Here is a 118,438-nt window from a genome sequence, read left to right as displayed (position 1 = left end):
GAGTTTGAAATCCTATTAAAACATATGACAAGGACAGAAATTATATTTATTCTTTAATCAACTAAAAACTATTTTTATTATTTTAATATGTAAAACATATTTTTGTTGAAATAATATTACAATATAATTAAGATAATGTTTGCACGATTTAGAGTCATTAAGATAATGTCATAACATGTTTGGCTCGAGTCATCACCCATGACATGCACCTTAATTGGCGTATCGAGAGATCGTTTTTTGTTGGGGTCGATGGAAAAGAAAGAGTAGCAAATTAGGGAAACTAGGGATATCAGTGGAACGGGGCCTCACCCTGTTTGGACCGGGGATGGAAGACATGAAATGGGGATAGAGACTGGGATACAGGTTAAGATCAAAACCTGTGCAAGGATGGAGGCAGGGATAGTCTTACTCTTTCTCCTGCCCCCGATCCCCGTTAGTAAAATGCTAAAATACTCTTTAGGGATAGCAGTGGACAAAGGAAAAACGGAGCCCCACCGCGGTTCGCCCCGTTTGAACCGAAAATGAAGGACATGAAATGGGGATGGAAGGTAGATTTTTGAGACAGGATGGGGTGAAAGACCTTGTCCCCTGCCCCCGCCTCGATCCACTGCCATCCCTAAGGGAAACTTAATGAAAGAATAAGAAATTTTGATGTTAACTCATAAAATTTATCCTCAAATCTCAACTTGCATTAATGTTAACCCAAGGTAAATGGACAAACATATGGTTTGATTAATTGAGAACAGGTTTAAAAATTTTCAACCACTTATAAAGGCAGCAAGCAGTAGCAACGACCCAATTTTATGGCTGCTGAAGAGCAACAAAAGCCAGGTATATGTAACCAAAAATGTCGCTGCTAAATGTGGTTGTTATTGACTCAATAGCAGCGACCCAATTTTATGGCTGCTGAAGAGCAACAAAAGCCAGGTATATGTAACCAAAAATGTCGCTGCTATTGACTCAATAGCAGCGACATTTTTAGTAACAGCAACCACAAATGTCGCTGCTAAAGCCCTCTATCCTTGTAGCCTACAAAATTGTGGTAACTGGCTACCAAAAAGTCAGTGTTGCAAACCATCTAATGTTTAAATTAGTTGTATGAATCTCCTCATTCTATTTTAAATCCATTTAACAAATTGCTTCATCTATCTAGGTCAATTTGTGATGGAATTGACAGGGATCTATTCTCAAAATAAAAAAAAAAGAAAAAGATTTTGTTTTGCATAGGGTTCTGATAGAAGGATATTCTTCTAAATTCGGAATTAATGCTATGTTTGGAAGCCTTGCAACCGGACAAAAACACAATTTTCAGTGTGTTACCAAAATATTGTTTGGTCAATGTGTGATGTTGAGAAATGGAGTTGCCAAAAACATCTCATGGAAGATATTGGAATGTAGTTGGGGCTGCCAATACCATTCCCAATTCATTGTTTCAGCAATGCCACTACTCTCAAACAGCGAGAGTATGAGTGCATGGCGGAAACCACAACACAACCTCCGTTTCAAGGCTCCCAAACATAGTCTAAATGTAACGATTGTGGTAAGTATGGTCATAATATTAAAGACTTGCCAATTCATCATTTTATTTTGAAATATTATTTTTTGTCAGAAAGATAAGCACTGGAGAGGGTTTGTCCCATGAGCTGGTAATCATGTCCACTTCCTTATTTCAAAACCCTTTAACATTCTAGAAAATGTGTAGAGGAAACTTATGAACATCTTTTGTTTAATAGAAATATATAATGGCAGCTTCACCAGAGAGAGAGAGAGAGAGAGAGAGAGAGAAGGAATTTGTATGAAACCCATGAACAAAAATGAAGCAAATCACATGATAAGGAAAAGCAGAAAATAGGATAAGACATAAGATTTATGTGGTGAACAAAAAATGAAGCAAATAACACGATAAAGAAAAGCAGAAAATAGGATAAGACATAAGATTTATGTGGTGAACAAAAATGAAGCAAATAACATGATAAAGAAAAGCAGAAAATAGGATAAGAAATAAGATTTATGAGGTTTGGCACTCAAGCCTATATCCATGGGCAAAGAAGAAGATTCTGAAAAAAAAAAGTGAGAAAAAAAATGTCGAATACAAACCTCTCTAAACCTCAACTCCAAAAGAAGAGAAGATAGCACTATATGACCAAAGCATAAAACCTTAAATCAGTACAAAAGAGAAAATTACAAAACTAAATCGGTCCGTACCACTGGGGTTCTGCCCCTTACTTGGAAAGAGATTTGCACTGGGTTTCAGGCTTGAGCAGAGAGCGGATCCTGTAAAATGCAATCTCACCCAGTGTTTACAACCACAAAACTCACCCCACGTGAGATTAGCAATCTCACCCAGTGTTTTACAGGATCCCCTTTCGCTTGAGCCTATCCTCTACAACCACCACAAACCTCATTGAAAATTCCTATTGCATGATATCCAAAATATTTTTGAATCAGATCATGGATGGAGTCAAGTACAAAATTCAAGACACCCACACTACAGAATTGGAATTTCAAACCAAGTCTTAAGTTTATTTGCATATGAATTGGAGCTTCAGGGTGAATTGCATGATGTCCTTAGCTAAGGTTGCCAATAATTGTTTGAGGTACGAATGTGAGTTTTGTAGAAATTTTGGAAATCTTCAAGGTCCTGTATGGCAAACAGATGATCAAAACTTTGCATTAGCTTTTATTTTAGGCTTTTCCCAGGAAAAAAAAGAACATTTAAAAGTGTCTTTTTTCCAATCAAATTGTCAAATGTTAACCTTTTCTATTGTAAATTCTTGGTAATGGCCCGAGGCATTATTGTGATTTCAAATAAGCGAAAAGACTTTCGCTCTTCAGTAAAAGAATAATTTCTTTGTGGATGCACTACATTTTGTAAATAACAGTGAAGAATTACTTGTGTAGCAAAACTTTAGCAGTCAAATTTGTGAGTGCTCTTCTTTTATCTGACCTAGCTTTGATTTTAAAAATGAGGTGGCAGTAAACAAATGATTAATATACAATAGTAGACATGAATTTTTTTTTTAGTTTTTACACTATTTGTGTTTCTTTTGCCAAGTTAACAAGATTCTGGGCCTATATTTAAATAATGAAACTTGAGAATGGTTTCTTGCTTCTTTTCTATTTCTGAAAAGAAATTTTAAGAGAGAGACTAGAATATTTCATGTTTTGATTGATGCGCTTGGATGATCATACTTATGTTGGATCCAGGTGTGGCCATAAGGTCTCGCAAATGGAACCCCAAGAGCCACAAAAATGGTGGGCTCATTAAGATTAATTTAAGTAATGTAATTATATAATTTAATACTATTTAATGGCTACTTGTAACATAATGCACATGGGTTATAGATGGAATTTCAAAACTAATAAAGCATTATCTCCAAGATTAATGGTGGAATTAATCCTCCATGGTTGCCTATATCACAAGACCGTGACCATGTCATGGTAGAGAGTGCAAGAACCGAGCTCCAATGGAGTACTGTGAAAGTCCATGCTTGGAGAGGGCTAGAATAGCCCAATAAGTGGTGATTTTCACAAGGTTGGAGGTTCAACCCCTCCTTCCAGTGCACATACACAATTTGATTGGGTGGTCCCATCCGAACCGAGTTTAGGAACCATCGAGTTCCAACAAATTAAACGGTGTATGAAAAAAATTATTTTCATCATCTGAATTCATTGCTTCCATGGTTTTTTTTTTCAAGCTATGTCCTTTTTAGTTGAGAAAAACCCAAAGAGAAAACTGAGGAAGTGAAAGAGTTGTAATACCTTCTAGAACTCTATGCTCATAAAAAGCATGTCAAATCCTGCTTGTGACAGGTCTTTCTTCCAGCAGCGGAGAAATGAATTGTTCCATAATGCTCTCATATGCCAATTGACTAGATTTTTTTTTTCAGTTTCCTGATTTCATATATGAAGGCTTACTTCCTAGACTTTTTAGGAGGCAAAATTTAATGTGCAAGACGCGGATGTAGGTAGCCAGGGTGCAATTGTTGCATAATCCTATATTTCAAGTGGATAAGCAGGTAAAATGAATAATATATGAAATATTGGCTCATGTTCTCTACAAGTTGCAGAATTAAAATTATCAGTGAATCTTTCTTTTAGGGTTTTAAGATGATAATTTCTATACTTGGCATATCATAGAGAGAATTATACTCATGAGAAATTATGAGAACAATGCTCTTTTTTCCCTGAAAATAAGAGAACAGTGATCTCACATAAACATTTTGACAATAAGACAATTATAGCATTAAGGATGTTGAATTGCCTACAATAATTGTTGATATATCTAAAACATCTCAGTTCTTTCATTTATAAGAGGTTCTACTCACCATTGGCTGATCTGTCCTCTAGGTTTTATAACATGTTCTTAGGTTAAGCTCTTATATAATATGCCCTTATAACGTATGGATCTGTAGTTCCTCTTTGAATAGTTTTAACTGGCAAGATTCTCATTACATTAATATTCTTTTAAAGAAAAACATAGTTCTTATCAATTTGCCAATCGACTTAGGGTATCTGGTGAATTTTGGACTGTCAAGGGTTGGGATTGTTTTGTGAACCCAACCCCGCCCGACTCAGGTCCGAGCATGCATGGACATATATACAAAATGCAGACCTGAATGTTATTCATGTTGACCCAAACATGTGGACCGGTTTGGGTTATGGTTTTTGTTGGATATTTAACCTGATCCGGCTGACCCAATTGTTTTCTTATATAATTTTCTGTTATTTATTTTTTTTTGGATATTTGACCTGATCTGGCTGACCCGATTGTTTTCTTATATAATTTCCTGTGAAAATTATATTCAGAATTACCTCTAAATTATGTGGGTCAGGTATGATATTCCACTTTCTTGACCCAATATAACCCAAACCGGAACCTGAGTTTTCATCGTTTGTGCAGGTCTGGGTGCACCCTTATGCGTCAGATACCCAAACCCATGCCAACCCTACATGATTTTTCTTCTCTAATGTGATTCATTTTTCTGTAACCTAACAAAGGTGCAATCAATTCAACTAGAATGATTTTATACAAGATTTACTTGCATGTGTGCGTTTTCCTTATCTATGTAAAAGATCTATGCTCCACCGTTCCATCAATTTCTAATTTAACCAATCTGGCCATAATTGACAATGAATTGATCATTGCCTCAATGGATCTGTATGTTTATGCCAAGAAAGCTGGTAAAATATTTAAATTGGAAAATGACTGTGTTGTACGACAAAAATGATGCGTTTCTCGAAATGCCCTACAATTTTGCAAAATTTTGATTGTAAAAGGACTTTTTTTACCCCTTATTACAAGCAAATTTCCTTCGGATATGCAAACTTCCTTTTAAATATCCGAATATACAAATTTCTTCTCAAATATATATATATATATATATATATATATATATATATATGTGTGTGTGAATTTTCTCTCATGCATTTACGAATGTCCTCCTTCTTGTTCCTCTTATGCAATTTTATTAAAAGGAGGCTCGCAGATTTTTGAGATATTCACAAATATGAGATGTGAATGTCCCCAAAATGTGTGCACCTTTTTTAACTAAATACTCCTACATTTGCAAATGTCATCACACATTTGTGAACATCTTCCTGTATGTGCCCCTTATATGATTTTAGTAGGAGTTTTAATATTTTGGGGACCTTTGAAACTCATGATTGTTAATGTCATACGGTATTTGCCAATGTCAAGAAAAGGGTCATGTGGCTGGTATTTGCAAAAGTATCACTAAAGGTAAAAAAACCTTTAGTAGTGTTTCAAAAGTACAGTTAAAACCTTTAGCAACACTTCAAATGAGCTGCTAAAAGCCTTTATAAGAAAATTCACATATTTAAGAGAAAATTTGAATATTTAAGAGGAAATACACATATTTAAGAGAAAATTCACATTTTTGGATATTTGGGAGGAAGTTCACGTATCTGGAGGAAATTCTCGAGTGAAGGTTAAAAAGGTCCTTTTACAATTAAAAATTGTGAATTTGAACATCAGGTGAATTTCAAAAATTATAGGGCATTTCCAAAAAACTTGTCATTTTTGGCATACAATAAGATCACTTTCTGTATTTAAATTGTTGTAGGCGCTGCAAGCATTTTTAAGTCATCAATTTCCTGAAAATTTGATTACTCAACTTTCTCAGAGTTTTTTTATATTCAAAACGTCCTACTCAACTTTCTCAAAGCTGCATGTCCGACCCCCTTTCTGATGAAAGGGCCCACGATACCCCTTTTCTTGTGTATGTATATATATAAAAGGTGGTAGCTGCCTACCAGGCTTTCGATTTTTTTTCACATTTTTCTTAATTATGATAATACAGGTGTACATGTTTGAATTTATATGAATCAGCTGTTGGATCATCTAATTCCCATGAGCAAGTAGGTTTTTATAAGGTTTAAAAATCAATAGTTTACCCGCTGACAGGCTTTGAAAGGGGTTTTTTATTTTTTCTAAAATCTGACCACATCTATATGCTTGATTTTATAGTAATCGGCTCTCGGATCGTTCAATTCAGACACACAGGTAGGTTTTTATAAGATTTAAAAAACGATGGTCTACAATATTCAATGATTATTGAAAAACATGATCCAAATGTTATTTCCTAGCAAATCTACCACGCCGGACTCATCTGCAGGGTCAGATTTGAGAAAAACAACCCGGAAACACCTAGTTAGTGGTGGAGGCAGGGATATATATATATATATATATATATAACTTTTGTAGTATATGTCACAGAAGCATGGCTAGAGGGACACGGGATATGTCATTTTTGTGTAATTTTCTATAGCAGACAAGAGGAGATGACACGGCAGTATGTTGAAATATTCATGTGACATAGTTTGCAATTAAGAGTCGTACTGTACTGACTGATCTCTCTCTCTCGAGCGCCCAATTTTTTCAAAATCCATTATAATTTCAAAATATAACTTATATATCATTTTTTATTGGGATATTATAATGCAAGAAAACCACTTTTTAACTTAATAGATTTTCACAAAAAATAAAAACAAAAATAATTTATCGCAGGTTTTTCCCTCGCGGGGAAAGTGATCAAAATATGAGACATTGTGTTAGACCGTCAGGTCTAATGTGGGTTTTCTCCAGCAATTCCGTTTTAGGCAGGATTCTGGTAAGGTCGATTTGGTGACTGAAGTCTGATGCAACTACTTAGATCGACGGTTCTAATTGAGTTTACCTCTTTCTGATTCAGATAAAAATCCACATCTTCAGCTCTTAACTTTTTACACCATGATCCAGGAGTAGGATAAAGGGCATAGACAGTAGATATGTCATCAAAGTGGGTTTGCATCCATTCAATATTTGACCAAGATTCAACCTGTTCCCACATATAGACCAGAACCAAAAGGTAGAATCATGCTCAAGAAGGCCTTGGACAGCCTTGTCATCAAGGTTTTGTCAAAAACTCATGGACTCGTTTCAAAGGCCGTTCAGCCTGTAATTCTTTTTTCAGTATGAATCGCATGGCAAAATCATGGGAGCCAATCTGAAAAGATCCACTCCTCCCCAAACCGTCTGGGGACAGTACCACTCATTAATTTCTCGTGTTTGATCAACTACAAGTCTATAATTGGAAGTCTTAACAACAACTAATTAGAATGGATGAGAAATCATTGATTGTTCAGTACCAACTGTCGCTTCTAACATCTATGACTATTTAAAGAAACGATTCAAGTGAAGAAATAGATGGGACGATAATAAGGCTTCCCCATACAAGACCCTCTAAATGGGGAAAAATATATCAACCATACACAAACCGTCAAGAAAAATCAATGCACGGCTTCTTCTTCTTCTTCTTCTTCTTCTTCTTCTTCTTCTTCTTCTTCTGGGTGAAGCCCAAAGCATCAGTTTGGTGACGTGTCGACAGATTCATCTGTTGATCATGCCAGCAGTGATGGGGACACAACGAACTTGGTTAAGCTTGGCCCGAAGCTCGATCGTGCTTTAAATGAGCTGAGCTTGAACATGACTCTAAGGCTTGAACGAACAAATGAATCGAGCTTGATCGGCCAACCGAGCTCCATAAGACTGGATAAGGCTCGGATACAAGTATATATTTAATATGTTTACAAAAAAATCATAAGTCTTTGTTAGTGTAATGGGTAGGCGTTAGTTTTTTTTTGCCTTTTGCATTTTAATCTAGAGGATGTACATTCTTTTTGGTCAGATCGATCGTTGGCTTAGCTTGGAATGCCATTGAAGCTCTGCTCAGTTGGAACCGAGTTCTGACAATGCCATTGAAGTTTGGCTCTGAGCTCAAGCCGAGCTTGGACAGAGGTATTTGGAACAGGACCGAGTTCGAACAGCCCAGGCTCGGCTCGTGTGCATCAAGTGCCTGTATTATCAGGCCTGAACTGAAGCGGGTGGCTTTTACAGTTGGCCCCAATCATGTATTTGATGGGAAGGGGCCCAGAATCGAAATCCATTCTGACCCTGATCCATTAGCTGATGCTTCCCGCACAGGTCATTAACAAGCTAATGTGTGTTTTCCTGGATAAAGAACCCTAATCACACAATTAAGCAGGCTTAGCTTGGGGTGGGTTTGGGCAGCCCAAAGCCTGATAAGTGTCGAGTTGGACACACCCTCATGGTAAACAGCCAGGTCCAGTGGAGATAAAATGGCCTCCTGAGTGAGGAAACAGCTACCTCGTCAACTGGTCATAAATTGCCAAATGGCTCACACCTGAGCAGCTCAATTGTGTCTCAGGCCACACCTTGGGCTCGTGATGCAGGGTCTGAGCAGAGAGAGTGGAGATTTGCCTGAATGAAACCCAAGGAAAATGTGACAAAAAGCACCTCGCCCAAGGAAAGCTTATGATCGCCAAGGCTAGTGACAGAAGAAATGATCAACAAACCTTCGGAAGAAAAACATCATTTCCAAGCATCACTTGTATAAAAGGGTTTGTTGGGACAGGCTTGCATGAACTACGGTTTGATAAGATGTTTAGAAAACAAAACAATAAAGTAAAAGATATGCAAATCTCTCTCTCTCTTGCAAACGAACGCACACAATCTGTGTAAGCATCAAAGACATTCTAGTAGAGAGACTAGAACAATTACAGTATACAAAATATACAAAAAAAAAACACCATCGCATTCACAAGACACGAAGTCTCAAATATCACACTTTGTATTCAAATCCATCAACACTTGAAACCATGGCAAACAGACAAGACGATGATGAGAATCAAGGCAACAATAATGCCCAAAACAACCAACTTGATCTTCATATTCTGTAACCACATCTTCCTTCTCATTTGGGTTCCTTGTGACTGGAAATCCTGAGCCTGCACCGACACAACAGTCTAAACATATCGCAATTTTTTTACAAAACAAGGGAGAGGTTACACAGAAACAGATGGACTCGAATATGCTACCGTCCAACGTTGGTCCTTTGACAAAAGAGAGAGGTTTGTAAATTATACACCACAAACCTGTGAGCGTAGATTATCAGTTTTGTCAACAAGAAGCTCGATCTTCTCACCACGGTCAAGAACCTGCACATGAAAAGAATTATGAGCAACACATTCCGCATTATTTGATCTACCAAAACGACATCTGCAATGTCAACATTCTATGGTCGTTAAACTGAAATTGGCTCTGTCCCATTATTTTGTGATGCATTTTTTTCTTGCCTATAATATTTACAGTAACGTTCCTCTGGAAATAATAATTATTAAATTATATTTTGTGATGCATTTTTTTCTTGCCTATAATATTTACAGTAACGTTCCTCTGAAAATAATAATTATAATAGGAAATTCACAAAAATATCAAAGCTACTAGCAGTCACCTCAGAAGAGAATGATGAGTTACCTTCTCAATGTTTTCCATCATCACTCCCTTCACTTCTGAAACCTGAGCCTTCACTTTGGCAAGCTTGCTTACTTCCTCTGCATGGTCCACACAGTACTGCATGTGTTCCTTCAGCTTGGGTCTGCAATAAAATGACATTGTAAGAAATCAAAAGAGGGTTCAGAACTGCATGATGGCCGTTTCTACTTTACACACAACACATACCCAAATTCTTTGTTGAGGCTGTCAGCAACAGCTGTAGCAGCTTTTCCGCCTCCATATCTCTTGTTAAACTCATCTTTTACACGTTCCAGAAAAGCAATAGGCACTTGCCGTCCAACAGACTCAACTGCAACTACACAAAAGGCTGCAGTATCCAGAAAGGGTGTAAATTATCAAACTAAACCGTTGCTGAAGTTATAAAATTCAAAAAGTTTAAGAAGCAATGACTTGTTTATGTGGTCTGACCATAATTGTGGAATACAAAGGTGGGACTTAACTACCTTTAACAGCATTGACACAACTCAAGCTTGTCAAGCCTTCTCATCATCAGGGCACCATAGCTTATATTTTTAAAGCCTTAACAGTTGGCAACTACTTGTGAAATCCCACCAAATCAATTCAAGAACAATGCAGGACCTAAGAACAGTTTAGAAATGCAACTAAGGCTCTGTTTGAGAGCCTTGCATTGAGATGGAAACACAATTTCCATGTGTGGCCAAATTGTAGTTTTGCCAAAATTCTGGTGTTGAGGATGGAGTTGCCGAAAACATCATTTTGTGAATGGTGTTGAAATGTGTTGTTGTGGCTGCCAACTCCATCCCCAATGCAGTGTTTTGGCAACACCACTGCTCCTGAACAGCATAGAGCATGAGATCACTAGAGGAAACCATACCACACCTCCAATTCAAGGCTCCCAAACAGTCTAAAAGGAATCCCCATTAAGTTTACCTTGACAACATAGTTATTCTATCCTCCCCCACCAGTGCTCTACAGAGTCTAAAAGGAAAAATCTTTGGATATTTTCTAAGTTTAAAAAATAAAACAGAAAATTTTTAAAACAAGAAAAAATTATATATTAAGCAAAAAATCGCTAATATGATAGAAAGAACACGATATACAATGTAAATAAGCAACAGTTTGTTCTTGATTATTGCACTAGACTAGATAATCTAGAACTAGCAAATCACAAATATTAGTTAAATAGTGGAAGTCATGATATTACTGCGACAATATCGTGATAACTATAATATCTGATATTTTGAAAATGCCATGACATTAAAGCTTTAAAATCACTTTCAAAATATCGCCTATATCCGTGACTATGAATACAGCATACGTGAATTGCAAGAATCTTTCTTTAAGTTACAAGTTCTCCTCTTCTCATTATGGCATGTGATTGTCTCATAGAAAAAGTTAAAAAAGAAAGTGTAAGTTATCCCTTAATAGAACTTAAGAGAATCTTACAAGTTGCCATCCAATCAAAGCCAAAAGCCTCAATTTCTAGACTCTTCTTGGAAACAGTGACAGAGGGAGAAGGAGAGCTGCAACTAAAAGGCCTCCCACTCCTGCAACTTCAGCTCGCCTTCTGGGTGATATACAAAGGAGTAAAAGTGTACACCTCAACTTCCCAAGTGTTGCCCCAACACCTTTTTCGCGAACAAACACCGTGGATGAGTTGGACCCAAGTCCACATCCTCAGCTCCTGTCCCAGCTAGCAGCCCCCAGACGGAGACTTAATTAAGTGATTTTTCCACACCACTATCATGTGCAGATAACATCATGTTTACCCCTGACCACCAGGGTCATGCAACCCGAGACACTAGGCTGCAAGTTGCAAACAATCAAATATCCTGAGGATAGGATCATTTGCCTATAGCTATATGAATAATTGTGATAAAAGACATACTTTACTTTAATATGTCAACAAATACTGTATCTCAAACAAGTATGAATCTCTGCATAAAAGTCCACTGTTCAGTTTCTAGGTCCCCAATTACACAGTCAATGGACACATAAAACCAGCAAGCAGAACATGATCCTGTAAGCAGCCTGCAAGGTCATTGCACTGAATTGGAATTATATATCCTGGGGAAAATGGGTTTATCATCACCAACATCAACAGCCATGCCCACCAACAGCAGTTCAAGAAACATCCACCCACAGCCTCTCAGCCTAAGCCCTGGGGGCCATCACCATGTCAAAATGTACCCTGCAGCCTCTACCACCACTAAGCACAATCATAGTGTAAATTGCCATGTCCACCACCAATATGTAAACCATCACCTGCACCACCACCACTTACAAGATTACCATATCTACTGCTGCCTCCACATAATGCATACCAACAATCTAAACATTTTTCAAGATGTAGTGCCCAAAACAAACCTAATCCAACCAATGAAAACGCAACTCCCCAAATAACAAACATTAATGACAATGTAGAATTCAGAAGGCAGTGGATTCAAAACCAGTCTTTGGCCATGTCAACTGAGGGATTACCATATCACAGATTACATGTACTACCTTTTTAATCTAATCATCAATAGCATAATGCATTTTTATCATTAACTGCCGTATAGAAACACAACCTATTAGATTTCTAAATTGCAGACTGATATAGCATCATCAAACTTCAACTGTCAAAATATATATAGTTTGATATCAACACTCAGAACAGAATGTTTAGAACAATCACCATAAATGAATCGGATCTTCAAGTTGAAAAGTTCATTTTTCTCTTTCACTGGCCTTAAAAAAGATCACTGAAATCCAAAATCCACATATTGAGATTTGTGAGAAAAAACAGGCTTCTTCCACCTAATAATAGCAGAATGATCACCACAACAACCAATGAAGTAAAAAAAAATAGTTTGATAAGCCCTGACAATTAGTCGAGGACTAAGATGATGAGAAGATGAGAATATACGCACCAACTAATGAAGTCAATTTACTATAAGAAGTAGCGATCGTATTATTTTCAGTTTTTTCCTAACAAAGATTTTGGAAGGCTTTCTTATCTTCTTGACAACAAACACAGAAATATCTCACCCATAAGAATAGAGAAAGCAGACAAGGCAATTCCTGTTGTAACAAAACCATTCAATCTCCTTGACACCAAGAAAAAAAATCAAACTCCGCAACGTGAAATCCAAGATCATATCATTTATTAAACAAATTTTTTCCCTCATCCTTTAAACGTTTAGCTGGTCTTAATCTATGAAACTCAAAGACAAAAGGAGAAACAAACTAGTAACAAAAAGAACTAGCATCTGCAAGAGAAAAAACAGATGGAAGCAAAATTCAAAAAGTTCATCGATCTTATCTCAGGGGAAAAATACAAGTTCAGAAACAAAACGAGTTTCAGTTCATTTCTCTCCGCCAACGTAATCCAATCACGGCCAACAATCTTCACCTAAACGCACCGAAAACATCGCAAACCCTAAATAATTTAAAAAGAAAAAAAATCAATAATATCAAACAGTCGATCAACAAAAATCAAACAAACTTTCATAAACCCAAACGAATCCTTCAACAAATAAGCCGAGAGGTCTCCTTAAACCCTGACCAACTCAAAACATCCGCAGCAACTCGTTCTAACCCCGAAACCAAATCCACGCGAACGAGATCAAAATCGAGAGAAAGGGGAAACAGAACGCAAAAAGAGACGGGCGATCGAAAGGCGTACTGAATCCGTCTTCGACGAGGTAGTTGAAGGTGTGGTTGTCGCTGTCGTAGGTGAACTTGTTGTTGGAGGCGGGGAGCTTCTGGAGGCACTGGGTGGCGATGGCCTTGAAGTTGCCGGAAAACTCCGTGAATTCCGCGATGACGACATTCCCCCGTGCAACGAAACTGTAGATCAGAGACTCCTGCCCCATCTCGGAGCCTCTGAATCGATGATCAGAAAAACCTTAATCTGGGAGATCGGTTAGGGTTTTCGACCCCACTCCTCAACTTACTCTCCCTTCTTTTCTTTTCTTTTCTTTTCTTTTCGGAGTTCTCCTCTTTACTAGAGAAAGAAAGAGTCGTGGAGGAAAAAGAAGGTGAGAGGAAGCAAAAATGTTCCCTTGTTTGAACCAATGGAGGTGCGAATAGTTGTGATGCCGAGTGAGCGTCAAATTACGTAAAACCCCTTGCGGTTTTGGTCGCAAAGACGTGGACGAGCTTTCGTAGAGGCGGCCTACGCATCCCGAGCATTGTCACAAGGATACGACCAAACGGTTACGAGACACTTAATTTTTTGTGCAATTTTTTCTATTAAGAATGGTATGAAGAGGACTCGACACGAGAGGACATGTTGAAGTATCCCTGTGACATAGATCCTTAACCATGAGGAAGGTCGAAACCCCGTGAAAGAGATGCCAACAAGAGTAGGAGTGTGTTACCGAGTCGGACTTGGTTAAGACCCAGGTGGTACTCACCCCCTCTTCTTTCGCTATAAAGATGTCTGATCACATAGAATTGACGCTCATCCCAGCTACAACTTTCTCAAATGCATAAACTTCATCAACGCCCATCCCAGCTACCTACCGATGCCAAACAAATCCTCATGGAGTTTAAGCATTTGAAGAAGTGGCAGCTGCCAAATCCATGATTTAGTGTAAATACTAAGGCGAAAGGACCTCACTTCCCATCCCAAATTGCGTACACACCCATCCGAGCGCCGAGATTCCAAACAGGATCACCAAATGCATAAACAAACGCCAAGATTCTAAACAGGCCCTTAATCAACTGGGTATCCAACCCATTGTCTTTATGGAATGGTAGGCTTGGAGCAGCTTGACACGGAACCGAACCATGTTGTGTTTTCTGAAAGTCAACAGCCAAGTTCGTCCTTTCACAAAATAGCAAGGAGAATTTAGTAATTGTTCTTTCGCAGTTACTCCCCTCATACCAGTAACGCACTCTGTTATTTACGGCGAGCAAGGCCGGTACTCATGATTTCCGGCCCTGAATGAATTTACCAAACAGCCCTCCACTCTCTTGAGATTGATAGAAAGGCTCTCTGTTCGTATGACGAGGCGGCGGACTCAAGCACAGTTCCCAAGCGAGATGTGCGGTGAAAATTGAATATCACTGATGGTTTGGTTATATGATCTGCCCCGTCAATCATTATCTGCTACGAAAGGGTTGTAAAGTTAGAGGGCAATTTAGGCATTTAATATCCGGTGGATATATATGTTGCGTTTTATTTTGGTAGATGGTTAGCGATGATGATCAGCATGAAAAGGTGGTATGGATGATGGTTTTGGAGTTAAAAATCCACCGTTGATTTTTAACCCTCAAAAAATGTTAAGATATACATTGGAAAAGCATGATTCAAAAGTACTCGAGTTGAATTCCAACATATAGAATTTTTTTTTCTTTTCTATTTATATTTATAAACGAGAAACTCTTGATCTAGGTCAGGTTGGGTTTTGTTTCGACCCTCAGTAGAACCAGACTTGGACCAGATTTTGGGGTATGGTATCCGGTTTAGACTAAAAAATAATCGGGTTTTACTATAAAAGAAGCCATACCTACTATAAAAGAAGTCATACTTGAACCGGATAAGAACTACATGAACCAGACTTAGACCATACTCTGTAAAGTAATATTTTTATCATTTTTACGTTAACAAATTGCAGGTCTTAATCGAACTTGGGTCAGAATCTGGTATAAATTTTTACAAACTAGCGTTTTGCGATAAATGAGATTAATGGTCATAAATCTGATGATTTAAAATTAGGATGAAAAGGTCCCTGAACGGTCACCCACCTTTGACTGTTGATTAAAAGCCTTTAAAACTGTTCAACAGCCACAATTCACCATAAACTCTATATAAATGCAATTAAAAGTCTTTCAAACGGCCAACCATCTCAAAACTGAAAAGTCAAAATGGACATTTGCACCTCGTGTCGCTGCGAGCGTGCGAAGTGCAAAGTGCACCATCAAAATGCCATATTGCACCTCAAGCATCCTTGCGCACACACACACGCATGCGCGCGTGTGCATGAACAACGCGTCCATTGATGCACGATGTGCAACAACATACGCAGGCCACCTAAAGACTCAAGGATTACCAAAGTAAAGAATAGAGAACAAACCCTTTATTTAAACCACTTGAAAAACTTCTCTCTCTTAGATATGGGACTAAATATTTTCAAAGCACTTTTGGTGAGAAACAATAAATCACCAAGATTTTATAATTATATTTTAAAACTTTTCTAACAATCCCCACTAGTTTTAAAATGTACTTGACTTGCATAGAAACTTATGCATCAGTGAGAGTGTCTGCATGACTTGAACCCCCACTTATTGAAAGAAAACCTAAATTAACCAAGGTGCTAAGTAGACTTACCTTGAACTTAGTTCCTTATATTGTTAACGAGTTTTCAATCATACATGTTTTTCCAAAAGTTCAATTGTGTGGATTTCATGTTGACACATTTTGAGCCTTGTGCTTCCTTGGATTCATGAGTGCTCTAGAGAATTGTCAAATCTCATAAGAAGCGACTCACACTTCTACACTCATATAGGTGAGTTTGTCTAGGTGTACTATAACATACATTCTAGCATTAAGGCCTATAAACTCATTAAGAGTTATTAGCTCAGCCCTCACATTAGTTATAACTCATGAGCAAACATCAGTAATGGGCTCACATAAATATGTTCAATATCTGTCATTCACCAATTCGTTTCCCATTGAATCTAGGCATGCGGGATCTCCAACGCTCTAGGTTAGGTATCCTTAGGTGATGACTTAATTGTCTTAATTTTCATTCTCTTCAATGTTTTATTAATGACATTTCTCAAAAGACCTTTCGTAAATGGGTCTGGCAAATTTTGACATGACTTCACATATTTCAATGATATAATATTGTCATCAATCATTTGTCTTATAAAACTGTGTCTTAGAATAATATGTCTATACTTTCTATTGTATTTCGTTGATTGGCTATCACAAAACATTGAAACAGCAGGTATAGGCTTCTCACCTAGTGGAATATCCACTAGCATATTCTTAAGTCATTCAGCTTCTCTACAAGCAGATGCCAAAGCAATAAACTCATATTCCATTGTAGAATGAGTTATACAGGTTTGTTTCTTAGACCCCCATGCAACTGCTCCTCCACCAAGGATAAATACCCAACCACTTGTAGACTTAGAATCTTCAAAATTAGTATTCCAACTTGCATCACTATACCTTTCAATAATAGCAGGAAACTCGGTATAGTGGATTTCGTAGTCTAAAGTATGCTTAAGATATCTAAGAATCTTGTTCACTGCATTCCAATGTTGATGACCAGGATTATTAGTATATCTACACACCTTACTCATTGCATAGGCTAATATCAGGCCTTGTGCAATTCATTGCATACATAAGACTACCTACAACATTGACATATTTTAATTGTTGAACACGTGCACCAACATTTGGAGTCAATTTCATATTTGGATCATATGGCGTGCATGTTGGTGAACTATTAATATATCCATACTTTGTAGGAATTTTTTTAATATAATGTGATTGACATAATGCAAAGCCATTATCATTTCTTATAATTTTGATTTCTAAAATAACATCTGCAACACCCAAATTTTTCATACAAAACATGGAAGATAAAAATATTTTTGTTTGATTTATGCATTCACTATTAGAACCCAAAATAAGCATATCATCAACATATAAACAGATAATAATAATTAAGTTATAATCTACTTTACTGTAGACACACTTATCAGCATCATGTATTTTAAAACCATTATTTACCAAGGAACTATCAAATTTTTTATGCCACTGCTTAGGGGCTTGTTTTAATCCATATAATAATTTCTCAAGTTTGTAAACTTTGCGCTCTTGCCCTAGCCCTTCAGGTTGCTCTATTTATATCTCTTCATCTAATTCTCCATTCAAAAAAATTATTTTCACATCCATTTGATGGATTTGAAGCTTATATGGGGCAACCATGGCAATCAGAATTCTAATAGTAGAAATCCTGGTTACAGAAGCAAAAGTATCAAAATAATTAATACATTCTTTTTGTTTAAATCCTTTTGCAACAAAACGAGTTTTAAATTTATCGATTATACTATCAACTTTAAATATATTTTTGAAAATCCATTTGCAGTCAATAGTTTTGCAGCCAACAGAGAAATCGACTAATTTCTAAACATTATTAGACATAATTGATTCAATTTCATCATTTATAGCTTCTCTCCAAAAGGCAACATCTTGAGAAGACATCGCCTCTCGAAAAGACAGGTTCATTTTCAATTAGAAAAGTACAATAGTCAGAACCAAAATTAGTTGGTTTTCTAATGCGCTTACTGTGCCTAACTTCAATTTTTGGTTCAACAACACAATCATTAGAATATTCAATCATGTCATTAACATGATGTTCATCTACTATAATATGACTGCCATCAATAAGAGAATCAAATGCATTTTTATGTTCTATGAAAGATGCATCTCTAGATTTTATAATAACATCATTAACAATGTCCAGAGATCTATATGCTTTATTATGTTCAGCATATCCAACAAATGCACATTTAAATGCTTTAGGTCCAACCTTCTTTCTTTTATTTTTTGAAATTTTAACATATGCTAAAGAACCCCAAACACGAAAATAACTAAGATTAGGTTTCTTACCAAAACACAATTCATAAGGTGATTTTTCAAATTTGAAATAAGGAACTTGGTTAAGAATATAACAAGTAGAAAGTATAGCCTTTCCCCATAAGTTGGAATGCAAACCCGTATTAAGAAGCATCACATTCATCATTTCTACAAGTGTTATGTTTTTCCTTTCTGCTACTCCATTTTATTCAGGAGTTTTAGGAGCATATGTTTAATAGATAATACCATTATCTCAACAAAATTTATCAATTTTTTCACCTAAGTATTCATCTCCTCTATTTGTTCTTAAATGTACAATCTTTGTTTTAAACGTATTTTATACTTCAGCAAAATAAATGAGAAATTTTGAAAATACTTCAGATTTATGTTTCATCAAATAAACATAATAGAATTTAGAGTAGTCATCTATAAAAGTAATAAAGTACCTATTGCCGCCATGACTCAAAACATTATCCATCGTACACACATCAGAATGCACTAATTCAAGCAATTTATAATTCTTTTCTACGCTAGAAAATGAGAGTCTAGTTAGCTTGGTTTGAATGAATGTCTCACACTTATGATTGTGTTCTATTCTAACATGACAATGAAGAAGACCAAAGTTATTCAAATTATGAATGCAACACGAATTTATATGTCCTAATCATGAATGCCAAAGAAAATAGGAGTCAACTATATAAACAGAAGTAATAGCTTTATTTATGTTCATCTTGAACATACCACCAGTGGCAAACCCTTTTCCTACAAAGATTTTCCCTTTGGTCACCGTTACAATGTCAGACTCAATAATAATCTTAAAACTATTTTGTGATAATAGATCTGCATAGATTAATTTTTTTTGAACTTCTGGAGCATAATGGACATTCTCAAGTGTTAGGATTTTCCCGGAGGTGAACTTAATTTACACACTCCCTTTTCTCAGCTGATGTCCCTTTTTGAAAAAATGATTTTTGAAAATGTTTTTAAGTGAAAAGTAATGTGACAACCAAACACCAAATATAAAAACTGATTTTCACTAGTGGTAGAGACCGGGTCGAAGTCAGGGAATGGGGGATACTTGTATTCAAACACGCAACTAGACTATTCTTTATTGCCAAAATGAAAAAGTATGAGGAAAGTAAAACTAATTAACTATTACACAAATGACTACCCTACGCAGAGGGTTTAAAATGATTTTATTACAAACCCCAAAATCTAATTGAAATTCGAATTCTAATATAAAATATATATATATAAATAATAGTCTTCTATGCTTGTGATCTCGTGTCGCGTGTTGAAGGCATGCCAAAGAATATCGTTAGCTTGCTCTCGCTTTGCGCTTTCTTGCACAAAACAAAGATACACGAGCAACACAAGAGAAGGACTAGAACTATACTATGCAAAGTAAAACTGCGAAAAATGACAATACAATGAAATGAATGCATAATTCAATGACAAAAACAAGATGCAAAATGTTAATTCATGAACGAAAATTAAGAAAGGCAAATTGCACGAAAAAAAAATGTAAAACTCAAATGCAAGAGGTGCACAACAGGGAAAAAAATAAAATGCAGAAAATAAAGAAGCAAAGGCAACTAGACTGCAGCCGAAAGAGATGTAAAAAGTGCAAAATATGCAAATGCATGAACTACAATATAGAAGATGGATTAAAGCAAAACTAAAAGTTTGCATAAAACATACAAACATAGGAATTGACAAAAACACACCGAATGGAAAATGAGCTAATTAATATGCAAAAAGATAGGGAAAAGATAAAACGTAGATAGGAACAATGACAGGAAAAGAAGAAAACATGATGACACAGGCGTGAAATGCAAATGATGTTGATGATGTGCTGCAATGAAGAAATAAACAGGCGGTGAACTGGTGCTGCTAAAAACCGTTTTGTAAAAACAATTAACTGCCTTTGAAAAGGATTTGTAAAAACAAATTTTCGTTGAAAACCATTTGTAAAAACACTTTTATGTTAAAAACTAAAACCGCTCAGGCATTGAAAAGGAACAAGTTGCCATGAAGAAGTGAAGGTGCCATGAAGATGGCTACCATGGACTCAGGTGCAGTGAAGATGGCTGCTAAAAGTTGTCGGCATTGAGGTTAACAATTGTTGTGAAATAAAGTTCAAAACTGCCATGAAATGACTCATGTGTCGTGAATGATGTAGCCGTGAAGAAGGATTTCATGGATGAACTTCCGATCAACAGAGGATTTTTAACAGTTTAGAAGAGAGATTTCACGGCCCAACAGAGAAGTTCTAGCAAATCTGATGGATCGAATATGCTTTCACAGCATGTGCAAGTGGGTTTCGGCAAAAGTAAACCAAATCCGACAGATCTGATGATGATTCTGGCAAAGGTAAACCACATCCGGCAGACTAGATTTCTGATTAATGCTCAAATGTTACTTCTGAAATGAATCGATGAAATGCAACATGAAATGGATGCAATGAGTTATGCAAAGCAGAAATATCAAAGAAAATAGAAGAAATGAGGATATGAAAACATCAAAGTAAATGCAGAACAAATGCAAAGATGGAATATCACGATTGAATGTTTATGTTATGCGATGCAGAGAAAGATAACAACAAATGCAAAATGCGATGCTGAAGAAACTAGAAACAGATGATGATGATTAACAAAATGCAAACGATCAATCTGAAATACAACAACAAAGAAGACGGAACGAAGGAAAAGAAGAAGGGGAAGAAGTAGAGAAGAAAGAAAGAAGAAGAACATACCTACCATTAGAGATTGGATTGAGAAGAAGAGGGCGATCTCCAGCCCATGCTCCACCGCCGGATCATGTTCTTCACCGGAGATGAAGAATAAGGGGAAAAGAAGAAGAAAGGAGGAGAAAAATGAAAGAGGGAAAAGGAAGAATCTCCGGATGAAAAAGAGAGGAAAGGAAAGAGGGGTTCGTATGCATGAGAGGAGACCCCTTCTCCTCTCCCTACATTGGGTTTTTAAAGAGAGAGGAGAGAGTTAGTTGGTTAATTTTAAAGAACTCCTAAAAAAATTATGAAATTCTAAAAGAAACTTACTACCAAAAGAACTTTCTTAAAACACCAAATCTTATTCTATTTAATCCAAATTAAAGCTATAGTAATAATTCCTACAAATCTTCCTCTTTATTTCTCTACTTAATCTACTAAAATAATTGCAAGTGACAATTTTCAAAATAAATCGCAAAATAAACTTGCTATCCATGCATTTTCCAAATTTTATCTTTTTCGCACATTTTCTTAAAACTAATCATAAGCTCAAGATTTTAATGCAATTTATACCGAATCATGCATATTTTAATATGAATTAAATGCTAAAATGTATGCATAATCACCAACACTTAAGATGAGAAAGAGTTTCCCATAAAGAGATTACATCCCTTCCCCACTACTTCATGCGACTTGAATAAGTTCCTGTCGTTTGCCACATGAACAGTACTTCCAGTATCCAGGTATCAGTCCTTATTTGCGGTCACCATAAAGGTTTTAGAGATTACAACAACAAGCCTCTCCTCTCACTCATTTGGCTTAGGACCAGTCATCTTCCTTTCTCTGCACTCTCTAGCAAAATGGCCAAACTTACCACAAACATAGCAACTGATTTTCTTTTTATCAGTTGGCTTTTTCCCTTTCACGGAATTCTTTTTTATTTTCTGAGTTTTCATGATTTTGCCATCCTTGTTACTAACAAAATTCACTTTAGGATAACCCTCTTTAGGACTCGAATTCTTTTTGTCATGAAGACGAGTCTCCTCCTCAATTGAGATGTCCTTAAGAAGACTATCTAAAGTGATTTTCTTATTTTTATGTTTTAGGTGATTCTTATATTCTTTCCTGGAATCCGATAATTTCCTAATGATGACAACAACTTGAAAGTCATCATCAAGATACATACCTTATCCTTTGATTTTATAGGCCAATATTTGCATCTCATGAATTTGAGCAAGTATAGGCTTATCATTAACAATAAAAAATTAACATACTAATCTACGATAAACCTTGTGTTACCAGCATCTTCTGCATTGTACTTGATCTTGAGAGCATTTCACAACTCTCTAGCTGACTCCAATAGTGAATACAATTCAAAAAGAGAATCAACTAAAATGTTCAGGATATGCTCTTTGCATCGGTAGTTGTCAGTATGCTACTTCTCTCGCTCTTTCTTCTGTTCTTTTGTCTCAACTTCTCCAGAAACAACAGTGGGACAAGCCTTTTGGAGGACATAGTCGATATGCAGCTTAGACAACAAGAATGAGACCTTTGATTGCCATCGCTTGAAGTTTGATCCATCAAATCGATCAAGTTTTTCAAGGTCACGGCTAAGCAGATTGATAGAGTTGGATGTCGAACCAGAGGCCATATTGAAGTTCTAAAATTATTATTGTAAACAGGTGACAAATAAAGATTTAAGGAAATAGAGATCTCAAGCCTAGAGGCATGTTTTTAAGATCACTATGTTTAAAACTTCAATCGCCCCACTCCGAGAATTTTGAAGATGTGAAAAGGGGTTTGTTACGACTGAGTTCCCAGGATACAACTAGGCTTGAACCTCAAGAGAGTCACTGCTTCACAATAACAGATGACCTCTCCCACACTTGAACTCTGCAAGCCAAACCGAGAAGAAAGAAAGGAGAAAACTGGAGAGTCAGAAATCCAGATGCTTCAAAAGATGAAAAACGAAGAAATTTATAAACTTTTAGAAAGGCCAAAATGTTTTGCGATAAATGAGATTAATGGCCATAAATCTGACGATTCGAAATTAGGACAAAAAGGTCCCTGAACGATCACCCACCTTTGACTGTTGATTAAAGGCCTTCAAAACCGTCCAACAGCCACAATGCACCATGAACTTTATATAAATACAATTAAAAGCCTTTCAAACGGCCAGTCATTTCAAAACCGAAAAGTCAAATTGGATATTTGCACCTCATATGCACATCGCACCACTGCGAGCGTGCGAAGTGCAAAGTGCATCATCAAAATGCCACATTGTGCCTCAAGCGCCCTTGTGCACATACGCACGCGCATGTGCATGAACAACGTGTCCGTTGCTACACGATGCACATCAACGTCCACAAGCTACCTAAAGACTCAAGGATTACCAAAGTAAAAATAGAGAACAAACCCTCTATTTAAACCACTTGAAAAACTTCTCTCTCTTAGATATGAGACTAAACATTTTCAAAGCACTTTTGGTGGGAAACAATAAATCACCAAGATTTTATAGTTATAATTTAAAACTTTTCTATCAGAGTATGCAAAAGAGTGAAGGTGCACAACTCACAAGCCTTACAACTGTAGGAGATTCAAGAAATACTATGTACCAAACACAAGTGGAGAACCACAAATTTGAAAACATATGCTTGTTGACTAAACTAAGTAAAAGTACACGGCACATCATGTAAGTACAATTTGAAAACATATGCTTGGTGAACTTCAATAGGGGTCGGGGTAGTGGATGTTGAAAATTTTATATGGTCTTGCATAAGTTTTGATGAAATGCATGGATATTCAAATATGAGAGTAATTATGTTCATGAAATGTTATTCTGTACGCAATTATGACTTATGCAAGGTCTTAACATGGTTTTACCATTTTTTATTTCATGATGAACTCATATGAATACTTATATGAGTAGTGTCAATTTAGACACGGCAAAAAATCCAACATCGAAACTTTTGATAAAGTGTTTTTGATGTTTTACAAATCCGGTTAGGGGTATAAGCTTGAGTGAGTTGGAGTGATGCAATGCATTTTATTATTTTTATGCATTAGAGTCTCTTGAAGATGATGTCTTCAAGAGACAAATATATTCACATCACTATAGAGAATCACCTGAGGACCTCAAAGAGTTCATGAAACATGTAACATACATGCTTGCAGTAGACCCAACATTGTCTATCTATTAGTTATGTAATTTGATATGTACAACATAGTGACAAAAGTTAAGAACAACAAAATATCAGGAGTAAAAAACTTGAGAGATTTTGAAATTTTTTACAAATCTCACATTTTCGGCAAAATCTCTATAATAAAAAATAAACTAAAAATATAAAAAAATATTTTCTATAAGAAAATATAAATAAAACATATCTAAAAAAAATTTCTCACAATAAATATCTATTAAAATGGTAAATATCATGATATTTATCGTTGTTTGAAAATCTCATGAGAATTTATCGTTTAAAACTTTTGGGCAATTTCTCCTGATATTATCATGAGATTTTTATAAATCTTGCTATATTTGTTACAGAGATGTATAAGGGCATCTAGCCTTGTTGAAAGATAATAGTTAATAACCACACACATTAATAGTCTTTGAGATAGGATTGGTTGTGCAAACTTTGGTCTTAGACAATCAAAGTATCCTATATTGGTATTGTATGTCTATGTACTAGATGACAAAGTTTTTATGATGCTTGTAATGGTAATTAGGGTGAACACATTATATTAAGGTCATACATCTAGTATGTAAATATGAATATATTGTATAAAAGTTAAGATTTGCCAAACAAGTTTTTTGTAAATCTTGTTTCCACGACATGTTTATAATTATTATATTTGTTAAATATTATTTTTTGTATTCCTAAAATCTCTATAACATTTAGTCTTATATTTTAATTAACAATATTACATAATGAGGGTTTGCCTTATCAATTAGGAGTATGGTTAGAGGTTTGCATCAATTGTGACTCATTTTCTTAAAAATAAAAGGTTTTACCTTAGGAGGAGTAATGAAGAAATTTTGTTGGTTACCCTTGTGCCATGTAGCGAAGAGGCAAGCTTAGGTCTGCACCATTCAGTGTGCTCCTAAACCTAAGGTGGACATAAGAGCTTAAGCCCAATTTTATTTTAATGGCGGTTCAAATTAAAGTAAGTTGATATAACATTGCAACTTATTATTTTTTTCTTTCAATCAACATGGACCTGGGACTCTTTTGCTGGTAAAATGTATGCTTTCTTTTTCCCTCTTTCGCTGGTAAAATATATACTTTCTCTTCTTCTCTTTCTTGATGTTATTATTAATTTATGTATATTATTTATTTAAATTCACATTTGAATCTTATACATATATTTTAGTAAGATCATACTCAAAATTGAATATCACTTGATATAGTCAGCTTGCGAAAGTCATAAACCTGCAACTATATATTAGAATTAAGTGATTTTTGATGCTTTGAAAACTTATTCAATTATCTAAAATTTGTCTTTTTAAGCTGAAAGCAAATTCCTCCTCTATCACGTTCAAAATTGCATAACAATCAAACAATTTTTGTTTTGACAAATTCAATTGCTTATCTAGATAAGTTTGATCTTACTTAAAAGTATATTTATGATTTATGATTGTTGATTATGATTACATATTTTAGATTTTAATTACTTATTATTTAAAATTTGATTCATTAAAAAAGTTATATTTTAATTGATTATTTATGATCATATATTCTAATTTAAAATATTGATTTATTCATTAATTTTTCATTTAGATATTTAAATTGGCATGCCATATGAATCATGTATAAAAGTATAAAGCTAATTTCATTACTATGATTATTTTAAATAAATATAAATAAATAAATAAATATATTTGTTTCTCATAAAATAAAATAATAAAATTTTATATTTAATTATAATATGTGATTAATAATATTTTTTATAGTATTTAAATTTCTTAAAGTTTATAGGTCATTTTTTAAATCATGTCCTGTCACGTTTTTGAACAATAGGTAGGGCTTTGACCTCTAAATAAGTGGTCAAGATTAGATTTTCATGGGCTTGCATGACCATCGTAGGTGACAGGCTGAGCCAACACAACTAGGTATTCATGCCAGGTGTGGTTTCTTGTGAACCCTAAAAAAAAAAAAGCTACTCCATAGAACGTCGTCCTGTTACTTTGTTATATTTTACTAGGTCACAAAAAACTGTTTTGTTTATCATGAAATTTTAAAATGCCGATACACCCTTAAGAAGACGCGTGATTAAAATATCACACATTTTGAAGATATTGCATTTTTATGTGTTATTAACGTAATATTTATATATTTTTTGTTTTTTGTTTTCTTATAATTTTGCCATATTTTTTATATTCCTAGAACTAAAAAAAAAAGTGAGCAGTAGAATGTAATAACATAAATACTGGACCTGAGGTGGATATCTAAATAAGTAAGGCGGTTGTTTTTGTTAAAAAGGACAATTCTTTTCTCTCTCTCTCTCTCTCTCTCTCTCTCTGGGTTTTGCTCAGAATCAGAAGAGGAGGAGAGGGGTTCGAATCCCGTTGATGGCGGCAAAGCAATTGGAGGAAATCCAAAGGAAATTGGTAGCGTTGAACTACCCGAGGGCATCCGCTCCGGCGCAATCCCTCCTCTTCGCCGGAACCGAGAGATACATCCTCCTCGAATGGCTATTCTTCAGGTCCCCCTTCTTCCCCTCTCCCATTCCTTCTCTATCTCCAAACAACCCATCCTCGATTCCTACCTTTCTCTTCCTATTCCTCCGATCCTTCACTCATTCCCTGTTGAAAACAATATCACTTGGAACAATGGATGGCTTTTTTTTCTTTTTCTTCTGTTCTATGATGTTTGTTAACCTCTTTTTTAAGTGCATTTTTAGCTCATGGTCATGGTCATATTGAAACAGGCTTTTAGGTGATAAATCTCCATTCACACAGCAGAACCTGCAAGGAGATGGCGATGAAGAAACTGCCAGGATCCAATGTGTAACTTCCTCCAAGATTTTGTTATTGTTTTTTTTTTAAAGTTGTTAGATGGAGCATATTGTTGTGATTGTTATATATGTTATAGATGTTGTCTGTTAGTTATAAGGCAAGAAGCAGTGTCATGCTACTTCACCATATAAACTACTTTATAACAAAAATTGTGCTTGTGACCTTGCATCCGTTTTGTGTACAATCTTTTCATAAAACTAACTTTCTACTTTACCATCTTAGGAATTTTCAATTATAAATTACCAGGTGGGTAACCCACATATTAGTACGAGAGAGTATGATGGGAAAACATCGTTTCGCTTTTGAGATTCTTGGTATGATGAATACAAGCGTGCATCTATGTCGAGACAAGAATGAGTTGGGTCATTACACACACACACACACACTTATATATATATATAGCACTTCCATTGTCATTAGAAAAGGATCACTAGACTGCTAATTGCTATGCTGATGTGGTGAAGAAGTGAAGTATTCAAACTTCAGATGTTGTGGTGGATTTGGCTGTAGTTTTCAATGCTGGGACTGGAGTTTGTTACATTGTTTGAGTGACTATCAATCGTTTCACTGGCCTGCCTGCCAAATCATATCCTGAGCATACCGCCATTCCTCATATTTGAAGCGATTCTGCTACTTGACCCAATCAAGATTCTAACAAGTTCTTGCAAAGGTGTGCTTCGCAAGAATGATGAATATTCAGTCATACATAATTCATGGCATCATAAGTGTGGTTCATTGTAAAGGTTGAATATTGAATCATGAACTAAGCACCTTGGATATTTCTGGATCTGAAATGGATGCTCTTTCGTCATATCTGAGCATTTTCCTGTCACAATGCTATCCATCAATCTGATATTCTGAATTTGTTGAAAGCTCAAGTTTGTACTTTTCAAGCTCATGACAGTCCATCCTGTGTATGACAAACTTATATTACACAGAAGTAGGTGAACGACCCATACACCTTTTGGATCTTAGGAGAGAAGGACTGACAAAGCTTTGTTTGAACTTTGAAGATATATATTCCTATACTAACTTTAGTGTGCTAGACCCTACTCTAGGTGCTTGTTGAAGTACATGCGGTTTATCTTCACTGGAACTGCAAATGTGAGGTGCATCTCTTTTGAGTTCAGTTTGCAAAGGTTCCAGTGACAAGTTGTTCAAGATAAAAGATGATAGGGATTTAGGAATTGGTGTATTAAACTCATATGCTGTCTCGTATGTTTTGAGGAATTCACAATGTGCTAGGTATCCTCATCATCACCCCTAACATTCACCTCCATGCCCTCCGTGTGAAATTTCGCATCTTAATTTTATGGGAAACTGATTGTCCTGAGTCATCTGCCCCCTTCCCTTTTGGGAGGGTAACCAGGTCTTCCTATCGTTTACTAATATTAAATCATTGGCTGTTCATGGTTTAACCTAGTGGCTTTTTGGCCCTTCACTCATTAATCTCTCTAAGATAAAGATGGATGTGCATACTCCATTTTTGTTCCCATACTCTTATTCCATATATATTATTCTTAATGAAAACACCCAAAATAGCTATAACCACATTCTGCAGCCATATCCCTGCCACCGAGCCCAGCCCGCCAACCCCCCCCCCCCCCCCTCTCTCACACACACACATTTTGTTGCCTCAAAGGATTGGAGTGATGATTTTTTTTTTTACATGAGATCACAATTGGTGGGATTCATGGACTGGACCATGAGAACAAAGGCTATCTTGTGGCTAAGTAATATATTTGCTGTGTCCAATTATGGTGAGATGGGTAACTGTTTCAACAACACTACCATTCTTTAGATGACATTAGTTGTATGATTTAGTGGCACCAATCAACATTAGGATTGGGAACTTTGGTGGTGTGGGGTGGTGGTAACATGAGTTTTATATAATTCAATATCGATATTATGTTGATTTTTTTAATCGGTCTTTTTTGTCAGAATATTAAATCAATGTCGTGTTATGCAGATTTAGCAGAGATAGCCAAGTTTCTGGGTATAACACCGTCTGTTGATACAGAAGCAATCCAAGTAAGTTAGCTGAAATTCTGTCATGTTTCATGCAGATAGTGAGCCTTGGACTCTTGCCAAATAATCTTTTGCAAAATTTAAGCAAATTCATAATGTGAGTAGCCTCTAAGTAATGATTGGTGATGCTGTAAGAGTTATGCTACAAACAACCATAGTATTTTCAACAATCATTATTTCCAGTTCATGATTGGTGATGCTGTTCATGATATCATCATTATTTTTGCAAGGTATCACTTATTTCAGATGTTATTGCCTGAAAAAAAGAATCAAGAAAAAATAAAAAAGGTTCAACTCATTGTATGAATAAAATTACTTTATTAAAACCTTGGATCTTTGAGTTAGAGAATAAACAACATTTATTAGCTGTAAATCGGAAATCCTTAATGTTTTAAATCACCATTCTTTATTAAGTTAATAAATGCCCATGGTGGTGGCAATTGGATTATTAATGCATCAGGTCACTGTGTCACTTTTAAATTTTGTTTAGAAGTAAATTTGTGGTGAACTTGTTAACATTCATGACAGGGCAGGATGTTAATAACTACACATACACCATTATGTTTATATGTGTGCGTGTATATGTGCATGTATTTGAACTGAGTTCTAAAGGTAGTGCATTGAAAGCTTTCATGTTTGCATAGTTACACAGTGTAAGTCCTTGTAGAAGCTTTGCAGGATTGTTTAGTGATGATTTCCTGTCTTACAGGGCAGAGGCAGCTATGAAGATCGTTCTGAAATGCTCCGGCTTATTGTGGATCTTGTGGAGGCAAGCTGCTACGCTGACAACCCAGAATGGAGGTTGATATAATTTTGAACCTTAATGTGAAAATGAAGTTATCTTGGCAATAATCACATCAAATCATAATTCAAAAGTCTCTTATTTCAATGATGACCATCACAAATTTTTTCATGTTATATATTCTGCATTTTGTTTTCAGTGTTGACGAACAGGTTACCAAAGATATACAACTTTTAGATTCTATTGCTGAAAAACAAGCACAAATTTTTTCTGAAGAGTGCAAGCTGTTTCCAGCAGATGTTCAGATCCAATCCATGTATCCACTGTAAGTTTTTGCCCTTCACAATATGCTGTGCACTGTGCATTACACAGATTTAGGAGGATTTATAAGGTTTCTGTCCTATTTTTTCAAAATTTCACTAGATGGTACTTTCACACTTTAGAAGTGTGCTGTTTTAGTCCGAGCCACCATTTCCATTCCCGTACCTTTTCTTAAGATATGCTTTATCCTAATGGAATAGAAAATTCATATCATGTATCCTCTGCTCTGGGTGTATCATGTGACACAGGCTCTGCACTTGGTAGAAACCTACATAACATCAAAACCTTCCACCAATATATTGAGTCTGCAGACGTGACAAATAATTTGACATTTACTGTGTAGTTCTTTTTAGATAATGAACACAAAGTTGTTTAGCTGGTAAAAAGGGAAAATGAACAGTAAAAGAAAAGCTGCTAGAAGTTTAGATTCTGTACTGGATCATCATACATTTGTACATGTGATTTACTTTTCTTTTTAATGAAAGCTAATTTTCAGGCCAGTTGTTGCAGAATTAGAGCTGAAACTTGCTGAACATTCCAAGCAGCTGTCAAGCTTACAGCAGATGGTCCAAGATTTAGCTTCAAAGGTTTAACTCAACCTGGCATTGAGTTCTTATTTCCTAAGTGTGCTGTATGCCCTTCTGTTACTTTAATGTCTCTCCAGAAGATTCCGTAGTTGCAATGAAATATGGTATCCATCCCCTTGTTGAGTAATTTTAGTAATTGGTTGAAGAGTAAAGAATAGTCAGTGTACCTATTATCTTATTTTTGCCTCGTTTTGATCTAGTATCTTATTTGCTTACTTTTAATCTTAGCTTTGTTCTTTGAGAGTTTTTCTATTTTATTTTTTTGTCATTTGTGTCATGCTTATTGATTACCTATTGATTTCCTGCAACTGCTTATATAAGGCTCTATTTGGGAGGCGGTGTTGGGGAGGAAATGAGAGTGGTGATGATAGTGGAGAAGAAAATGGGAGATGAGGCTGGAGTTGTCAACAATATCCAGTGGAGAAGAAAATGGGAGATGAGGCTCGAGTTGTCAACAATATCCTTGTGTTGATGTAGTTTAAAATGGCTTCTCCCCTCCCATCTCCACTCCCAACACCATTCTCTCTTCCCAAAACGGGGTTCCCAAACAAGTGTGGGTGTAGGTGGTATTATTAAATTCTCATTAAATACCATCTCCCCTCTCATCTCCAGCTCCCAAACAAGGCGTAAGTCTGCTTTTGTCTTATTTCTTCTGGTAAAATGATTTAATAATTTCATGTGCTTCTCTGGTTTCAGCATGCTTACAACCCAGATGAAGATTACACAGAAGTAGAATCTCGGCTCCGGGTGCAGCTGGATTCTTTTCTTGAAACCGCCAGATCCTTCAATTTAATTTATGGAAAGGTATTGAGATCAGTATTTATTCTTACATCGTAAGCCATGTACAAAGTCTCTTACATGTTTAGAAATTAGATAGCATGATTGCATTTTCTCATTAGGATTATCATGCATATGGTGAAATTTTAGAAAACCATGGAAACAATTCTTAGTCAAACTTTAGGATCCCAGGAGAGCATTTAAAGCATATGTTCCTATGGACTTTGTGTTTTTTGGCTGTTTTGGGCTGTCAGTAGTCAGACACAAGCCCATGCACCCATACCCGGATCTGACTTTGAGGTACTAGTACTGGGTCTGATAGGATGTTGGTTAGGCAGGACCAGATATGGGTCCATGTCTGGACGATGAGAACTAGACCCAGTTAATTATGTGAAACATCTATTTTTTTAAGTATTTTTACATGTAAAATTTCCATATCTGGGGTAGTAGATGGTCTGGTTTTTGGTTAGTAAATCACAATACCTGGGTCCATCTACTACCTGAATCTCGTGGGTCTGAACTAAGTAGCTAATTAGACCCACCTTAGTAGGTAGGTAGGCCCATGCACTATACAATTGGGTCTGTTCAGGCAAGACTTGTTGGCAGTCCTAATGGTGTCACTTTTTATTTCGGTGTATTAGATAGAGGCAATTTGATTATTGTGATCATTGAAATTCAAATCTTTAGCCTTTTGGGTTCTGATTTTGTTTTTGTTGATAATATTAGATAAGTGTGTCTTTTCTGTGCAAGTTTGATTTAATTTAGTGCATTTCTGCTAGGAAATTCGCCCATGGACCCACATGATGGAAGTTCCTCAATTGCATGGATTTGGTCCAACAGCTAATCACTTATTAGAGGCTTATAAGATGCTTCTAAAGGTACATATTCTTATTTTGTTCCTGAGCTTTTGTTAGAGAACAGCATCTATGGAGTGCCCATCTTCTCTTCAGAGATCTAAATTGCTTGATTACCCAGAAGAAGGAAAATGCATGCATTTGGATTCTGGAATAATCAACCTGGCTCCTTATAAATGAAAATTGGAGCTCTTTCTCAAACACCCTCATTCTAACTTTTGGTGAGTCCCTTATGGGCTAAGTTACCAGGACATTCCACCAGTCTTGTAGTGGCTTGGTTGGAGACATACTTTCAGAAATATCACAAGACAATCATTTGGAACTTGTGGTCGGGGCTGCAAATGGATTCTATCTGGATCTGAATGAGCTTAGCATATATCCAATTTCAGATCCATTTCTGACTGGACCTATATTGTTTGATCTCTATCCCAGTCTCGGTCTTCTCTATTTGATAGTTTTGACAGATTAGCATAAAATTGTTGGATATATGACTTGATACGAATGCAGCTTAACCTGATAGTCTAAATTAACTTTTTCTATATGCCCACGAAGGCTCTGCTGATCTGGTAGTGGTGACTTGTGAATGTCACTGATTTGACGGGATGTCACGAGTTTGAAACCCACCTGGGGAGAGAGGGAGTGAGGGGTGTTCCTTGCTGCAAGATCGAAATTGGGGGTAGTTCCTGGTGGGCAGGGGGGACCTGAAGGGTTTTACTTTGGCCTAGCCAAAAAAAAAGATGGGACCTTTAGAAATCTAAGCCTTGCTGCATCTCCCAACCATACTGACAAATATCACAAGATTTACTAAAATCTCACATTTTTTTTGTGAATAATACCCTAAAAGTTAAAAATGGCATCTTTGCGAGATTTACAAAATATCACAAGATTAACGTTTGTGACAAAACCTGGCGAAAATATCATGAGATTTTGTAGATCTCACGAAAATATTGTGAGATTTTGTAAATCTCGCTATATATCCCCGTATCTTTTGTCTTAGGTTTTTTGCTTTTTTTTTCCTTCGAGGTTGCCGTTGTGGGCGACACTGACGGTGCTGAAGTAATAGCCGTAGGTGAAGGTGAAAGAAACTGAGTTCTTGAATCATCACCAAACGATGCTTTAAATAGCTCAAACCAAAGTATTGAAAAGAGGATCAGACACAAGAACCACAAGGGTTCATACAACAATACCCCAAAAAGGGTATACAAAAGAGAAGAAAAATATATATTTATTGAATGGGTAAAACACCCTTTTCAAAGCATACAAGATGAGGGGCCTTTGCCCTATATTTATAATACATTGAGGAGAGGAAGGAGAGGGAGTCGTTGGGAGTCCAACAACTCTTGCTTTTTGACTAGGTCAAACGTTGACTAGTCAAAAAGCCTATAAATGTACAGAAAAGGAAAAAGAGAATTCCTATTCTAACTAGACTAATCATATTCTAACTATACTTAAACAAATCCTAGTTAGACTAGGATATTACATATATGAAATTGAGGAGCAGTGAGAGGTTTGGTAAAGAAATTTGCCAGTTGATATTTTGAGGAGACATAAGATCAATGGTGCCGTGTAGAAATTTCTCTCGTACGTAGTGACAATCCATCTCGATATGCTTGGTTTGTTCGTGAAATGTCCGGTTGCTGACAATGTAAATAGAACTTTTGTTGTCACAACAAAGTCGTGATGCTCTTGCACTCTTAACGCTCATGTCTTAAAGCAATCGCCTTAGTCAGACTAATTTTATTATGGTTGTAGCCATGACTCTGTATTCGGCTTCAGTTGACGAAAGAAAAACTTTTTGTTGTTTCTTGCATCTTTAAGAGACCAATGATTCTCCTAAAAACACACTAAAACCAGTAGTTGAGTGTCTATAATTGGGATCACCTCCCCAATCTGCATTAGTACAAGCAGTTACATCTAAGGAGGAAGAAACAAACAAAACGTCATGTGAAAAATGAAAGTTTTAATATATCTAATAATGTCGTCTGCATAGAGGAGAATAATAATAATACATGTTGTCTACATAGATGAGAATAATAATAATACATGTCTTCTACATAGAAGAGAAAAATAATAATACATGCATCAGGATTCTTAACAAACAAAGTTGTGTCAGTAAGACAATATTGAAAATCAAAATCAAAATCAAACATAACCTGACTAAACTTATCATACAAAGCTTTTGGGGCTTGCTTAAGTCCATACAAAGCCTTATTTAAATAAAGAGTTTTTCTTTTAGGAATATTGATTCTAGGTGGTGGGTTCATGTATACTTCTTCAGCTACGATTCTATTGAGAAATGCATTTTTGACATCTATTTGGTATATATGTCATTTCTTTACATAGGCGAGAGCTATTAGAATTGTTACTGTGGTCTTTCTAGCGACTGGGGCAAAAGTCTCTTCATAGTCTATTCCATGTTCTTAGAGATAGCCTTTGGCAACTAATCAGGCTTTAAACCTCTTAAGAATGCCATCACTCTTGGTTTTAACTTTGTACACCCATCGACAACCTATATGCTTTTTGCTTGGTAGAATATCTTGAATGGTCCTGGTATTTGCTTTTTTCTAAGGCTTTTAATTCTACTGTCATAACCCATTCAGGTTGTTTTTTGCTAACCCATTCAGGTTGTTTTTTGCTGCATCATAGTTAGAAGGCTCTTTGTAGTAGTGTATCAAGGCAATGTAGGCTTGATGTTTTGGTGAAAAAGACTCCCAGGACACAATTTTTTGGGAAACTTTCGACACTCTAGATGACTTTTTAGTTGATATTTGTTCATGTTCTTTAGTATATTTTTCGAAAGCACACATTTTTCTAAATTTTCCTTCATAGAATATTGAATACAATCTTGATTATCACTAAATAATTCTGTACTTATCATATCATTTTGATTATCTTGACTTTCATCAATATCACCTTTATCAATCTTTGAAACTAAGTCCAACAAAAAAGAATACTCATCTATTTCTGTAGGGTTCTTACTAAAAGAACTTTCCTTTTCTAAAAATGATACATTCCTTAATACATATAATTTTTTAGTTTTAAGGTCAAAACATCTATAGCCTTTTTGGTGACTTCCATACCCTAAAAAGGCACAAGGAATGACATGAGGAGAAAATTTATCATTTTTATTTGTAAAAATAAAACATTTGCACCCAAAAACCCTCAACCTAGAATAATCTGAAATTTGCTTGAAAAGTTTTCCCACAGGAGAGATATTGTTTAGAGAAGAAGATGTCATTCTGTTAATAAGATAAACTGCAATTAAAGTGGCTTTGGCTCAAAAAGTTTTTGGTACTTGATGTGTAATGAGTAAAGTTTTGTTGTTACTATAATATGCATAAGTTTTCTTTCTACTAAACCATTTTGTTGAGGAGTACAGGGACATCTTTGATGTGTAGTACTCACAAAAGGCAAACAAGCACAAGCCGCATAAACACAACAGCCACTAAGGTTCAAAGAGAACACAAGAACACTCTTAAAAATAAATATTTTATTAGGATTCAAATGCACAAATAATGCATAGGATACACATGGGGGAGATCCCCTTTATATACAAAAATGGAGATCACACTAGCTGTTAGACTAGTATGACCTCATGGATGTCTTTAACATGGTCTGAATTGACCCTTAGATCATAGTTTTATGATGTACAATATGTATTTTTGATGTTTGAAAAGTTGGTATGTTGTAGGCCATTGATTTTTCAACCCTAGTAAAATCTGACATATATGTCAGAAAAACATGATCCAATGTTGAATTTCTAGATCACATTTGGAGGATATGTACAAAAAAAACTGAAAAAATAAAAATATTATATTTTTTCACTAAAAAGTTCCTTACCCACCAGCGGAGCAAATATCATGCTTATAATTATATACTTGAATGAGTAAACCTGCCTAGAACTGTATAGAAGCTGCACAAGTGAGGTTGGGTTGTTTGAGCATGGGTTGGTATAACTGGTACTAGGAAGCAAGCTTGAGTCCGACATCCACTTCATCTCTAGTATACATTAACTCTTCATCATCTACCTCCTATGCTCCTTCATTCAAAATGCATGTTTCTTCTTCAACCCATGCATTCAATGCATCAAAAATTTTCAAACCGGTGAAATCAAATTGCTCTTTGTGCCTTTTTCACAATAACTTTTTTATTTACTTAAAAAGATGGCATGAAAAAATTAAAATTAGTTGGGTTTTGTATAATATAAAAAACATTAAATAAACACATGAAAATAATAAGCAAACTTTATAATTTTATATGCTTCTGCCTCAACCGTAAGTTATAGTGAATGTAACTTTCAATCCAGCTTTATTTAAAAATTTGATTTTTTTTTCCTTTGGAAAAAAAGAAAAGATGATGGGACTTGAACCCATCAGTTATTACATGCTAACCACATGAAGTAGCTAATATACCTACACTTGTTCAAAAAGTGCAAACAATATATGTCCAAAATCTATTTTTCTTAACTGATTGCTAAATGTGCTTATTGAGTCTTTGGCAAGCCTGGGCTTGAACTTGAGCTTGGCTCACATAATTAGACAAGCTTCGTCTCAGGCTCAAGCTCAGTTTGTTTATTATACAAATGCACTGGTAGTCCATGGAGTGGCTCTATCAAGGATGGAGGGGCTCACAAAGACAGAATTCAGAGATCACTTATTCTGGGGGGCAGGGGTTGGGTGTCTTTGCTTAGAGGGAGGATGGTGGCTGCATGAGCGAAGAGGGTGGAACCACTGATGATCTTACCGCAATTCAATTGGTGGGCAAGGCAGCTGACGAAGCTACTGGGTGCTTCTTTGATTCGATAGCTCAACCAGCCCACATTCTTGGGGTGGAGCTGTCAATAGATAGTGAATTACTCCAAAGTATTATCTCATTAATGGCTCAGGGCCCCTATGAGGCTTTCTTCGTTCACATTTGCCTTGCTATTTCTGCTTTTATGTCTGCATCAGATACAGCTCATGATAGATTGACTCAAAAAAACTGGAGATTCCTTGATAAGATGTATGCCTATCAGAAGAATCCATTTTTGATCACCAAAAGAAAAATCCAGACCATAAATTTGTTATAGATAATTGTGTTTGTGTTTGCACTTTTCTAGTTTATTTTCTTCTTTTTGAAATAAAATAATTATTGCCACTTGGGCCTATTTTCTGCTAAATGACAGTTTCTGGGGAACTTGAGGAACCTTCGTGATGCCTATGCTGCAATAGCCATTGGGTCGGTATCCGCTGCTGATAAGCCATCGTCCTCTTCTGTGACAAGGATAATTTCAGAGTGTGAGTCTGCGCTAACATGCCTCAATCGTGACTTGGGAATTCTTTCTGCATCTCTTGCTAGAGAACGAGGGGGAGGTTATAAAGACAGAGAGTAGAGCTGATTTTTTTGTGAAACACTCAGTGTCTTTTGGTTTGGTTTTTATACAGGTTGAGGTGAATTGAGGAATCTGATTCTTATGTCTTGCTATAGAGGCAGGGATGAGTTTGTAATGAAAAATTATAACCAGCCCAAGGCAGGTTCGTGTGAGTCTTGTTTCTGGTCCTTCTAGATTGTATCTCCCAGATTGATTTTATTTGAGACACTCGTCTCTGTAATGACAACACCCTTCAATTCCATATTTTGTGAATTTTGTTTCAGAATTCTCAATTTATTGTAATTGGATAAAGCTCGTTTATTTCATTCACTCAAGGTGCTTTTGATTGCCGCAGATCTCTAAGGAGATCCTCAGACACAAAGGATCAAGTTGTGGGGCCCACTTGATCCGACCTCTTGTTTTAGACCGAAAGCCCCTCAAATCAGTGGATTTTAAGTCCGATGGTGGGGATTCGGTTGAAGGATCTCCAGCCATAATCCCTCAGATTTTAGAGGGATGTCAATGAATTGGATCTTATCCGACGGGATTCAATTCCGTTTAGTTACATTTGATTAGCCAAAATCATATCAGATTATAATAGATGCGGATATGGTTTAGATTTTTTTCGAGCGAATCTGACAAATATCCGAATTTGATGGATCTCTGAATCCATTTACATGTAAAAAATCAGATCTGGTATGAGCTTTGCGCCATCCGAATCCAAATTTGAATGCTTTTTGCAAACATCCAATTAGTCAAGTATGGTGTTGGCCGCATCAGGTTCGAACCCAAATTGTTTATATCCCCGGATCTCAGATCCTCCCCTTTCTCTATCTCACAAAAATCGGATTTTGGATTTGAGCTAGCCTCATATCTGAGATCCTGTATATGTTATACCTCAGATCTTGGCATGGGGCCCATGCCACATCAGCATCCCCCACGCTACCTCTGATCTTCGGATCTGAGGTCTGAGGATATCAAAACGCACCCTCAGTTCTTTGTTTGGTCTTGTTATATATATATATATATATATATATATATATATATATATATATATATATATATATATATATAGAGAGAGAGAGAGAGAGAGAGAGAGAGAGAGAGAGAGAGAGTTCTTTCCAGTTCATGATTGATGACTGCAGCAGACTTGGCAATGACGTGGCAAGATCTTCAGGTTGGAGGATGGGTGATGTGGATTAGGATTACAGTGGGTCCGAATTTATATTTGGTTCTGAGAAAGCTTAGAAGAGTTGGAGTTGGAAGTGGATCTGATTTCTGTATGGCAATGCTAGCTCCTGCAAAAAATGGATGAAAACAAGGACGTTACATGTAAACAATTATGACGGTTTAGATCTGCCCTGGCCACAAACATGAACCGGATGCAAAACATTGATCCACATCTGAATCTGAATCCTAAACAAATGGATAAATCTAAATCCAATCCAAACAATCAAATGGTTATATTCTTGGGTCTGAATCTGAAAAATTTGTTGTATCCAGGTGATTAGAGAAGATCCATTGCACCTCTACTTTTCAAAGCTTGCTGCAAGATCCTTGAAATATGGGCTCAGTGTTTTACCGGAGGAAGAAAAACAAACTGAAAGAAGATTTGAATGGCTTAGTTATAAGGTTCAGTAGGATTTGATATACTTGGTTGAGGGGTTTTAGGGCCCGAGAATGAGTTTTCAGGTTTAGAGGAGATTATTGGCACTTGCCTGCAGCCATATCTAGCCACATTGATGAAGCCCTCAAATTTTAGAGCCAACAGCTTTTCAATTTCATCCCCTGCATTTCGATCCGAATCGGCTGATTCAGGCTGATTCGATTCGCTTCTTACAACACTGCAAAAGACTAACAAGTTCACCATGGTCAATTCTGATCACACTGCGGAGTTCTGCAGGTGGTAGAGTGAGCCCCTACTCTCAGTAACTGAAGCATGGGGAAATTAATATTTCAGGCCATAGTGATCAGTGTCTCTTGAACCTAGGCAGAGAGTAAGATCATTTATTCAAGGCATTACCACACTACCAAAAACGTAAGAGTCATCACCACCATCATCTTGTCATCATCGTCAGACCTTGTAGCTCCATATCCAATGACTCAAAAGGCATTGGTTTTGAGGAATAACAGTTTGGACCACGAGTTCCCCTATATGTCCTAGAGTTCTCCTAGCCTCTCCCGCCCTTCCAAAATCCAAAGCATCATTCACCATCATCAATATCACCTTGCCAAAAAGTTTGTCCAAGTTGGGGATGGTGTGATATTGATTTTGTGGGCCCAAGGACTCGTACATGTGACCCTTGCACATTATCATTTAAGGGTATGTTTCCCCATGTACCAACAAAAAATGAAGAGTGGGAGGCCCTGTCCACTTTTTCCCCTCCATGGAGGGGAATCCAAGGCCCCCCCACACTGTCTCAATGAAGTTGAAACTGTTCCAAAGCAACAGAAGCCCTCATCAGCCTGTCCCCTTCACAGTAATGAAAATTGCAAAAGGTGACAAACAAGAAATAGTGAAAGGGCCCAAAGACTACGTACAGGCCATCTCATTAAATGAATGCACTTTCTAGCTCTCCATTTGACCACACTTATATCACAGATGCATGTGAATTGAAATCACTGGGCTCCACAAGATGTAGCGGACCACTGAATGGCATTGCCTGTTTCCCCATCGTGCAGTGGGTCCCGCAGCTGCATCTGCTCTTGGTGCTCTCTAGGCTGCCACTCACCTGTAGTTTTGCATTCAATTTCTGGATAATTATGGGCGCTGTTTGATTGATGCAGAAGTTTGAAAAAGATTATAGGAATCATTCAATTCTGTAGACAGTGGATACTAAAAAGTAAACAATGATTGTTTGCTTTCTGGCTTTTCTGAAGAATTAAAAGGTTTTACATCACTAACTGCGAATCTCTTTTCCCTCTTCAACATGCACAGTCGATTCCGTGAAGAAAAAAATTTGCAACATAGATCTTCTCATCAAAGAGGGTGGGAAAACAATGAACTTTATTCCTGTTCTGCAGTAATTGAGAAGATAACTCATTATGGGCATACGAAAAGATACGCCAAAATGATGTAGGGCAACAGGTAGGTCATCCTTTGAAATTATTATAAAGAAATGGAAAAATTAACTGCTTATGATAGCTGTTAGTGAATTGTAAATGTCATATCCTGTCCCCAATATTTATTATACTTTCACATGCCATGCATCAATATCACTATGCATGTTGGGGGACGTACAGTTTGATTATTTCTTAATTTCATTAGCGTTACATCTGAGAGAGAGAGTCAGAATGAATGCCATACGGAGACGTCATTTGTGACAATATTGGATACTATTTTTTTTAGGTTAAGTCAAGGGAAAACCACTCCATCGATCACATATTATCAGATCTCCCATTGGTAAAACCCTTGAGATTTCCTCTTCCTAATAGGGAGTACGCCCATCTTTGATCTTTTGATAAGGATACTTCATGAGTTTCAAACTGTGGTCATCCCATGTGAGGTGACAAATCATGGTTGCCTCTAGTCAGGAAGGTGAAATACTTATGTTTTTCTGACGTTAAAACGATGATGCCCTTTTGCAGCTAGTTTTTTTGTAAACATAAGTATTGGGAAGACTATATAGACTTTGGCCGACTGTCCTGTTCTTTTCATTCTTTAAAGCTTATATTGCTGAGTCTCTATGATATATACAAGGCTTCCTTGCCTTTGTTCTTGGTGACAATTAAACGGCATCTTTTGGCATTTTAGTTAGTTGAAGTGTATCTCAAACCCTGGGATGTATCCCAAAGTATTTTCTAGATAGCCACCTCAACTGTAACTTGGAACCATCATTGGGAAATGGTGATCACTTTCTTAACTATGGTGAGTAGAGGAGCATTTTTTGTCGTTTTTTAAAATCTATTTAAAAGCTATGGGGTCCTCTCCTTTTTCTTTATCGATATGGATTGACCTAATATGTGGCTCATTTTAGTGTACATGACCCATCAAAAAGGAAAATAAAGTGCAGGTCTTATGTGAAAGTGAAATAAAGTGAGACCCACATTCCCACAAAAGCTAGGGTTGGTATCAGATGAACAGTGGTCCTTGACATTAATTATTCACATTGGCCAATGACATGTCCTATGACTCTCATAATTCCATGGGACCCACATGGGGGAGATCAAACCGGGCTGGCACACGGGTGTGTCCATAGCTTTCAGAAGTAAACCACCTATGACAAGGTGGTCAGGGGATCCACTTAGGGTTTTTCTAGCTTCGCTTCCTAGGGTTTCTCACTAGCTCCCCATGCTTTTTATATCAATATATATTGTTTTTTATTGCGACAAGTCTTATGTTTGCTTCTCCGCATTGATTTTAAATTGCTTTCTATTCATTTTTCATGTTGTTTCTTATTCATTCTTATACTTTCTACCGCTTCTTATATATTTTCTTCGGTTTTCATGTTCTCTAGTAACTGCTTTTAAAACATATTCTATTAGTTTCAATGCCTTGCGTTTCTTTGTAAGTCATTTTCGTGCTTCCACATCATGCACTGCTTCTCATGTACATAAATATGTGTGTATATTAAACCAACTTTAAGCCCTTTATATTATCTTGTTTCTTGGGCTTCCAGCTCCACACAATCCATGGATGAATGCAAAACCCTCTCTCTCTCTCTCAACTTCCTTTGTATGGATGCCACTACACCACGATCGGCAGACTTCCTAGCAGGGACTGACAGTTTCTTTAACTTTAGCATTATAGATGAACTTTTCTATAATATTATTTCCATAGAAAAGAAAAACACCCAAGTGAACCTGAGTAAGGAACCCCAGCTTGCCTTTCAAAAAAAAAAATATGGCAGGCAGATCGTGGCTAGGTTTCTAATCCTGTGGGCAGTTTTTTCTCAGTGTAAATATAAAAAAAAGACAAAGAACAAATAAAATCCTGTTTTTTTTTGGGGGGGGGGGGGAAATTAAGTCTCTTTTATTAGGGATATTTAATAGGAGGAAACTCACATTCAAGTGGTGGGGCCAATAAGCAATCAGCTGCGCACTACAATATGTCTCACTCCACGCAATTAAAGCCCCATGGCTGCTTCCTTGCCCACTCTCGGAGTAGGGCTGAGAAACAAATCATGTTTGGCTGGTAAAGAGCTTGTTCCAACTTCGTGAGATAGGCTAGATAATAATAAGTATGTTTTATATAATAAAGTCTAATCTGTTGAAGCGTTTGCCTTGCAAAATTTACTACTTTTTAATATGGAAAACACATGAAGTGGGGGTAAAGGGTATGGGAAGCAACATCAAGCAATAGAGAAAGACTAAGGGCAGGTTTGAAAGAGAGAAGGATGTAGGAAAAGTGATGCAAAACGAAAAATCCGTATAGATTTTCCGACCAATACACTTTTTGATAGGATGGGTTTCATTCTGTACTCAATCCTAGCCATACTTCTTTCAAAAAAAAAAATATTTTTTTTCGACATAGAAAGCCGGGGTTAAGCAGACCCCTACCAGTCATATAACCATACCATTTGGGTTCGAACTTGCAACGTCCCAACACAAGGTGACGTGCACTATGATTGATCCACATTTTTACCTCAGTGTGGACTGAGCCTAGCCGTCTAGCTAGACGGCTAGTTTTGGCATAGGTCACTTGTATCTTATGTCAAAGTCAAAGCATGAGATCCTTTTTTAGTGAACCGAGCCATTAGGCTTGAGTTGTCGAGTGACAGATTCAATCCTAATTCTTGGGTTGTCAATCTTGTCATTCTATGTTGAAAAATATGCCTATTTTTTTCTTCAAACAAAAGACCCACTCTCCTCTAAGTGTCAATTGTTTTTATTTTTATAATTTCAATTAGTTGAACGCAACATTAACATAGAAAGTTTAAATTAAAGAGAGAGAGAGAGAGAGAGAGAGAGAGAGAGAGAGAGAGAGAGAGAGAGAGAGGGGCCAGATTACAATAACTTATTGCAATAATGTAGAATTTTGGAGGCGTTTCTTCCGGCCGGTAGTCTTGTCCCTTGCCAGCCAACTGCCAACCCACCCATCGTGCAGATGACACACAGACGTACGAGTTGTGCAGAATCAGATTTCCTGTCTTCTCTCATCTGAGGAGGAGGGCATGACAAATAATAGATCCAGGTACCCTTGACGAGATATATCTTAACTTAGCATCACCATGTCATTAATCAATCAAGAGAAAAAGCAGAGGCAGCGTACCCACAAGCCCCAAGTCATGGTGCCCAACATTGCCACACCTAAAACGTTTCTTTTCACAATTCAAACTTATCGGTTGCAGTACTGCGGTACATGGGGGCCACCAACCTTGTTGTCGTAAAAGAGGAGCCAACCCCCCACACCACAGTTGTAGCAATGATTTTCATTTCTTTTCTCTTGTAAAAGTCGGTATAACCCACAGACCACAGTAAATTATGCTGTCAGATAAAAGTATTTTCTTGAAAATTTGACATAAAAATACAAGAAAGATACTTCTTTGATGAAATTCGAGGCAGCTTTGTGACGCCCAACTTTTTGAGACAGGATTAGGTTAGAGGCAGAATTGAACTGACTGCCGTTCCTCTGTATGATGAACAGAAATGGTGGGATAGTTTACCTTTCAAATGGGTCCCAAAAAATTTTTTAGAGTCATTCATCCTCAACGACATGACAAAAACTGTATGAAAACCAAGAAAAATTGGTGGAGTATGGAGTTTGAAATAAATTCTTAATTTTCGCCGGTAAGTTGGCGGATGGTTGAAAGAGGGTTGCGCCTCCCTGCTGGTACGGTGAGAGGGTTTGAGGGTGTTAACTCCCTAGTCAAAATTTTGAAAGCTAGTTCTACTACTCACATGGGTACTGTAATCTTTAATCTAAATCCATGGTTGCGTACAATTATTTAGTCAATCAGACCATGTTAATGTATTTGTCATGTTTTGGAGTAAAATATTTTTAGTTAATCTAATGTTCTCATGCATTATGCATCATGGATTCCTATGAAAACCTCTACGACCAATGTAGTCAATATTGTATCGAGCCTTGAATCGTTTTGAAAACGAGTCGGTTGGGATTCGGAGCTGAATCGGCCAACTTTTAACCAGAAAACGATACGTGTCACAAAAAATATTTAAATAATATTTAAATTTATTTTTAACCATTTTTTGATTTTTTTTAGAAAATAAGCTGAATCAGCCTTGTACCATATCAAATTGTAACCGATATTATGTGAATCGGCTGATTCACACCGATAGTGACAACATTGCTCTACACATAAAAACCACTAAAGATAGGGATGGTAGTGGACCCGGGTAAAACGGTGCTCGGGCCCCGCCTCACTCCGTTTGGACCGAGGATGGTGGGCATGAAATGGGGATGAAGGTACCACCGAGGTGGTATCCCATGTGGTATGCTGGGTCCTGTGCCAAGCTAAAGGCCAAGGTTAGAATCCCTCTGTCACAAGGGGGGGCTTAAGAGATATCTGGTAGGGGTCTGCTGGTCTTTCAAAAAAAGAAAAAAGATGCTATGAAGGCCATCTCTATTTAACTAGATCTACAAAAGGTTGCAATGAAAATATTAAAAAAAATCCAGTGAAATTACTAAAGAGTGCAGTGCCCTCGAGGGTACCAAGGTAAGCCCTAACAACAACAATTTACGTTCAAAAGGACTAAAATTGTTAATGGAAAGACTGTAGGAAGGAGTAGTTAAGTATCTGAGGTAAAATGTTTGTTATTAATGATGGTATGAAACTATCAAATTAAATTTCACCTTCTTTTCATGCTTTATTGATTTTGTTGTAGAGCGGATGTGATTTCCATGGTTTTTAGTAGAAAACAAGTTTCAAATGGGCTCCACATGAATCAGGGTTTTCAAGGACTTCAAATTAAACATCAAGAACCACAATATGAGAAAATCACTCAAAATATCCGATTCTTGGACCGAAAAACACAATCCAACATGCAGTTCTTAACAAACAATTCATGTTGAACATATTTACGTGGTCAAATTAAGTCACTACAACTTGCATCTATGTTTTTTAGATTAATAGTTCCTTACTTCATTAAAAGTGATGAGAGCCTACAAAATGAAACATGCAAAATAGATTTTATAGTTTTTTTTGTATTTTATTTTGACTTTATAAATGTGATCTACGTGGTCGATTTCATAGGGATCAGCTCTTGAGTCGTTTGATAGTTTTCTTATAAGGTTTGAAAAACCAACTGCTAGAATTTTTATTAAAATTTGGAGGCTCAAACATTCATTTTTTAAATTAAAAAAAACATGATTCTGGTGTTGATTCTTCAAATCATCCATGCCAAACACGTCGAAAGGGTCAAAATTTTGAAAAAAGTATCAACCCATTTTACATGTTTGGTCAATATTTGCATTTCCCTGTGATTCTTAGATTTTCTGAAGAACCTCTGACTGCAAATCACCATGACAACACTTTCTCAATGTTACGGAAACATAAGAAAGTTCAAGTTGCGATTGTGATTGCCAGGTTCTTGCATAATCTTTGAGAAGTTGGTTAGAAGATTTCACTTTCTCAACTGTGATTATTTTCCCACTTGAATTATTAAGCATGTATCTGAATTATTAATTATTTTTTCTTTTGCATACGACTAATTAATTATGATGATATAAGACTGTATCCATCTCAGAATTATAATGATGTGAAGAAGAGATGTGCTATTGTCATGCACATGCTTCCCTCAAGGGGCTGAAGACCAAAAGATAGACAAGGACTGCCACCTCCAGCTCGGTCTGCTTCCCATCCTGGTATCCTCAAAACGAGGCAAAGTACGACGCTCAGGTCCCTTGCTGCAATTGGGTTGTGCCAGTACAATCTGGAACGTTGATTATGAGCCATATTGGAGTGGGGGCCATCCACCATGATCTTGGATTTCATGGGCCCCACTTGGATGGTAAATAGCACATGACCAGACCTCACTGTACCAAAAGTTGGGGTATATGCTCTGCCCATTACATGATTCAGCCAACAGGATGAGCATGCAATACAAGTTCCCTATGGGCATGGTATGATTGCCAATTAAGAAAAACAATAAAAAACACCTCATTTGCATGAATTTTAAACACATCATGTGCCCCTTCTTCCTATTTCAGAAATAGCCCACGGAGTTTTATGCTGTCAGGACAGCACTGTAAGTGCGGCAGGTTGCCCTGCTGCAGGCTGAGCCAGAGCAGTTAGGTATCTGATCCTGAGGATGGTTTATTCGTGTAAATATAAAAAAAATTAATAAATTATAAAAGTATTGGTGATCCCACCAAGAGATTACTAGCGGAAAACTTAGTCATCATAGGAGAAAATACATATATAAGCAGTGCAATGTGAGGTTGGCATGTTAAAATCATCATGCTAATAATTTCTTGTTGCCATGCAATACAGTATTGATGTGATGAGAAAACACTAAGACTGTGTTTGAAAGCCGCGGATCTCAAATTCGATGGAGATCCTAGCTAGGGTTTGAGATTTGAAGATTTGTGTCTAACCTCAAATCCGAGGATTTGGCCTTTACACCAAGGATCTCAGATCCTTGGTTTTGAGTAACCTTAGATTTTGGCGTAGGGCTTGTGCAACATCAGCATTCCCTAACCCACCTCAAATCCTTGGATTTGAAATCTGAGGCTTTCAAACAACCCCGAGGATACTTTTTTCTCACGTTGTTGTTATTGTTGGAGCTGGTCTTTAAAATGAAGCCATCAAAGTCTTAGTTAAAATTCATGATACTCACTTCCAACAAAACGGATTGATCGTTAACTTCCTCCTCAAACAGAGTTGGGAGTCAATTGGTGAATAACTCATGAATTCTAGAGTCTCTCTCTCTCTCTCTCATATTTCATATCCAGATTGAAATCACAAGAACTAATCGCTTTAGCCATGAAATGCAAAGCAATCAAACACTTTGAGATAATTTTCAAACGGCTATCAAAACTTTTAATGCCCACCAACATATCTATTTATATCACTTTCAAACATGCTTTGAACTTTTAATTTGGGTTAAGAAAATAATCCTTGAGTTCACCACCATCAAACTTATATATTAGCACGATAATTCAACTTTGGAAAGAGTTTCGCAGCTCAAAAGTTCCATGTTTTAAAGAAAAAAATGTGATTATATTGAACAAGAGAAGAAAAAATACATACAAGACTAAACCAACAGTTTAAAGGTAGCACAAGTTTAGAGGCCGCTTAAGAAAAGACCGTTTTCCTACAAGGGCACATTCATCATTAACCGAGATAGATTCTCAAGATAAAACTCAGAGTTCGTATTCTGTACCCTTTGTACGCCGCTCCCCGGGCAATCGTACTTCGAAGGGTTAATATGAGTAAATACCGGAAATAACCCTCAGCATTTCACCAACCAAATCGTTAAAAACAGTAGAGCCCATGTGCCAGGTTGGGCCAGGATCAAGCTTAATGTTGTGGCATTAATTATATCAAGATGTGGGTCAGAACCAGACCCTGATGTCTCAGTCCAACGAGGGTAACGAACCCTCCTAGTCCGCTTTCCGCCTTCTGGAGACATGGTAAAATGGAAGATTTGAGAACGTTTGTTTAACCCTAAATGAGGATCTTTTGTTTGGAATGTCTCATTTGCCTCATTTCTCACATGGAAACACAACATGAGAAAATGTAATGACATTTTCTTTTTCTTTTTTATGAGTCGAGGAACCTTCACTGAGAACAGTGCCCTTTCGGAGCCCACCAGTTAAAGGCACCCCCGGTGGGGGTTGAACCTGGGATGAAGAGGTCATCACCTTCTCCCCAGGGTAGCTGGCAATCGGTCGAGCTGGGCAGGTCATTCCAAATCACATTGTTCATCTTGTGATGTGAAACATGAAACAGTATGATTTGAAACCATATGAGATGGAGTCACATGAGATGCAATGTGATTATACAATTTTAGTGTGCTGTTACACCTGATCACCCACAATCTGCTGTTGGGCTCAGGTGCAACACAATTAAAAGTGTGCAATAGCATTGCAACTGATCTCAATTCACCCTGCAAAGATCTGTTCTGGTATCAAAAGAAGACACCGGAATGGGTCGCATGAGCAAAATTAAAAAAGAAAAGTTTCAAACACACGTTATCAGCAGTACTGAAAAACACATTTAAGTTTTAAAATTTGTGGAAAAAATACATAAATTGATGCTCAGTCAATTAAATCTGTATTTTTGTAAATTTAACTTTGCTCATACTTAATCCCATGTTTAGTTATGAGGGTAAATAACTGATAAATAATAAAAATAACGAGAGAGAGAGAGAGAGGTTAAAGTATTTATCATATTTTTGATCATTTTAAAGAATAAAACGAATTTTCTTTCTCCTCTGAACAAAATGGAGAGAGAGAGAGAGAGAGAATGGTTCAGGACAAGTAGACTTGCACGCTAGCAGTCTTAGGCGACAAGCAGAGCGGGCAGGCCTCCGACCCCGAGTCACAATCGGCGCAGAGGCAGAGGTGCCTGCACGGTAGCACCAGCACACTCACCTCCTTCCTCCCGCACACCCTGCACCCACCACAGATCCTCTCCCTTTCTCCTCGGTTGCACCGCGACTGTGCGTCGTCCTCCTCCGCCGCCACGTCGGTGGTGGCGACGATTGGCTCGCAGAGCTCTCCGTTGTCGCCCTGGCCCTCCTCGAGGGAGGGGTCGTTGGCGAGCAGGAGCAGCTCGAGGTCCCTGCGGAGCGCAGCGACGGTGGCCTCGTTGGTCTGGGCGAGGCTGCGCCACAGCTGGCCCTCCATCAGCAGCGCCCTCGCCTTCTCCTCCAGCTCGCTGTTCCGCCTGTTCATGCTCTCGATCTCCTCATCTTTTCCCTTCAGTATCCGCTGCATCCCCACCTCCACCGCCACCACCACCTGCCTCCAATAGCTCCTCCTCTTCTCTTCCAGCTCCGCCCGTATTTTCTCCGTCTGTTCCCCATACCCCCAAACCCCCAAAAAAAAAAAAAAACAGGTCATTTTCTGAGATTGCTTCGGCAGGAGCGGAACGGAGTGCAAATCACGCTCAGTTGGTTCACTTTTTTTTTTGTTTGGAAAGCGGAAGCTTCGTAATTCAGAAGAAAGAGTAAGGGTAAAATAGGTAACTCTGGGGAACTCAATTTTTTTTGTGAAAAAATAGAAAATTTATGATCAACCCCCATAAATGTCCGCACCCACCATTCAATAACTTCGAATTAAATAATTTGGCAATGAATAAATAAATATGAGATAAAAAGAGAGAGATTTACGTGAAGGGCGACAAATCTGTCAAGCTCCTGGCATTGCTTCTGGACTTTGACCGAGATCTCCCGGTCAAGGCATGACCGGAAATCGTCTCTCCCTCGCTTCTTCACTGCCGGAAAACCGCAGGGGACAACGTCCTTCGCCGGGTTTTGAAACATCGGATTCATGCCTGAACGTAAAAAAAAAAAAAACGACAAGGCTTTTAGTATTTGAAAATGACCAGAATGGGCACCACCAAGGGGGGAAACCCAGAAGATTCTTGAAATTTAATTCTGGGTTTATGAAGTGACGAAAATGCCCTTGGACAACTCATGGGCATTATCGTCATATTGATAATATCCCACCGAAGCTTTATCGTGAAAGCTTCGGTTGTCGCCACTCGCCAGCTTACGCTGCTTTCCGCACAATGACGAAAATGGCCGTGCTAGTGGGTGGCGGAGCAAGGATATTTTCGTCTTTGAAATAATTGGGCTCCGATTCTTTCCCAGCGGCGAAAGTTTAAAACAAGGGAAAAGCGGCAGTGAAATTCTCGTGAGAAATTGAAATTGTTCCAAATCTCTCGCGTTTTTATTGGAAAAAACATCAATAGAAATAAAAGCACTTTAAAACAGGAAAACTATATGCGAGGAAATAAATTGACGATTATGTGAAAAGCCAAAAAACAGTTTTCTCTAAATCACAGTTTCTTGGCGTACCAAATTCCAAAATATCGTGATATATCGAGCATTTTGAACGGGTAACACGATTTCATGTTGATATTTTCGCACATATCAAGACATTAGTCACTTTTTCTCCCCTGTTTTTTATTTTTCTTTTGCTTCACCTTGGTGTAAGAAAGGAGAGAAATCCGAAGGGAAACTCTGGTTTTCTGATAGCAGAGGAAAGCCCACGATGGGATTCACGAAATTCCTGAAATAAGAAAATGAACACGTTCGCTGTGTTAGAGGTCACATCCATCCGCTAATGATAGACAGAAATAGAAAAAAAAATGGAGATCAAGTTGAAGAAGAACCAAACCTGCTAGCGATTTCCTCCATTAGTGGATTGTTGGAAGCTTGGTACAATTGCAAAAACATCGAAATCCAAGGAAATAGAAATATGGGTTCTCGTCCAAACGGCAGAAAACGAAGTGGCTGTTTCTTATTTTCCAAGGAAACCAAAGGCAAAATGAGGAAAAAAACGAGATGGGGTTTCACTAAAGAAGAGAAGTTTCTCTTTTCTTGTTTGGATGTGGTGTTGCTCGGCCGAATAGGAAATGGGTACTTCAGTTTGGAACAAGAAAAAAAGAACGAAAGGTTGGTTCCCTCCTTCCCTTCTAGTTCGAGGCGTTCTCTACGAATGAAGAGGAGAAATATGATGGCTCTTATTTTCAGATGTGATTTTTGGATCGGGATAGAAGTTGAAGAGAGAGAGAGAGAGAGAGAGGGGGAAAGGAATAGAAGGGCTATTCCTTTTTTTATGGATCTTAAGAGTGAGGTGCCTTGCGAATCGCCGTATTGCTTGGCGCCATTGTTGATGGAACGGTGAAGACGAAAAGAAGTACAACTGGATTTTGCTATTTGGGTGGTTACTTATAGGGGAGAGGGACCACGAATTGGGATACTCTCTCTCTCTCTCTCTATCTCTCTCTGTGTTTTTTGATTTGTAATTAATTACTATCTACTGACAATAAAAATACCAACTTCAGTTAAAAGCAATTTGGCCACCGATACTCAAGTGAATCGTTCTGTATTGCCCAAAAAAGTAATAAAAATATTATATTAATATTAAAAATTAATTTTAGTATTTTAATATTTATTAAAAAGTAGCTGATTCAAGGGTGAAAGCGTATCTATTTTTGCAGATACAATAGGTATAGGCTGCCTATAGAGGACGATACTGGCAACATTGGTTAAAAGGAAAAAGTTGTAAGTTATTCCTTGGCCCGCTAATTGTCCAATGTTTGTTCATATCTAATAAATTCAGTGACTTAAAACAATTTTATGTCAGTTGTTATTTTAGAAAAGTTCATTAATAAAAAAAAAAATTCAATAGTTGTTATGAAAATTATTCACAAGTTACAATCCAGTCTGTTGCTCTTAAAAACTTCCATGCACAGATCAGCAAGTGACACTAATAGTAACTGGTAAGAGATGACTGTACATAAGTTATTTTTTACTTTATTAGATTCAATTTGTCATATGTTTGAAATGTAAAAAAACTAAAAAAGTAAAGAGTACAAGTATAGCATTTCTTGATTGATATATTTGAGGTTGTTGTAGATATGTTTACAAGTAGCAAAACAGTTTCTCAATATTTTAAGAGTAGAGCTTGAATTGTAAAATGTTTTTTACAAAGTTGTCAGTATCGGCACAAAATTGATACCCTTCACTCCTGAATTGGCTATTTTTTAATAAATCTAAAAAATATTAAAAATTAGTTTTTTAATAGTATTTTAATGACTTTAACACGTGCCATGTTATGATTAATATGTAATATTTTTTATTAATTTTTGGCTATTGACAACATTGTTTTACAATAGTAACTACTGATACATAAGTTTCCCAGAAAAATGACAAGTGTTAAATGCTACAATTAAAATAACAATCAAGTTCTAAATCTAAGGAGATAATTCTCTGTCTCTCTCTCTCTCTATGCGAATTTGGATGGCTAGCTATCGTCCGCATCAACCAAACTTGGGGGCTTTCTGGGGAATAGTTCCCGTCAACCTCGTGCCACCAACCAGGATGCCTTGCGAGTTTTGGAGCATTCACTTAACGATTGGGGAGCAGCATTCTGTCTCAGAAGGCATGGTGCTCCCATTCAGCTGCCTTTAGTGTTATTTGCTTCCTTCTTTCATCATCTAGCAAAGGTTTTCGGAGCTTGCTTGGAGTTCCGGTCCTTAACGCTCCTGACATTAGACATTTTCTACGAAATGTGCGAAAGGAGGCGGCATGGGCATGCTCCGTCGGGACTATTCTTTACTCACCCTTCTTCTTCAGGGTTACCGCCGATGAGTTGACCGAAGGCGGGCAACTTGTCCCTTCTCCATGGCAATCATCTTTCGCCGCCGTCATCAAGAGGGCGAAGATTCACATGGCTCGGCGATTGGATTGGTGGTGTTCTGAATGTCTATCTTTAAACTTTCATATTCGGAAAGGTTGCTTTCGTTGTGGATTCCAGCATCGAGGAGACAAGCCTCCCGTCAACTATGCTTCATGTCGCTCCTGCCTTCCTGCTCCCTTACCATCTGCTCATCGTAAGCCACCCGCCAAGTCCCGTAGGAAAGTCTCCTTCAGCAACTTGCAAGAGCTTTGTTTCTTCGAGACAATGGCAGCTCTAGTTTCGACCTTCCGGGTGGGCTCCATTTGGGTGCCCATACGGTGGAGTATCCAGCTTCCTACCGGAAGAACACCATCTTTACCGGGTTCATCTTCTCTGGTCGCCGACCGACACGATGATTTGACAGCACGATGATCACAGTCCCCCACAATTTCAAACTCGTCCTCCTCACGCGCGACACAACAATTTTCTCAAGCCAATTGTGCCATCATTAAATGCACAACACCCGAGCCACAACAAATCAACAAGTCGGCGGCTACATTCATATCATTTTATGTTGTGCACTCTGCCCGCTCTGCATGGGCATGGGAGCCTTGCGTTGACACGCGTGATAAAAAACGTATTATCATAGGTCCACGTACCACCACAATGGCCTATACCGCATCTTATAGGTGTTTAACTAACGGTGAACTTGACCATACTAAGGGGTTAGACATCATTATTTCTACATCGAGTCTCGAGGTGGAGCAAATGGACTTCCCTTGCACTCACACAAATGCCTTGTGTGCTTCAAAGGAGTGGAAATTTTTTGAACACTCAAGGGTTGCCTTCAACGGCATCATCCTTGGGGATGATGCGACAATGATCGAAAGAGGGTATCTAGAATATTTTTAGTGGATATCGGGTTGAAAGTACATTTGAAGGGGAGGGCCACCATATTATCCTTTTTGCCCTCCGATCGCTCTTGCTGCGGACATCTGTTGGCCCTATAAAGACAATAATAAACTTTTGCTTCTCACCAATTTTTTTGAACACACTTATACTTCAGAGGCTAATCAATATTCCATACCCCATAATCGGGTGCCCACTATGGAGTTCAATACAAACTCAAAGTCGAGTTACAGTCGTTCGAGGGGGAGGGACTACTCCGCTTAATTCCAATCTGGAAGGGCAGCACAAAGAATTTTGGGGATGCCCATTGGAGAGGTGCTCTTGAAACTGTAGGTCTGCCTGCTGCAGGAGCAGATTGATGCTTTAGAAGAGATGATGAACAAACATGTCGAACTAGAAATGAGACATATGAATAGCTTAAGGAGAACCAAGCAAATGGCACAGAACGCAGATGTTTACGATTGTATCACACCTATGAGACAATCCTCTAGGCCCAGGAGGCCAAGGGCCTTTCAAGATTGATAGCTATGAAACTCATATGTTAGAATTTATAGAGCCTAAACTGTCCTCAGAAAAGGCTCTTCTTATCCCAGTGGCTAAAGGAGACTAGGCCAGACATTGCAGTCATTATCGAGACTAAGATGGAGTCTATCTCTTTAGCAGATGTGGCTTCTATTTGGAGAGGCATGAAACATGCATACAAGCCAGCAGAAGGGCACAAAGGAAATATTTTTGGCACTGTGGAAGCTGGGCCTTCCAGCACAACTTGTCAATTTGGGGTGTTTCTCTATATCCATGCACTTCCCCTTGCCCCATCCAATCTTAGAGGTGGTTCTCACTTGTGTGTATGGCCCTGTCACTTCAGCCTTCTAGCCTGCTTTTTGGAATGATCTTCAGCGTATCATTACGATTTTCCCCCAACCACAGCTATTCGTAGGAGATTTCAACTGCTTGCTTAGTTGTAATGACTCTAGCGCTTCAGTTACTCTAAATCCATCTATACGGGGTTTTTTGAACTTTCATAAATAACAACTTGTTTGTACTTGATCATATTGGAGAATGCTTCACTTAGTCTAGCAAGCGCTTACAACCCTGTCTGAGGATTTTAGACCGGGTTTTGGCAAATGTCAGCTTAATGAAGCAAATTCATGGCATTATGGTCAGTGCAATTCCATGTACGATTTCGGATCACGCGACATTGATCATCACCTGGGGCATGGGTTTCACAAGGGTGAGACCCTTCTTGTTTGAACAATGGTGGGTCAGAGATGCTGAATTCAATTCTACTCTTCAAAGAAGCTGGATGGAGTCAGTGCAGGCATCTAGGGTTGCGATCATATTATGTGTCAAATTGAAACGATTGGCGATTGAAATTGTTCTGTGGATTAAAGAGAGAGAGGCGTCTCGTCTTTCTCATTGGGGGGAATAGGAACAAGAGCTATCAAATCTAGAGGATTACCTAGCCTCTAACCCCAATGCGCCTAAAACACAACAGCGAGCCATCAAAGAAAGCATGGGGGATTTTACAAATCAGATCATTGAATGGAGAATTAGGGAGGAGATCAAATAGAGACAAAGATCGAAGATCTGATGGTTGGCATTAGGTGATGCCAATACCTCTTTCTTTCATCAAACAACATCTTAGCGCTATCATGGGATCATAATCCAATCTATATCAATCAAAGGGAGAACTTTCACGGGGGATCAACTGTTGTTGGCCATCAACATTTATTATGCTCAAAATTTCTCACTTCATGCCAATGAGGGTGGGGGATATGGGCACTCTCCACTTTCGCTTTCTGTCGTCTCACTGAGCTCAACAATTACAAGTACCGTTTTCTTTAGAGGAGATCAAGCAGACTGTTAGGAAATTATCTGATTTCAAATCTTTGGGATTGGACAGTTTTTCAGTTGACTTTTACAAATTATACTAGGAGACAGTCAGTCAGGACCTTCATGCTCTTTTTTGCAGAGTTTCACCAAAATGCAAGATTGTCCTTTGATTACCATCGGTTCATGATGGTGCTGATCCCAAAGAAGGGTGCATCGATGAACATAGCACATTTCAGACCGATCTCAATAGTGGGTGCTTTAAGAAGGATCATTGCTAAGGTATTGGCAACAAGACTGAAAGTCGTCATCTCATCTCTTATTTCCCGCACCCAACTCGCCTTCATCCCAGTTGAAAGCATCATGCATGGCTACATCATTGCATCTGAGGTGGTGTATTCTATGCAGTGTAGCCGAATGCCTTTTTATATGTTAAAGCTCGATATTTTTAGGGCCTTCGATTCAGTGTCATGGACCTATTTCTTTCAGAATCTAGATGCTATGTGATTTGGGCAACGATGGATCAAAGAGATTATCTCTAAGGATGAAGCAGTGGTAGTGGTGAATGGCAAAAGGGGAGGGTCATTTTCGGTGGAGCATGGACTACAACAAGGGTTCCCCTTATCACCATTGCTTTTTAATATTGCAGCCGAGGGGCTTGTCGTTTTGATGCACAGAGCAGTCGAAGCAGGACTTCTGAACCCCCTTACCTTCAATGGTTTTTTCGAGCATGTGGTTCAGTTTGCAGATAATAATATCATTTTTGGAGAAGCTTCTTTACCACAGATGACCATGATGCTTCTCATTCTAAAGATTTTTTCTACTATCTCAGGGTTGCACATCAATGAAATGAAAAGTTCTATCTATCTATTCAATGCCGATAGAGACACTCGAGCGGGAGCATCTACAATGTTTGGTTGTCCGATGGAGGAGTTTCCCACCACCTACCTGGGGTTGCCGTTACAAGTAGCTTAGCCACGTGGTCCGACATGGACAAAAGTTATTAAAGCAATTCATCATCAATTAAGCTCTTCGAGGGCCAGATATATGCCCATAGCAGGACGAGTTACAATGATAAAGTATGTGCTTTCCTCGTTGATTTCTTATTTCTTAACGGTATTGCAGGTGCCTTCTTCGATTGTCAAAGAGATCAATAAGATTTTAAAAAGCTTCTTATGGAACAAATGTCTTGATGGCAAGAAGAAGCACCTAATTGCATGGCCATTGATAACAAAACCTGTGCAACGAGGAGACTTAGACGTTCTGAACCTTAAGCTCAGAAATATGGTCAATATTCTCAAATGGTGGGCTGATTTAGAGTCATCCTTGGATCCCTGGGCTATTTTTCTTAGATGCAAATATCACCTTCATCAAGGTGATTTAATCGATTATCCGAATATGATGCGCATGTCGAGTTCTCATTTATGGAAAGCATGGAAGCGAGTCCTCACGCAGTGCAGACATTTCAGGGGGACTTTACCAGATTTCTTTGAATGGGCAAGGGACACATCTGGTGGAGTTACCATTGCTAAGGTTTATGGATCGCTGCATCCTCATGGAGTCGATTGGTTTTCCAGGTTCAACTGTGGGGAAATGACCCCACTCCACGATCTAGGATCTTGGCATGGCTTATATTGCATGATTGTGTGTAGACCCAACTGAACCTGAAATGGTGGGGATTTCAATTGGCCAGTAAATGCATGTTGTGTGGGTCGCAAAAAGAATCCAATGAGCACCTCTTTTGGTACTGCCCCATCACACAAGAAATGTTTCAGGCTACATGGACGGTACCTGAGGTGCAAGTCAAAAATGACTCCATCAGAGATCTCATTCGGGGTTCCCTACAAATAAGGCGTAGCAAAAAATGAAGATTCATCTTGAGAACATGGTTGTTTACCTTGTGGTGGGTGATTTGAACTACATGAAATGACGTGATTTATAGGGGTGGGCGTGCAGTCTTGACGATGCTGGTGCACCAGATCAACTATGATGTCCTTGCTGCCATTCACATTCGGTGGGAGAGTAGGGGCTGCTTGGTTTGTTGGTTGCGATTGTTTAAGCTTTACTCCTGTTTTTATCTTTTTATGCTTTGTTTCTCCATGTCTTCTGTTATTGGAACTCTCTCTCTCTCTCTCTCTCTCTCTCTCTCTCTCTCTAAAGAGATAATTCACAATCTATGTTACAGGATACACCATTTTGGTGGTGTGTCCCTGGTGACACTAGTGGACATGCTCAGACACGTGGACACAAACACTGATACTTATAGATAATATTTTAATATTCTTTAATGTTTCGAGGTTTTATTTCAATAAAAATGTAGTTTTAAATAACATTTAGTATGAGAGCAACCACTAGAAAAATAGCTATCTAAGCTAGAAAAATTGACTAATAAAGACTTCAATCGTACAATTTGGTGGATTAATAGGAAGTTAGGATCCTAGTGTTTTAAGAGTTTGATTTTATACACTTTAATCACCTTAAAGCTTTTTGATGCACTGACAACATCCATTGCTTCTAGGGGTGTCAACCGGTCGGGTTTGGTTCGGGCCCAGGTAAAACCAGACTTAGGCCAGATTTTTGGGCATGGTATCGGGTCCTGACCTGGGTCTAATCTGGTCCACTATAAGAAAAACTATACCCGGACCCGATAAGAACTACATGAACCAAACCCGGACCATACCGGGTAAAACTATATTTTTTATCATTTTTACATTGAAAATTCGCAGGTCTTAATCAGAACTTAGGTCGGGTGTGGGTCTGGTATAAAATTTTACAAACTATACCAGAGTCCATGTATTAATCGGACATTCCCGAGTATTCTTGTTTATCACCATACTCACACCCTACAGGGTTTGGTTCGGGGTCGGGTCTGGGTAAACCAGGCCAGTTGACACCCCTAATTGCTACAAGGCTGAAGTTGAGTGTATTGTTTGGTAGGAAAGGGAAACTTTAGAGTTTTATGATAATGAACTCCCTTGATTGATGGCAAGAACCTATTTACTGAACGTGACGCTAATCGAGAAGGGTCATGAAAACCATATTGTAGAGATTCGAGATAAAAAAATAAAGTGACGAATTCGTCGCCCACCAACTAGCCTTCTCCAATGGGATCGTTGTGGCACGAGGACTGTATTTTGAAGGAAATGAGGCATTGGTTCTTGCAAAACAAGTTGAGTCCCCGATTACATGATTCCAACTCTTTTTTTTTCTTTATTTCTTCTTTTCCATCTTTGGGGTGGGGACAGCTAAGCCTAAAGTAGGGAAGCTCTTCCAACATACCTTCTTCATGAATTAATTGTTCTTCCTTTTGCTTTTGCTTTTCAATGATGTTCCAAATGAGGGGCGCACTCAACTAAGTTTGATTGCTTATTAGATGGCCTCTCTCTCTCTCTCTCTCTATATATATATATATAGGGTAGAGGCAAAATGATACCTGCTAAATGAGTTTTTCAGGGTTTTTTAATTTTATTTTTAAATTCTGACCGTATCTATGTACTTGATTTTATAGGGATCAACTCCTGAAGTGTTCTATCCGGATACATGGGTGGGTTTATAGAAGGTTCTAAAAATCAACGGTCCAAAATCTTTGTAAATTTCAAGGCTCCAAATATTATTTTTTTCATCAAAACACACATGATCCAAGTGTGGACTCCTCATAATCTTTATGCTTACAACTTTTGGAAGCGGCACTCAACCGCGCTTGGTGACCACTAAGCAGCAAGGACACTAAAATCTTTGTTGGGAGAAAACCAATCCAAGGACATAATAATGCACTGTTAGGTACCCCTCACTTGCATGGAGGGCCTGACGCACATATCCAACAGGGGTCTCCACTTGTCTGGTAAGAGCAGTTGATGCACGTCACTTTGTGTTGGGCCGTTGCAGGTTCAAAACCCAATGGTATAGTTGTATAACAGGTAGGAGCCTGCCTAACCCCGGTTTGACATTAAAAAAAAGGGGCCTTGAGCACACATGATTATTTTGTCCACCCATTGGTGTAAGAATCTTCGGATTATTACCGAATCCTCTCAGAGTCGACTACTTTGTTCACAAGTGGCTTTTAACAAAATGTTAAAGGTCACGTTCAATGTGGCACCACTCATCTCGTATTCAAGATGTTCCAACCGTAGCAGCGGTTTTTGTATCAGGTACCGACCCAACCCAAACATGCATTTTCAGGAATGAGCATGAAAAATCCTGACCCTAACCTAACCCGAACAATATGCAGGCCTAATTTGGATTGTTTACAACGAAACCGCGGAAACCTGAATATGGTAGTTTTTATGACGAAGAACCCTCGCCAAAGTGAGGAAAACCCCGGGTGAGGCACCACGACCACCCTGCCTTACATGGCCCACCTCTGAACATGGTATTTCCTACCCGGTCGGTCGCCGTCCCACATTTGATACACTGCAACGCAGCCGTTTCAGACAGCACAAACAGTGTCCCCCATGAGACACATTACGATGTGTCAGAGAGGGAAGCACCAGTGGCACCCCTAGGGGTGCCACTGGTGAGTACCAGACAAACACCGCACAGGTCTTTCACTTGTAAATACAATGAGGTGGTAACACCAGAGGATCAAGAGAACACCAAAACAAACGCTTTGCTCATTCATGCCCCTGCACACACACACACACACACAAGCTTTTCCATCTTGCATGCGTTATGTGCATGACTACAAAATCAAATTTAAGGTCAATACAAATTTCTCGACAGTAAATAATGGATGAAGAAGGTTACCATGACACTATCTTGCAGAATCAGGAGGAATGTGGTGAACCTAAAGGGCTAGATACTCTAAATGCCTTATTATACCAATGGAACAAATTTTCAAAACCCCCATCCATCTTTTAGCTTGGATGGGGTGCCGGGAGCTGAAATTAGGTGAGACTTACCACCCTAGCAAAACAGGAGAGAGGGAGAGAGGAAAAAAGGAATATACAGGAACTCATCACCCACTGAAACATCAACGTATCAGCAATTGAAGTGGAAAACCGAGTTGCCAAACTACTTGTTCTTGACTACTCTTGATTTCTTCCTAACTAAGCCATCAGTTGCAGCTCTCAGACTAAACAGTAATGAATAGTCTTTTTTCAAAAATACTGAATTCCAACCAAGTGTGGATGAAGCACCTCCTCTTCTCTTATCTGGCATCCTCCACCTTGGGGCGCCACTATAGTTATCTCCCATAAGATACATAGTTGTGGATGTGATCTTGGTGCCACAAGAATTGCTTTGAGAAAAAAACTTATCAAAAAAACAAAGAATTGCTTTGAGAAAAGCTGAAAATAGGTGAGATTTATTACCCTAGGAAAGCAAAAGAGGGTGGAATAAAGGAATGTACAGGAACTTACCTACAGGGACCGCAATTACATCAGCATTCACAGTGGAAAACCGAGTTGCCAAACCAGCTGTTCTTGACAACTTTCTTCCTACCGCTACCAGCTGTAGTAGCTCTCAGACTAAACAGAGATGAATAATCTCTTTCCATAACATTGAATTTTGGTGCCTCAAGAATTGTTTTGGGTGGAGATAATGCCCACTGCATGGCCCAGATCGAGAGAGGACGCATATAAATCAATGATCGGTAGTGACCATCAATTGTCCATGCTTCTGGAGTCTGAAACCAGTATCTACATATGCAATTTCAACATACATCATGCAACAGATTATATACCACAAACGTGGCAAATGGTTAAAATAAGAGAAACACCTACAACAATTAACACAATAGTGCACATGAACTCACCCAAAACCCTCATCCGACCACCCCGAGATAAAAATACCTTCTGCAGTTGTGAATCCCTGGTGCTCCATCCCAGCGTGAATCATGGTGGCAGCTGCTGCATATGTAACACCAGTCCAGATTTCACGGGATTGCATGCAAGTCTCATCAACTTTACCATTCGGATGCATTCCATTTACTGCACCCATACGCCCTCCTTTCACCTTCATAACATTGAACTCAAATATCTTCTGGAGAGCGCTACTTATTTTGGCATCGTTAAAAAGTGAAGGCAGCCCTGAAGCGTAAGTATACCACTGCCCAGCCAAGTGATCAGCTTGTATAGATTTGCTGTTGCCACTTGTGCCACTGTCATAGTTAAAATACGATCCATTCCATAAATTTGCCTCAAATACTTGTCTTGCCTTCCGAAACTGAATCCTGTATTTTTCTGCAAAGATCTTCTGGTCTAAACGCTCGGCCATGGCAGCCGCAGCTTGAAGAGCAGCAAGCCACAGACCACCACAGTAAGAACTGACACCATGAACCGTCCATATATCATAAGTTTGATCTGGGAATCCATCATTCTCTATTAGGCCATCCGCATCCCTATCAAACTGCTGCATGTATTCCATAGCAGCACAAACAGCTGGCCACACTTCCCTAGCAAAAGCCATGTCGCCAGTTGCTGCAAAATCCCTATAGACCTGAAGCACAAACTTTGGATTAAGATCTTTCCATCTACTTGTGTCGTGTATGTTATAAGCATTCATTTCATGCCAAGGATCATGCGTGCCTAAGTCATGCGGAACAGCTCCGTTAACTTTCCGGATTCCCCAATTGCCCTCAGCAAGAAACTTGACTTTTCTTTTATCCTCAGTCAAGACCGCCTTTGCAAAATCACGTTGTATATTCAATTCAATTTTGGGGAAAAGATCCAAAAGAGCAAAAGATGCATAGAAATGAACATCATAAGTACACCACATGATATACTCCACGCCTTCCAAGTAAAGAAATCGCCCAACATCATCATCATCCACTTGGTAAGCGGCACTCTTAGCAACACCAGCCAATTGTCTATTAGCTCCATTCTGCTGATTTGTCCCTAACTCATGGTTAACTAACGATCCAGCCACAATTCCCCTTTCTTCACCCTCAGAGCCAATTCTCATACCATTATCGTCATCGACCGTTGGATTTACACTAACATTACCACCATTTGCAGAAATAGACACTGTGAAATCCTTATTTATTTTTTTTCTACTCTTCTGATTACATTTCTTGCCCAATTTTTTGTCAATATCTGGTGGTTTACCATCTGCTTGAAATCATAACATTAAGGAGTCATTCTAGGCATTGAACAACTGCAATATCTCAAACTAGCATTGCATGAAAGCCAACTAATGACAAGCAACAAAGAATATGATGAATTGAGAAAAATACAAGTTAACAAAGAAAAATACAAGTCGCCCCAAAGGGGTTTGGCATAGTGGGATGGGGCCTAGGCCGCCAAGCAGGTGGTCTAGGTTCAAATCTCATGGAAGTCACCCCTTGCGCAAGCCGAAGCGTGGCGACTCCCTGGGGACAAGGGGTAAGCCCACGGAGTTTTATGCTGCCAGGACAGTGATGGTAAGTACGGTAGGCAGAGCCAGCGAAGCTAGGTCTCTAATGATGAAGCTGAAGATGAGATGAAGATGAGAAGACTTGGATTATTTTTGTCATCTATTAAATGTAGAATGAAATAGTGAGATAGAGCAAAATAGAGATTTTGACCAGGGAATTGTGGATAAAATTGATGAAGAGGAAGTGAAAATTGGCTATAAAGAAGATGATGAACAAAGCGCTCAGGTCATACGATATACCAATTGAATTTTGGATGTCAATGAGTAATATCGGGATAACATGGTTAATTAAATTGTTCAATAAAAAATTGTCTACAGAAAAGTGCCAAAAGAGTAGTGAGTTACACCATGAAATTGTGAGAGAGAAAAATCAAGTGTATCGCAGAATCAATTTTGTCTTATGCCAAAAAGGTCAATGATAGAAGCTATTTTCTTGTTAAGATAGCTTATGGAAAGATTTCGAGAAAAGGGTAGAAACTAGAAATTTGCATATGGTTTTCATACAACTAGAGTAGTACTAGTCAGTGAAGATAGAAACAATATAGAGAAGCAATTAGAATTTTGGAGGAACATACTAGAGAAAAACAGTTCAAGAATTAGTATAACAAAAACTAAATATATGGAATGCAAGTTCAGTACAAAAGCTAATGAGAGCAATGTTATAAGAATACAATATATGCTTTTTCAACAATGCCATTTCAGTATTTAGTCTATATTACAACAAAATGGTGGATTTGAAGAAGATATAACCAATATTGTAAGTATTGTACCATATTGTACGATACGTATCGTAATTATGGCCTAACTTGATATGATACACACTTGTATCGTGATACGAGTTTGTATCGTACTATACAACCCTGTATGGTACTGTATCATACGATACATGTATGGTGCACTTTAAAATGGTCGAAACTCAACCTTTTTAATTTTGAGTTTTAAAGACCTTCCTAGGGCCAATTCTCTCATTTGTGTAGAGGCCTTTAGAGGAGAACCCACGCACCCTAAGAGGGGTGAGAGCGATTTGGGTGCCGATTTGTACGCAAGGGAGAGGACTTTTGCGTGAGAGAGATTGCAAGATATTTAATATTTTGTATTGTTCTTGTGAGATATGCAAGCAATATTATCTATATCAATAGATATTTGATGACGTCTTATGCAGCTCATAGAGAGCTAAATGCTTCATATGTGATTTTATGGCTGTATTTTGTGCAATTCATCATTGTTTCATGTGTTATGTTTTTTTTTAAATTTTGCTATTTTTTCTGATTTTCTTGATTTTTTTAAAATTTCTAGACAAATTTTATTAAAAAATTATGATTTTTTACGATACGCTACGATCCGTATCTAACTTTAGGCCCAACTGATACAAGTAATGATATGCTACTTACAACCTTGGATATAACTAATAGAATTAGTGTTGGTGGGTTAAGTGGAGACAGGCTAGTGGCATGTTATGTGATAAAAGAGTACCTCTAAGATTGAAAAGGTGATTCTATAAGATTGCTTAAAGACCAACACTATTATATAAAGTCCGATGTTAGGCAACTAAGAAGCAACAAAAAGACCGAGTGCATGTTGCAGATATGCATATGCTAAGATGGATGTCTGAAGTTACGAGAAAAGACAAAATTAGAAATAGATATATTGGAATGCGCCTAGAAGTCAGACTAATAAAAAACAAAATAAGTGAATATCGTTCAAGATGGTTTGGGCATGTTGCAAGAAGACCTCTCGCGACTCATGCGAGAAAGGTTGACATGATAAAAGGAACTAGGAAAAGTCCAAGACCATTGAAGACTTGGAAGGAGGAAATTAGAGGTTGACGACAAAGAATTGTAAAGTGGTTGAAGTTGTGGCTCTAGATAGATAAAAATGGAAAAATAGGACTTGAGCTTCGCATACTGCAAGCAAAATAATGTGCAATGGAACCTAGGTTATGCAGCCATCACTGAGAATAGGAAATATGTTATAAATCATCTCGAAGGAGTAATAAATATTTTCTTAGCATGGTGACACATTAGATGGAAAGCATATTCACATATAAAGAACTCCAAGAAAGATGCAATATGACATTCCAACAAAATGACAAGCAGATAAGTGACTTTAATCGCATTGTTAGAGTTCATGGTCGAATAACTAAAGTAAAAACATGCTAATAAAGAAATCTTGATCAGAGAATATGTGTGTGTGTATTATGAGATATGTATGAGTATACTTTTTTTCAATTGTTTTTAATTTTTATGTTTATTTATGTATGCAATCTTTACAATGTGTTATACACTTCGTCATAATCAACTTGTTGAGTAATTTCATATTGAATATAAATGCTATGAATTTTAACAATTTATTGTAATTTTTTGTTTTTTCTAAACTTTGCATTTTGAGTCCCAACTAGGGTGACTAGGCCTTTTAGTGGGCCTAGTGTTAAATTGTATATATATATATATATATATATATGTATTTTTATAAATCATTATAGAATGTTTTTTTGTTTTATTTCTTTATTTTTTAACCAGTCAACACATTGTTGACTGCGTTGACTAGCCGTTGGAGCAAGTCCAACAACTACATTTGGACTAGCTCCAACTGCTCTATGGGCCTCCTTGTATATAAAAAGGGTAAACCCCTTCTCTTAATGTATGCATTCTTGCATATTATGAGCCTTAATAAAGATGAGTGTGCCCTTTGTGGCCACTTTTGTGTGTGTCGACTTGATTATTGGTGGAGTTGTAAGTGAAGGCTATTGAATTCTTACATGGTACCAGAGCTTGGTAGTGCTAAAGCTCGGTGGTGATTTGTAATGAAGTGCCAAATGAGTGAGGTGATATCTCCAAGAGCAAGCACGAACGCACGCACATACACAAGAAGCCACTAATGGAATAGATTGCAATAAACCACAAAAGTGGTAAAACGCACAAAATAAGGTGAAAAAATATATTCCACTCACATGAGGCTTCACTAGAAGCTTAAAGAATACATGGGGCCAAGCCCCTTATTTATACACACTAAGGGGCCCAAGGAGGGGCTCCCATAGAGTCGTTGGAGCCCCTCCAACGGTCATATTTATGACCGTTGGAGGGGTCCAACGACTCTTTGTGGACCCCTCTCAACCAATAAAAAAGAAAAGAAAAAAAGTAAAAAGAAAAAATAAAAAAAGAAAAGAGAAAAAGAACATATCTTTTAAGATATGTTGTACAATGTGAAAAGACTAATTTGCCCCTATTGGGTATTATAAAAGAAATACATATATATATATATATATATATATATATATATATATATATATATATATATATATATATATATATATATAAAACATATTTTAACACCCCCCTCAAACACATGGTGAGATCACCGAGAGTTTGCTAAGGAGAAAGTAGAAACGAGGCGATGGCAAAGCTTTGGTGAAGAAGTCCGCCAACTGGTACTCGGTAAGAACATATGGCAGTTGAATGGTGCCCCGTAAGAACTCATCACGAACATAATGACAGTCCATCTCGATGTGCTTTGTTCGTTCATGAAAGGTGTGATTGTTGACAATGTAGATAGAACTCTTGTTGTCGCAGCACAACTTTGAAGGAGTTGAGAATGAGACACCCATATCTTTAAGCAAACTTCTTAATCATACAATATCAGTGGTAGTAGTGGCCATCGCACGATACTCTGCTTCTATAGAAGAGAGAGAAACTTTATGTTGCTTCTTACACCTCCATGAAATAAGTGACTCTCCAAGAAACACACAATAACCTGTGGTGGAAATACGATCATCGGGGTTACCCCCCCCCCCCAATCAGAGTCAGTATAGGCAAGTAAGGTAAGAGGTGAAGAAGAGGGTAAGAATAATCCTTTAGTTATGGTGCTTTTCAAATATCTGATAATCCTCATGATTGCGGCCATGTGAATGGTAGAAGGAGCAGTCTGAAATTGGCTTGCACTATGAACTGCATGAGAAATATTGGGCCTGGTGATAGATAAATATGTTAGTGACCCAATCAACTGACGATAAGGCGTGGGATCTGCTAAAGGAGTGCCAACTGACTCTCGTCTTGGTGTTGATCATTTCTGGAGTCTCCACCTTCTTGTCATCTGTCAGCCCAGACCAAGCAATAATGTTTGAGGCAAGCTTCATCTGAGAGAGAACATACCCCTTGGGGGAGTATGCAACTTTAATTCCTAAAAAATACCTTAGAAAACCAAGGTCAGACATATCAAAATTTTCTTTAAGAATATTTTTAATAAGGTCAATACCCTTTTTATCATTACCTGTGATAATCATATCATTAACATATAACAACAAAATTGTTATGTACTCATTAGAAGTTTTAACAAACAAAGCAGTATTAGTATAACATGAGAAAAAACCATTATAGAGAACTACTTTGCTAAAACGATCATACCAAGCTTTTGGTGCTTGTTTAAGACCATAGAGAGCTTTATTTAACTTTAAAATATTTCCTTTACCAATTTCAAGACCTGGTGGAGGATCCATAAGAACTTCACATAAAGTTTCATTTAAAAACACATTTTTAACATCAAGTTGATATATCGGCCATTGCTTAATAGAAGCTAAGGCAATTAATATTCACACACTGGTCATTCTAGCTACTGGAGCAAAGGTTTCTTCATAATCAATCTCATATTCTTGGGCGTAGTCTTTTGCAACCAAACGAACTTTGTATCTTTCTAGAGATCCATCACATTTGGTTTTGACTTTATATACCCATCTACACCCAATTGTCTTTTTTCCTAAGTGTTGACGAATAATGCTCCAAGTTTGGGCTTTGTTAAGAGCCTCCAATTCAATTTTCATGGCTTCAATCCAATGTGGATGATCTTTAGCTGCTTTAAATGAAGTCGGCTCATGATACAAATGTATCAACATGAGACAAATCCTATAATTAGGTGAAAAAGATTCATAAGACACAAATTTTTGTGGTGGCCTACTATTACGAGAAGATCTCCTAGGTTGATTGTCATCAATAGGTTCTTCTAAAGAGAAGTCTTGAGAATATCTTTCAAGGGCAAGTTGATGTTCATTTCCTAACTGCCGGATATATATATTTATATCATTAAGGTTCTCATTTTGAGAAACATTACCATGTTGTTGTATATCATTATGATGTAAAATGCCATCACAAGTATTATCGCAAATAATTGCATCTGGACTCAATTCTAGAAGCTAAGTCAAATAGGAAGGAATAATCAATGTCTTCTCTAGATGTGTGGATGTCAAAACCATTTTGTTCCTTAAGAAAGTTTACATTTCTTGACACATAGAGTTTATTGTTTCGAATATTATAGCATCTATAACCTTTTTTATTTTCACCATAGTCAATGAACACACATTCAAGAGCTTTGGGTGATAATTTATCTTGTCCTTGAAACAAAGCATTTACATCTAAAGATCCTTAGTCTATTAAAATCTGGAGTAATTTTAAATATTTTTTCAAAAGGTGATATATTTTTTAAAGAAGAAAAGGGTATACGATTGATAAGATATGTTGCAGTAAGAAAAAGCTTCAGCCCAAAAGTTTTTAGGAACATTTTTAGAGACAAGAAGTGTTCTTGTAGTTTTAATTAAATGTCTATGTTTCCTTTCCGCAAGACCATTTTGTGGCGGAGTTTTAGGACAAGATCGTTGGTGCAAAATTCTATTTATTTTGAAATAATTTTGAAAATCTTTAGACATGTACTCACTTCCAGAATTAGATCTAAATATAGCTATATTGTTTTGAAATTGATTTTGAATAAGAACATAGAATTCTTTAAAATTAGTGAAGACATCGGATTTGTTTTTGATAATGTATACCCATGTATATCTCGTAAAGTCATCAATAAAAGTAACATAGTAGGAACCCTTGGACATAACAGGTGTCAGCCCCCATACATCGGAATGCACAAGTTCAAAAGATCTTTTTGACACAAAATTACTATAAAAATACGGAAGCGAATGAATTTTTCCAAGAATACAATCATTGCATGTAAATGTACTTGTATTACAAAATTTTTCCAAGAAAGAAAAGAGATACAACTTGGAAATACTAGGATGTCCAAGCCTCTTATGCCAAGTCTCAATATCTTTAGATTGAACATGATTACAAAATGATTTGGATGACAAAGACAAAAAATTCATATAATAAAGGTCCCCTCTTCTATGGCCTTGCCCAATCCGCTTCCCGGACCGGAGATCCTGCACATAGCAATGGGTTGGTGAAAAAGAGACATTGCATTCAAAATCGGTAATTTGAGAAACGAAAAAAAGATTTAAATTAAGTTTTGGAATAATTTGAATTTTGGGAACAAAAAAATCTTTGTTTTGTCATAAGTTTTCTCAAGGTTTCCAATGCCTTCAACATCCAAGGATGTTCCATCAGCGGTGAAAACATATGATTTGAATTTATTGAGACTTGGTTTTGACAGAAGTGATGCATTTGGAGTCATATGAAAGGAGGCACCCGAGTCAAGAATCCAAGATGTCATACCTGGAAAAGAGGAGATGGCGGCACCAGAAGTGGAGGGTGAGGATAATGATGTAGAGGAGTTCATCTTTATAAATTGTTGAAGAGTTTGGGTAAGATGAGCGATGGACTCCTTTATGTCTCCATCCTTCTTTAAATTCATTTGTATTTGGAGGAATTTCACCAACGGAAGCCACCTTCTTCTTGAATTTGGGTCAATCCAGACGAATATGGCCCGGTTCATTACAATTATGACAAATGATTTTTCTTCCTCCACCACCATTATTCTTCCAAAAATGAGATGGTTTATATGATCTTACATTGTGGTCGGGTCTATGCACAGCATGAACTTCATCAACATCTCTTTTTAAGGCCAAATGAGTTTCTTCTTGACATAAGTCGACAAAAATGTCACTTAGAGGAGTAGAAGCCCTATGAAGAAGGGATTCTCTAATTTGCTCAAATTCGGGACGAAGTCCATAAATAAATTGAAAAAACCTTTCTTTTTTCATTCGTTCTTGCTTCATGTAAATAGCACTACCTTCCCACTGAGGTTCGAGAAGAACAAGTTCATCCCATAAAGAAGATAGAGCACTATAATAGTCCCTAATACTCATATCACCTTGCTTGGTTTCTCTTACTTTTTCTTGTAGAAAGAAATGCCTAGCAAGGTCTCTTTCAGTGTACATGTCTTTTATAAAGAACCAAGCTTCATTAGCTTTCTTGAACTTTGCAAGGTTTGCACAAATTTTTAATTCGACATTATTCATGAACCATGCTAGAATTTTAGCATGCTCACTTTCTCAATCTTTCATTTTTTAAGAGAAGTCAAGAATAGCCTTCTCTTTTTTTTCTTTGTTTAATGCACTTTCCTCATTTCCTTCAAACTTAGTTAACTTCAATTGTGGTTCCGGAATGGTTTCACTGACGTAACCCCAAAGTTTTTTACCTTTGAGGTGATTTTCCATAGCGGCCGCCCACATACGGTAATTGGTCCCATTCAATTTGAATGAGAGGTCGATTTTCGCATCCTTGTTGGCCATTTATAGAAAAAGAGTTTGAAAGCAAGAAAGAGGAGAGATATTACTTGTCAAGATAGGATCCGATGAAGCTTTTTCAACCAAGGCTTTGATACCATGTAATGAAGTGATATCTCCAAGAGCAAGCACGAACGCACGCACATACACAAGAAGCTACTAATGGGCAAGATTGCAATAAACCACAAAAGTGGTAAAACACACAAAATAAGGTGAAAAAATATATTCCACTCACATGAGGCTTCACTAGAAGCTTAAAGAATAAATGGGGCCAAGCCCCTTATTTATACACACTAAGGGACCCAAGGAGGGGCTCCCATAGAGTCGTTGGAGGGGTCCAACGACTCTTTGTGGACCCCTCTCAACCAATAAAGAAAGAAAAGAAAAAAAGTAAAGAAAAATGAAAAAAGGAAAAGAGAAAAATAGCATATCTTTTAGAATATGTTGTACAATGTGAAAAGACTAATTTGCCCCTAATGGGTATTATATATATATATATAACATATTTTAACATGATTCACATCCAAGTGTTCGTGATTGTGGTCGTGCATTTAAAGATACACATTCAAGTGCTCGTGTGATCCATTGTGGTGCTTGTTTGGTAGTGTTTCTTCTTCATTTTGTGGTGGAGTGCTCATATTTTTTTTCCTCTCTTTTATCCTTTGTAAGAATGGATGACAAAGATAATATCTTCATCGTGCCCATTAAACTTAATGATACTGTGTTATGTAGGCTTCTATTATGAAGCACCATATTTGGGGAAAAAGGTTGTGGGGATTAGTGGATGGATCTGATTCAGAGCCAAAACTAATTCTCACTAAAGTGGAGAATGAAAAGTACTTCTTTCGGATGGAGAAAAACTAAGGCAATTGTTCGCTATGAGAAAAAGTGGAAATAATAGAGAATGGGATATGCCAAGATTATGTTTTGGCTTATCAATAGTGTGGACATTAAAAAATGTTTTAGCCTTGTTAAATTCGAGCACGTTAATAAAGCTTGAAAATACCTTAAAAATATGTATTTCCTTAATGATATTGCACACGCAATTTGCAAGATAAGGTTTGTACCATGACTCAAGAGACAACAGCATTAGAGAACATTATAATGATTTGTCTGAAATACGGAAAGAGTTGGCTCTTCTAGAGCTTAAGTGGCATTATCTAAAAAATATTGAGCTTCGCCAGAAGAAAATAGATGTGGAGCACTTCTTTCAATTTATTAATAGCTTGATACTCGAATTTGAGAAGACCAAATCGACACTCTATAGAGGAAAAGTTCTCTCTATTGTAGACACTTGACACTATTGAAAAATTGAGTATAGAGAAGAATAGGCTTAAGAAGCGTACTATCAAAAGTGAAGATGACTCAGTCCTATCCGTCACTAAACCGGAAAATCCTATACGTCTCTAAATCAGAAAATTACATACGTCCCTGCAAGTCACTCCATTATGGAAGACAAGGCAACAAGTATGATAAGAAGAAAATTATGTGTCATTATTGCCATGAATCGGGACATATCAAGCCCTAATGTCCTAAACTAAGGACATATAAAAAAAGGTTGCTTCAATCGGCCCTCCACAAGAGTCAAATGATATCACTACCACTCAAGATTCAACCATTGTAAGGATGTCTCTGACTCAACTAGTGGAAGGTTTTCAACCTCTCCTCAAGAGAGCGTCTCCATCAATTGGAGTCGTCATTTCATCCTTGGATCCTGGTAAATCTCTTTGGTTTCTTAACTCAAGTGTCTCATTGCATATGACATCTAATAATGGTAGCATTTTATCCGAATGTCATAATAACAAGTGTGTCTAATGTGTTTACTGTTGATGGTACATCTTTTGAGATAAAAGGAATAGAGAATTTCAAAAGCTTTGTTCAAAAGTCAAAGAAATTTGCTATTCCAAAAGTTAGAGATATTCCTAAATTAAATTTAAATATTTTATTTATTTCTAAGGGTGGATATGCTTACTATGTAATTTTTGTTGATGATTTTTCTAGGCATATTTGGATATATTTTCTTAAGCATAAATCTAAAGTTTTCTTATACTTTAAAATATTTCACAATTTAGTTAAAAATAAATTTGAAAAAGACATTTCTATCTTTCGTACTGATTTAGAAAGAGAATTTTTATCAAAAGAATTTAAAGACTATCTAAATCTACATGACATCTGATGCAGCGAAGAGGACCGCAACCGTCACACTAATGGACAGACATTGGCTGCTCCGTCCAGCGCCCAATCATGCCGCACGGAAAGACACAATGGCAACGTTGAACCCCAAAGAGATGACTCGGATAAATGGATCCGAGCACGATTTATTTATTATTGATGGTGCTTACAATTGAATGCAAAGAAAACAAATAAGCTAACAGTAAAAGAAACATAAGCAAAAACGAGATTGGAATGCCAGAGGAAATAAACAAAACCAGCAACAGGAAACGTGCGGCTGTAGGGAAAATAACAAAGGAGGCGCTTTTAAATTTTCATCATCCCCTGCATGCAACCCTAGGAGGGGCTTTTAAAGGCCTCATCTGGATCCGGGTCTCGGGTCCGGTCTCGGACCCGAGACAGCTCTTGTTTCTGGCTGGATCAGGGACGTGCTCTGCATCATTCTCCCCCGGTTGGGAAGAAGTCGGCTCTGACGACTTATTGTCACCACAGTATGCATATAGATCAGACACATCTTCAGTAGTGGCCTTTGAGATGGGTCTGGTTCGAGGCACTTGAGTGCAATGTCAAGTGCTTGCCTGACATCCTCAATGGGGCAGCAAGCTAAACCATCATCCTTTGCATACTCTTCCCTCTTGCTTTCCCTAACTGCTTTCACCCATGTTTCACACCTTGTGCCTTCCTCTATAAATGTTTCGTCTGTTGGTTTCTTTCTAGTCAAGAGCTCCAGCAGCAGGACACCAAAGCTATAAACATCTCCTTTCTCAGTGGCTCTTCCAGTATCTATGTACTCTGGAGCTAGGTAACCAAAGGTGTCGGCAACAATTGTTGATACATGTGTCTGGTCTGGATCCATCAGTATAGCAAGTCCAAAATCTGATACTCTAACCTCAAAGGTAAGAGACCGCATGACTGATGATTTAAAGATCATCATTTGTCCGCTTGATATATTATCATGGAAGACCTGTCGCTTCTTGCACTATCTCAAGTAGAGGAGAACTGAGAGTAATGTTGTAGCCAATTCAGCAACAGTTGCACAACGTTGTTGTTGTTCACTGAATGGTTGAAACAGTTGTTGATGGTCCCGCTCCTGAGGACCCAAAGGATGGTCCCTTGTCCCGGGTCCCGTTTCCACGAACTTAGGTCTGGACCCTCTCGGGTCCGGACCCGTCCCCAAGGGTCCCCATGCGCCCGCTCGTGGATTTGCTGTCTTATGGTCTCCATGCATAAGATCATGAGGGAAGGCGAGCTCCTTCTCGGGTCGGGCTGACGCACTCGGGTGTGTAGCAAGGCCCAGCATGACACTGGGCCCCTGCAGACCCGACCCGACATGTGGTGCAGCCTTATGGTTTGAGGACACGAATCTAGGCCTGCAGCTGGATCCAACGTGACACTGGGGTCCTGCAGATCTGGTCCAGCCTGCGATGCAGCCCCCGGCTCGAGGCCAAGGCTGTAACGCACCCCCATTGTGGGGATGCCCTGCCGTGATTTCTTGGGTCGGATGGAGGGTACCAGCCGCGTGAGTCACCGTCACTATCGAACCTAGATGGGGAGGGAATATTGGTTGCGTGACGGCGACGCAGACAGATTGAGGGTGTGTCGGTTGGACTGTTTCGGCGAAGATGGGATTCATGCGAGTCGTTGCGCTATCAACTGGATCTACTCTCGACGTTGGTGTTGGAACTGCACATTGTTCCACCGTTGATTCAAGAACGACCAGCCGATCTGGATCTGGGTGAGCCACAGTCGCTGCTGGTTCGACATGGAGGGGGGGTACCGGATGGGAAAAACTGCCGCAACGCATCCCTGTGCAGGGTCTCCTCAATGTCTTCTCGTCGTGCCGCGTGCTGGAGCGTCAACGGGGCTAGATCGATGACGGTAGTATTAATGGAGTTGATCGCGCGCACGCTTGACTGATTCAATTGCACCGCGTATGCATCCACCTTGGATCCAAGAGCGCCCATCCGCGCCTCGACCCCGTCCATGAGCTTCGACAGACCAGCTACCTCCTTTTCTAGGCGTAGCATATCTTCTTGCATCTCTGTCACCATGTCGAACATCCGCTTCACGATCTCCTCTTGCGCCTTTCCGCTCGTAGGACCGTTCCTCGCTTCTGGCGTTGACCAAGGAGGAGGGGTTGGGCTCTGATACCATTTTGATGCAGCGAAGAGGACCTCAACCGTCACGCTAATGGACAGACATTGGCTGCTCCGTCTAACGCCCAATCATGCCGCACGGAAAGACACAATGGCAACGTTGAACCCCAAAGAGATGACTTGGATCAATGGATCCAAGCACGAATTATTTATTATTGATGGTGCTTACAATTGAATACAAAGAAAACAAATAAGCTAACAGTAAAAGAAACATAAGCAAAAACGAGATTGGAATGTTAGAGGAAATAAACAAAACCAGCACCAGGAAACGTGCAACTGCAGGGAAAATAACAAAGGAGGCTCTTTTAAATGTTTATCATTCCCTGCACGCAACCCTAGGAGGGGCTTTTAAAGGCCTCATCTGGATCCGGGTCTCGGGTCTGGTCCCGGACCCGAGACAGCTCTTGTTTCCTGCTGGATCTGGGACGTGCTCTACATCAACATCACACACCAAAGATTTTGTCCTCACATACCACAGCAAAATGGTTTGGCAAAAAAAAAAAACAGACACATTATAGAAACCACTAGAACTTTGATTATAGCAAACCAAGTACCAAAAGTTTTTTGGGTTAAGGCTGCTTTAACTGTTGTTTATCTCATCAACTGAATGCCATCTTTACCTTTGTAATATATATCTCCAGTTGAAAAACTTTTCAAACTTGTTCCTAATTATTGTAGACTAAGAGTTGTTCCAGACAAATGTTTTGTTTTTACCAACAAGAATGACAAACTTTATCCTTATGTTATTCTTTGTGTCTTTTTAGGTTACGCAAATGGCTATAGGTGCTACAATATTATAGGTGTAAGTATCCCAAACCTCCATGTGCATTAGAGAAATATTTTGATACTAAAACCCAATCGTTTTCACTTAAGCACAAAGCATACATTGCTTTAATTTATTCATATTCAGAACCTTCAACCTATGCTCAAGCCAAAGAACATTCTACGTGGGTAGAAGTCATGATGATCGAACTAGAAGCCTTAGAAAAGGCCAAGCCCTGGACTATTCAAGACATCCGACGTAGAAAAAATCCATAGGTTGTAGATGGGTATATAAGGTAAAAACCAAGAGTGGTGAAACTCTTGAAAGATACAAAGTCAAATTAGTTGGCAAAGGATATTCCCAGGAATATGGCATAGACAAAGAAGAAACGTTTCACAGTTGCTAGAATGACCAATGTTAGGCCCTTGTATACTTGATATTGGATTTTGATCGTGTTTGACTAATACAATGCTTTTGTTAAGACTTTTAATATAGGTATTATCATTCTTCTCCTTTATGTGGATGACATGATCATTATTGGAGGAGACAAACAGGGAGTGAAAAATATTAAAAAACTTCTCAAAAATTCATTTTGAAATGATCGATTTGTTTTTTTTTTATTTTTCTTAGAGATTGAAGTTGCTTACTCTGTAAGAGGTTATCTATTGTCTGTCTAAATTTGCTCTTGATGTTGTTTCTAGGTCTGGAACCAGAGATAAGAAAGTTGATACTCTTGAGGTTGTCAATGTTAAGATGAGAATCACACATAAATGGAAAAGGGCTTTGGGGCTACATCAAAGGTACGATTTCGGAACCCGAGTAAAACATTACCATAGTTGAAAAAGGAGAAATAAAAGCCCTTGAAGGAGAGGAAAGGGCTAAAGCTTTTGAAGAATACAATAAGAAACATGAAGAATGGGAAATGAAAAATTATAAAATTCTTTTTTGGATTTTTTCTACGGTTGAGACTAGGATTAATGCCAATATTTTAAAATTTAAGAAGGCATCTCAAGTTTGAGAATATCTTGAGAGGATGTATACCTTGAGAGATTTGGCCCACAAATATTATTTTCAAAAAGGGCATTAACTCTTCAACAAAGAAAGATGACTATTAGAGAATATTTTGTCGAATTGTCATTTATTTGGGATGAACTTGCTCTTCTTGAACCAAAATGGAGTGAAGAGGCTATTGATTTACGGCATAAACAATTGGAAGATCACTTTTTTAATTTCTTGAATGGACTTAGACCCAAATTTGAGCAAACAAGATCCTCTCTTTTATCTTCTTTCACTTCTCCACCACTAGAAGATGTTCTTACTAAGCTAAGTGGAGAAGAAACTTGATTAGGAATGAACAAATCCAATCAAAATGTTTTAGCTATGCCTTCAACCAAGGATAAGAATGAAGGAGCTTATGTTGTTTCTAGACCGGAAAATAATTTGAAGACTTACAAACCTCCTTACTTCAACAAATTTCAAAATCAAAATCAAGGAGTGAGAAAAAGGGGGCCAAAGTGAAAGATGGAACCAAGGAAGGGAATATGAAAAAATTATTTGTCATTTTTGCAAAGAATTGGGACATATTAATCCGGTTTGTCCAAAGTGGAAGAAGAAGGTGGCCATGTCTACCACATTTCAACCACAAGGAGGAGAGTCTATCTACTTCCAACAATAGAGCATTGTCATAAGTCAAGTTATGGAGGCTCTTCAACCTCTCTTTAAAGGATCAATTTTTGGTGTCGTCATGTCCACCTTTTCTCCTCCCGGTAAGACTTGGCTTTTAGATTCGGGTGCCTCTTTCCATATGACTCCAAATTTTTTTCTCTTTCCGAATATACAAAAAATATTTCATTTTCTTTTGTTTCAACCACAGATGGCGCTTCTCTTGAAATCAAAGGAATTGAAATTTTTGAAAAACAAGGTTTTTTTATTCCCAAAATTATATTTATACCAAAACTAGATTTAAATTTACTTTCAGTTTCTCAACTCTCAGACTATATGTGTGATGTTAAGTTCTCATCAAATAAATGTTGGATACAAGATCGTCAGTCCGGGAAGTTGATTGGGGAAGGCACTAGGAAAGAAGATCTAATACTACATGAAATTTCTACAAGTTCCAAAACACACTTTTTGTAATCTTGCCCAACATAAAAATATAAATGTCTGGCATAAAAGAGATCGTTGTAAAAATGATTTTACTTTTAATGACTGTATTCTTGGTAAAATGAGAAGCTTGCCTTTTGAAAAAAGATTTATGCTCACAACCAAACCATTTGAACTTGTGCATTCGGTGTATTGGGACTGACACCCGTTATATCTAAAGGAGGATTCACATATTATGTTATTTTTGTTGATGATTACACTAAATATTGTTGGATATATTTTCTTAAGCATAAACATGAAGTTTTTGCATCTTTCAAGACCTATCATATAATGATTAAAAATCAATTTAATGATAATTTAAAAATTCTTAGAACTGACTCCGAAGGTGAATATCTCTCAAATGAATTTAAAAATTATCTTAAAATTAATGGAATTGTCCATCAAAGATCTTGTCTCAAAACACCTCAACAAAATGGTTTAGCCGAAAGAAAACATAGACACATAATTGAGACCACTAGAACTTTGCTTATTTCTCAAAATATTCCTAAAAGATTTTGGGCCGAGGCGGCTCTTGCATTCGTTTATATTATAAATCGTATTCCTTAAAAAAATTAAATAAGATCTCACCTTTTGAAAATTTATATCAAAAAGAACCCGACTACAATAGGTTGAGAGTTTTTTGATGCAAATGTTTTGTTCTCACTGACAAAAATGATAAACTTTCACCAAAAGCTATTTCTTGTGCATTCCTTGGATATTTTAAAATACAAAAGGGTTTTAGATGCTATGATGTTAAAAATGATAAGTTATATGTTTCAAGGAATGTAACATTTTGAAAAATGTTAGTGGTTTTGAAGAATGCGAACCTCATGGAGATAACATGGATTATTCCTTTTTTGTTTGAATTATTATCAAAAAATGATGATGCCTCTAGTGATGATGAAATGATATATAAAGATGATGTTTTTAGGGATAATAAAAATATAGAGGAGAATAACAACTCCCATTATCAATCTCTTAAACAATCTACTGAAGTGGGAACATCTATTAACCCTATTACCTATACACATAAAGATAGGGATTCTTTTAGGAGTGCGATTGAGAAATATAGTCAAATTAATGAGTCTACCTCCATAAATAATCCAGATACTCGTAGGTCCGAAAGAACTAGAAGAATTCCTAATAGGTTTATATTCTATGAATCCTTTTCAACCAAACATAGAGCTTGTCTTAGTGTCATTCACTCACATGTGAAACCTAAAAACTATGAAGAAGCACAAAAAATTATAGAGTGGAGAGAAGCAATCGATAATGAACTTAGAGCTCTCAGAAGTCAATAGGATGTAGGTGGATTTTTAAGATCAAAACTAAGAGCGATGGTTTCCTTGAAAGATATAAAGCCCGTTTGGTTCCCAAAGGGTATAATCAAGAATATGAAATAGACTACGATGAGACTTTTTGTAAAGCCCGTAAAAAAAAAAAAATCGCGTCCGACTCGTGTCAGACACGTGCCCGGCACGTGTCGGACACGTGTCAGGGTCTGACCCCTGTGTCGGGCCCGGATCCGGGCCGGACCCGAGCTCAACCCGGACCCGGGTTCTCGAACTCTCGAGAACCTGCGTCTTTTAAAAAGACGCAGGTGTCTCGGGCGAGGGGTAAAACCCTCGCCCCTTCTCTCTCTCCTCTGCTCCGATCTCCCGCCCCTCACGCTGCCGCCGGCGATCGGAGACGCCGGCGAGTGATTCCGTCCGGCAGCATCCCTGACGACCGGCGATCCTCCCTGCGGCCTCCCGACGGTGCGAGCACTCCCCTCTTCGCCTCCCCTTTGAGTTCCGGCGACCCAGTGGCCTTCGAGCGCCGGCGACCTTCGACAGTCGGCAACCTCAGCATCCCCCTTGTTCTGCTCCCTGCGCCGGCCACCTACGGCCTTTTAGCTCCGGCAGAACCCCCCCTTTTCGTTCCCTGTGTCGTGGGAGCCGCCGACGACCCCCCGAGCGCCAGTATCCTGCAAGCACGGCCACCACCTCTTCGCCTCTCACCCTTCGAGCGAGGGTTCGTCGCCATCGGTCCCCCCCTCTGCTTTTCCTCCCTGCAGTCACCGAGTGCCGGCGACTCGCCGCTCGTCCCCTCCTTGTCTGGCCATCGGTGGTGCCAGGGACCCCGTGTGCCGGCGACAGCCTTCCGACTTTGGCAACACCACCCTCCGTTCGGTGACCTCAGTCGACGCCAGCCTCCGACGGCCCCGTTTGCTGCGATTTTTCGGAGGTATAACCCTCCCCTTTGTTCTCCTTTGTGCAGAGTGGATCGACAGGGGGGCTGAGCCCCCTGTCGTCACCACTTGTTGGCAGGGGGTTAAAACCCCCTGCCTCCCTGTTTGCTGATGGTCGACAGGGGGTTAAGTCCCCTGTTGTTGACCCTTCTTGGCAGGGGGTTCCGCCCCCTGTCACTCTTTCTTTGTTCTCGGTAGGGGGCGCCCCCCCTACCTTTGTGATTGTTTCCCGGTAGGGGGCGATCCCCCCTGCACTCCTATCGTTTTCTGGTAGGGGGGGGGGGGGGCTCCCCCTGCCCTCCGTTGCTTCTCGGTAGGGGGATCGGCCCCCTGCCTCTTTTGCTTTGTCGGCAGGGGGCTCGGCTTCCCCCTGCCATCCTTGTTGTGCTGGTAGGGGGTTCCGTCCCCCTGCCATTTGTTTTGTTGACAGGGGGTCCCTCCCCCTTGTTCCTTTTTGTGTTTGCCTGCAGGGGGCGAGCCCCCCTGCATTTGTTTTCTGGCAGGGGGCGAGCCCCCCTGCTCCCTTGTTGTTTCTGGTAGGGGGAGAGGCTCCTCCCCTGCCTTCTGTTTTTCCTCAGCAGGGGTTGAAGCCCCCTGCTCTCCTGTTGTTTCCCCTGCAGGGGGCGGAGTCCCCCTGCACCCTCTGTTGCTCTTCGGCAGGGGGTTCTGTCCCCCTGCCTCCTGCATCATGCCAGCAGGGGGCGAAGCCCCCCCTGCTTCCCTGTGTGCATCTTTGTTCTCTGGCAAGGGGCTTTGCCCCCTTGCCTTGTTCTTGCTGCCGGCAGGGGGGCTGCGCCCCTGTCTCGTGTTCTGACAGGGGGTGTCCCCCCCCCCCCCTGCCTTGTTGTGGCAGGTGTGGCAGGGAGCTTCTGCTCCCTCCCCTGCCTTTCTTTGTGCTGGCAGACAGGGAGCTCCTGCTCCCTGCCTCTGCAACTTTTGCCAAGCAGGGCTGAGGCCCCTGCCTCTGGCACCCTAGTCTGCAGGATGCAGAGTTTCTGCATCGGCCTCCTGCCGGCAAGGAGGCCTTGCTGCCTTGTGTTGCTTGTTTATTTCGGCATATGCTAACTATCTAAGCTCTCCAGGTTGAACGGAGGATCTAGCTCGCCCTCTGTGGCTCGAGCTCTTGTTTGCCTACGCTGCATGCGTACGAGGAACCGCAGCCCCTTAAGGTAGGGGATTCTTGCGTGAAAGGACAATGAACTGATAAATGCTAAAATAAGAAAGATAACTAAAAGAGGATGATATATGTATACGTATAATATATATACGTATGTCTTTACCTTCAAGGACGCGGTTTCGCGATCCTTGTCCTTTTTACTTTCTTGCACTTTCCTTTTTGTCGCCGTCGCGCTATATGTGCCTAGGCTTTTCATTCCTGTTTTTACATTCCATGTCTTTTAACTCAAGGACGCGGTTTCGCGATTTTTGTCCTCCTTACTTTCTCGCACTTTACTTTCCTGCTGCCCCGCGCTTTGCGCCTTGGCATTTACTTGCTTATGCTTGCCTTGTTCTCCAGGATGCCTGGTCCTTCTTTACGTTCTTGCACTTTACTTCTTGTTTTTACTTGTTGCCCTGCGCTTTATGCGCCATGGCTTTGCTTCTGCTTTACTCTTCGTATTTTACTTTCCTGTGCTGTCGTGCTTGCTCTTGCACTTACCTTTTGTATGTATTCGTCTTTACCTTGTTGCTGCGCTTCGTGCATATGCCTTGTTCGTGCATGTATCCTATCTTTGTCGCATGCTCCTTTTCTTACTTGCGCTTATTGATCTATCGAGGTGCAACCCCATGCCTCGTGAGTCGTCCTTTACACTCGCGTGGTCAGTATAGGATCTCTTACCTCACGAGTTGCTTACGTGTTTGCCTGCTTGTGCGTTACGATGATCGAGGTATGATCTCATACCTCGTGTGGAGCTTTAGCGTTCTACCCTCGCGGTACGGTTTCGCCCACTAAGTCTTGTCCCTCGTTTTGCCTTTGTATTAGTATGTGCATGCGTTTGCCTCTTGTCAGCTTGCACTCCCTGCGTGCAACTTCGAATGTATAGTGTATATCGTTTCACTTGGCTTACAAGCCACGGTGCGCACTTATGCACTTCAGTTCTCAAAAGACATCGTCTTAGGTGCGATCCTATTTTCAGGAATGTATAGCTTGTAAAGTGATAGCGGCCGGATCTCCCAAATCGGTGCATTCGGGATAGGTGTGTTACAACCTTAGTTCACCTATTCGATTTGACTCAGATAGCCTGGTTTAGAAGCCTGTGCACGAGTAGGGGCGGGAATCCTGGCGAGGTACTTGCGCCATCGCTAGATCGGCGCTACCTCACCTTTGATGCGAGACCTAGTTTCTAGGCTTTCTGGTTCAACCATGATTGTGGTGTCTTCCTTCGTGAAGGTATTGTTGGATCTTTTACGAAGGATCCATGTCCCTCCTCTTGTAGTTGTATCCTTAGTCACATACGATATGTTTGGGCTACGAGAGCAGAACGAGAGGTCTACAGTAACCTCTAAGCGTGTATTGACACATTAAGCTAATCCTGTTATGTTGCTTTCGCCTAATAGGTGGGTTGCTCGCAATTGTCTAAAGGACCCGAGCACGATCAGTTGGAACTGGAATGAGTTCACTGCGGGTTTCTATAAAGTAGAAGCTTTGGGATTTCCTGCGAGAGATCCATACCCCTTTTATCGTGGTTGTACTTTTGAACAGGTACGTTGCGTACTACGATGAGTAGGATGAGAGGCCTATGTCTGCCTCGAACATGCAATGGCATGTGTTTGAGATCACAAGAGTGATGTTTCTACCTTCACTGAGGATTGACCCCCTTTTTATCATGATTGTATATGTGAATAGTTACGATGCGTACTGCTGTGAGTAAGATGTGAATTGTGTGCTTGTCTCGAACGCGCAATGGCGCGTATAACTCACCTAAATAATAATCATGCGCCTTCACAGGCAAGATGCTCGATTGGGTTGAAAGACCAGAGCATGAGAATGGGACGGCGGTTAAGAAACTCTCCGTCGTGCTCATTCGGAACGGTTCATCAAGAGAGAGGATGGATGGTACAAAACTCCGATGGACAGTCATATATGGCAATCTCGGGCAAAGATCCGACCTTCCCCAGTCATCGGAGGTTAGGGGAAATCCTTTGGGCCACTTCTGCAGAAGTACGGATGCGCATCCATTAGGCCTTTGTTTGCCTTTGGGGATTTACTCTCTTGGTCACAGACCGTCCCCTTAGGAAGCAGACTCAGTGAGTCATTCGGGGTATAATAAAATACATAGCATAATGGACCCCCGAATCGATCTCGGCTGTTTCTACGTTTTGCCTTATGCGTACCCACAACGGCTTGCTCAGTAATGAGACAAGATATAATTTATGCACATGATCTTGAGATATGCATATTGTGACGTGCATTGCTTGCTTGCTTGTTAGCTCGGTAGTTAGGTATGCTACTCGTTGAGCTAGGTACGCCTGTCGAGGCGTTACCCTTGTTGATTAAACTGCTTACGCAGTTCTGTGCTTGGTGATAACTAGCTTCTCATACTAGTTGATTGCTTATCCTGTGTAGCTTACAAATTGCTTGTGATGCAATAGCTTGTGCCTCACGATCAATGTAGCTGCTGGCCGATAGGCTGAACCATATAATGGTACTTATATTTATTTCGAATGTTGTTATGAATACCTGTCTTTTGCAATTGCTTTTGCTTGGCTGGTGGATAGAGTTAGTTACTCTTCACCTATTATAATTGTGAGATTGTTATAGTGGTCTGTTCAAGCACTCTGATCCTTCCTGCTCTTTTACGTAGCTGTCTGCTTTACTAGAGCTTTGCTTACTCCACATCACATTTGGATCTGCTAGTCTTGCTTGTTTTTGCTTGGGCTAGCGTTTATCTTACTTATTGCAGCTTCTGCTCTTTCTTGTCCTTTGCACCCCTACTAGTCTGTTGTGTGACTGACCCATTTTCATGGGCAGGTGGTGAACAGGTTGAGACAGCTTGCGATGGCATGATGACGCGATGCATTCAAGGCAATGCCATTTCCTGACGTTGTGCTCCTGGGGATACTTTTGATAGATGCGGTATAAGGTTTCTTTGAAAGCATCTCTTTTGATTATAATTCTGCATTTCTAAAACTGTATTACCAAAATGTGGTTCTTCTTTTCATTTCAATAAAATATATATTTGAACTGCAAATCGGTTTGTAAGGGAGAATCTGGTTTTTGGTTGTAATGTGCTCAAGGTCTAGGGATTTGTTGTTTTGAACCTGATCTTCCGCTGAACTTCTGTTTTAAACTCTGATAAATAATTGATTTCAAAGCTTTCAACCTTTTTCATAAAAGGTTTCAAGTCCATGATTTTGGGGCGTTACACTTTTGCTCCCGTTGCGCGTATGGTCATTGTTAGGTGTCTTATTACCATTGCCTTTATTAAAAAATAGAATATATATCAAACGGATGTTAAAAATACTTTTTAAAATGGTGACTTAAATGAATAAGTCTATATGGATGTTCCTCCATATATGAATGTTCCTAAAGGTAAAGTTCTTCGACTGCGAAAGGTTCTTTACGGTTTGAAACAAGCTCGGCTTGGTATGATCAGTTTAATAGTTTAATGGTAGAAAATGGTTTTACGTCATGTTATACTGACACTGCTTTATTTGTTAAGAAATCCAGTGCATGGATCGTGATTTTATTGTTATATGTTGATTATATGCTAATTACAGGAGACGATGCTAAAGAAATTAAAAGTATCAAGTCCATTTTAAAAGAAAATTTTGAAATGTCCAACTTGGGATTCTTGACATACTTTTTAGGCATAGAGGTTGCCTACTCTCTCAGAGGGTATTTTTTATCTCAAACTAAACTTGCATATGAGATTATTGACAGATCAGACGATAAAATTTGTGAAACCCCTGAAGTGGTAGGAACCAAATTGAAGATTGATGATGGTGTTCTTCTAAAAGATCTCACTGCATACAGACAACTTGTTGGATCTTTGATGTATCTTAGCATCAATAAACCTGATATTTCACATGTTCATGTTGCAAGTCAATTCCAACATGCTCCTACATTCATTCATATGAGTGCAATTCTTAGAATTGTCAGATATATAAAAAGAACCATAAATATGGGAGTATTCTTATCATCTTCTGAATTGAATTTAATTGCTTATACTAACTCTGATTGGGGAAGTGACCCAAATAATCGTCACTCCCAGTGGAAGTGACCCAAATAATCGTCACTCCACCACTGACTTTTGTGTGTTCTTAGATGAATTATTAATTTTTTGGAGGTGCAAGAAGCAACAAAAAGTGTCTCTATCATGTACTGAGACTGAATATAGAGTCATGACAACTACAACTATGGAGATCGTCTGGATTCGCCGGCTATTAGAAGATATGAGAGTTCACATTCAAGAATCCACCAAGCTATGTTGTGATAACAAGAGTGCAATATATATTGCTAAGAATCATACTTTTCATGAGCGCACGAAGCACATCGAGATAGACTGTCACTACGTTAGAGAAGAATATCTGAAGAAAGTCATAGATTTACCTTATATGACTTCAGAGTATCAACTGGCTGACTTTTTTACTAAGGCGCTCTGTTCTCCTACATTCAATTTCCTTTTTGGCAAACTTTTGGTCATTACACCGTAAGTTTGAGGGGGGGTGTTAAAATTATTATAGATTCTGTATAAATACATATATATTTAACTATATATATAGATATACTTTTTATATACGTTGTGTATGATAGTATATTTATACATATATACATACATATAGTTAAATATATATGTATATAGGGTGTTCATGTATTCTCCTTTTCTAATTTTTCTCTTTTCTTTTTATTTGTAAATTTCTTTTCTTTTATTTTTATTTTTTATTTTTTCTGGTCAAAACAGGGCTTCGACCAGGGTTGACTACCCGGCTAGACAACCTATCCTTCTTATATAAATATGGGAATGACTCCCTGTAAACACCCCAAATTTTTCTCGTTCATTTTCAAACACACCCCTTTAATAGATGCAAATCCCTTTAAGAGTCTAACCCTAAGTATGTCCTAGTTTAGGTGTCATTTTGCCCTTTTTGTCAATGAAAATTACCATTTTACCCCTAAGTCACCTTAGACCCTTGTCAGTCAGACCCAGTTAAGCTCATTTTGAGTTCAGAACAGTTAGAATGTCTGTCATTTCTAGCTCCCCTAAGCTCACAATGAGTAAATCTTTCTGACCATTTCGGCTAAAACTGATTCATTTCCCGTGAAATGAATAATTTCTAGCTCGAAGTCTACCCAATTGTTCCTTAGTCAGTCAATTCCAGTCGACCCTATTCTCCTGAGTCTAACTTGAGCTCACCATGAGTTCAAGTATTCCAGTTTCAGTTCAAATCCATTTCCCATAGTGTCAGAGTCTATTTTAGCCCATTTCAGCTCATTTCAGCTGAAATTGAGTTAAATCCAGTCAGTTGAGCTAGTGTTTGAGCTCTGAATTTAGTTCATCTCAGTACTACTGACCACCATTTTAGCTTAAACCCAGTGCATTTTTGTGGTCAATTTCACTCCAGTGGTCATTTCTCACAATTTCTCTGAGAATTGTACCATTTCTCAATCATTCAGTCAGGGGAGTTTGTTTGAGTCAGTGTCATTTTAGTTCACCTGGGTTCAAAAACCCTAGGATTCAGAGTAAAGCAGTCGAGACTAGCTCAAACCTCGTTTTCAGTGTCACTTCATGCCCTGAAGGGGCAAAATCATTCCTCAAAACATTCTTGTCCAGAACTTCATTTTATCATTCTCCCAACTAGTACAACCACTAATCGAAGCTCAGATCAGTTCCCTTCCTGGAAATTTTAGTTATATACGAGACTCAATTCACATTTGGATCGGATCCAATATCGGGTATGATGTCCAATCCTCAATTTTCATCTTCGAACAGGAATGTTCAATTCTTTGTCTCTGCCAGGGGTCTGGGACTTCAAATCCCTCACCCAGGATTTACATTTTGTAATCATTTCGTATTCATTTCATATCATTTCATTGCATATTCATTTTCGAGATCCAGCACTCTTGTTTTTCAAAATCTCAAATCCAGATTCGAGTTTTAAAACCTTATTTCGAAATCAATTTCAAAAAGCTGGGTTTTAAATCGACATTTGGCCAACACTCAGGGTTTTACATTCTTTATTTTAAAGTATTTTCCTTAGAAAAATGGTCTGGATTCATTTTAAATTTGATTTCTAAATTAATTTCCAATTTTTACAACTTTCTTCAAGCGGGGCCCACCCTGTAGGGGTGCAAAACCTAATTTTTCCATTTTTATTCAAATTCATTCTATTCCATGTCTTACATGTTTCAAAAATACAAAAAATTTCATAAATGTAGGTGTCCTTTCGAAGCTTTTGAAAAAAATTGTTTTTAACCCCTTTATTTTCAAGTTTCAAAATTTGTTTTTTGAAAAATCAAATGGGGCCCACAGTAGGTGGCGCCACATTTGAAGGTGTTTAGGTTAGTTTAGGTTTAGTTAGTGTTTCACTTAAATTAGAAGTTTGAAAAAGTCAAAATTGATTTTAAAATTCCACCTTTATTTTGGTATTTTAAAACTTTGATTTTAACTTTTAATTAAGGTTTTAAAAACCAAATGTGGGCACACATAGGTGACGCCACATTTGAGGTTTTTCAAAGTTAATTAGGAGTCAATTAGGGTTAGTTAGTTAGAATTTTGTTTAGGTTAGAAGTCCATGCAGAAATCGTCCCCCCATTTGATTTATCTCTTAAGCAATTAAGAGAGTTCCAACAAAATGAAACTCTCTAATTAAGAGTTTGAAAAATTATAAAAGGGGCTATAGGGGGGTCGATCAGCCCATCCTCTCTCTCATTGGGATTGCTTTCTCCTCTCTCTCAGCCCTCCTTTCTCCTCCATTGCTGCAACCAAGGTGAATTCTCTCTTTTTCTTCCCTTTTTTTATGTATTTCCACCATTGCCGCCCCTTATGTGTTGGAGTTTTCCGTTTTTTTTTTCGTTCAAGACCCATGCTCCACAATTCAAGATGATGATCTACTGATCATCCATGATGTTTTGCACGATTTTGATCTGTTATGCTAAATGCCTGAAAAAGATGAAGATTCGACCTTTCTATAGGTCGAATTCCTCTTTTGATGGCTAAATAAAAAACTCAGTCATGCTTCCCTGATTTTTTTTATTTATTTCATCGTATTCATGTTTATTTTATTTATCATGCATTAAATCATGTTTCATATCATTGTTTACATGTTATTTTATGTTTTAGCATGATTAGTCAATTTTATTTTGTTCTAGGGTTTTAGATTCCATATTCGTAATTTTGGCCGTCTGTTAATGCAATTATTTTACTAGTTTAGGTACGTTAATAAAATCTAAAAATTTTATGGTGAAATCACGCAAATGTCTACGGTTCTCAATAAAAAAATTGGATTTTTTAAAGGTCTGCAACCCTGTGTTCAAAAATCAAAGTCGGAACCTGTTTTCTGAGTAGGAAAAACGCTGTGAAAATTCAAGGGCATCTTTCTGAGGTCATATCTCCATCGTCGGAGATTGTATCGACGATCCGTAAAAAGCAACGTACTCCTCATGATGTCTACTTCAATCTGTGAAATTTTCATAAATTTTTACGATGGATTTCTCTGTTTCTTTGACCCAACAACAGCACATGTGTTTTTTGAACCGACAGACCCGGTTCAAGGCCAGAGTCAACTTGTCGGAGCGATTTCTCCCTAACCGAAGATCGTATCGACGATCCGTAAAAGGCCATTGATCCGTCTGCATGTCTGTTTTTTTATGTTGTGATTTTTATAAATTTTTACCGTGGATTTCTATTTTCTTGAAGCTCGCAATCAGAGTCTGTATTTCTTGAGTGACAATCTTGATTCGATCCCTAGTTCATATTGCAGGAACGATCTCTCCCTCACCGGAGATCGTATCGTCGATCCGTAAAAGAGGTTTTTCTCATTGTGATTTCTAGTTTGTCTCTAAGAAATTTTATAAATTTTGATAGTGGTTTGCTATATTTCCCTAAGCCCGAAACCGAATCTGTCTGTTTTACATCGTTATGCATAGACCGAAATCAGGTACGTCTTGCCAGAGGCGTATCTCCCTAACCAGAGATCATATTCCAGATCTGTAAAAAGAGCTATCCTCATTAATCTGTCTAGTTTCTCTCTGTCAAATTTCATAAATTTCTATGGCTGTTTGATATTCGATTCGGGTCCAACACTGTGACAGGTACGTGACTGCACGCAAAATCACATATTTTTCCTTTTTTATTTAATATTCATATTTAAAATAATCCCAAAAATATATTTTTCGATTGCATCTTATTTCTAGGGTTATTAGAAGTATCCATGTCGATTTTTATGAATTTTGGAATTCATTTGATGTGTTATTTACTTATTTCATAAAAACAGGATGCCCGCGGAGTTCCGATTTAACCGGAACACAGGCAAAATTTGTTCTTTTTTTGCATATTTCATTATTTTCATCCATTATTCTCATGATTTTAGGGTTTGATCATCTTCATAATCATATTAGGGTGCCCTTCACCTGATTTGACTTTGTTTTGAATCTGTTTGATCCCCGGATTAAGCGTTTTACAAAAATATTTTCTGAAAAAAACCCTGTTTTTAACCTTGTTTGGCAATAAAGGTCAAATTTCAAGGGTATTTTAGCCATTTTTTCCCAAATTCTGAATTTTTAAATTGTTTATTTTTATTATTCATCTAGTTCACCATCATCCTTTATTGTTTTTATTTAAGAGAAGCATGAAAAAATTCTTATATCCGGATAAATCTCTCAATTCCAGATATTGTTGGATAAATCCCGAAAAGCCGACATTTGTCCACTAACAAGTTTGTTAATTTTACAGGGACACTCAAGATTAGATTTTCCTTTTCCTTTCCTTTATTTTATTTCAATTATGGATGTAAATTGTAAATGTAAACTTTGGAATAAGAATTTAATTTTCTGCTTAGTTTAGGGCTACATTGCATATAGTTTATTTTCAATAATATTAATCGTGTGATGGATGATGATTCATGCATATTCAAATCCACAATGGTCTACACGAATGGCACATGCACTCGCATCTAGGGAGTTAATAAACTCGATAGAGTTTATATTTGTGGCCATAGTTAGAATACAAACAATATCCAGATTTATCATCTTCTTTTAAGCCACAAACGACCTACACTCTTAGGCTGTTTTCAGAAATCATGACACATTTTTCAAAACTTTTTTAAGTATTTTCCTCTTTTAGAATCAAATGAACTATATTCAATACATATTCGTGGCCATAGTCTGGGATATGTGGCGAATTTATTTCATCTAAATTCTATAAGGCAAAAAAATTATTTTACAAATGATTTCTCCCAAATTCTTTAGAAAATATTTTCATAAATTGCATTCATGCATCAACTAGGTTTAGAGTGAATCATGAAAAGATTTCACAGGGCTACATGCCCATTCTTTTGATTAATTCAAGAGTTCAAAACTCAGAAAAATCGATTTTCTTAAAGTCACCTGGATTTTCTTCAGAAATCGATTTTCTCAACACATCCAAATTTCTTTTTCTTCAGAAATCGATTTCTTCAGAATAGCTCCCCTTTTCAAAAGTGTTTTCTAAGCCCAGAATCGATTTTCTCAAAGTTACCCAAGTTTTTCTCTCAAACTTGATTTTCTCAAATCAGGATTTCTTTTTCTTCAAAAATCGATTTCCCTTTTTTCAATAAGTGTTTTCCCAACCCTGATTCACGATTTTTCAATCATCTCTTTTTTTCAAGTATCTTTCAAATATTCGAAGCATACACCATGTTTTCAATCTGCATTTTCTAAAGTCATAGCACATGTCTGATTCTTTGTGCATTTATCGATTTAGACAGTTAAGTAAAGCAAAACACATGATTGATCCTTGGTTCGATTACCCCTGGTTATGGCGTCAGAAACGGTTGAACTTCGTACCAACAAGCGAGTCTCTTTCTCGCAAATTTTTCAAAACGAAGGCGAGTTATTTTCAAAACTTTTTCAAAGGTCAGTTTGACTTGCAAAAGTAAAATTTTGCAATGATAACACTCTCCTTGTAAAGAAATGCTTGTGTTAAGCATTTCTTCTTCAATAAACACATTATTTTTATATGCCTTTGTGCATTTCGTAATCATTTGTGAACATTATATTGTGCTTTTTGTGCACATATTTTCCATTGTAATCGTTGTGGGATAATCAAGCCTTTTGTGGACTTGATTCTTTTTCAAGATTGAAGATATTTTCACAGTTTCTAGGTCTGAAATCACAGATAAGAAAGTTGATACTCTCGAGGTTGTCAATGTTAAGATGAGAATCGATGATGGGAAACCACTTGAAGATCTTACACATTATAGACAGTTCATCAGGGCTCTTTGTTACCCTTCAATTACTAGACCTGATATAGCACACATACACACAACTAATCAATTTCAACATGCTCTTGCTTCTGTTCACATGGGAGTTTGTTTTACCTATTATTAGATATATTAAATTTTCTATTTTTCAAGGTATTTTCTTGTCTACTTCATCTACTTTAGATTTAATTGCTTATACTTATGTTGATTGGGGACGTGATCCTAACAACAGACACTCAACCATGGGTTTTTGTGTCTTTTTAGGTGAATCTCTGATTTTATGAAGCTGCAAAAAGCAATCGGTCTCTTTTTCTTCAACTGAAGTTGAATATTGAGTCATGGCCACAACAACGATGAAAGTAGTCTCGCTCAGAAGATTATTGGCCGATATGGGAGTTCAAGTAATAAGAGCCTCACGAATGTTGTGATAACAAAAGTTTCATCTACATTCCCAGCAATCGGACCTTTCAGGAGCGCACAAAACATATCGAGATTGACTGTCACTACATGCGAGAGAAGTATCTACAAGGCACTATTGCTTTGCCCTACGTCACATCAAAGTATCAATTGGCAGATTTTTCACCAAACCTCTCGCTGCTCTTAGATTTCACTTTCTCTTAGCCAAACTTTCGGTTATATATATATAATATATAGAAATTATTGTAGAATATAATTTTTTTATTTCTTTATTTTTTGACAAGTCAACACATTGGTGACCGTGTTGACTAGCCATTGGAGCTAGTCCAACTGCTATATTTGTAGCATCCAATGACTCTATGGACCTTCTTGCTTTTTCTAATTCGTACCAGTTACAGATGAATGTGATATTGCTCAATGAACTAAAATATTCATGGGACACTAAACACTTTACCGACTCACACCAGATAAACTAAAAGGTTCCACTTTGGAACCACATAGCAAACCAAGTTATGACTGAGAGAAGTTCACGGTGGTAATGCATTGCACATAATTACACAGTAAATCTCCATACAGTAAAATATCCAGTACCAGTCCAAACTGTGCCCCCAGCAACCAAGAAGTACAACTCATTGAATAGGGTAAACTTATACCTGCAATAAATACAAATATTTAAATAAATAAGATAATAGCAGGCATGTCACCAAAAATAAAAAGATCAAAGTTGACACCGACATTTGCAAACTTTAAAATTTCATCAAGGAAAAATAAACATGCCCATCCCACAAAAGCCAAACATAACCACCCTTGACTCCACAGACAAATATATGACCTCCTTTTCCAAGATCTGAGATTTCATCAAGCAGTCTGATTATGCAGAGTACAAGTACTAATGACACAAGTATATGCGCAAGACAAGGTACCAAATATTGTTGAGCAGAAATGAATCTAATGATGGGCGCACATAGCACAACAAGAAAGTGCATAAGAAAGATGGAACAACAAAAGAAAATAAAGGATAAAACTCCACATAAAAATAAGTAGATATGAAACTCTAAAGTATCTTAACAGAGAGGCACCATCTTCCAGCAAATAAAATAGGAGTGGTCACATTAACCAAATGAGTAAGAATGACCAAGCAATTAAATGAACCCAAATTAACCAATTTACAGCAGCCATTGCAGTTGCATAATTGCAAGAACAAGAACCAACTCCAACAATGTCGGCATATAAAAAGAGGGATAAAGGAAAGAATAAGAACTTTCCGGGGAGAAGGTATCCCACTCATCCCAAAAAAGATCCCAGTTAATAACATAACAAATGGCTGACTCCACATGTGTGGAAGTGGCTAAATAAATGAATGACCATCTCCCACAAACCCAAATTGAAGTAATGCAGGGGCAAAAAGGTCCATACCCAAAGGGAAAGCTACTATTCAAGCAATAAGTCTGCTGGGGATACACAGGGTCGAATGAGATGGCAGGATGGTTAGGTCGGACTATCATAACCACACACACAAAAAAAAAAAAATCTAATGGGGATATATAAAATATGGTGACAATTAGAAAACAACAATGCACGTCTAATACCTGCAAGAAACATGTGAAAAAAGGAGATTTTTCATGATAAAATATTCCAACATGCTCTTAGGACCAAGTGCATGCCATTTTGTGTACTGTGTCTCAGAGTCATATTCATATTAGGTTTTAAAGGATCTGTAGGAAATATCTGTGCAAAAAGCATAAGTGACTGGATCTATCGAGGGACCAGATAACAAAATAGTTAACATATAGATGAAGCCACGACGGTTTTCTGCAGCTAACCTAACTATCAGGGTGCTCCCAAAAGCAAACAAATAACAAGCACTTGGGTTCAGGTTATGTCAGTTGAGAAAATGGAACCCCAAACACGAACCACATAATTTAGAGCATATTTTACAATATATTTCTTACATAAAATTGCATAAGACTCTGGTCAACTGGGTCAGGTCAGACATTTGGCAAACATAATATGCCCCACATTACTCTGGTCATGTTGTGGTCAACTTTTTTTATGTTCATATCCAGATATCCAGGTTAGGGTACCTGATACAAACCCAATCCGTTGACAGTATCCATTTAGCAAATGAAGCTGTGAAAGAATGTGAGATTCAGTATCTAAAACAAGTACAAAAATGTCAACCATGAAGTAAGGAGCTCCCACTATAAAATATATGTGCAACCATGACAGATAATAATGCTTCAACAGAAAAATAAGAGTTAAAAGAAAAAGGAACAAACCAACTTCATGAGAAATTAACTAAAGGAATTAATATGCAGAAGTTCAATGATAAAAAAAAAAATTGACACTTTCTGGTCCCACAAATTTAACCAAGCAAATAAGAGAACAACATCATAAAACTTCTTGCACATCTGCAATACACCATAAATGACTAAAGGCATAAATATAGATATAAACATAAGCAGTGTCCACTTGTCCATCAGATTAACACAAATAAATTCGCTAAGAGAATATGCAGAAGATTTTGTGTAATGAGTACCATTCCGGAAGTCTTTCATCCCCCAATATAGGACTCTGCCACTTCTCAATTTCTTCCTCCCACCACTGATAGTCTGGTTAATGTGCAACAACTAATCAGCCTTTAACAACAAAACCAAATAGCAATTGAAACATAGCAGGTGCTTAAGTCTGTTGGAGAAGGAATCTTTTTTTCAGTGGCACCACACATGCACAGTGTGGCCACGTGAATACTGGAGAGCTTTCCCCTGAGGGAAGGCCTCCTACCTCCCATTATTTTTCTCAATCAACCCCTATTTACCACATAAACCAAGTCCGATGAGGGGTGGTCGGACGTTTCTACAGCAAGTCTCTTTGCACAAAATGAGCATTACCGTGCAACACAAAAACCTTAAATCAACCCATTGGATAGATGCATAGTTCTCTACTATTGTCAACAAGAAGTTTTAGCAATTTCAGAACCTAAAATATAAGCAGAAATAGTCATAATAATTGCAAGGGACTACATACTCATCAAAGCATCATCCACTATGTTCCTGGCTGCATTTTCAGATGTCCCATAAAATTTTGTATACTGCCTGAAACGCACAAAATAAAAAAGACAAAAATCCAAAAAAATATGAAAATGAGAACTGGTCACCAAATAATAACCTTCACAGCTCATAAATCGTTTAGTCATTTACTGTAAGAATTAATTCATAATATCATCTGGTTCAGTATACTGGCAAGACATACATGCATTTGATGAGTTCGCAATGTAAAAAAATGGTAGTGTATGCAAAACAGGAAAGTAATATCGCATAGCACCTGTAATATGTTCTCCCCTTTTTAAACTTCACTTTTGGAGATGACCAAGCCAAAGCAAAAGCAACAGTGCACTTGGAATGAGGCTCAACCCAAGTAGAGGCTGAAACTGCAGCACAAAGTGTTTGACCAGGTGCAGATGGCATGCTAGGGCCAGCAGTAGTATTTCCTCTCTCAAACTGCCCTTCCTTTTAAAATGAAATAAGTACAACAATTAGTTGGATAAAGAGATGATGAACAGTTTAACCAATTGCATGTTAAAGCAACTATGATCTATAGGATACTGACTGAATGAAAGTGAAAGATGTGGTCAGCATATTAGCAAGGTTGTGAGTGAATGGACATTGCATGAACCATAATTAAGTTCACAGGCCTGACAGGTAAGGAAGACAATTCGAGAAAGGGACATCCAAACTGCATCCTTTGCGAAGAAGCTTTTATGTTAATGCAGTACATCACCAAAAAACATCTACAATTTTTAGATCTCTAACTTAAAATTCTGACCAGCTACTTCACCGACTTTTTGTTCTTTATTTTCAACAGCCTTATACCTCCTTTAATGGGGGTGGATGTACATCTTTTCTGTAAGATTAGATCTTTTTCAGACAAAAGCTACGATTCTTAAAGAAGCAAAAAATACCTGCACCATTATTTCCCACATATCCTTTGCAGTGACACAGCTTTGTTCTGACAATCCAAAGCAAGGCAAAACAGTGACATCGACATTCTGTGTTTGACATGCAGCAATAGCGAAAGTAACTGGGGGGTTATCCTCATCAGTCCTGCACTATTCTCACCAAGTTTAGAAACGTTTTCCCTCTAATATTACTTAAAACACTCTAGCTCTATCAAATCGGAAAATAATGATAAGAATCTAAGCTCTAAATCAGAAACAGTATCCAACAAAGTGGAAAGATCTATTTGATTGATATGCATTTCCCCCCCTTTAAAATTTATTGATGAGAAAATTTATAATACTTTAAAGAGTTAAAGACTAATCAGGTGAAACACACAAAAACACACATACGTGAATGTGGCCACAGGTGCATGTGTATGTTGTGCCCGTGAACACGAGCTTATACATGTCTAAATTTTCCAGAAAGTAAGCACATAATGGACAATGCAGCATTCCAAGTTACATAAGGGTATACAATAGGCATAAAGGACATTCAGATGAGGTGAGATTAGCATTATGATTTGGCCTGGAACTTTCCAGGATCACAAGAAACAGCCTAAAGAAAATCTGCAAACCAACCATCAGATAAGAGCAATCAAGGGTTGACGACTTGCTTGTGATGTAGTAGCACGCCGGTTACTCCATTGTCACTTCTGCAGAAATGAAAAACACGAGAGCAATTATCAACATTAAAGTCATGACTCAATTCATGTTAAGGAAACAATTTGCCTACTAACATGAATGGCTCATTGACATGATCTCCAGAAAGATGTGAGCTTCCTCCAATTGAGTTCTGCCAAAAAAAAACTCCGCTGACTAAAAATACATCGACATATACATGCTCAAAGAACAAAAAGTCATTATGAAAACTTTAAAACCTTCAAACAACAGGTAGGAATAATAGGAAGAAAAAACCTTACCGCCCAGGTGAAAAGTAGGCTAACTTTAGCTCTTTCTCTCCCAGTATTGACCAACTGAAAAATGAAAAGAAAGGAAACAGATAGGAAAAAGTAGCCAACCAGTAACTGGACACAAAAGAGAACAGACAATGCATGCTATTGAGCACCAAACTATGCTTTAATCACAAATTGGATGGTTTAAGTTTCATATCATAAAACTGCAACAGTACAAAACTTGTATGTATGAAAACATTGACTTGTCTCTAAAGAAACACATGCTTATATAATAGAATCCAATCAAATAGAAATGGACCCAGAATGGCATCTTGTTTGCAATAAACAAGCTACCCATTTTGAATCTTACATAGTAGTACATGAACTCATGGAAAAAAGAGTTGCCAAAAAATCTATGATAAAGAAGGCATTCAACATTTTCCACAATAATGATTTAAGACAGTCAGCAACTACTGATACTGCCAATTTCACCTGGCTCGGCAGGGGCTTAGAAAATTAAATTTGGGACTTTCAGCAAATACTAATAAGTTCAGCCCAAACACTCAAGGAAGACTTATGAAATCAGTCAATTTCTTATTTTCTTCTGAATGTTTTTGTTTGTAGCAGACTGGCAATCATGGCCAAGATTCCAAGTCGACAGTAAGATTTTCTATTAGATACAGGCAAAATTATTATTGACCCACCCGTCTTCCCTCCTCTCACACAATGTACAGACATAGTATCAAATCAGTCAATCAGGAGTTTCTGGGTCAAGATCAGCATCTGATACTAGCAAATTTCAAGAAATGGACAACATATCAGCACCAGAAAGATGTTCACAAGTGTAGGGAAATATAGAAGCAGGAAGACTGCTTCTCTGATAACAAGCCTTATGAAATAAACAGCATAATATTATGAAAATGAATAAATTCACATACAGTATAGAGAAATATAGCAAGAAGACTGCTTTCCCAACAATAAATTTTAAGAAATAGACAGCATAACAGTAACAAAATAAATATTTTTACATACAGTGTAGACAAATACAGAAGCAGGAAGACTGCTTTCCCGATAATTATGTGGTATGAAAGGTGATATTTGACGACATGAAACCTTTAACTCTGGGTCTGGTTCCCCTGGAGGCAAGCAAATCCAGCATCCGAGCCATCACTTTATTCAAGAAAAAGACTACTAAAGAAAGAAAGAGCAGAATAAAAATCATGAAAATTTTCAAGCAATACCATCATATATTGTCCAGGCCCTTGGAAATAGTGCATGATAGGTCGAGTGCTGCCCACTTAAATTCCATCCCCAAGATGATATGGCATGATCAGTAGTTGACCTGAAAGCCAACCAACCTCAAAACATACTCTACACCTCACCCGAAAACAAAAAACAATCTACTAATTGAATAGTAGCAGCAAATACTAACATTCAAGAACTACAAGTGTTTTTCATGTTTCAGGATAAAAACTTGTCAAGAATAGATGTGCCAATACTGATGAAACAGGATATACAGGACTGCCTGGTGCTCTCACACGGATCTTTGAATAGTTCTTTCTGAATATGGATCTAAAATGGCATTCCTTCCTATGGAATGAAGATCCATTCATCTGTTTTGCACCACTTGATACTTCATCTTCAACCAAAGAGAATAAAAACTAGTTTTACTATTTTCTTATTGTTACAGTTGTTTTCAATAAAAGAAAAAAGCTTTTGGGCCCCAAAATTTTCTCCGCATTATTAAGACAAGACAAACAAATCAAAAGAAGGGGGAAAGCACACACCCAACAAACAGCCAAGATCCCCTTCCACCCTTATTCTTGCCCCAAGCATTTCCTGTTTGGCAAGCAGGACTTAGAACTTACAAGGTGTGATTTCAGATCGAAGCCCCCAATGCACAACGGGTATAGAGCTGCAACAGCTAATCAACTGTTTCCCTCTTACCCTACCAGAGCTTTGTGTTCTAATTTAAGCCCCAATGACTGAGGCATACAGTTGTGCACAACCACTTAACAGACTATTATCTAATGGGCAAGCCAAGCTGTATCAGGTTAAGTTCGTAAGACAAAAATAGCAAAAAACAAATTCATAAGGATGAAGTACATTTCATCAACTGGTGTTTTAGGAGATGGTAACGTCTACCGGTCCTGAATAAGAAACCCAGCTTATTAGGCTAACATCCAGATTAGTGACATCCTAAAGAACCAAAGGGGGGTGGGGAAGAAAAGAAAAGAAAAGAAAGAGGAAGACATAGTAAACAAAAGCTGACTATTAACACAATAGTGGCTAGGATTCTTCATATTGATTTGAACCACCATCTTAAGAGGCTCTTTTGATCCAGTGTTGACTCTGCTGAGCTGTCACAAGGATTCGGCCAGCCGGGTGCCGCAACGCATTGACGCGATGCGGGTGCGGTCAAACCGACCTTGGGTGCAATCAACGCACCCAAGGTCTTAAGTGTCCAGTTTTGGACTTAAAAAAGAAAGAGGAAGACAAAGTAAACAAAAGCTGACTATTAACACAATAGTGGCTAGGATTCTTCATATTGATTTGAACCACCATCTTAAGAGGCTCTTTTGATCCAGTGCTGACTCTGCTGAGCTATGTCACAAGGATTCGGCCAGCCGGGGGCCGCAACGCATTGACGCGATGCGAGTGCGGTCAAGCCGACCTTGGGTGCAATCAACACACCCAGGGTCTTAAGTGTCCAATTTTGGACTTAAAAAAAATACGATGAAATGTGCTTGGGGGGGGGGGGGATTAGGGGAAAATTTTTTGCACCCCCCCCCCTTCCTGACCCCGACGCCTCCTCCTCTTCTCCGTCTCTAACCCAGCAGTGGCAAGGCGACTCCAGTCCGGCGTGGCGATTCCGGCACAGCGAGGAGGTATGTCTCCATTCTCTCTCTTTCAATCTCTCTCTCTCAATCTCTCTCCCCTCGCCTCTTTCGCTCTTCTCGGCTAAAACCCCACCCCCCTCTCTCTAAGTACCTCTCTCTCAATCTCTTTCCCCTCATCTCTCTCGCTCTTCTCGGCTAAACCCCCGCCCTCTCTCTCTCTCTCTGTACCTCTCTCTCTCAATCTCTCTCCCTTCGTCTCTCTCGCTCTTCTCGGCTAAACCCCTGTCCCCCTCTCTCTGTGTACCTCTCTCTCTCAATCTCTTTCCCCTCGTCTCTCTCGCTCTTCTCAGCTAAACCGCCGCCCCCTCTTTCAGTTTAGAAATTTTTTAAGCCCCATGTAAAAATTATTTTTTTCTGAACTGACTTAAATAGAGTAGTTATTTATGAAAAAATTCAAAGAAAAGATAGTATTTGAATGTTAGAAAGTTTTGAATCACTTTAGTATAAGTATGCACGGTATGTTTTGTGGAAAAAATAAGCAATGGAAATATGTTTTTGAAAAAAATGAGCTTAAAAGAATAGAGCTACGTTCAGTTGTTGATGTCTTCGTGATTCTTAATAGTGGAACTCAGACGCAAGATGAAGTGTTTGAGTCTCTTGACGAAAAGGATAACGAAGGAGATCATTTTCTTGTCTAGTCGATATCTGTGGCCTTTGTAGTTCGAGTAAGTAGAATCTGAAGGGTGTTCTAGACCTGCTGCCCTAAAGTCATCTGGTTTGGGAGCCACCTGTTCGAAAGTTTGTTACATGAACTGCATAGAAAGCCTAAGAGATAGAGACATTGCACATGACAAGAGGAAGACTATACGTGAACTATTAGAATAGAAGGTCTAGTGACTCGAGCAATTAAGTCCGAGGGATACTTTGTATCTAGTGCCCTAAGGTCGTCTGGCCTGGGAGTCACTGACCCAAAGCTCGTTACACGGGTCACGAAACTGGATATTCGAAATAGTGCTCAAGTGAGAAGAATGCTCAAGAGAGAGAATTGAAAAAAAAATTGAAAATTAAAAGAAAAAGAATGAGCTGAATGAGAAAATTTTCATTGCTTAGGAATATTTGTGACTCCCTCTGTGTGTACTTCTCTCTCTGTGTGTACTTCTCTCTCCCCTCGTCTCTCTCTGTGTGTACTTCTCTCTCCCCTCGTCTCTCTCACTCTTCTCAGCTAAACCCCTGCCCCTCTCTCTGTGTACCTCTCCCTCTCTCAATCTCTTTCCCCTCGTCAATGAAACAAGGATTTCTTTTTATGTTTGAGCATTTTTGTTAACTTCATTTATGGGAATTTGATGTTCATGTAGATTGTTTCTTTCCTTGTTTTATAAGTCTGTGCTATCAGATCTCTGTTGCTTCTAATTGTTTTGAAATGTAACATAAATCAGAGGCTTGTATTACTTCTAACGGTCCTCACAACTCTAAAAACTTCTGTTGCAGGTGTTTGCTTAATCTGAATCTACAGATGTATTATCTATAACTTACCTAGTGGAAAATATGTATTTAATAAGGTATTTTTATGTTTACAAAAAATCAGCCACTCATACCACACTATAAGATGATAAAAGTTCAAGTTTTTTCGTTTAAATCAATTTAATCTGAAGCTTAGTTTCCAGTTAATAAGTGATAATAACACATCTACAGTTTCAGAATAGCTCAAATCCACTGCAACTATGTTTTTTGAAGTAGTTAGGACTGTCAAGAGATTTTAGTTAGTTCGTGTGTCTGCAAGTTTCATGGTTGTGTGGATGTGTTTTTTTTTCACAACAATGGCAACAAAGGTACCTTGGTGTTTTGGTTAGCACCCTACATGTGTCTTAATTTGGTTAGGGTTTCAAATCCCCTTATAAACACATCTACTTTTTTTAATTAATGAATTTGCAAAGTTAATTCTTCAATAAAGATAAATAGAGGGATTTCAGCATAAAAAATGCCCAATAAGAAAATAGAGATCTTTATGATTAATTGGTTCACTCAATAGAGGGATTTCAATTGATTGTGCTTTTTTTTGTACTGATTTTGTCAAAATTTTAAATTATTACTGTGAACACAAGTGAAAGATCCTTTTTTTAGTTTTTGTTATCATATTTTTATTATTGCTAAAACACAATTTTACGTACTATATTTTTTAGAAGAAAGGTCAGACAAGCTTTGCAAGTGTGTTACTGTGAATGCATCCAAATATATAACTTATTGACCTTGCATTCAATATTATCAATTTTGATTGTGTGTATAATTGATTTTAATATAATATTTTTTTTCAAGACAAAAATGACGGATAAAGGGAAAGGAGTTGTGGCATCCTCATCCCCACATATAAGTTATGCTGCTAGCGTTGCTTGTAGTGGGAGTGTTGATTCAAGTTCGTTAGCTGTGATGATGGAGGGTCACTATGGGCACATGTGGATAAGCTTGCAAAAACTGGAGGAGGTAGTGGAAACAAGAGATTTTGATGCAAGCTTTGTGAGAGAGATTTTGTTGGATCTTACACAAGAGTTAAGGCTCATTTGTTGAAGATATCAGAACATGACATTTCAAGATGCAAAAGAGTTAATGAGGCAATGTGAAGACAATACAAGATGAATATAAGAAGAGGAAGACAATGAATAATTCTTATGCAATTAGTGTACCCATTTTAAGCCACCAAAAAGATGCTCAGAAAAAAGTGGATATAGGTGGTAAAGGAAGAAGAACGATATAAGTATCATTCACTACATATGGAAGGGAGGAGATTGATAGAAAAGTAGAGGGGTCAGTTCACTTCCATTACTAGAATGGAAAATTATAATTTGAGTGGCTATGTACCTCCAAGTTCAGAAAAACTACGAATAATAATTCTTGCAGAAGAGAGAGAAAATGTTAAGAGATTGCTAGAGATTAAGGCATATTTATGGAAATAAAATGAAGTTTTCATTGTTTCTGATGGGTGAACAAATATTCAAAGGCGTCCACTGATTAATTTCATTGCTTCTTCGCTTAGTGACCTAGTATTTTGGAAAGCAGTTGATGCATCTAGGCGATATAAAAATACTGAGTATTTAAAAGAATTGTTTATAGAAGTAATAAAAGAAGTGGGTGATCAGAAAGTAGTGCAAACCATCAGAGACAATGCTCTAGTTTGTAAAAGTACATCATTGAGTTTGGAGAGTATCCTCATATTTTTTGGACTCCCTTTATAGCACAACTTGAATCTGGTCCTCAAGAGCGTCCGCAACCCCAAAAAAGAAGAAAATTCACCAGCATATGCTCTATTTTCATGGATTGAAGAATTAAAATAAAATGTTAAAAGTATTAGAAATTTTGTTGTCAACCACCATTACGCTAATATTATATTTAATAGGCATTTTGACCTAAAATTGTTAAAGGTTGTTGAAACATGTTTTGCGTTCATCATTGTGATGGTGAAAAGGATTAAGAAAATGAAGAATGCTTTGGTTAACATGGTGATTGATGAGAATTGAACATTTTATCATGCTGATGATGTTATCAAGGCTCAAGAAATTAAAAAATTCATTGTTGATAATGAGTTTTGGGATAAAGTCATATACTTCCTTCAATTTACGCGACCTATTTGGGAAATGTTGAAAGAAGTTGATAAGGATGAGCTCATGCTTCACAAAATTTATAAAATATGAGATAATATGATTGAAAAAATAAAAGTTATAGTTTTCAAGCATGAGAAAAAAAATCATGTATTAGATGATTCAAATTTTTTTAATCATATTCATTCAATTTTAGTCAAAAGATGGGACAAGAGCAACACTCATTTGCATTGCATGGCAGATTCTCTCAATCCAAAATATTATGCAAAGAAGTGACAGAAAGGTAGTGTTGGTCGTGTCCCACTAAATTCAGACTCAGAGCTATCAAGGCATAAAAATATGTGTATGGCAAGACTTTATCAAGACTAACATATTTTAAATCAAGTCACACAAGAGTTTGAAAAATCTTCATCTTCGAAATTATATGGACAAACATTAATAGCGAGGAGAAAAATATAGATCCTATCACATGGTGGTCAACATTTGGATCAGAAACACCTTTTCTCCAACGTCTTGCATTGAGATTGCTATCTCAACCTGCTAGTTCATCCTGTTGTGAAAAAAATTGAAGCACATATTCTCAAATCCACAACATGAAGAGAAACAAACTCACCAACAAACGTGCAGAGGATTTAGTATATGTTCATTATAATCTTCGACTACTTTCGCGAAACAATGATGAATACAGGTACTAATTGCTCTCTTAGTTATTTGACTATTTCTTAGTTTCTTCATTTAAATATACTTGTATTTAACATTTTTAAATTGAGTTTGTAATGCAAACAAGGATCATTCAAATTTTGGGATGTAAACCCAGAAGAGTGTGACTTAGAAGGAGAGCATGATTTCAACATTACAAACATGGATTTATCTGAGCCTAGTCTTCTATTTTATGATGCATTTTATAATGAATCAGAAAATTATTAGGATCCATTACCACATCGTCATAGTCATATATATTGTGTAGGATATACTTTTGATATTTAATTATGCATTGTTTGCTTCTTTTATTAGTATACTATATATTTTACTTCTTTTCTGTATCACTGATTTGATTGTTTCTATAATATATTTGGGTTGATTTAATTGTGGTGTTAGTTTTTAACTTTTTATGATGAATAATAGAATTATAGATTATTAATTTGATTTATTGTATGCATGATGATGAATTGATTCGATGATATTATGATAATTGTTTTTTATTTAATTAGTGTTATTGTTAACTGTTAAAAATTATACATATATATATATACCCTCCCGCACCCTCGCACCCAAGTTTTTTTAAAGTGCCGCATCGCCGCACCCGCACCTATGTGACATAGCTGCTGAGTTTATGATCACCTCTCTCCACATGATCTATGAAGTTTTTCCATTGCATTAATTCGGCAAGTTCACATTATCTGCATAACTAACCAGGGAAGATTCAGTTTTGATCTGATTGAATGCAGTTTTTCAGACTTATTATTACTCTTTTTCTAAAATTATTGAATTGTCCAGCTGTTTGAGAGAAATTATGAGAGTAATTTATTTGGTTGTTGACCACACATCACAAATTGTCCAATTTGGATTATGTCCAAGGGGTGTTTGATGAGCATCCCTTGTGGTCTTGGACCTTGAACTGTCCCCCAAATAGATGATTGTTTGGTGTTCATTTCATAGAGGCTAAAGAGCTTCAAGCTTATCAATTTTTTTCTCATATTTCAGTTGGTTTGTCTTAGTTTCAGTCTGGACAAATTGACAAACAGGAAAGACCTAAGATAGAGCAAAAAGAAGCTCGGTGAAAGAAGAATGTATTAGGAGTTGACAGAAAACAGGTCATCCAAGAAAGAAAATAAAGAGCTCAGAAAAAAAACGAGGACCAATCAAAGAAAAAGTAGCAAAGTCAAGTGGGAGAGTAGGATAAAATAATCTGAGTACACTAGCAATTATGAAGAAAGAAAATAACTCAGTACAGTCAAGGAGAAAACGGAGAAAAGAAACTGAGTAGAGAACTAGAAATTTTGAAGAGGAATTTGGCAGCAGTAATATAGTGCAAAACAAAATACACGTATACTAGTCATACAAAGCAGAACAACATCAAACTCAAGTTCACAATAACTTACATACAGCTCTCTGATGATTATGCTGCCAAGTCTCCAGCAGTATTGCACATGAAAAGGAAGCCAAATTTATTGAGATTATGTTTCAACATCCATTACCTAGAAACCACCCTTCCACATATAATTATTATGATTCCATTGTTTCAGCTCTACGAAAGTGTGAGTTGTGAACTAACCCAACATCACTTCAAGACTTTATTGTATTAATTATGTGGCCTCTTCAAGGTTAAATTCCAAGAAAGGTCACAAGATTCAGCTATATCAATTTTGTGTTCTTAAAACAAACTACTGTTGCATCTGATTTTATTGTTATATCTTCGGATATATGTACATAATATGCTAAATCCCATAATAGAAGTAGGGAGCAAATGGGTCGGATCCAGGATGGAGGCTTTGCAATTCGGGGCTAAACCGATTTCCGATCAGAATCCTAATGAGCTGTTCTGGATCTGAACTGTTTGCGTCCCTAATTAGAAGGTAGTTACTGTTTGTGATCGAAGCAACAGCATAAGTCAAGATTTACCAAGATACTCAAGAGCCATAGATGGTGATAAACTTGTACTCAGTACTCACCCTATTCCTTCATGTTGCCCAGGTGCTAGAACTGATGAGTACCTTTTGGCCCCTCCATCTCGGGAAATAAAAATCTACACCATATAAAAAAGAAGGATTAGTCAGAACTGAAGAAATACACAATGAGTAGAGTGTAACTAAATTTTTTGTATGTAAGGAGGATTACAAAAACATATGACATTTGCTACTACACATCCATGCTGTCAATAAATGAAACATCATTACAGAAAAGCTTCAACGCAAACAAATAACATGAACAAATATTTTTATGGGTAACACTTTGAACATCTAGACAACATAAAGCCATACAATTATCAATTACAAACACCACACTTTCACATATCCCATTAAAAATTATCAAATTATATGTCCAATTTTCTCACCACGTTCAACACTCCCAAACATTCATGCTCAGACATGGCTCCTAGCTATTCTTCCCTAGATGCTTCACAATACTTTCAGAACTAAGCATGGTTGCCAGTTGAGGAAGCGGGAGCAGGAAGCGATACGGGAAGCGGGAGCGGGAAGCGAGGCACTTTCAAAATTTTAGGAAGCGTGGGACCACTTAGGACCGATTCGGGAAGTGTCTCGGAAGCGACCTAGGAAGCGTCTCGGAAGCGACCCAGGAAGCGTCTCGGAAGCGAGGGGGAAGCGAAAAAAATAAAAATAAAAAATACAAAATACAAAAAAATTGAAAAAAACAGGGGAAGCGAGGGGGAAGCGCGCTTCCCATTAAAGGGAAGTGTGTCCCCCATTAAAGGGAAGCGCGCTTCCCAAAAAAGGGGGACGCTTCCCCCCCACGCTTCGGAAGCGCGGCGTTTCGCGCTTCCGAAGCGCGCTTCAGGGAAGTGCGCTTCCCCTTTTAGCTAGGCGCTTCCGGTAACCCTGGAACTAAGTATGTTTTTGGACGGACCAGGCTTTAGGGAACTCTTCATGGCAATTGTTTGCTAACACTTTTAGGCATTTAGGGAACTTTGAAGATGCAACGAAGTTACCAGTGCAATCACATCAACTGAAGACAATCTCGAACAATTTAACAATAACAACAGCATATATCTAAGGATGAAAGGATTAAAAAGCTCCAATGCCAATGGTGAACTTGCTAGCCTGGTCAATAAGAACAAACAATTTATTAAAACAGTGAGTGTATAGTTGTTTCTTGGTATTAAGATACTGATGGAGGGAGAGGATGCTGGAATTTCAAAACATAGGCTTCTCTCATGTTAACTGTGCGTCCTAGTCCTCCTTAAGTTATCAGGATATGACTATAGGACACAGGTTGCCCCTATGGTGTATAGTGAAACAATTTATAATGACTTAGGAATGGATTACAAATTTAGTTCAATCATGAGGAAGTCAGCTTCAAGCAAGACAGCCATGTTGGTAGATATATCACAGATTACCATTCTAAAGCCCATTATTACGACCTGTGAAATTGGCATAATTAATTCCTGTCCCTGGATGAAAATAACTCCATGAAAAGTTTATATTCATTTTATTTAAGCTTTTGGCTTGAGAAGAAAGTTCCGCAACCGTAGACCAAATTGAATGCCCCATATACAAAGAGCGATAGTCATAATAGCAAATAAGCTAGGAAAAAGAATTTACTGAAAACTGGTTGGTCATCATTGGGGATGTTTCACATAGACCAGGAATAATTTGCCAATGCCTGAATTCCCCTCTAAAACCTCTTGATATGCTCCCACTTCTGGAAAAAGAGAAAATAATGGACATCAAATTCGGAAAATAAACATACTACAAATAAACTTTCAAAGTTAACAGTTTCATACCCCATTCCCCCAAGCGGAACCCCTTGGGATGCAGAAGGCTTGCAACTTTCTCGAGTAAAAGGGTCAATTGGTGCTTTCTGTAGCAATAAGCACACTAAGTTTCAATATTTTCGTAGTGCCTCAACAGAATATGCCCGCATAGCATCAAACTAGAATGCTGAGGGAAAGAAAAGTTATTGAGACCATCACCCTCCCATATGATGCCTCCTCCCTAACATATGACCATAAACGAACGCCAAGTCCAACCTAAATCTCAAAGCAGAAAGACAACTTGGTGAAACAAGAAAATTCATATCATGACCACCACGACCGTAAAAGAATAACAGAATGTTTTACCATCTTCAATGCCTCCATAAATGTCACACTGAATTCTTTCAGGATATTGGCATGACTATTTAGCCGCCTCCGCCATGCCTGCCGTGGTGGAGCAGCATTATCAGATTCCAGCTGAAAGTGACACCAGGAAAACAATTAGGAAGAAACCACGTTTTAAGCATAAAGAAAAGATGTGATGTACAGCAAATTCAATGAAGAAGATGTTCAACCCACAAATAGTTAAATGAGCAACAGATCCTACATTGAAACTCACTGAGTTAATGACCATAGTAATACAAAAAAAAACTGTAATCACAGAAACAATTCAAACGTAAGGGGACCAGAACTTTCAATAAATCAGTGTCTGGAAATCATGGTCAAAATAATTCCTTAAGCCAGATAACGAACAACAGAGACACAATAAAACATCTCAGCAATACAGATTTCCACAGGGAAGACAGAAAAGGCGAAAACAATAGGCAGCTCAAACACTAAAGATTTTTAGACTCTGATGAACTAATACGGCCATATGGGAGACTTAAAATTGAACGAACTAATCCGAACGACCACCTACTAACATTAAACTGAACCAAAACGCCGTAACCCTGCACTCTTTCACCAGAGAAGCATCACTTACAGTTGATGCAAAAAGCGTCCCAAACTCTCACACACTCTTTTGCGATCCAACGTCAAATTTCGCCCTCAGGAATAGAAAAAACGCCGTTCTAACATCGACTTGAACGTGATTGGATTTGAAAGCATTAAAAAACAAATCATAAGACCGCCAACATTGGGAAAAAAGAAAAAAGGGAAAAATCCAAAACCAACAATCAAATACTTCCCACCAAGAAGACACAACCCCCATCACACGTCAGAAACAAAAACAAACGATACATCGAAAAGGATCCAATACTATTCCTCGTCCAAACTTAAACAAAAACCAGCAAGGACGATCACCACTCTGCTTTTCCTCCGACCGTTTCGCAACGGGAATTCGAAAGGGGTGATCGAGGAAACGATCGGTCGTCCATGCTCCGTAATTTTCCAACGATTTTACAATGGGAACAGAAGAGAGATCGAATTAAAGAGGAAAGAGGAAGTGGGTATCTCATGGGTAGTCATGAATCTCACATAGACGCACGGAGGGCACTCACCAACTGCAGAGTGGCGCGGGGGACGTACTCCTCTGCCGGCCATGACTGCTTCCTGCAATGGAAGAGATGGCCGCTCACCATCCTTCTCTCTCTACCGTCTCCCTCTACCCCTCGCAACACTGCCCGGAGAAGAAAAAGAGGGAAAGAGAGGATTAACGGCAGATAAATTGGACGGAATCGTGTCGGCTTCAGAAGGGGGCAGTTGCAGACAGAGAGGACGGAATCGAATTCCTACACGATGCCATTTGTGCAGCATTCATTCGGCCAACCCAACTCGCCACCTCTCTCTCTCTCTCTCTCTCTCTCTCTCTCTCTCTCTCTCTCTCGTTGTGCAATGGCGTTGGGATTCTTTTCTCCCTTTTCCACCGAACAAAGCTTCGAAGCGTCGCGTCGAGTGGTGTCGCGTCGCTGGACCAGACCCAACTAAAATACGCGGATATTCTGAAAAAAAACTCTTTTTATCGCGGTATTTTATGTTACCCATATAGTACAAAGTGTTGCGATATTTTAAGAGTAAAGTATGTCTTGAAAAACATCTCAATATTATCGAACCGTTAAAATTCACTTTTTTATTTTTATGTTTCTTTTTTTGTTTAGCACTTTCTATACATTTTTATATTTAAAATTGCCAATATATTTGTCAAGGGCTAGTCTTTTCAAGCTCTAGCGACACCAGGTGAACTATGCCTGATGTGTTTTTAAACCCAATGGCATTTCAACACTGCCTTCGCTACATTTCGACTCTTGCAACATTAGGGCTTTGCTCATCCTTGACAGGAGGTCACAAGTTTGAAACTCAAAAGCGGCATCCCTTGCCCCAAGGTCCAAGCATAAGCTCGTCGTTGGGTAAGGGATACCTGGGGTTATACCGGGCCAATTATTGTCAGTGATGGAGTGCTTTTGTCTTCAATTATCCAATTAAAAAAAAAAAGTACGTCAGGACCCAAACCCAACCAAATGTAATCAGTAAGGTGTGGGTACCCAACTTGAATTATATCGGGTCAAGAAACGAAATCTGAAACCCAACCGGTATAAATTCAGGTCTTTAAAACATATATTTAAACTTAAAAAATAAATATATAACACTCGGGTCAGATATCCATACAAAATTATACCCAAAGCCAGCCCACATGTTACTCGGGATGTTTCAAGTCGACCCGAGTAATATTAGGTTCAGTATTTTTCATTCTCATACCTGAATATTTGGGTTCGGGTTGGATTGGCTACCCTGTACAAACCCGACGTCAACCAGGCTGATGATTATCAGGCTTCATCCTGAACCCGATAAAGAATGGAGAGTCAATGGGCCAGGTTTACCCGGACCAAACCTATAGGGTCTGGTATAGTGATAAATAAGAAGACCCAATCTGGATCCAAAGGTCCGATTAATACATGGACCCAGGTATAGCTTGTGAAATTGTATACCAGACCTGAGTTTTGATTAAGACCCACAATTTTTCAATGTAAAAATGATAAAAAAAATCTGGTTTTACCGGGTATGGTCTGGGTTTGGTTCATGTAGTTCTTATCAGGTCTGGGTATATTTTGTATAGTAGACCCGATTAGACCTAGGTCTGGACTCGATACCATACCCGAAAATCTAGTCCAAGTCTTGTTTCACCTGAGTCTGAACCAAACCCGACACATTGACACCCCTACCTGGAATGGCTCTCGCCCATCCAAATCCTTAACTCCATATCCCTAACCAGTGGCAGTATGGTGTCGTAGTGTCGGATCCGGTTCCAGACCCGAATAGGTGATGCTGCCTCATAGCAACTCTAACCTGAAGGGACAGATGGATTAACCAACATGGTTATATCTGTCCCACATTCTGGACCATTCTGACCATCCTTGTCCGGGTACGTAGCCCAAGGGTCACGGCCTCGATCTCCAACATTACTTATTTGGATCCCAATGGATCTGGCGAAGGTGGCACCAGTTCCAACCAAGCTTACATCAAAGCGTTCTTGTCCTTTTCTAAGATTCGTGCAGAACATGTTTCTGGGCCCAGTAGCAGATCTGGAAGTTAATGTTGTCAGTACCCTGAATCGTTTGGCCACCGATTCAGATATATCAGCCGATACCGATATTCAAGTGAATCGTTCTATATCGACCTACAGATAATAAAAAAATTATTACGTGTCAAGTATAACGTCACACTTGTTAAAACCATTAAAATAATATTAAAATTTTAATTTTAGTATTTTTTATATATATTAAAAAATAACCGATTCAGGCTTGCAGCGTATGATATTTTGCCAATACGTATCGGCTGGTACAAACCTAATAACATGATTCGGAACAGAGGTGCTATAAAAAGTGGCACACATCTCAAGATGAACGACATCCAAAATGACACATTAGCGGACATGGTGGGACACATGGATACGGATTACTATTATTTTTATTTATTATGTCTTAAAGTATTATTACAATAAAAATATATTTTTAAGATTTTATTCTAAAATTCATATATTTATATACAACAACAACTACCCTACATCCCAAAACAATTAGGGTCGGTGCAACAAAGAAAATCATTCTGGGTCCTTCATTCATTTCTATCCAATGCCACGTCCTCGGTGAGGTTCAAAACATTCATATCCTTTCCTATCACCTTCATCCATGTCTTACTAGGCATACCCCGACCTTTTTTAACTAATATATTTTTTCATTCTTCTAACTGGAGCATCATTAGGCCTTTCTCGAATATGTCCAAACCACCGTAAACGATTCTTTCTCATCTTATTTTTAATGATTGCAACGCCTACCTTCTTACGTATCTTCTCGTTTTGAATCTTATCTTTTATTGTATTTCCACACATCCATCTCAGCATACGCATCTCAGTTACATTCATATATTTATATGTTGAAGAAAAACTCTTTTTTTTCAATCGGCCAAGACTGGAATTTTCACATTGGCAAAAAGGGTTTACCCGTTTTTTAGAATTGTTGTTAAAAGTATGAGCTTCTATTCGAATTTTACTGATGTCCAATGACATAGCCGGTTAGTTAGGTCGTACCAATCACAACAAGGGGTCATATGTTCGAATCCACCGGTTGACCCCCCAACTTGCTATTAAAAAAATAAAAAGCCACTTGACCGTACAAGGCACGCAGTGATCCGGGGTCCACTATTGTTGATGTACCATGACACTGCCTTTACGAACCAACCAACGTGGATACCTGACAGACTTCCTGTCCAGGGACATTAAACAAAAAAGATGGTAACAACTCTTGAATTTTCTTTATTTTTTTGGAAAGGCAAGCTGGGGTTAGTCAGGCGCCAAATGCCTATGTATAACATTTCATGTACCGATACTTTTTTGATAATTTATCAAAAAAACAGATTTTATAAAATATTGTGAAATTTTTCCTCAAGGAGATTTTGCCAAGAATGAGGTCTGTGAGTATGGTTATAATTTCTAAGTGAAAGAATGTGTTTGATAAGGAAACCTGACAAACCAAAAAGCTTGAAAGATTTGAGGGGCGTTTGCATGTGCCTCATTCCACTCAGAGCTTCTTTCACGGCAAATGAATGGGATGATCCCCCTCATCCGGTAACGTTTCCGTTGAAAAGGGGATCGTATGTTGATTTTGGGGCTCCTTTTTCGCAAAGAAAGGGAGCCCCGCGTTTGCGTTGCTGCAGTGGGCTTCTTGAAAACACATCAAAAGCTGTGAGTTTCCGCGGAAAGCTGGGGCTTTGGTGGTGCACAAACTTACCGTATCACCTTAGTGGAAAAGAAAAATTATCTTAGCATACGAAAAAAAAAAGTCAGAGAAGAGAAGACAAACAAATCATAAATGAAAGAGAAGGAGAGGTGAGCGTGAATGGATGACTAGACCAACAATTAAAGGTGGAAAAGAGAGTAAGCAGGTGGAAGATAAAGAGAAAGCAGCGCAACTGGCTGAAGGGGGATGGAAGGTTGAACCGTAAGGCATATTGAAAGAGAAAGTGGGCCACTTGTAACGAATCTTTTTTTTTTTTGAAAGGCAAGCTAGGGTTAACGAATCTTTTGATGTAACAGAACCTCGGATCATAATTGAAAATCGATCTATAATTTTCATAAATATTTAAGTTGAAAAATCATAGTTTTTGTATAAAAAACATGATCCAAGTGTTATATTTTTTAACAATTAATTGACAAACGCATCGGTGGCATCAGATTGTAAAACACACCTTAAAAACTCCCGTTCACCCGCAATAGTCTCCTGAAATTGGTAAGCACCTACTCCTCACTCTATATATATATATATATATATATATATATATATATATATATATATATATATATATATATATATATATATAGAGAGAGAGAGAGAGAGAGAGATGGGTCCATGCTAAATGAGTTTTTAAGGTTTTTTAATTTTAATTTTAAATTCTGACCATACACGTGATCTATGTACTTGATTTTATAGGAATTACAGCTCTTTGAAGTGTTTGATTCAACCACATGGGTGAGTTTTTATAAGGTTCAAAAAATCAACTGTCCAAAATATTTGTAAATTTTGGAGGTCCAAAATATCATTTTTTTCATATATAGCAGAAAAACTCATTTAGCATGGACCCATTTCTCTCTCTTTATATATATATATATATATATATATATATATATATATATATATATATATATATATATATATATATATATATATATATATATATATATATATATATATTGAAAACAGGGTGAGGAACAAATAGAGTGTTTGACTGCAGGAATCTCTCACCCTAAATCTGAGAAAATGAAATCACAAAATCACATATTACTCTTTTTCTCATATTGGAAGGCATTGCTCTATCGACATTAAGGATGATACATGCGGTAGCTTGATGTCTAGAATGCTTTTCTACATGGGTATATTGAGGAAGAAGTATATATGAGTCAACCCTAAGGTTTTGAAGATAGCAAACATCCTGATTATGTTTGCAAACTTCAAAGAGCTTTATATGGTTTAAAACAAGCACCACGTGCGTGGTTTTTTAGACTCAATGCTTTTCTTTAGCAGTTGGGCTTTACAGGAGCAAAAATAAATAATTTGTTATTTATTTTTAAAAATGATAAATATATTGTTTATGCTCTCATTTATGTTGATATTATAATAATTGAAAATTCAAAAGATTTTGTTCGTCAACTCATATGCAGGCTTGGACAGGAGTTCACTCTTAAAGATCTTGGAGATATGCATTTTTTGGGGGAATTGAAGTAAAGAAAAACTCTAAAGGAATATCTTTATCTCAAAAAAGGTACATTGAAGAACTACTAAATAAAACAAAATTGCTAGAAGCCAAGACAACAAATACTCCTATGGCCGTATCTCATCCTTTATCGACAAAGTCAGGCTCAAATTTTAAAGACCCAAGTCTCTACAAAAGCATCATCAGACCAAACCAGTTAGTGAACTGGTTCAAGTAGAACCGTTTTAGACCGACTCAGGTCTGAACCGAACCGGTTCGAACCAAGGTCCGAACCGAACCAATCAGGTTTGGATCTGGGTTATTAGTTCAGACTCAGTTCGATCTAGACCTAAATCCAGATTAACTAGGTCTGGATCTGATTGGATCAGTCTCGGGTCTAGGTCCAGTCAGACAAGTCCGGACCTAGTTAGACTATCATGGATCCAGTCAGGCATATCTGGATCCAATCAGACTGTTCAAGATCCAGTCAGGCAGGTCCAGATCCAGTCAAATTGTCCTGGATCCAGTCAGACTATTCTGGATCTAGTCAGAATAGAATAAATCCAGTTCGGATCCAATCAGACTGAATGTCCCAGTTCCGGTTGGATCAGTTCATATTAGGAATGGATATGGATCGGGTCAAACGAAAGTCTCGTATGGTACCGAAATCCAAAATGTATCAAGATATCCATTTGGATACTTGAGATCCATTTCAGTAAAATGGACATATCTTTGCACTCCGAACTCGGAATCAAGTGAGGTTTGGTGCGTTGGACTCGTATTGTAGAGAGGAATCTACTAGTTTATTGAGTTTAGTAAAAACAGTGATTCAGAAATCAAGGTTTATTGAGTAAGATTCAGGAGGGGTATTTTGGTAATTTGGTAAGAGGTTTTATGAATTAATTCAAATATGTTGCTTTAATGACCAGATCCTACTGTTAGAGCATCTTTAGACTCACTTTTGATGAAAGTACAGTGTGCGCACTTGAGGTAGGAGATATTATAAGTAATCGTAGATGTCAATAAACATTTTACGTTGTTTGTTACTGTAATGTTGTAATTGATTAGCATGATTGTTTTTGGGTGAGAACACGACATGCATAACTTCCATGCTTGACATTATGAGTAGAATTATATACATATTTGTGTAATATGCAAGTTAGTTTTGATATGTCATGCATGATGAAAAGAAATTCTATTATAATCGCATGTCTAAATAATTCATTAATATCATGCATTGAGGTCAGACCAGATTAGATTAGAGTCTCATTTAGTCTATTCATGTTGTATGAATGGATATTTAGAGTTCAGCATGCATGACCCCTTAAATTCTGGAAGTGGCAACTTGTGGCAGGGGCTACCTGGTTCGCGACCAGAGTGCAGCCACCATGAAGAGTAGGCCGCCAGTGAGTTAACGATGTAGAGACACTACATCATTGCGTGCTAAGTAAGAGAGGTGTGAGTCCTAATGTCATCATGAGATTATAAATGAGATTGTTGTGATCAGACATGACACCACTCGTGAGAGAACGAGTGAACTATGAATATGAGAATATTGTTCAATGTGTGAACTTAGTTATGACTTAAGATTTCACTCACACTGGTTTGGGACTCTGGAGGACCCTAGATGGTTGATAACCATCATGGTTAGGATGTAGCATGAACCATGCCAAGATTGAGAGCTTGACCTACCGGTTAGCTACCGGTGGGGTCCCCGTGGTGGTTCACTGCAGTGCCTGGTGGTCCGGAGACCACTGAGAGTGTATGGTTCATTGTCTGGCCAACATGTAGAATTGGGGTGTTCTACGGGGTTGCTACGCCCATAAACGGTTATTACCAGTATAGCCAATCTAGTGATAGTTGTGTGAAAGAGAGTATTTTGAGAATGATAATGGGGGTAATTAAAATATACAACATGTGTGGTGTGTCGAGAACTAAACTAATACTAGGGGCTTAGAGTCTACTACAGTTGTAAGTTGATTGTTTATTTACTTATAATTATTTCTTACTGGGTTATAGACTCATCCCCATTTTTGTTTAATTATAACTGTAGGTTTCAGGCATTAGATCAATAACTTGTGAGCAACTTTTTTCCGTCTTCAGCAGAGCATTGGTATATTTTACTTTCCTTGTCATTGAAAATAATGTAATTGTTTTTCTTCTGTTATGAATGATGAACATTGTAAGAAAAAGTTGATTATGGAAATAAAATAAAAAGTTTTTTTTGCCACGTTTTCTCTGTGTAAGCTTTGCACTCTTCTCTCTGGGAAGTAATACCAACCGAACTCGGACTCCTGAGGTCCCAGATCGGGGTGTTACAATTACTTCCTGGAGTTTTGGCAAAAACATATTAGTGTCGCTCTATTTTGAAATTATTCGTTCAGGTACTTGTGGTTTGAAGAAGTTTGCTCTTGTAATCTGGGAAAATTCCTGAACTATTTGAAGAAAATTTAGTAGTAACTAACTTTCTAATTGTTTTTCTAGTTTAAATGGTTAAATTGCTGATAAAATCCATTGATAAGATGATGCTCTGATCAAATATTGTGTTCACTATAACATCTGATGAAGCTTAATGCAAATTCTCAATAACTTGATGTGAATTTATTAATATTAAAAGCAAACAAAGCGAAGAAGCTTCCATAGCTTTAGCTTTGGTCATGACTCCGTGATGTTTCTGATCCTAATGATAGAAAGTTGATGGTAAAAATATTTGCATTATGCTGGATTTTTTTTTTCTCAGGAAAATCATAGTATCATTCTCTGAAAGACATATATGTAGGAGTTGATCCTGTCTTTAACATTATCATGCTTCAACCAGACAAGACAACAAGAATTTTTCTGGGCCATGGCAGAAGTATAAATGCTGGGATTAGTCGGTTTTCCTTTATCATCCCGTGGGATGAGGACAATGATTTTTTTTTCTCCACTCTTATTTGAGCAATAAAAAGTCTTAGGGGGAAACATTCCAATATTTTCTGTCATCCCAGTGGTGTCGGTGTGTTCTTTGTTTTTCTCTTTCACATGATTCAAAGACTGATAATGTTAATACAGGCACTAGTTGCACATCTTGAAGTGACATGCTCGTGCAGCCTTCCTAATGTGGCATCTTCTGAACATTTTATGTTCAAGAAAATTCTGCATGCTTTATATTAATCTTAGTGTTATGCAACTCTACGATGAAATCATCTTGCTTGTGTATTCATTTTTGTAAATTTTATGTTTTATCAGGCGGGACCTACTTGTGGATCTGAAGCTTTGCCGTCAACCTTGTCACTCAAGTCAATCAGTGAATCCTCCAGCCAAATAAATCCAGACTGTCCCAAAGCCTACCAACAATCCTCTGATTTCAAACCCAATTTTCTTCAACCTTGCTTAAGTTTACTGTTACCACCCTGTCTGGAAACAAAGATACTTTGTCCACCGCTGTCTGTTTCCAGCTTTCTTCCCACTTTCTCTTCCATCTCCTCACCCGTGGACATTTCTGATTTAGAGCTCAGAATCACACCTCAACAACTGCTTGATTGTGACAAGTTTGCCCAATCAAGCAGTAGTTTATTTGATGCCATTAGAGTTGAATCCTCTCAAGGATTGAAGATATCAAAGGCTGATCGCCTCTGTTTCTGTGGATAATGGGCTGGTGTAATGAATGTGGTCTGTGTGGAGCTGCTCACTTTTTGTAATCCTGTGAAGGTACAGACAGAGCTGCTGTCACTGCTGCTGTATTTGGATGTGTACTTGGGATGGAAATAAAGAGATCGGGGTCCATGTATTCATCTGGCTTGTTTTGCTGGGCTGATTTTCTCGTAAATTTAATCATTTTCACCAGTAACTTCAGATACAGTTTGTGTGGTTCACATAAATGTTGTCAGTATCGTTGTGAATTGGCCTGAATCTGAATATTCGTATCGTATCGGCAGAAAATGATATGAAACAGACCTGAACCCGCTAATTAAAAGAATTAAATGGTAAAAATTAGTTTTTAATATTTTTTGACACTTGTCTTTCTGCAGTTAAAAGCTGACCGATTCAAAACGATTCAGGCCTCAATCAGAATCGCCTC

At 38.0% G+C, this 118,438-nt stretch overlaps 4 protein-coding genes across 4 annotated transcripts; 1 reads left to right on the top strand and 3 right to left on the bottom strand.

Annotated features, from left to right (window-relative positions):
* Positions 1–9,036: 9,036 nt before the first annotated feature.
* Positions 9,037–13,787, bottom strand: LOC149819251 (vesicle-associated membrane protein 721-like). Its single transcript, XM_089985342.1, has 5 exons — positions 13,506–13,787; positions 10,043–10,184; positions 9,839–9,959; positions 9,457–9,519; positions 9,037–9,309 (listed from the first exon to the last, which is right to left on the bottom strand). Exons 1-5 carry the CDS (start codon positions 13,693–13,695, stop codon positions 9,166–9,168), a joined length of 660 nt encoding a protein of 219 aa, XP_089841468.1. The 5' UTR covers positions 13,696–13,787; the 3' UTR covers positions 9,037–9,165.
* Positions 13,788–26,716: 12,929 nt separating this feature from the next.
* LOC149819250 (AUGMIN subunit 7-like) lies at positions 26,717–38,108 on the top strand. The gene is made up of 9 exons (XM_089985065.1): positions 26,717–26,850; positions 27,076–27,152; positions 29,133–29,194; positions 29,901–29,992; positions 30,133–30,258; positions 30,751–30,841; positions 31,538–31,645; positions 32,398–32,496; positions 37,637–38,108. The coding sequence occupies exons 1-9, from the start codon at positions 26,717–26,719 to the stop codon at positions 37,841–37,843; spliced, it is 996 nt and encodes a 331-aa protein (XP_089841191.1). The 3' UTR covers positions 37,844–38,108.
* Positions 38,109–49,177: 11,069 nt separating this feature from the next.
* LOC149819249 (putative BOI-related E3 ubiquitin-protein ligase 3) lies at positions 49,178–51,434 on the bottom strand. Its single transcript, XM_089985796.1, has 4 exons — positions 51,072–51,434; positions 50,878–50,963; positions 50,060–50,223; positions 49,178–49,742 (listed from the first exon to the last, which is right to left on the bottom strand). Exons 1-4 carry the CDS (start codon positions 51,128–51,130, stop codon positions 49,197–49,199), a joined length of 855 nt encoding a protein of 284 aa, XP_089841922.1. The 5' UTR covers positions 51,131–51,434; the 3' UTR covers positions 49,178–49,196.
* Positions 51,435–60,401: 8,967 nt separating this feature from the next.
* LOC149819248 (uncharacterized) lies at positions 60,402–109,518 on the bottom strand. Its single transcript, XM_089985064.1, has 19 exons — positions 109,197–109,518; positions 108,064–108,174; positions 107,917–107,973; positions 107,728–107,804; positions 107,546–107,645; positions 105,938–106,011; positions 98,077–98,177; positions 97,868–97,971; positions 96,863–96,916; positions 96,680–96,735; positions 96,557–96,595; positions 95,907–96,048; positions 95,270–95,454; positions 94,973–95,040; positions 94,485–94,557; positions 92,537–92,598; positions 61,570–62,863; positions 61,175–61,453; positions 60,402–61,067 (listed from the first exon to the last, which is right to left on the bottom strand). The coding sequence occupies exons 1-18, from the start codon at positions 109,275–109,277 to the stop codon at positions 61,195–61,197; spliced, it is 2,937 nt and encodes a 978-aa protein (XP_089841190.1). The 5' UTR covers positions 109,278–109,518; the 3' UTR covers positions 60,402–61,067; positions 61,175–61,194.
* Positions 109,519–118,438: the final 8,920 nt, after the last annotated feature.

This window comes from Nuphar pumila, chromosome 13, assembly GCF_984573655.1.
Source record: "Nuphar pumila chromosome 13, dmNupPumi1.hap1.1, whole genome shotgun sequence".
Taxonomy (NCBI): Eukaryota; Viridiplantae; Streptophyta; class Magnoliopsida; order Nymphaeales; family Nymphaeaceae; genus Nuphar; species Nuphar pumila.
Note: the sequence above shows the minus strand (reverse complement) of the source record. Positions and strands in the feature narration are given on the sequence as shown.

Bases quoted from the DNA above. Each gene is read 5' to 3' on its own strand.
- LOC149819251 (XM_089985342.1), bottom strand. From the start codon at position 13,695: ATGGGGCAGGAGTCTCTGATCTACAGTTTCGTTGCACGGGGGAATGTC. The intron at 9,960-10,042 runs GTATGTGTTGTG...ATTTTATTGCAG, and splicing joins AGCCTCAACAAAGAATTTGG to ACCCAAGCTGAAGGAACACA. The intron at 9,310-9,456 runs GTTTGTGGTGTA...GTGTCGGTGCAG, and splicing joins CTGATAATCTACGCTCACAG to GCTCAGGATTTCCAGTCACA.
- LOC149819250 (XM_089985065.1), top strand. From the start codon at position 26,717: ATGGCGGCAAAGCAATTGGAGGAAATCCAAAGGAAATTGGTAGCGTTG. The intron at 29,195-29,900 runs GTAAGTTAGCTG...CCTGTCTTACAG, and splicing joins TTGATACAGAAGCAATCCAA to GGCAGAGGCAGCTATGAAGA. The intron at 29,993-30,132 runs GTTGATATAATT...TTTTGTTTTCAG, and splicing joins GCTGACAACCCAGAATGGAG to TGTTGACGAACAGGTTACCA.
- LOC149819249 (XM_089985796.1), bottom strand. From the start codon at position 51,130: ATGTTTTTGCAATTGTACCAAGCTTCCAACAATCCACTAATGGAGGAA. The intron at 50,964-51,071 runs GTTTGGTTCTTC...TTCTTATTTCAG, and splicing joins ATGGAGGAAATCGCTAGCAG to GAATTTCGTGAATCCCATCG. The intron at 50,224-50,877 runs GTGAAGCAAAAG...TTTTACGTTCAG, and splicing joins CTCTCCTTTCTTACACCAAG to GCATGAATCCGATGTTTCAA.
- LOC149819248 (XM_089985064.1), bottom strand. From the start codon at position 109,277: ATGGTGAGCGGCCATCTCTTCCATTGCAGGAAGCAGTCATGGCCGGCA. The intron at 96,596-96,679 runs GTTAGTAGGCAA...TCATTTCTGCAG, and splicing joins CATGTCAATGAGCCATTCAT to AAGTGACAATGGAGTAACCG. The intron at 94,558-94,972 runs GTATGTAGTCCC...CACATTAACCAG, and splicing joins AGTGGATGATGCTTTGATGA to ACTATCAGTGGTGGGAGGAA.